This window comes from Dromiciops gliroides, chromosome 3 (genome assembly GCF_019393635.1).
Source record: "Dromiciops gliroides isolate mDroGli1 chromosome 3, mDroGli1.pri, whole genome shotgun sequence".
Lineage (NCBI taxonomy): Eukaryota > Metazoa > Chordata > Mammalia > Microbiotheria > Microbiotheriidae > Dromiciops > Dromiciops gliroides.
The window spans coordinates 636,566,650-636,710,828 of NC_057863.1; the positions used below are offsets into that span (position 1 = coordinate 636,566,650).

Sequence of the window (144,179 nt, forward strand, 5' to 3'; positions counted from 1 at the left end):
AAGAAGTAAGAGAAATGAGCATTGCCAAACTATATGGTTCTACAGACAGGTAATTCAGTATGTGGAGGGGAAACTGACTCAGCCTTAATCAGATGCATGGGATTGAGATGTCCATAGCATCAAGAATATAGGAGGATGGGGCGGCTAGGTGGCGCAGAAGATAAAGCAACGGCCCTGGATTCAGGACTCCCTGAGTTCAAATCCAGCCTTAGACACTTGACACTTACTAGCTGTGTGACCCTGGGCAAGTCACTTAACGCCCATTGCCCTGCAAAAAAAAAAAAAAAAAAAAAAAAAAAGAATATAGGAGGAGGAATGGAAGTCAGGCTTAGAATGAGATGGCATAGCCCGGCCATCTGTTGCTATGTTGGGGCAAAAATTAAACCAAGATAATTCAATCTCAGCTCTTGCCAATGGCCATTCTCTTGGCCTTTCCCAAGACAGTGTAGTACCTGGATTTCATGCATGTCACCTGTTCTTTAACAGTTCAGCACCTGATTTTGTATGTATTCCTCTCATGGGTGGCTGGCATCTTGGCTGGTCAGGATCTGGTAACTCATAATAAAGGCAATTAATGTCTCAAATGGTAAATTCCCATAATCCAAGACTCATAAGGTTTTAACAACTGAGGATAATGATGACAGCCAAAATGTAAATTAGTTGTATGACTCAGGATATAATATACAATGTGTAATAATTCCAAATAATAATGACAAATGTACAATCACTATCACATATAGTAGATGATAAATGTAAATGACTGACATTATTATTCATTATTACATAATTTCCATGAATGCATTACTTGTCAAGTGTTGGTACTGGTTTTACATGGGAGCAATGGATCCAAGAGTCCTTCTCTCCAGTTTTGATGGCAGTGGGAGTTGTCAGTAATACCTGGAAAGGACCTTCCCAAGCTGACTGGGTCCCAGTAGTCTGCTGAAAATTTTTGATATATGCCCTATCTCCTGGTTTCAAATCATGTAAGGAGTTCAAGGGGCCGGCCTGTACTGCTGCTCCTGACTCATGGAGTTCATGTAGTCTGGCTTGTAACTCCTACAGATAGGAAGCAACAGGGGTATCTCCCCCTACTAATGATGTATATACTGGGGAAAAGGTTTTCCTTGGATAGAGGAGTAGCCAAAAAGCATCTCAAAAGGCGACATATGTAGTTTTCCTCTTGGCCTGCTGTGCAGATAAAATAGTGCCAAGGGTAGAACATCAGGCCACTTCAAATGAGTTTCAGTGCACAATTTGACAGTCATACTTTTAAACTCTTTATTTGTACGTTCCACTTGGCCTAAGCTTTGTGGGTGGTAGGGTATATGGAACTGTGAAGTTACTTCCAGGAAAGAGTAGATTTGGGATAGAACAGAATCAGTGAAATGTGTGCCTTTGTCAGAATCAGTGCGGGCAGGTGGACTAAAGAAGGGACAATCTCTTTAAGGAGAATTTTGGCAATAAATGCATCAGTGGCCCTGGGGGCTTGGGAAAGCCTCCACCCACCTAAAAAATTGTTGTATTAAAATTAATCTTGTAGGAAATTTTCCAGTTGAGGAGACTTTTTTGTTCATCATCAACATCCACACCTGAAAGACTTTAACTCTACAATGACATCCAGATGACATCCCAAGAATCATCTGAGAAAAGACTTAAATGGCCATTTTCCTCTTTTCCCTTTTCCCATTGCATATACTACTTGTATTATTCACCTACTAAAGAGGGCTGCCCCCTTTAGTTAGTTTTTTTATTTGCAAAAACTACCACTGCTACTACCACCACTACTACCGTTGCTATTACCAATAATAATAATAATAAATGATAATAATAACATAAGAATATCGATGACTACGACAATGATGATAACTACAGGAAGCCCTCCACAACCTCTATTCATGTGAGTGCTTTCCTTCTGTTAATTATTTCCTATTTAATATTGTATAGTGCTTGCTTTATGGTGGGTAGGTGGTACAGTGAATAGAGTTCCAGGCCTAGAATCAGGAATTCCTGAGTTCAAATCTGGCTTCAGACACTTACTAGTTGTATGACCAAACACTGTTTCCTCATCTCAGTTTCTTTATCTGTAACATGAGCTAGAGAAGGAAGTGGCCAACCACTCCATCATCTCTGCCAAGAAAACCACAAATGGGGTCACAAAGAGTCAGACATGACTGAAACGACTGAACTACAACAACAAATTGTATATTATTTAACCCTTGCAACAATCCTGTGAGGCAAATGATATTATTATGCCCATTTTACAGGTAAGGAAACTGAGGCTGGGAGGGTAAACAATTTGCCCAGGGTCATGTATGTGTGTATACATATAAACATGTGTGTGCATACATGTGTATGCACACGTGTGCATATACATCATGCATTGCGGTGGTACCTTTGACATGTGCAAATATGGGTGTGTATATAAATAAAAATCTGTCACTGAAGTCTGTAAAGCACTTTGCCTACATCATCCCACATGAGCCCTGCAACAACATTGTGAGGCAAGTGCCATTATTAGCCCCATTCTTCAGTCAGGACAACAGAGGGAGGCCCATGGATTTCAGCTGGAAGGGGCCTTGAAGGTCTTCTCCCCCAAACCCTTCATTTTACAGTTGAAGAAACTGAGGCTCAAGAGAGGTTAAGTCACTTGACCAAAGTCACACAGTCAGGAAGTGTCTGAGGCAGGGATTTGTACCCAGGTCTTCTTGACTCCAAATCCAGTTTTGGCAAGCTGTGCCAGGCTATCTCCCCTTTAAAGTATATGTGCATGCATAGGACCAGCTCTGTCACTGTCCATTACCTATGTGACAATGAGCAAATCACTTGCTCTTGCTGAGCCCCAGTTTACTCATCTGCAAAATGAGGTAGCTGGAGTAGATGACCACTGAGGTCCCTTCCAGTTCTAGATTTATGATAGTCTGTGATCCTGGGACATGAGTTCAAATCCTGACACTATCATTTGTTATCATTGGGAATGTCCCCACCTCCCTGTGCCATGCTTGGAAGGAATTGAACTAAGTCACCTCTAAAGTCACTAGCAGCTCTAATCATTAATACCCATTTATTAAGTACCTACTATGTGCCAAGTATTGGGGATTCCAATAAAAAAGTGAAGGAGCTCAGAGTCTGTCATGACTGAACAATAAAACAACACTTTGGGGTCTCCAAAGAATTCTATTTCTGAGGGTTCTTGTGAGGAACAAATGAGATATTTGTAAAGTACTTTGAAAACCTAACCTAATATTATTATCCAGAAATGTTCTCATTTGATCCTCACAACAACCCTGGGAAGTGGGCACTATCAGACACCTCATAGGTAAGAGTAGAACACAGCACTTTCTAACAAGACCAGCACTCGGTTCTCTGTACTGTGATGTTTGCTATAAACAGGGGACCTACAATGAGCAGGAGCCCTCTTTGTCCCATTCCACTCTGAGATGGCTAGAAGTACAGAATCACAGAATTTCAAAGCCAGAAGACCCTCCTTGACCATCTAGTTCAATCCACATCCCAAAAGAATCCTAGACAATCCACTCCTGGATTTCTGCAGTAAGGGAAACCCAGATCCCCCATGTCCAAAGCTCCCCTTCTGGGCAATATTAGAACCTTGTATGTTATTTACCAGAAGGAAAAAAGCCAAGTGCCCAGATCAGCTGATCTGGAGACCTGGGAGATTCTGGTCTGTGGGCACAAAGACTCAACTCAATCAGAGACCTCATTTGATAACCCAATTTTAATGAAGAGGATTCATGGATCATGTATGGCTCACAAGCAGATCTTGGCTCTGTCCCACTCCTGTGAATGGGCTCTTCAATCTGATCCCTTCATGAGAAGAAACTCAGGAGGAGGAGACAGTACACAGGAATCTGGCAGGGGGATGTTTCTGGGTCTGGTACTGGCAATCTCATACACATGTCCTCATCTCATTGGAGAGAGAGAGAGAGAGAGAGAGAGAGAGAGAGAGAGAGAGAGAGAGAGAGAGAGAGATTGGATGCTAGAAGGGTAGCTTTGTATTAGCAAAGCTGTGCTCCACTCTGAATTGCATAAAGGGCAGGACAAGTATAACCTATCATTAAGGGACACTGTACTAGGAACAAAGGGGTGGGGGGATACAAAGACCCTGCCCTCAAGGATCTTATATTCTTTTAAAAAATTTAATTTCTGGGGAAGCTAGGTGGTGCAGTGGATAGAGAACTGGCCCTGGATTCAGGAGAACCTGAGTTCAAATCCGGACTCAGACCCTTGACACTTACTAGCTGTGTGACCCTGGACAAGTCACTTAACCCCAATTGCCTCACTAAAAAGAAATAGATATATTCTCTTCAATTCACAGAACAAAACAAACATTTCCATAATATAGTACAATGAAAAAGATTATTTTACATGAAACTGCAAATCTACCATGTACAACTTGCTATTCCCTCTGCTATAAAATAATGGAATTTGGCAGATGCCCAGGGGCCCCACCTCATTGATTTATTATTGTTTGAATTGAATGAGAATGAGAAACTGACTAAGTATCTACTTAAGGATGATTGGATGGAGGCCATACCTGGAGGCCCGGAGTGATGTGTTGGTGTATTACTGACATCACCAAGAGACCACTCTTAATCAACCAGCTTGAAGGACCTTTCCTTTGGGGGAGGAAGTGGATGCTTGCTCATAGAAGAACTCTCTTTTTGCTGAGGGGGAACAAATGTGGTGGCAGATGGAGAACAGGGGCAGGGCCCCTCTTAGTTGTTTGGACACCAGCTTGGTGGTGAGAGATTTTACGTGGGCTGCTGGGAAAGGAAATTGCTTTCTTTCTCTCTGGCTATACTGAATTAGATCTGAACTAGGATTTCCATGCTATAAGGAATCTGTTCTCAATCTCTCTCTCTTCACTAACTTATATATTTTTAAAATCTTTAAAAGCCTAAACTCTTGCTGAATTCATCAGTGATTTTATGCAGCTTCCCCCCAAGCCTGGGGCGGGGGGAGAAGATTAGAACCCACAATTTAGATTTTAAACAAAACACCTCTGAGTATACAACAAAATTTTCATGTAAATTTCTTTTTTCCTCTTTTTTCTCTCCCCTTCTCCCCCTGTAGATGACTCTGATTAGACATATGTGTATATATGTATATATGTGTGTGTGTAAAATTATTCTATACATCTATTTCTCAGTGGTAACATGTATGCATATGAGCATATGCTAATTAAATAAAAGGTTATTATTTGGGGAGGTGGGAGGCACTGGCAGCTGGGGAGAATCAGGGAGGAGGAAGGAAGGGGAGAAACAAGTATTTATTAAGCACCTATTATGCACCAACACTGTGCTAAGCACTTAACAAATATCATCCCCTTTGATCCTCATAACAACACTGGGAGGAAAGTGCTACTATTTTCTCCATTTTACAATAGGGGAAACTGAAATTGACACAGGTTAAATGTCTTACCCAGGGTCACACAGGGAAGGAATGTCTGAGGCTGGATTTAAACTCAGGTCTTTCTGACTCCAGGCACAGAGCTCTGTCCACTATAGCACCTAGCTCCTAGAGAGTCTCAGAAATGAAATATTTCTCATATAATACATATAAAACAATGACAATATCAAGAGTTAGAATGTTATAATAGATAAAATAGCTAAAATCTGGGCTCAAGCTTTGCTTCTGATTCACACACTGGGCAATGCTCTAGGTAACTCTTTAAGAAAGGGATTTTTAAACTTTTTTGTATCCTGGGCCCCTTTGGCAACCTGGTGATGCTTAGGGACACCTTCTCAGAATCAGGTTTTTAAATGACCAAAATAAATATAGATCATTATGTTGTTATTCAGTAACTTTTTATTGGTTCTCAACTCTGTAATTCCATTTGGGGTTTTCCTAGCAAGATACTAGAGTGGTTTATCATGTCCTCCTCCAGTTCATTTGACAGATGAGGAAACTGAGAAAACAGGGTCAAGTAACTTGCCCAGGATCACATAATTAGGAAGTATCTGAAGCCAGATAGGAACTAAGGGATTCTTCCTGACTCCAAGCCCAGTGTTCTATGCACTATGGTGCCACCTAATGCCCTATAATCATTATAAAGAAAACTAGTTATATGGAAATGGACACATTTTTTTCATTCGAATTCATCAACCCTCTAAAATAGACCCCTTAACTACTAGAGGAGGGGGCTGGTGGATCCCAGGTGAAGGACCCCATGTCTAAGCCCTTAGGGTGAAGGTTCTGTCTTCACTGGGAGAAACTCCCAATAGCAATGACATCACAGAACAAAGGAAGGCTGGACAGGGGCAGATGATGGTGACACTTTTTTTTTGCAAAGCAGTGGGGGTTAAGTGACTTGCCCAGGGTCACACAGCTAGTAAATGTCAAGTGTCTGAGGCCAGATTTGAACTCAGGTCCTCATGAATCCAGGGCTGGTGCTTTATCCACTGAGCCACCCAGCTACCCTGATGGTGACACTTTTTAATGTGACAAAGTTATTTAGCAATTTCAGTTTTGCCAAAGGGCTTTTCCTATTTGATCCTCATGAAAATCCTGCAAGGGAAGCTAGCTGGGTTAGGCATTATCCTCATTTTACTAAGGAGGGAACCTGGCCTCAGAGAGCAAACTTACTTGTCCAAGGTCAGACAGGAGTGGAATTCAAAGGCAGGGCTTTCTCCTTCCATGTCCATGAAGTGCTCTATCCACAGTACCATGACTCTAGGCTCCCCATCAATGTTATTTCATCTAATCTCCACAGCAACCCTGGAAGGTGGTGCTATTATTATCCCCATTTTACAGAAGAGGAAACTGAGGAAGACAGAGAAGGTAAGTGACTTGCCTGGAATCACCTAGCTAGTAAGTGTCTGAAGCTGGATTTGAACTCAGAAAGATGAGTCTTCCTGACTCCAGGCCCAGTGCTCTCTGCATTATGGGGCCATCTATAATGGAGACAAAATGAGAATGTAAGCACCCTGAGGGCAGGAATGCTTTCACTTTTGTCTTTGCACCCCTAGTGCCTAGTCCAGTGCTATCCTGTTGTTGATTACCTCTAATCTATCTTTCTATATCTTGTTTGTACATATTTATTTACATGACAACTCCCCCACTGGCTCCTTGAAAGAATGGCCCATTCTTTGCCATTCTTTGTATTGCTGGTGATTAGCACAGTGCCTGGCACATAGTAGGAGTTTAGCAAATGCTTGTTGACTTACTGACTGACTGACTGACAGCCATATTAGGAATTTATTTAATCCATGTTGATTTTGTGTCAAGTGATTACAAACAGTAAAACATTCTGTGTAAAGGTGAGCTGGCTTTATAACTCTGAGGTTGGGAAATAGTCCTCAGAAGCTAGGGCCCAGGTCCAAGGACCCCAATCTTCCAGCAGCCCCAGTGTCTAGGAGCAGGAGGGCAGCCCCCAGCAGGGTGGTCCTGGGGATGCCCAAAAGAGCTCTGCCCTTCTCCAGCTCTAATAGCAGCTCACCTGAGGCTTCTCCCTGGAGTGAGCATCCGGAGAGATGCCCAACATCTGGAGGATGGTTTCCAGGGGAACGTAATCCCCAGGGGAGCTCTGGATGAAATGCAGCAGCACCTTGTCACTACCTTTGGGAAAGCAGATGGGCAACACTCAAGACTGACACAGGCCCCAAGACTGGATGGGAGCCACCTGGGAGAGCCTGTCCTCCATCAAGTGGCAGCCTCTCCCCATATGGGAGCCATGATGCCCCTCTTCATAGTTGTGTCTGGCTCAGAGAGCTGGGCTCCAGGCCCCTCCCAGGGGGAAAAGGGATGGATTTTAACAGGAACTGTCCAGTCCTGAAATCTTAGCCTCAACTCTCCTACCTATCTGACCAATCCCCCTTGGGGGCAGCTGTCTCCTTCTGCCAGGGGTCCCCAAACTTTTCTGGGCCTCTGTTTCCTCACCTGTAAGAGGAGAGGGTTAGACTAAATGCCCTGGGAAGCATCTTGCAGCTAGAGATCCAGGATTCTGCTAAGAGCAGAAATTAAGGTTGCAATGCCCACTTTTAACTCTCTGTGGGCACATTCAGAGAATGTCAGAGACTGAAGGGCCCTCAGCAATTTCCCAGTGTAACCCATGAGCAAAAAGAGCCCTTATGGGCTGGGCAGGGAAGGGAATCAGCATTTATACAGAACCTACTCTGTGCCAGGCACTGTGCCAAGTTCTGAGTTGTTGTTGAGACCCCTCCAGAGAAGAATGGGAATCAGAGAGTTTAAGCCTCCTAAGTATCAGGGTGGGATTAGAACCCAGGGCTTCCAGAGTCCAAGTCAGAGGTGATGGCCCTAAAATAAGCTGCTCTCCTGCTACTATTCATTTAGAGTTAATGTTCAACAGACTCTTGAACAGGGATACAAAATAATTGCTTTTTATACTAAATAAAAACACTGGAACAGAATATCATTACTACTGTTAACATCATTCTCTTCAGGGTGCCAGAGTTGAGTCAAGAAGACCCAGGTTCAAAACCTTCCTTGTCGGGGCAGCTAGGTGGCACAGTGGATAGAGCACCAGCTCTGGAGTCAGGAGTATCTGAGTTCAAATCCAGCCTCAGACATTTAACACTTACTAGCTGTGTGACCCTGGGCAAGTCACTTAACCCCAATTGCCTCACTAAAAAAAGAAAAAGAAAAGAAAAAGAAAAAGGGGGGGGACAGCTAGGTGGCACAGTGGATAGAGTACTGGCCCTGGAGTCAGGAGGGCCTGAGTTCAAATGCCATAGTGTACAGATCATTGGACCTGTAATCAATAGCCATTGATTTCAAATTTAGCCTTAAAGACACTTCCTGGCTCTCTCAGTTTACTCATATGTAAAATGGGGATACTATTTACCTCCCAGGGTGGTTGTGAGACCAAAATGAGATAATTTTTTAAAGCATTTTCCAAACCTTAGAAGGCTATTTTTATATTATGTATTATTATATTATATTAGCTATTATTTGTAAGTGGCAGCTCAAGGTTGTCACCTCTTCCAGTCTAGGACCTCTCTTAGTTGAGGCCATAGCTTAGCCTCTTTACCAATATGGCAGAACTAAGAGGTTTGGCATTGTGACAATGACCTAAGTGGGGTTGGGGGAGAGGAGAAATGCAAACCAGAATTAAGTAAGGATCTAAGTGGGGAGGTTGCTTATTTAAGGAGTTCTGCTTGACTGGAATGGATTTTTTTTTTGGTGGGGCAATGGGGGTTAAGTGACTTGCCCAGGGTCACACAGATAGTAAGTGTCAAGTGTCCGAGGCCGGATTTGAACTCAGGTACTCCTGAATCCAGGGCTGGTGCTTTATTCACTGCACCACCTAGCTGCCCCTGGAATGGATTTTTAAAGGGTTTTGCATCTCAGGAAAATGCATTAATAGTGTTGAAGGAGAAAAGCCTGTAGTGGGGAGGTTTGGAGATGAGGTGCCTAGTGTGATGTTTAAAATCTAAATTGTGGTCACCTTAAATTAGAAGCTTCAGCACCAGTCTTTGGGCATTAAACATTTATTAAAGCATGCAGGTGTTCACAAGGAGTTCAGAAAGTTAAGAAAAAGCCTATCTCACATAGAGTTCCAGCCTGGTTAGGTTCTTCTTCAAGTCCTCCTCCAGGAGCCTGCTTTAATCAGGAACTGTCCAGCAAGCTGACTGTGGAAGCTTTTTATAGTTCTGGAAGAGAGGTGGTCCTTACACACTGCTTCAAGCTGATTGGTTGGCATCATCCAAATCCATTGGTTCTGAAGGTGTTCTCAAGGTGTGATTACAATCCAGTTAACTTGAAGTAGGCTAATCAGCAGTTAATCACTCTCACTTGATTCAATCAGTCTAGATTAATCTCCAGGTGGGTCTTTGAGTATCTGCTAAATCTCATTATTTCATCACATTCTCCCCTTTGTTTCTTCTAGGAACAGGTGTTCCTTGATGAAACAGTAAAAACTAGCTTTGCCAGTAATCAAATCAAACAATGAAAGTTCTTAAAAACATGAATTGAGAAGACAAGAATTTTTTAAAATCTTTATTTCATCACCTTTTGTATCATCTGCCTAATTATCCTCATGCCATTATGAGAAATTTAAAAATCTAATATAATTGGTAACAGATTTCAAGGCCAAATCCAACACTGTATTTATCATGACATCTGAGATAATTATGGGGATTACCATTGAGCAATATATACAGCACATGCAGTATGCCAGGCTTAAAATAGGTGGATGGGATATACGTCCATGCCACCGAACATATTGGAGGAAACTGAGTCAGGCTTAATCAGATGCATGGGATTGAGACATCCATGGCATCAGGCATATTGTAGGGGAATAGAAGCCAGGTGTAGAATGAGATGGGTGGGATGAAACCTTCCAGCCATCTGTGCAGTACCTGGACTTCATAAGTGTCTCCTCTTCTGTGAGAGTTCAATGCCTGCTCTTGTATGTATTCCTCTCATGGGTAAAGGCAATTAATGTTTGAAATGGTAAGTTCCCATAATCCAAGTATCATATGGATTTAAAAATTTGAGGATAATAATGATAGCAAAAAATGTGAAATGATCACAAAAACTGTGAATTTGCTTTGAGTCAGAATATAAGTTACAATGTACAAAGATTCCAAATAATATTTTTTTTGCAAAAATAGTATTTCTAGAATTAATTTACACTTGTCATAGTAATCAACTTACCAAGGAAATACTTTATATAATTTGATCAAATAATCAGTTGGAAAAACAAAACACAATCTTAAAAAGAATGAAAATCTGGGCAGCTAGATGGCGCAGTGGTTAGGGCACTGGCCCTGGATTCAGGAGTACCTGAGTTCAAATCCAGCCTCAGACACTTAACACTTACTAGCTGTGTGACCCTGGGCAAGTCACTTGACCCCCATTGCCCCGCAAAAAAAAAAAAAAGAATGAAAATCTCTATGAAAACAAACTCATACTATTAATTTCAAAATGTAGATACAATGGCATATAAAGGAAACCTTTATGTAACATTTGAACTGACATTATTTCTCTGAGTGAATTTAGAGCATTTTTGATTTCGATATCTAAAATCTCCACATCTCATATTAATATCTTGCTGTCTACTTCTGCATTTCAGCAAAATATGTCCCAGTTTATGGCAGTAGAAGCAGATTCTTGAAATATGATGATGGTAAAGTTTCTCTTGTTTTTCTTCAACCCCTTTATTTTCTCTTTCATAATACCAATGCTTTATAAAGTTATTAGTTAAAGGCAAAAGAAGGTAAAGATAAATCAAAACAGAAAGTCCACAAAAATGAAGCATTAACATACTTACAAACATAAAATTTCTTATCCAATGTGAAGATCAGAAGATTGAGGGTTCGAGTCCCTTCATGGTCACCAAACTGTGATGTTTAAAATCTAAATTGTGGTCACCTTAAATTAGAAGCTTCAGCACCAGTCTTTGGGCATTAAACATTTATTAAAGCATGCAGGTGTTCACAAGGAGTTCAGAAAGTTAAGAAAAAGCCTATCTAGCATAGAGTTCCAGCCTGGTTGGGTTCTTCCTCAAGTCCTCCTCCAGGAGCCTGCTTTAATCAGGAACTGTCCAGCAAGCTGACTGTGGAAGCTTTTTATAGTTCTGGAAGAGAGGTGGTCCTTACACACTGCTTCAAGCTGATTGGTTGGCATCATCCAAATCCATTGGTTCTGAAGGTGTTCTCAAGGTGTGATTACAATCCAGTTAACTTGAAGTAGGCTAATCAGCAGTTAATCACTCTCACTTGATTCAATCAGTCTAGATTAATCTCCAGGTGGGTCGTTGAGTATCTAGTATCTACTAAATCTCATTATTTCATCACACTAGGAAACATGATTTAAAATTTTTTAAATTGTTTTTTGTTATTTCATCTGAGTTTTGAAAGAGCTTTGTTCAGTAGATTCATTTTAATTTCCTTTTTTTGTTCAGTCATTTTTTCAGGTGTTTCTTACTCTTCATGACACCATTTGGGTTTTCTTGGTAAAGATAATGCAGTGGTTTGCCATTTCCATCTCCAGCTCATTTTACAGATGAAGAAACTGAGGCAAAAAGGATGATGAGACCTGCTCAGGGTCAAACAGCTAGTGTCTGAGGCTGGATTTGAATTCAGGAAGATGAGTCTTCCTGACTCCAGGCCCAGAACTCTATCCATTATGTTGCCAATGTGTCAAGATAATGGGATGTGGTATATGAGGGTATTTAGCAGATACTACAGGGCCCACCTGGAGATTGAGCTAGACTGATTTAATTAAGTGAGAATGACTGATGACTGGCTTGTAAGCACATCTGGCTGGTACTTAAGAGGGTGTTCTCAGAAGCTAAAGACTTTGAACTTTACACTGAGACCACCATCAGGTCCAGTGAACCAATTAATTTGAATGACACTAGCCAATCAGCTTGAAGAACCTCCCATTTCTGGGAGGAGAACATGAAGGAGGAAGTGGACACTGGTGGAAGGGTCCTTCTTCTTTTGGTGTGAGACATCGGTTTGGTGGCAAAGGACTTCAGAAGTGGGAGGTTTAGGAATGCAAGGATTTCCAGGCTATAAGAAATCTGTTCTCAATCTTTCTCTTTCTTTTAGTATCTTTCAATAAACCCTTAAAAAACTGAAACTCATTTATCAGTGATTTTAGTCAGTTTTCCCCCAAAACTGGGGGGACAGATTAGAACCCACATTTATAATTTTAAATTACAAACCACCTAGCTGCAGCTTCCCATTTAACTGATGAGCAAACTGAGACTCAGAGACTCAAGGTGACTGGCTCAGAGGCTCACAGCTAGTTAGAGGCAAGAATTGGGGCTAGACTTTCCTGCCTCCAAATATAGCATTCTATCTGTTCTTCCATGACATGCATGTGTTCCAATCCCATGTTAGTCTGTCTTTCCCAAATCCTGTTCTCCAAAAATCCAGCACACTGCTTCGCATACAGTAGGAACTTACTAAATGTTTGGTCTGTGAACCTTTTGTCACCTTTGTATCTTGTATGTTATTGATACAGGTAACCCAAGGTGGGGCAGGAGGGTCTGTGCTCTCCTTACTTTCCTTAATGAATGGGGACAAATTCTGAATATTCACAGGCCATGCCCCATGGTCCTGCTCAGAGGCAGGTCTACCTCCTCTAGTCCCATCTACATCCCCCCTCCCTTGAGTGGATGTACAGTCACTCTGGGATCTACACTTACTCACTCTGAGTTGTCCACTGACTCAGGTGACTCATTTCCAGGGAAAATACAAGTGAGCCCAGGATGTAAGATTTAGGGTTCTACTTGGGAGAGTTATAGGCACATTCATAACACAAAAGTGAAATGGATAGTCCTCCCACACCTAGCCTTGTAAAGTTTCATGAGAGAACTGCAGGTCCTACTGTGAAATACAAACCCTCAGGGCTGTCCCTCCAAACACACTCTGATCTCAGGTAAAGCCTAGCCTGCAGACAGCAGGAATGAACTAATTTATAAAAAGAGAATCCAGCTTGCACAATCCCCCACATAGTAGGACAGACACAGTCCCTCCTCCCCCTTCAACTGGGTCTCCCTGAGTGTGCAAAAGGAGAACCTGAGAGGAGAAAAAAATGACCCTCAGTCATTATAATTTCTAAGGGAAATTCAGGAGGACAGTCCTCTCCCATCAGGCTGTAGACTTTCTTAAGTCTCTCCTAGAAGATTCCTTTTCCTGGCCAAGCTTTTTCTCCATTCCACTCTCTGCTCTCCCAGATCTCCTACCTATTTCATCTCAAACTCTGTTCCTTCCTCCATTCTCCTAGTATCTGCAAGGAGCTGGTTCTTCCTAGAAATTGTAGGAGGCACTACACATACATGTCGTCTCCCCTATTAGACTGTGAATTCCTCCAAAGTGGGGACTATTTTTGCCTTTCTTTGTATCTCCAGTGCTTACATAGTGGCTGGTACACAGTAGATGCTTGATAAATGCTTTTGGCTTAATTGAATGTCTTGTACTGCTCCCTCCCCTCCATTGTCTGCCTTAGCATCCTTTCCCTAATGGTGAAGGAATTGGGATTGTTCATTCTGGAGAAGAGATGACTGGGGTTTGGGATTCGAACATGGAGCCAAGGATTTTGAGTCAGATGACCTTAGAGATCTTTTTTTTTTCCCCTTTTTCTTAGAGATCTTCTTAAACTGTAACTGAATGTGAGGGTCACAAAAAATTTGGCAGTAAATGTTTGATTTGTATCACTATTTTATATGTATATATACCCAGGGTTGTGAAAAAAATTGTCAGGACAAAAGGGGTTATGAGTGGAAAAAGTTTGAGAAGCTCTGTAGTCCATCCTCTCATTTTTCAGAGAAGGAAACTGAGGCCCAGAGAAAGGCACTCCACCATGATGCCTTTTGGGTCTTTTCCCACCCTGAGATTCTGTGAGGGTGATTCGTCCATACCTGGTTGCCAATAGGCTTCAGCCAGCTCCTTCCCTGAACCCCTTCCAGCAAGGAGGGCTGCTCTGTTCAGATTCTGGTTCTAGAGAAACTCTGCTATGCTTGACAATCGCCACCAGGTGTCACTTGTGGGTCATTGGTAAAGGGCCTTAGGGAGAGAGCCTGAAAGAGTCGTTTGAGGCTTGGCTAATGTCCCATTTGTTTTATAAGAAGTCAGCAGTTTTACATTTACATTATCCAGCTAGCATTTGAAGCATACCTTCTCCATTCCTAGCCCCTGAATCATCTCAGTTCTTAACAAGTGCTTTCAGTTAATGTTCAGAGAATAATATTCTTAATCACAATTTTTTTTTTCATCTTAACACAACACCTATTTTGTATAACATGGGAGAACAGCTATGTTTAGATATTTACAATGGGCCATATTTTCTTTCCTCACATGTAAAAACAAATTTTTTAAACTAGCTCATTAACATACTTGAACTGATATGAAGTGAAGGGAAACAGAACCAAGAGAACATGGTACTCATTAACAGTAATATTGTATGAAGAAAAACTGTACATGACTTGTCTAGTCTTAGCAAGAAAAATCCAAGAAAATCCACAGACTGAGGATGAAACATACTGTCTGTTTCAAAGGGAAAGAACTAAACTTGTCTGATTCAGGCTGAAACATATTTTTTTTTCTTTTTGTTTCTTTCTTTCTCTCCCTCCCTCCCTCCCTCCCTCCTTCCTTTCTTCCTGACATGGGGATTTGGACTATTCAAGTTTAAACTGACCAACTAGATATCAGGAGGGACACACCTAAGAAGTTAGGGGAGATTCAATTCTAAAGCAGGAAAGTCAGTTGGTCGAGGCTAATACCTGAGCTAGGAGACAAGGATAACTCCAGAGGTCAGGACTATCATTCCAAAAGAAAATTCCCATTGACTCTCAGGAATCTTTCCCAACCCCACCCCCAAAGGGAACTTTCCATTTGCACATGGTCACCCCATCTATGGTCTATGAAAGCTTTTTGCCTTTCTTCTGTTTGAAGAGGAGAAAAGATGTCTGTCTCTAAGCCATCTCCTCTATTTGGGCATCTTCTCTAGTACACAAATAAAAGATAATTTATTTTATTCTAATTGGATTGTGTCTGAGAATTGTAATTCTTTGTTTGTTTTTGTTTTTGTTTTTGCAGGGCAATGAAGGTTAAGTGACTTGCCTAGGGTCACCCAACTAGTAAGTGTCAAGTGTCTGAAGTCAGATTTAAACTCACATCCTCCTGAATACAGGGCTGGTGCCTTATCCACTGTACCACCTAGCTGCCCCCAAGAGTTGTAATACCTAAGGACCTCCACCACCTATTTCCCCATAATGCTTTCCTTCCTTCTTTTTCCTTTCTTTCTCTTCTTGCACAAAATGACCAATGTGGAAATATTTTATATGATTGCACATATCATTACAATTAATCTTATATTTGCTTACTGTTTTAGGGAAGAGAGGAGGAAGAGAGGAATAGAATTTGGAACTCAAAACTTTAAAAAAACCCTGATGAATGTTAAAAATTGTTTTTACGTGTAATTTGGGGGAAAATAAAATATTATAGAAAAACAAATACCCCAAAAAACTCTTATTAATCAGTCACAAATAATAATAACTAGCATTTATATAGAAGTTTAAGTTTACAAAGAACTTTGCATGATTTCCTTTGATCTTCACAACAATCCTAAGACATGGCTGTTGTCATTATTATTCCCACTTTATAGATGAAGAAACTGAGGCAGACAGAGATCAAATGACTTGCCCAGGGTCACACAGCTAATAAATGTCTGAGGCAGGATTTGAACTCAGGTTGTCCTGACTCAAGGCCCAGCTCTCCATCGCACCAAATCAGCCCGTGAAAAGAGGTAGCCAAGACCCTTGTAAGTTTTTCAAGCAGGATTTGAATTGAGATCTTTCCAACTCTAAGTCCAACACTCTATTCACTGAGCCACCTCTGTATTTGAACCTCCCCCCTTCCTTTGATTCTAAATCCATCATTATTTTGTTAAGGGCTAAAATTCTAGCTAAACTGTCTAAAATATCTAATGAGTGGTCGCCAATAAATTATAAGCTTTAGCAAGAGTTAGACTTTTAAGCATTTATTAAGGAGAATAAGAATTTGGTAAAGAGAGAGAGAAAGGCCTAGATTCCTATCTATTAAAGGGAGAGCACATTTCTAGCTCCCTTCTCCACCAGAGTCCAGAGGAAAGAGCGCCAGAGTCAGCGCCAGTCTCTTCCTTCCTCCTCCCACTCGCCTGCGTCACTTCCTCATGCCAAAGAAAAGACTCCTGGTCTTGCCCTCAAAGACCTTCCCTTCATGGGCGGAACTCTTCTACATTAAGTCTCCAGCAGGTGGCGTCATTCCAATCATTACAATTTCCAGTGCCCCAGGTTGCCAGCTCTCTTGGAGATGTCAGGGATTGAGTCCAGGGCCTCCTATTTGCAAAGCATGTGATCTACCAATGAGGTACAAAGTTCAGGCTAGTTCTAGTTCAGGCTAGAGTTAGCTAGGTCAGGATTGGGAAAAGGGGCCCCCTGCATCAAAGGTCCTAGCTAAAGCCATCAAGCTCTCAAACCCCATGCTTCTCCAAGTCTCTGGGATGGCAGACAATAAAGAATCATAGAGATAGAATGGACCCCAAAGATAGGGTAATCCAAACCCTTTATTTTATGGAAACAGAAATTGAGGCTCAGGGAGTAGCCCATACTAGATATAACCATACTAGATATAACCCTTTTGTGAGTGCATTTCTGGGAAGCCCCAGGGGCAGAATCCTTACCCACAACTCCTCTGTTTGGGAAGAGGAAGGAACTTCTGGACTGGGCCCAGAGTTAAGTGATCTCAAAGCTGAGTCACATGCCTTTATTTTTTTTTACATATTTCTTGAATAAACTCTAATGTTCAGACAAAAGTTTGCTTGAAAAACAACAACAACAACAACAACAGGGGTTTTTAGTGGGTTACAATCTCCATATGAGTCAATGGTGCAGTATGGCATCCAGGAAAGCAAATTCAGTCTTGGCCTGACTTGAGAGGTGTGACTTCAAGGAATAAAGAGGTAATAGTCCTAATGTATTATGCCCTGGTCAGGCCACATCTGAGTACTGTGCTAATCCTGGTTTACCACTGTTCAGGAAGGCAGGTGAGAAGCAAAGTGTCTGATTGACATTGTTTAGTTCACTCTTGTCCAACTCTTCATGACCCCATGGACCACAGCATGCCTGGCTCTTCTATCCTCTACTATCTCCTGAAGTCACTCATTGCTTCTATGACACTATCTATCCATCTCATCCTCTACCATTTCTCCTCCTTTTGCCTTTAATGTTTCCTGGAATCAGTCTTTTCTAATGAGTCTTGTCTTCTCATTACGTGGCCAAATTATTTAAGCTTCAGCTTCAGGATTTGTCATTTCAGTGAATTAATTTCTTTAAGTTTTGACTGATTTGACATCCTTTATGTCCAAGGGACTCTCAAAAATCTTCTTCAACTTATATGATCTGATGTAAAATGAATTGAGCAGAATCAGGAGAACACTGTATACAGTCACAGCAATATTGTATGATGAACAATTGTGAATGGCTTAGCTATTCTCAGCAATACGATGATCTAAGACAATACCAAAGCACTCATGATGCAAAATTCTTTTTTTTTTTTCTTTCAGGGCAATGAGGGTTAAGTGACTTGCCCAGGGTCACACAGCTAGTAAGTGTCAAGTGTCTAAGGCTAGATTTGAATTCAGGTCTTCCTGAATTCAGGGCCAGTGCTTTATCCACTCCACCACCAAGGTGCCCCACATGACGCAAAATTGTGTCTACCTCCAGAGAAAGAACTGATGGAGTGTGAATGCAAATTGAAGTATTTTAATTTTCACTTTCTGTATTTTTTTTCATGGCTTTTTCCTCTTTGGGTCTGTACCTTCTTTCACAACATGATGAATATGGTAATATGTTTTACATGATTGAACATTTAAAAAAATCCAAGATTTAATTTAAAAAGCCTTCCCCAACACCACAATTCAAAATTATAGATTCCACAACTCTCACAGCCATACATCGCCTCTGGAAAACCATAGCTTTGACTGGAAGGACCTTGGTCAGCAAGGTGATATCTCTGCTTTTTAGTTGACTGTCCAGATTTGCCATAGATTTCCTTCCAAGGAGCAAGTAGCTTAACTTCATGGCTGCAGCCACCATCTGCAGTGATCTTTGAGGCTGTGAGAAATAATTAATAATAACCAATATCTTGAGGAGAAGCAGTGCTCTCCCCTTTTTTTCAAAGTTCCCCTTTCCCGCCCCTCTTCTGTCCCCTTCTGCCCCCTCTCCCTCCAAGGTCCAGTTCTCCTTGAAAGCAAGATTTCATTGAATCTCTTCATCTTGATCAGGTCCAACCCAATCTCACAAGGAATCTTAAGTGGAAACAACCATTTATCTAAATAACCAAAGGTTTCTCCATCCAGGCCAGGAAGGTCACTGGGAGTGGGCTATTGAAGAGGAAGACACTTTTTGAATTGATATCCCAAGGCTAGAGGTAATCTCTCTGTGTCAATTTGTTGTCCATTGATAACCTACTGTTTCAAAGGTATAAAAATTCCATGCCCCACCACAATGAGGTATTTGGTCAGAGATATCCAATGATAATCCTTTTATTAATAACCTCTTGGTCTTATTCATGAAATGATCAAATTATCTCAAAGTTGTCTCTCATAATTTTTTTTTTTTTAGTGAGGCAATTGGGGTTAAGTGACTTGTCCAGGGTCACACAGCTATTAAGTGTTAAGTGTCTGAAGCCAGATTTGAACTCAGGTACTCCTGACTCCAGGGCCAATGCTCTATCCACTGTGCCATCTAGCTTCCCTCTCATCATTTTTAATTATCAGAAGGTCAAGAATATAAAATCTGATGCTTCTTCCATTTCTTATCTAATTATTAGGAAATGATGGGACCAGTTGTCATGATCTTAGTTTGTTTTTTTGTTTGTTTATGATGTTAAGTTTCAAACCAGCTTTTACAATCTCTCTTTTTGCCCTCATCAAGAGGCTTCTTAATTCCTCTTCATTTTCTTTTTTGGGGGGGAGGGGTGGGGGGCAATGAGGGTTAAGTGACTTGCCCAGGGTCACACAGCTAGTGAGTGTCAAGTGTCTAAGGCTGAATTTGAACTCAGGTCCTTCTTAATCCAGGGCCAGTGCTTTATCCACTGCACCATCTAGCTGCCCCCTCCTCTTCATTTTCTGCCATTAGAGTGGTATCTTTTGCATATCTAAGATTAATACTATTTCTCCTGGCAACCTTAATTCTGGCTTTTGATTCATTCATCCTGGCATTTCCCATGATGTACTCTGAATATAAATTAGATGAAAAGCCTTAGCTTACTCCTTTCCCAGTCCTGAAGCAATAAATTGTTCTATGGTTAGTTCTAAGTGTTGTTTATTTTTCTTTCTTTCTTTCTTTTCTTTTTTTTTGGGGGGGGGGCAGGGCAATGAGGGTTAAGTGACTTGCCCAGGGTCACACAGCTAGTAAGCGTCAAGTGTCTGAGACCAGATTTGAACTCAGGTCCTCCTGAATCCAGGGCCAGTGCTTTATCCACTGCACCACCTAGCTGCCCCATAGCTACCTTTTTAAATGTAATTTTCATTTAAATTATTTTACTCATTGTGAATATTATTTGATATGTTAGAGAAAACAGACATATTACCTTGACTTTTAGTGAGATTATAAATGTAGCATCCCTTCCTGGGTTATTTCCCCAACTCTTACCTGAATTGGTAAGCTAGCTCTACAGAGGGTGGCTGATTAATATTCCCCTTGGGCTTCTAGGGGTAAACCTGAGAGTCTCTGGGCTTTTTCTAGCACGATTGCTCACAGTTCTTATCATCCATAGATAATTAGCTTTTAAACTGTAAGGGCCAAATTTAGTCATAATAAGAGTTAGCTCACCCTAATATCGAAGTAAGAAAAGAAACAGCCTCTTTCAAAATAACACAGTTTTATTAATGGGAACAAGTTTAAAACACTATCTGAATCACACAAGTGAGATCAATAGGACTAGAAACAATGTATAAACCTCTGGGGTAAAAAGAAAACCCCAGACACCTGAACCAGCCTCCAGCCCAGCTAGCTCTTAAAAAAACTAGCTCTGCCTAAAAAAAACCAAAAACTCACTTACCACACCCCAAATCTGTAGCTCTAGTCTCTTCTCTTTTGGTCTGAAGGTCAAACACCTGCAGCTCCTCTAAAACTGTCTTTCTTACCCATTTACCTCAGAATCCTCCTTAATTCACTTTCCCCTCTAACTCCTCCTAGCTCCAAACCCGAACTGACTTTCTAACTGACTTTTTTTTTAACGGTATCTAAACTGTCTCCCCCACCAGAAGGGGGAGGGGCCGTTCTTAGCCCTGCTGAGTACTCCCATTGACTCAGCACACCCACATGGTCTGTCCCCATTATAATCTAGCCAGACCCAAATGGGTGTGGGAAAGCTATTCTAGGGAGGCTTTTGAAACAATGTTTCAAGCACCTCTTGTTTGTTCAATTATCTCCCCCAAAACACTCATCTTCACTTAGGCTTTTCTTTCAGTCTGACCATAATAAAGCAAAGATAGTGTTATGAAAACCCCAAATCACAATTAATTCCTTACATTTCCCCCTTTGCTTCATTAAAAATCACAGAAAGAAAAAAAAAAAAGAAACACAGGGTGTTTCCTTGATGAAGCAATAAAAAACAACATAATATCATAACATATGCTAACAAACAATATGCTAATAACAATATAGGATAGGGAGAAAGGGAACATTTTTTCCAGAGGGGCAGTCCCTCATGGACTCATGCTTTGACAATGTCTACAGAGGGAAGGCCTCTGCAGAAAATACATATTACAAATAGTGTATATAATAACAGAAGGAAAAAACAAAAATGCTCATTTAAAGTCCTTGTGATGTGGGATGGAATTTGGGGTCAAATTCATTGTCCCAAAAGTATTACAAGACTCGGTGACTCAGTTTCCTAAGTTTTATTGCAATACTGAGGGTGACCACAGGGAGAGAACCAGAATATTGGAAAGGTATCTCTCAAATAAAGAAAGGAAGGACAGTTATATTTATACTGTGGATAAATTGATTATCAGTCTCATTATAATAATCTCTACCTTGGGGAGGTTCTGTCCTTCTCATTATAATATTCTCCACCTAGGGGTGATTCAGGGGAGGGCTTATCCTAATTTGGAGTTCCTGGGATCCTAAGCCAACCCCAAAGGTGGGTACCTTTTTCAGTGGAGGTGTGTTTTGGGGGTTTACACATCATAAGGTGAGTCTGAGGACAAATTTGGCCTTTTCTGTGCATGTCTTTCTGATTCCCATGGTTAGTTTCAAAATAAAATAATTTTTCTTTAGACTTTCTATAGCCTTGTCATTTTAGTCTAAGGTCATCATGGTCTCTCTCCCTCTGTTCCCGTTATGGACACTGATTTCTGTGGGTACAAGAACCTAGTATAAGTTATCCATTAACTGGGATCTAATTCCCTTTTGGAGCTAATATCTGAATTAGAGCTTTTATCTTAGGTTTTTCTATTAACCCCTTTTTGCCTCCTACATCACTTGAAATCTTGTCTTGGTTGACTGTTAAGATGCCATCAGGGAATCTGGATACTGGTCTCGATTCTGGTTGGCTCTGGATACTTTTACTTCTTTGGCTGTTGAACTGCTGGATTTCCACTAATCTTTAGTATAGCATTGTTAATGATGAAATTAAACAGTGAGAGTTCTTCAAAATATAACTCATATAGAACAAATTTAAACTTGCTAATAAGCATATTAGATAATAAATTTTAAGCTATTTTTGAAGCAGGTAAGAAAAGAACAGCTTTTATGGAAATATTTTCCCCAAACTGTGTAAAGGTGGGGGCAGGGAGGGGGGGGAGCTATTCTTCCTACTGTAGCCACAAAGTCCCTGAGGAGAGGAGGATCTGGTCCCCATGCCAATGAAAATTCCAGATCTTTTGACCTTTTATGGTTTATAACATCCTCACCTGATTGTTGAGGGGAGAGAGGAAATTGGGGGTGGAGTAGTGATGGAGGAGAAACTCTCTCCTCCTTTCCCTTAAAAGAAATTCCTTCTCCTAAGCCCTGATTCTTGTACCATTCCCTGCTGCAATGTGCACTTCCCTCCAGAAGTAGGTTTGATACTTTCAAATGAGATAATATTTGGAAAGCATTTAGCACAGTGCCAGGTATATCCATATCCATGTCCATGTCCATATCCATATCCATATCTTAATAAATGCTTATTTCAGTCATTCAATTACAAGGCATCCCTTGACCAGCATCATATTCTATCATACAATGACCTAAAGCCAGTATGATCCTTTCAAACTGGTGACACACAATCATACCCCTATTATTTTTGAATGTTTGATGTCTGGGACTTCTGTGATTATATTCATTAGGGGTCCCACATGTCCATGGGACAAGAAACACTTACAAAACAACCTTTTCTAGAAGATAGGGAAGCATTGTGATGTTGTAGAAATCATATTGGATTTGTCATCAGAGAAGTGGGTGTGGATCCCAGGTCTGCTATTTGTTGCCTATGTACCCTTGGTAATACTATTAATAATAGTAATCAGCATTTATGTCGAGCTTGCTATATGTCAGCTACTAGGTGCTAGGCACTTTACATTATTATCTCACTAAATCATCACAAGAACACGGGTATTATCCTGATTGCTGTGGTTATCCTCAATTTATAGTTGAGGAAACAGATTAAGTGACTTGCTCAAGGTCACACAGCTAATAAGTTTTTGAGGCTGGATTTGAACCCAAGTCTTCCTGACTCCAGGCCCTGTGCTCTGTGCACTGTGGTGCCACCTAGCTGCCCTATAATGGGGAGAATACTGTACTTACAATCAGAAGAGATGGGTTCAAATCCCTTGGATTCAATTTGAAATTTAACAATGCTTTTATTAACCACCTATTATAAGCTTTGGGGATACAAAGGCAAAACCAATACATGGCTTACTATGTGCCAAGCATGGTGCTAATTTCTGGAAATATGAATAGGAAAATGAGAGAGCCTCTCTTCTCAAAGAACATGACATATAGAGGAGGGATCAGTTACAGGACAGATGGAAAAGTCTAGATTTTATCAGGAACAGTTCTAGAAACAGGCAAAGGATGGCAGAGAAGTCTGTGAAGCATTTTTTTTAACTCAGTTAACTTTCCAAACAAACCAGAACAACAATGCTGCCTTTGTATAAATCTGTCATCTCTGTATCAGGAATCTAATACCATTCTTCTCATTCTCTCCCATCATGGTAAAGAAGATGATGGTGTTTCTTTTTGGTTATACAGGGCAGTGAGGATGAAGTGACTTGTCCAGGTTCACACAGTTAATGTGTCAAGTGTCTGAGGCTGGATTTGAATTCAAGTCCACCTGAATCCAGGGCTGGTGCTTTATCCACTGCACTACCTAGCTGCCCCCAAGAAGATGATTTTTCAAGAAAAGTTCTTGAATAAAAATCAACAACTCAGTGATATCATTCCAGTAAAGGCCCAGCTGCTCTTAAGGTTCAATGGTAGGTAAGGTACCATAACTTGGGGGTCATGGTGAAGCTGACAAGCCTTGGTGTTCCTGATCCATTGGCAGGTCAGATAGTAAGGTCCTCCATCTTGCTGGATTGATTGTAGTTGGCGATTCCCTGCTGATCCATGTGGGTATCCATGCCATCATGATGGCATCTAAGAATGGGACTTGGATTTCTGTGCCAAAAATTGTAACATAAGGATTGTGGGTCCTAGCCACAGATGAAGTGCATCCAGTAAAGTCTGGCATTTGTGGGCTAGCTTGCCAATTTAATGAGAAAGTGGCTTTGACAGGTGATGCAGGGGATGGATGGAGGGGGATTAGAAAGTCATTCACGTTTATCTGTCAAACTAAGTGTTGTCAATTCAGGGGAGACAAAAATCAAAGACACAAACTAGGAGAAAAACCCATGGCTTCAAATGGCTAATTACAAATTCACAAAATCTGGGCTGTGAACAAAATGCACTGGAATTCCTAATGAAAGGAGGCAAATATAACCACAGGACTACTGCCGCATGCCCATTGAAAATCATATTTAAATTAGGAGTTTCCTCCTGACAAGTTATATATACTCATATACATGCATTTGCAAATAGTATGTGTACTTATACCATGTGCATATGTAAGAATATATAAATATATACATAATAAAACACATACATATACAATGTGACACAAATATACAGACATGAACATGTATAGTACATGAATGTACTGCACACCTATACATACACACGTATGTGTAAACATGTGCATGTATTTAAATATGTATACCCATGCATATATGTCTATCATCTATTGATCCATCCATTCTTTCACCTATCCATCCATCTCTATATCATCTATCTATCCATCTATCATCTATCATCTTTATTTAAAAGGAGCAGGAAAGATGAAAGGGTGGGATATGGTAGGAGTGGGAGTGGTATTCCATACTGAGGAGGTGTACCTACATTCTTCTTATTAAAACAAAAATGTTTTCAATAGCAAGGCCAAAAGTAAAAAGATTTTCTGATTCCACCCAATTAACCAAAACATCCTATTTCCCAAATAGTTCTTTTAACTAAAATTTAACTAAAATTATTTTAAACAGACTTAGGAAGCAGGTACAATTAAAGAATTCAAAATATTTTCTTAGCCAGGGAATAGATCCCTTGCTGTATTTTCTTTTTTTTTTTTTTTTAAATCCATGAAGGTCAGCAACTCCTCTTAAAATAGTTGTTGCTTATTGTTGTATTTATTCATTCTGGTGCTATTTTTTTTTTTTTTGCGGGGCAATGGGGGTTAAGTGACTTGCCCAGGGTCGCACAGCTAGGAACTGTCAAGTGTCGGAGGCTGTGTGGTGCTATTTTTTACAAAGTAGGTTTTGAAAAGTTGATTCAGATGTGGCATCAATTGAAGATTCTTTCCCATCCTGACCACCTCTGTGGTTTATCCATGTCCTTCCTAAATGTAACATGGCACTCCATATGGGGGTATAACTAGGGTGTCATGCAATGGCATTCTCTTCTCTTTATTCCTAGAAATGCATCTCTTCATGCATCCCGAGATCCCATTAACACATTAGTTTCTAACCTCCTCTTTGTAATCCTCACACCTCTTAGATAACCATATAGCTTCGTGTACCCTCTATTAAAAAATAAATAAATTCTAGAGTTAACAAGTATATGCATCTAAGAAATAAAATAGATTAAGTTTTCACACAGATAATTTAATTCCATACATAATTAGATTTTTAGAACACAGTCAGATAAATTAATGAGATCCTTGATGTAGTTTCTTGTCAATCAACAATTTTATTCTTAGTAGAGTTTTTGAAAGAACTGCCCACATATTACCATAGTTTCCAGTTGTTTCATTGCTTTGGATTTGTTTGAGACTGGGTCAAAGAGTCTAGATGGACAGAGATAGTGTAAGCATATTCAGTAAAAATGGGATTCACTTCTTCAAGGGTCAATCAAAGACACTGTAACTTCATTCATTGGAAATCTGCTCAGAATTTGTAGTTATTTTGGAGATTAGTGAATTCTTCTTTCCTTGGATTGTTGCTATTTTTTTCTGGTTTGATATGTAAAGTATTTCCAATTCAATTCTCATTCATTTGGCTTAGGTCAGTAGGAGTTATTTCTTCAACCATTTCTTTCACATTTTTTGCATGTAATATACCAAATCCTCCCTTACCCACCCTGCCCTAACCTCCTCCCTCTTTTCTTTCCAACCACAAGTTATTTTCCCTAAAACTTACTACTTTCAAAACATTTCAATAGGATAATATAGTTATTTACTAAATATTTTCTGTAACCAGCCCCTTGACAAGTTTTTCATATCTCCTATTATACATATATACTGGATTGGGAACCTCTACATTCATTTTTTTTTTCCTATTGGTGCATCAATCTATTGAATCACATTTAGCTTTCAGTCTATGAAATCTCCTCGATCATTTTTAGGCAAATTGGCATCTAACCATAGGTCTTCCATTTTGAACCTGTGAGCAGCTTCTATAAAGTCATCAGGTCCCGAGGGGTAAAAGACAGAATAGGTGGTGAAGAAGTGGAGATAATGAGTAGAGAGACCTCTTTGTAGGAGTTTGACAGTGAATGGCAAGACAAATATGTGAGAATAGCTTGAGGAGACAAGTGGCTGGATAGAGGATTCAAGGATTGGAGAGATTTGAGTGTATTTGTGGACAGTGAGGGAGGGTAGAGAAATATTGAAGAGTGGATGAGGGGGAAGGAAAGGAGAGAGAGATGGGGTGAGGAGATACACACCCAGAGTGAGAGAAAAAGAAGAGAGAGCATTAATGGGACAATATCCCAAGGAATGGGAGGGGACAGAATCAAATAGAAAGAGTTAAATTTAACAAGGAGAAGAATCACTTCATCCTCTGAGTGGGGGAGAGGAAAAGACAAGTGAATACAAAGAGAAGACTTGATTAGAGGAGTGAGAAAGAAGAGGAAGTTCAGTGAACTAGGGAGGGAGGACTTTTGCAGGAGTACATTTTGGGGTGGTGGTGCTTGAGGAAAGAAGGAAAGGTTTGGAACATCTGTTTGAGAAGAGGTAACTTGAAAGAAAGACAAGGATTGCTGGGTAGCAATGAGGACCCCTATTGGAGTAAGATAATATGAATGGATGAGCTGCTTTCCCTTTTAGGGAGTTATTTCCTTCCCCTGTAAAATCAGGACTGGATGATAGCTGTTTGGGACAAACTGCCTCAGTTTATCCAACTAACTCGAGGAGACCACCAAGTCAAGCAGAGACAGATTTATTACATCCTCATGAGGACGGGCAAAACCCAATGACACATTGAAGTCTTGCAAAGATATGCCCAATCTTTTAGGTTTTTATAGTAATCTTGAAAAGGACTGTGCCCACATACACCTAGGGTGGATGAGTTCACAATCTAACATCCAATCCTGTCTCACCCAAGATGCGTACCCAGCTCGTGATCCATGTATGGAGACATGTCCAAGAACAAAGGGGAGAAGGGGAAGGGGTACAAGTCTGAGGAATGTCAAAGAAAGAGGGAGGCATAAATAACTCCCTTATCTGACTGCAATTAATCCATGACAGGGACTGGGATTCTGACATGTGAGAGGGGAGTTTTTTATTACAGGCCATAAACTAAGGTGTAGCTGGCATGTGGGAACTAAAGTAAATAGTATTAATTGGTAGAACTGTGACAAGTAATAAAACTTACTGGGGGACTGGATATCTCCCAGACCCCATCCCCAAAGTTCACAGTATTGTCCCAAGTCCATTATCTCAACAATAAAACTTAAAGGAGACAGTGAGAATTTGACAAGCAATTAACTTTTAGGAAAAGTGAGAGGCTAGCTATTCTGGGGGGGGGGGAGCCTAGATATCTTTCATACTTCATCCTCAGAATTTAATCTGACTCAAATCCATAATTGTCCCACACAATAGCTATGTTTCCTTTCAGTTTTAATATCCTGTGATATAAATAGGAATTCTAGCATCTAGAGCAAATTTGGTTATGATGTCTAGGTATGACTACTTGGTTGAGATGGATTGGAAGCAAACACAGTGACAGCTGAGAAGCTTGAGAAACTGGGAGACTGATGCATAAATGGGCCAGAATAAACCTATAAATCAGGTATTGAACTTTTGCGGGGAGGGACAGTGACCTAGATGTCCTTAGAAGATAACACCAAGTTTTTGAGTAGGATGGCCTGAACTTTAACAGAGGAGAAGGTAAAATTGAAAAATGAATTTAATTCTATTTTTAAGACTTAGCCAAGCTGCATAGGTTAATACTTTCCCACACAGTGTGAATATCAACTCCTTATAACTTCCCCTTCCACCTCCATTTTCGAGAAGCTTGTCTAAAGGTGAAGTTTTTGTCTGGTAGGTACCTCTACCTTTGATGAGGTAGCCTCTGATCATTTGAGTCTCAATTCCATTATTTTACATTGTAACTCCACCCCAGTATTCAAGTTGATTTAATTATAGCTGTTACAGACTACACCCTCTATTGATTAATCCTATCACCTGAAGATTACTCCCATCTCTCAAGGAGGAAATAATAGGGAGGAGCTGAGGTTAACTCTGAATCCTCCTTAAGATGTCTATCAATAAAGACTGTCTTTTCTTTGCCAGGAGAGGTCCAAATGTTGTACTGTCAGGCCAATCAGAAGGAAGACTCACCTGGGTTTAAAAGACCTTGTCTAGGGGGCAGTTAGATGGCACAATGGATAAAACACTGTTCCTAGGTTCAGGAGGACCTGAGTTCAAATTTGGCTTCAGACACTTGACACTTACTAGGTGTGTGACTCTGGGCAAATCGCTTAATCCTCATTGCCCCCCAAAACAAAAACAAACAAACAAACAAACAAACAAACAAACAAATAAATAAATAAATAGATAAATAAATAAATAAATAAAAGACCCTGTCTGCCCACACTCAGGATCTTTGATCTTTAAGAGAGACCATTGACCCAATTTATTTGTTATTGCTAGCCTAACTAATAAATTGATTGTGCTCAGGTCCCTGGCTTTGCTGAGTTGGTCAGTGGTCCATTTTTTTTTTCAAACAGCTATATGTATCACTTTTAATAAACCATTATCTTTCCCTGGAGAAAATCATTCCTCAGTTTGTCTCAATGTCATTTTATTCACAAGAGTTCCTATTTAATGAGGATAGCAGAGGGAGAGGATGAAGGTGGCAGTGAGGGGTGAGAAATGTGCCAACCCCTCTCCTTGTCCCTATGTGTGACAGGGAATAGATCTTTGAGGTCAGAGATTATTCCATTCTTCCAAGTCATAAATCTTCTAGTCCACATTTCTCCATCTTTTCCATTGAGATTTTAAAATTCAATCAGGCCCAGCCTGCTTCACTCTGGCTGTTGGGTTGGTCCAAAGCAGCCCAAGATGGCCAACTTCGAGGACCAGGTGTCTGATGAAGAGAAGGTACGATGAAGAGAAGGTACGGATAGCTGCCAAGTTTATCACTCATGCTCCCCCAGGAGAATGTAATAAAGTGTTTAATGATGTTTGGCTACTACTTACCAATGACAATCTTCTCAGGGAAGGGGCAGCTCATGCATTTGCCCAGTATAATATGGATCAGTTCTCTCCAGCGAAGAAAGAAGGATATGATGATCAGGTCTTAATTACAGAACATGGTGACCTGGGTAGTGGCAGATTTTTAGATCCAAGAAATAAAGTTTCCTTTAAGTTTCATCACTTATGGAAAGAAGCAAGTGACCCTCAACCTGAGGACATAGAAGGACCTCTGAAGTCATGGAGGGAATCCTGTGACAGTGCATTAAGGGCCTATGTGAAAGATTACTATTCCAATGGCTTCTGTACTGTTTATGCTAAAATTATAGATGGGAAGAAGACTATTATTGCTTCTATTGAGAGCCACTAATTTCAGCCTAAAAACTTCTGGATTGGTTGTTGGAGATCAGAGTGAAAGTTTACCATCACACCACCTATAGCTCAGGTGGTTGGAGTGCTAAAGATTCAGGTCCATTACTATGAAGATGGCAATGTTCAGTTGGTTAGTCACAAAGATGTACAGGATTAAGTAACTATTACTGATGATGTACAAAATGCCAAGGAATTTATTAAAATCAGAACATGCCGAAAATGAGTATCAGACCGAGATTAGTGAGAACTATCAGACAATGTCAGACACCACATTCAAGGCCTTGCGCAGGCAGCTTCTAGTCACTGGCACCAAAATCTACTGAAACAAGATACTCGGCTACAAGATTGGCAAAGAAATGCAAAATGCTTAAGGCTGGATGTGAAATTGTAACATGTAAAAAAAAGGAGAAGAAGAAGAAGAAGAAGAAGAAGAAAAAGAAGAAGAAGAAGAAGAAGAAGAAGAAGAAGAAGAAGAAGAAGAAGAAGAAGAAGAAGAAGAAGAAGAAGAAGAAGAAGAAGAAAGGAAAGAGAAAAAAGAGTCAAAGTATGGTCTTCTAAGTAGGTGGTTTATAAACAAGTACGGTATTTTGCTAGGGCTTTCAAAGTTAACAGATTTTCTAGCCTCTTGGAATACTATTGAACCAATAGCATTGTCTTGATGGTTTTTTATGTGTGTGTGGTCCTTATCATGTAACTTCCTATTGTGACTGTATCTACTTGTAGGATTTTTTTTAAAAATTCAGTTATTTTTAACATTGCAAAAAGAAAGCAAGAGATATATGCTGGAATTTATATACTGGTTAGAAAATTTCCTAGCCATGAAAGCCATCTCACAAACAGGCAGGTAATGTTTTCAATACTCTCCCACCCTTATCCTTAATAGCACTTCTGGTACACCAGTGGTTTTTACTGATCAACCAATAGCAAAAGATGCTATGCTGCAAAATATGTCTACAAACATCCTTTCTCTTCTGACTGCTGATTGCCATTTAATGGCATCCTGGTAGCTGTAGATTTTTAAATATTTGGAATGGGGTTTTTAAGGTCCCTTTGAAGGAAAAGGGGGGTTTTCTGGAAATTCCATAATGACCAGCTTCTCTGGGGAAAATCTGGGGATTGCGTGTTTATTTTTTAATCCAAAGACTTGAACCACATTCTCTCCAAGTCAACTTGTTTGCTTTCTTCCTTTTTCCAAAAATTCTCTTCCCCCTAGTAACATGGTTGTTGTAAGCATCTGCATTTTTAGAATATATTACCCAATTTATATATATATATATTTTATATTCAAGAACTTCTGACACAGTCTGGATGTAGAAGAATAAATATTAAAACTTGAAAAATGCAGATGCCTAAGGAATAATAGGCATATTGTGCTTTAATGCTTTGTGGCAGGTTACTAGAGTTTATACTGTAAGTGTATGAATCAGACAAGTGCATAAATTACAAATAAAAACAAAAAAGAATCGCATCAAAGTGAGAAGAATAACTTCTAAGCAGTGTCTTTCTGTTGTTACCTGTTTCTTAATGTACTTAAAGGGAACACTGGCAATTCACTCTAAGTGGTTTGTAAAACTAGGTTGACATTCTTCTTTGGTCCTGCCTATCAAGAACTCATTAGACTATGCTGCAGCAGCCCTTCCATGAGGGTGAGTAATGTATGTGTTCCATAGCTCTCAAAACAGAGACACCACAGATTTGCTATAGCTAGTATTGGAACTATGTATGGTGAATTCATTCTACATTGTTTACACTTAGGTGACCAGGCCTTAAAATGAGGTCATTTTTTTTTTTTAAACCAAGTGCTGTCTTGCTATCTCCAAATACACATTGAAGAGGAGGATGTTTGTGCTTAAAGTGGCATTGTTTTTGTTCAGTAACATGGTTAAGCAAGAGTGTTTCCAAAGTGTCCCATTACTTATGTAAACTTTTTTTCCAAAATAAAGTATATTTGTATTATTTGACATTCATAATATCCATCCATATTACAAAATCCTCTGTACCTACTAGTAGAAATACAATGGTTTTGTTCTAAAAAAAAAAAAAAAAAGAAGTCAATCAGCAAGCATTTATTAAGCATCTGCTGTGTACCAGGCATCATGCTAGATGCTGATGATAAAAAGACAAAATTGAAATAGTCCCTGTCTTCAAGGAACTTGCACTGGAATGAGGGAGGTGGCATGTATAGGAGTAACACCTTTATGTGGGGTGGCCTGATATGAACTTCTATAGTATGTCCATCCATGTTCCCTCCTATTTGTCTTACTCCAATCTGTGTTCAAAATGATAAGTTCAGATTCCCAGAGAAGGTCCAACATCACATACGACTCAAACTCAGTGTTCAAAACATGGGTGGTAGATATAGGAAGGCTCCTCAGCCCCTGCCCCTACCCCACTTGCCACTGCAGCTTCTGAGCCCCCACTGGTGTGCTTCCCATGTATATGAACAAAGCTACTCACAATAATGGCAGCATTAACTCTCAAAATGATTCTATTTTCCTTATTTATTCATTTTTAACATTCATCTTACACATTTTGAGTTCCAAATTCTCTTTTTCCTCTTACTCTTTACCTATTGAGAAAGCAAACAATATAATATCCATCATATATGTGAATTCAAGCAAAACATATTTGTATATTAGACATGTTGCCAAAAAAAAGCAAGAAAGATAAAGAAAATATAGACATGGTTCCAAATTGTTCTCCACCACGTTTGGGTTTACTACTCCACCAACAATGCATTAATATACCTAATTTTCTGTATCACCTCCAGCATTTTCATTTTCCTTTTCTGTATGTTAGCCAATCTGATACGTGTGAGGCGGTACCTTAGAAATGTTTTGCTTTTGCATTTCTCTAATCAATTGTGATTTCGAACATTTTTATATGACTATTGACAGCTTTGATTTCTTCTGAAAATTGCCTGTTCATAGCATTTGACCCTTTATCATTTGGACAATGGCTCTTTTTTTTTTTTTTTTTTTTTTTTTACAAATTTGACTCTATTCCTTATGTATTTGAGAAATGAGGCCTTTATCAGAGAAATTTCCTATAAAATCCCCTCCCCACCCCCAGTTTCTTGCTTTCTTTTAAATTTTGAATGCATTGGTTTTGTCTGTGCAAAATCTTTTAAATTTTGTGTAATTAAAATTATTCATTTTACTTCTTGTAATCTTCTTCATTTCCATTTTGGTCACAAATTATTCCCTTAACCATAGATCTGACAGGTACATTTTTCTATGTTTCCCTAGTTTGTTTGTGGTATCACTACTTATGTCTAAATCATGTACCCATTTTGACCTTTTGGAATGCAGTGTGAGATTTGGTCTATGCCTAGTTTCTGCCTAACTGCTTTCCAATTTTTCCAGCAATTTTTGTCAAATGATGAATTCTTCTCCCAATGGATCTTTTCATTTATGAAATACTAGATTACTATGGTTATTTACTACTGTGTATTGTGTACCTAATCTTTCCCACTGACTCACAACTCTATTTGTTAGGCAGTACCAGATTGTTTTAATGATTAACACTTTGTAATAATGCTTGAAATCTGGAACTGCTAGACCACTTCCCTTTGCCCCCTCCCCCAGTTGATTCCTTTGACAGTCTTGTCCTTTTCTTCTTTCAGATGGATTTTGTGATTATTTTTTCTAGTTCTTTAAAATAATTCTTTGGTAGTTTGATTGCTTTGGCACTGGATAAGTAAATTAACTTATGTAGAATTGCCATTTTTATTATATTAGTTTCATCTACACATGAGCAATTAATATTTTTCCAATTGTTTAGATCTATCTTATTTGTGTAAAAAAATGTTTTGTAATTGTTCTAATATGGTTCCTGGTTTTGTCTTAGCAGGTAGACTCCTAAGTATTTGATACTTTCCATAGATATTTTAAATGGAATTTCTGACTATAAAACTATGCTGCTAGACCTATATCCTAAAGAGATTTTATAAAAAGAGGAGGGGAAGAACCTGTTTGTATAAAAATATTTATAGCAGCTCTTCTTGTGGTGACTAAGAATTGGAAATTGAAGGGATGCCCATCAACTGGGGTATGACTGAACAGTTGTCATACATGAGTATAATAGAATAGTATTGTGCTATGAGAAATGATAACCATGATGATTTCAGAAAAATCTGAAAAGACTTACACAAACTGATACAAAGTGAAGTGAGCATAACCAGGAGAACATTATACACAGTAACATCAATATTGTATGATAGAGAACTGTGAATGATGTAGCTATTCTTATCAATACAATGATCCAAGACAATCCCAAAGGAATCATGGTTAAAAGTGCTATTCACCTCCAGAGAAAGTATTGATGTTGTCTGAATACAGATTGAAGCATACTATTTTTCATTTTCTTTCTCTCTTTCCTTTTTTTATTTTATTTGAATCTTCTTGCACAAAATGACTAACATGGAGATGTTTTACATGCCTGCACATGTATAACCTACATCATATTGCTTACTGTATCAGGGAGGAAGGAGTGAAGAGAAAGGAATATAGAATTTGGAACCCAAAAATTAAAAAAAAAACAAAGAATGTTAAAACTTGTTTTTACATTCAATTGGGAAAAAGAAAATATTATTAAAAATAAATGGAATTTATAAATATGTTCCTGCTGAGTTTTGTAGAAATACTGATGATTGGTGTGCTTTTATTTTATATCTTGTAATTTTGCTAGTGTCAATTATTTCAAATAATTTTTTAGTTAATTCTCTAGATTTCTCTGAGTATTCCATCATATCATCTGCATAGAATGATAGTTTTACTTCCTCATTGCCTATTCTTTTTCTTTTAATTTCATTTTCATATCTTATTTGTGAAGCTAGAATTTCTAGTACAATATTGAATCAAAATGGTGGGTAATGGACATCATTGTTTTCCCCCGATCATAATGGGAAGGCTTCTAGTCTATCCTCATTGCAGATAGTGCTTTCTCTTGGTTTTAGATAGATAGCACTTATCATTTTAAGAATTTTATTTTATTCCTGTACTTTCTAATGTTTTTAAAAGGAATGGGTGTTGAATATTGTCACAAACTTTTTCTATGTCTTGATACAATCATGTAGTTTTGCTGTTCCTGTTATTAACATAGTCAGTCGTGCTTATAGTTTTCATAATATTGATCCAGCTGAGAAAATAAATTGATTCTGATTACATTTTGCAATTAATTCTATTCTGTATCATCCCAAACATTTTAAAATTACTTAAGTCATGTTTCTTTGTCTTTGAGTTAAGTTCAAAAATGTAGTTTTTCTCTCTGAGCTAAGTGGTCCCATAAATCACCTCAATTCTACCACAATTCATATTGTGTCTACACATCTTACTGCCTATGTACAATTTAGGGATATCAGTTATCCAAATAACAACCCCTGCAAGATGTCGGTGGGCACCAGAAAGCCTGTTATCTTTGCTATATTAGTTATTCTTCAAGAAAATCTGGACTGTTAACACTCTAACTAGCCATGCAGGTGGATACCACCAATGAGTTTTCCAGATCAACAAGATGAAAGAAGAGGTTGTTACTAGTCCTGTATTACTGACTTCCATCCAATCACATTGTTTTCCATCATCTATGATACTTCAGACTTTGTAATCAACTGTACTGTTTTGTGCTTCCCGTTCTCTGTTCTCTTGTACTTTATTTTTTTATTTTTTTCCATCCATATATTTATTTTTTTTAATTTATTTTTTATTTTATTATTTTTTTAGAATAGAATTTTATTTTCCAAAATATATGTAAAAACAAATTTTAACATCAATTTAAAAAAAAAATTGTTCCAACTTCTCTTCCTCCTCTATTCCCACCCCCACCCACTAGAACTCAAGCATTTCAAAATAAATTATACATGAGTAGTCATGGAAAACATTCCCACATTAGCTAGGTTGTGAGGAAAAAACAGTCAAAAAACTCCCAAAACTTCAGACTGAGGAATTGTCAAAGAGAAAAAACATTTTTTTTTAAAAAATGTGTTTCCAGGGGCAGCTAGGTGGTGCAGTGGACAGAGCACCGGCCCTGGAACCAGGAGCACCCGTGCCCAAATCCAGCCCCACACACCCAACACCCACCAGCCACATGACCCCGGGCAAGTCACCCAACCCCAATTGCCTCACCAAAAAAGAAAAAAAAAAGAGAAAAGAAAAAAAATGTGTTTCCAACTATTTCAGATACTATCACTTCTTTCTCTGTAGATGGGTTGCCATTTTCATAGTCCTTCAGGGTTATATTGGACCATTGCCTTGCTGAAAATAACCACATGCTTCCCAGCAGATCTTCTTACACTATTGCTGTTATTTTGTATACAGTGCATTTCACTCTGCTTCAGTTCATGTAGGTCTTTCCAGGTTTTTCTAATAGTATCCTGTTCATCATACCCTAAATAATGTACCTTAAACTTGACAAAGAATTTTCTTCGTATTAGCCCAGCAAAGTCATCATAACTATTTCCCTCCATCCTATTCCCTTCCCATGATATTTACTCTATTTTCCATCTTCTTTTAAACTATTCCTCCTCAAAAGTATTTTACTTCTGACTGTCCCCTCCCCTACTCTACACTCCCTTTTTTTCCACCCTTCCTTCCTTATCCTCTTCCCCTCATACTTTCCTGTAAGGTTAAATAGATTACTCCTCCCAACTGGGTGTGAATGTTATTCCCTCCATGAGCCAACTCTGATGAGTTTAAGGTCTTTGAGCTAATTCTATGTTCCAAATTTTCTTCCTCCCTCTCTCCTCAACCCTCCCTATGAAATCAAGCAATTCAATATTTCATACTTGTGCCGTTATGCAGAACGTCTTCACCTTCCTTGAAAGTATTTTGCTTTTTACTACTCTCTCCCAGAATCTGCCTTTCCCTCCTTCCCCTCCCCCCCTTATCTCCCTCCCCTCCCTCAGGGCAAAATATATTACTATACCCACTTGAGTATGTATGTTAGTCCTTCTTTGAGTCAATTCTGATGATATTAAGGTTCAATCACTCCCCAATTCCTTCCCCCTCTTCCCCTCCCCTCCATAAGCTTTTTTCATGTTTCCTTCATATGAATAACCTCTCCCCAGATCATCTCTCCCCTTTGTTAAGGGCTAAAATTCTAGCTAAACTGTCTAAAATATCTAATGAGTGGTCGCCAATAAATTATAAGCTTTAGCAAGAGTTAGACTTTTAAGCATTTATTAAGGAGAATAAGAATTTGGTAAAGAGAGAGAGAAAGGCCTAGATTCCTATCTATTAAAGGGAGAGCACATTTCTAGCTCCGCTCTCCACCAGAGTCCAAAGGAAAAAGCCTGAGACTGAGCGCCAGTCTCTTCCTTCCTCCTCCCACTCGTCCGCGTCACTTCCTGATGCCTGGTCTTGCCCTCAAAGACCTTCGCTTCATGGGCAGAACTCTTCTACAGTAAGTATCCAGCAGGTGGTGTTATTCCAATCGTTACACCTTCCCCCTCCCCCAGTCTATTTCTCCTACCCTCAACCCTATTTTAAGGATGTCATTATGGGTTAGTTAGGTGGCACAGTGGACAATGCACCAGCCCTGGACCCAGGAGGCCCCAAGCCCAAATCCGGCCCCATACATAAGACACCCCACAAAGAACAAAATATAACTTCCCTTCGTATTCAGTTCAGACCTGTGTCCTCTGTATTATCTTCCCATATAGGAATGTTAACAGTTTGATCTTTTAATATCCCTCATGAAGTCTTTTTCCTGCTTCTCCAGGGTGTTGTATTTGAAAGTCAAATTTTCTATTCAGTTCAGGTCTTTTCATAACAAATGCCTGAAAGTCTTCTTTTTCCTTGAAGTTCCATGTTTGCCTCTGAAAGAGGATGCTTAGTTTTGCTGGGTATGTGATTTTTGGCTGTAGTCCCAGTTCCTTTGCCCTCTGGAATATCATATTCCATGCCCTCCGGTCCTTTAATGTAGAAGCTGCTAGATCTTGCTTTATCCTTATTGGAGCTCCACAGTATTTAAATTCCTTTTTTCTAGCTGCTTGCAATATTTTCTCCTTGACCTGGGAGTTCTGGAATTTGGCTATAATATTCCTGGAGGTTTTCCTTTTGGGATCTCTTTCAGGAGGTGATCGGTGGATTTTTTCTATTTCTATTTTAGCTTCTGCTTCAAGAATATCAGGGCAATTTTCCCTCACAATCTCTTGGAGGATGGTGTCTAAACTCTTGTTTTGGTCATGGTTTTCAGGTAGTCCAATGATATTCAAATTATCTCTCCTAGATTTATTTTCTAGGTCAGCTGTTTTTCCAAGGAGATATTTCACATTGCCTTCTATTTTTTCATTCAATTGGATTTGCTTTACTGTGTCTTGGTTTCTCATAAGCTCACTAGCTTCCATTTGTTCAATCCTAATTCTTAGGCAATTATTTTCAGCAGACAATTTTTTAATCTCCTTTTCCATTTGGCTTTTCAAACTGTTGACTTTTTTCTCATGACTCTCCTGCATTGCTCTCATTTCTCTTTCCATTCCTTCCTCTCTTTCTCTACATCTTCGTTCTATCTCTCCTACTTTCTCTTCAAAGTCCCTTTTGAGAGCTTCCATGGCCTGAGACCAGTTCATATTTTTCTTGGAAGCTTTGGATGTTGGAGCTTTGACCCTATTATTATCTTCTTCTTCTGAGGATGTATTGTGGTCTACCTTTCCCCAAAGAAGTTTTCGATGGTCTTCTGCTTTCTCTGCCTACTCATCCTGGCTTGCTGTTTCTTGGCTTTTTACTCCTTAAAGTGTAGCGCTGCTTCCCGGACACACCGTTCGTGCTACCTCTCTTGTACTTCTCAGACTAGTAAGCCTTACCTCAAGGTCTTTGGATTGGCTGAAGAGTCAAAAACCCCTTTAACTAGTAATTGCTAGCCTTAATAATAAATTAAATGTGCTCAGAACTTTGTGCCTCAGTTTGCCTTAATTTCAATCACAACATGGTCCAATTGAGTCTGTATATATAGTCTTCCCTCTTTGAAGCATTTCAAATGAGAGGGAAGTTTAAGTGTTGCCTGCTCTGCTATTCTCCCATTTTCCCCTCTATTGTGAAAACTCTTCCTTGTGCTTCTCTCTCTCATTTTTACCTTTAGGTATAGTTCTCTCTCTCTCTCTTTTTTTTTTATTTAATTTTTTTCCAATTGCATGTAATAGCAATTTTAAACATTCATTTAAACATTTTTTGAGTTCCAGATGCTCTGCTTTCCTCTCTTCCCTGCTCCTTGAGAAGGCAAGCAATTACACAAAACATATTTTCATATTAGCCATACTGTGAAAGAAACTATAGACAAAAAGCAAAACAAAAAACCCAATTAAAACCTGAAGCACAAATAAACCAAGGAAAATAAAGTTAAAAACAAGTTTGCTTTGATCTGCATTCAGACTCCATCAGCTCTTTCTCTGGAGGTGAATAACATTTTTCATCATAAATCCTTCAGAATTGTCTTGGAGCATTGTATTACTGAGAATTGTGCTTCTCTTTTATGTGAAATAACTTCCCCCATTCTTCCTCTCCCTTCCTCCTTCTTCCCCTTCATTTGTTTTTTCAAGATCATCCCAATATAAATTATTTATACCCATGCCTTTTCTTTATGGAAACTCCTTTTAATTACCCTGAAAATGGTAAAGCTCTTAGGAGTTGCCCAGTCATGTGTCCAGTCATCTTCTTCTAACAGAGAAACACATGTAGAGCCAGCCTTTCCTCTCTGCTTTTCCCTCTCAGACTGGGAGAACTCAGATTGTGTGTGACACTAAAAAGGAAGAGCGGGATTCCACTGTTTCCAATGAACCTTCAGTCTTACATCAGTCAATCAGCAGCTCAAAATAGCATGGGCAGCTCTCCTTTCCAGTCACTGTGCCTGCTAGCTTTTTCTTGCTCAGCTCCTGCTACCATCCTGACTCCTCTAATGGTTCTATTCCTGCTAGGTTAATCAATACCCTGAATGGATCAAATTGGACTGACTCAGCTCTCCCCTATAAAGTCCACTTTCTGTTGGTTACAAAAACAAATATGGTCATTTAATCATTCCATAGTCTCCAAGTGGTTATTTTATTTATCATTTTGTAAACTCTCAAAATCTTCAGGCTGTCATTTCTCTGTCTTCAAACACGTCTTCTCAGTTGTCTCTTGGGCTCTTTTGTGTCTGTTCTCACATTTAACTGAAAAAAAATTATTTCTTTACACATGGATTTTTAAGTTTTTCATGCAGAAACGTTCTTTTTCTGCCTCCTTTTTTCCCAACCAAATGTCACATACAAATGGGATGATATTTGTTTTAATTTTATTTATTTTTTTTTCAGGGCTGGTGCTTTATCCACTGAGTCACCTAGCTGCCCCAAAGGGATGATATTTTACAGAACACAATGAAGATACAAAGTAACCTTCAATGGGGAAGCATTTGTAGCTGAGGGGCCACCTCCTGCAGGTATTACTTGAGCTGTATCTTGAAGGAAACCAGATACTCCCCTACTCTTCTACATATTGTTTACATAAAATGAGATACTTTTTTCAAATGCTTAGTTGTAACTAAGTAAAATTTGACCTAACTCAATCTTTCCCTAGTTTATTAAGCCTTACAAAAAAAAGGAAAAAAAAAGATTAATGTGGAATTGACTTTTTTTTTTTTAAATTCAATCAGGGTTGGCTTATGGTGATTATTGCTTTCTTTTCCAGGTGTGAGGCACCACGAAGGTGCTTATTAGCTGTATGACATCAATCTCAGTTTTGTAATCTATAAAAAGAGGGAGTTGGTTTACTTAACAGGTATGTTGCGGTGGGGATTCTTTTTGAGGATGGGTTGGACTAGATACCTTCTGTGGGCCTTCCTGACTTATGGAACTCATACCAATGGAGTCTTAGAGAATTGAAGGGAGGCAATTTGTGATTAAAAGTGTAGCCAAGTAGCCCCACTCACAACCCAGTGTGTTGTTCCAAAATCTGGGCAGAAGGAAACATATTCCACCTTTAGAGTACTGGCCCCAAACACCCCACAATTCCTAGCAAAATAAGTAACAAGAAATTACATTTTTAAGGACAGAGCCCCCACTCTGAATGCAGATTGAACCATACTGTTTTTACTTTTTGACTGTTTTTTTTTTTTTTTGAGGTTTTCCCCTGGTGTTCTGATTCTTCTTTCACAACATGACTAATGCAGAAATATGTTTAATGTGATTGTACATATATAACCTGTATCAGATTGCTTTCCGTCTTGGGGGAGGGGGGAGGGAAAAGAGGGTAGGAGAATAATTTGAAATTAAAAATCCTATGAAAACAAATGATGAAAACTATCTTTACATGTAACTGGAAAATAATAAATTACTTTTATGAATAAAAAAGATAATTTATTTTCTATTTAAGTGCTGCTAAAGCACCTTGGTTTCTCAATTCCAACTTCATTCCTTTATACACTTATGTATTTATATATTAAAATAGCATTCTGATTTAATAAAATAAATAAACTCAGATCTTCCTGACTCCAGGGCCAGTGTTCCATCCACTCTGCCACCTGGCTGCCTTTATGCCCATCCTTTTCCTGAACTAAAGAAGTTGGTTACAAATTCATTTTTTTTTTTTTTGCACACTTACGAGCTATGGCCACGCCCTCGGCTGGGATTGGTTTTTCACTTTTGAGTGAACTTCATTTTGCCCGCCCCGGCATTTGCATTTAACTAAGTTTTTACTTTCATTTTCTGTGAAAGAACAAAACAGGATAGATACATAAGGCGATCTTCTCCGGTGCTGAAGGTCTGGTGAGGCTGAGATCCAGAGAGCTAGGCAAACGATGCTGCTTGACGGTATGAATCTGGCTTTGGGGGCAGCTGGACAGGGACGCCCTGCCCTCCATCCTGCTCCTTACCTCTCCCGCTTCCCCCCCAAACCGCCCCCCCCCCCCCGTCCCCACACCTGAAAGAGGCACAATTCTAGAAGAGGGAGGAGGGACGGTTGTAGCCTCGACTCCGGAGCTCAGAGAGGAGGATTCAGAAGAACATACGGATCCAGCTGGGGAATCTCGCTGTTTTCTTCCCTAATTCCCATCTCGTTGATCTTCCTAGTTCCCTTCTCCTCTTCCCCTTACCCAGCCTTTCTCTTCAATTCCCCTTTTCCTAATTCCCTGACACCCAGCGCCCCTTCCCTCACTCCTCCCTGCCCTATTGCTTCCCACACTCTCCATGCCCCTAGACTGAACACAAGAGGAATCAAAAGTCCAGATTCCCTCTTGAATTTAGCTGTGGGTAGAGGGGACAAGACTAGAGGAGGGTGCAAGGAAATTAGAAAGACATCTAAGGAGAGTTAGATACCATGTGGGAGGGAGAGACTAGGGCAATTAGAGATCACCAATGAAGAGGAGGAAGGAATCTCTGAGGCTAGCGTGTCATTTATTGTAACCCCATTTGGAGTTTCCTTCTCCAGCTCATTTGACAGATGAGTAAAGTGAGGCAAGCTGGGTTAAATGACTTCCCAGCTAGTATCTGAGGCTGGAATTAAACTCAGGTCTTCCTGACTCTAGCCCTGGTATAGCCCTGGTACTCCATTCTAAACCACTGAACCAGTTAGCATTTTACAAATGAGGAAACTGAGGCCCAGAAAGGTTAAGTAAATTGTTTGAGGTCACTCAGGCAGAAAAAGAAGAAGAGGCAGAATGTGGACCCAAGCTGTGGTTCTTACAACCCCATAGCCATCTTTACCCATCTGAATTATTTTCCCCTCCTCCTCACCCCCTTTCCTTTTTATAGTCTGTAAGGTCTTGGTCATTAGGTACAGAAATGGAGAGGGATAAATATGAAAGTGAAGATCAATGAAAAACTGGACCTGGACATAGGGCCTGCACTTGGGATTTCACTGATGCAAGCACTCTCCCAGAGGAGAGAAATCCCTTTACAGATATATAAGTCAGCACTTTCTCTACAATCTATAAACTCAGAGAGCTACCAGGATCACTGAGAGGTTAGGAGGCTTGTCCAAGGTCACACTGTCAGGAGGCCTTTTTCATTTGGCATTTGCCATTCTCCCAAAGAAGAGAATGTGAGGTAGAGAACCAGCCTCAAAGTCAAGAAGACTCCTGATTCAAGTGGGGGACTTGATTGATGGGATAAAACTATGTGTTTATGTATGTGTATGTGTATGAGTTATGTGTACACATGTATGTGTGTATGAATATATATATATGTGTGTGTGTGTATGTATATGTGTGTGTGTGTGTGTGTGTATGTGGAGAGAGATAGAGACAGAGAGGGAGAGAGAAATATAATGGGAAATAGAGGGGATGTATAAAAAATGAAATCAAAAATATACATTGTAACCCATTCTTATTAAAAACAGTAGAGAATATAGGTATAAATGGAGCTTACCTTAAAATGATAATATTTACCTAAAGCCATCAGCCAACTTTATTTTAATAGGAATAAGCTAGAAAACTTCCCAATACAAACAGGGAGGAAGCAAGGCTGCCCATTATCACCTCTATTGTTTAATATTGTACTAGAAATGTTAGCTATAGCAATAAGAGAAGAAAAAGAAATTAAAGGAATTGGAATAGGCAATGAGGAAACAAAACTATCACTTTTTGTAGATGATATGATGTTATACTTAGAAAATCCTAGAGAATTAACTAAAAAACTACTTGAAATTAACAACTTTAGCAAAGTTGCAGGATACAAAATAAACCCACATAAATCATCAGCATTTCTATATATTACCAACAAAGTCAGCAGCAAGAGATAGAAAAATTTCATTTAAAATAATTGTAGAAAAATTCCATTTAAAATAATTGTAGACAATATAAAATATTTGGGAGTCTACTTATTAAGACAAACCCAGGAACTATAGGAACCAACTATAAAACACTTCTCACACAAATAAAGTCAGATCTAAAAAACTGGAAAAATATCAATTGCTCATGGGTAGGGCAAACCAATATAATAAAAATGACAATCCTACCTATATTAATCTATTTATTTAGTACAAATAAAAATATTCAAAAATATTTATAGATCTAGAAAAAAATGATAAAATTTTCTGGAAGAAGAAAAGCTCAAGGATATCAAGGGAATCAATGAAAAAATGTGAAAGAAGGTGGTCTAACCATGCTAGATCTCAAACTATATCATAAAGCAATAATTATCAAAACAAGCTGGTACCAGCTAAGAAATAGAGCTATGGATCAGTAGGATAGGTATGAATTACACTATAATAAATGACCACAGAAATCTAGTACATGATAAAGCCAAAGATCCAAGCTTTTGGAGCAAACATTCATTATTTGACAAAATCTGCTAGGAAAGCTGGAAAACAGTATGGCAGAAACTAGGTAGAGACCAATATCTCATACCACATACTAAAATAAGGTCAAAATGGGTACATGATTTACACATAAAGGATGATACCATAAGCAAATTAAAATAGTATGGAATAGTTTATCTGTCAGATTTATGAACAGAGGAAGAATTTAGGACCAAAGAAGATATAAAGAGCAATACAAAATATAAAATAGAGAATTTTGATTGTATAAAACTAAAAAAAGCTTTTGCCCAAATAAAACCAAAGCAACCAAAATTATAAGGAAAGCAAAAAACTGGGAAAGAATTTTTGCAACGAGTATCTCTGATAAAGGCCTCATTTCTCATATAGGTAGGGAACTGAGTCAAATTTATAAAAATACAAGTCATTTCCTGGTCAACAGGAAGTTTTCAGACAAAGAAATCAAAACTATCTATAGTCATATTAAAAAAAAAACACTAAATCACTGCTGATCAGAGAAATGAAAATTAAAACAACTTTGAGGTATCATCTCACACCTATTAAAGTGGCAAATATAACAAAAAAGGAAAAATATATTGGATATTGGAGGGGATGTGGGAAAGCTGGGACTTTTGATGGAGTTGTGAACTGATTCAACCATTCTGGAGAGCAGTTTGGAACTAGGACCAAAGGGTGATGGGACTGTGCATACCCTTTGATCCAGCAATACCACTGCTAGGTTTATATCCCAAAGACATCCTCAAAAAGAGAAAAAGACCTATTTGTATAAAAATATTTATAGCAGCTCTTTTTGTGGTGGCTAAGAATTGGAAATCAAAGGAATGCCCATCAACTGGGGAATGGCTAAACAAGCTGTGGTATGTGATTGTAATGAAATATCATTGCACTATAAGAAATGACAAGTAGGATGATTTCAGAAAGGCCTGGAAAGACATGAATTTATGTATAGTGAAATGAACAGAACCAAGAGAATGTTGCACACAGTAACAGCAATATTGTTTGATGATGAACGGTGAATGACTTAACTTCTCAGGAATACAATGATCCAAGAGAATCCCAAAGGACTAATGATGCAGTATTCACCTCCAAAGAAAGACCTTGTATTGATTGAATGCAGACTTAAGAATGCTATTTTTCATTTTATTTGTTTCTTTTTTTCCTTTCATTCCAGTCTTCTTATACAAAATGACTAATATAGAAATGTTTTACATAATTGCATATGAGTAACCTAAATCTGATTGCTTACCACCTAAGGTATGGGGAGGGAAGGGAGGGATAGAATTTGGAACTGGAAACTTTAAATATAAAGGTTTATTTTGAAAAAAGGATATAATAAATATGTGACTTTCAAAAATTATATATACATATGCATATATATACATTATATTTGAAAAAGTGAAAATTAGACATTTGATTAAACAGATCCTCAGGACAACAAGGAGAGCCCCTACCTTGTTCTCTGCTTTACAAGCTAGACTCTGGACCCCTGGCTGCCTGATCAGCTCCCATTCTTTGTCTTCCTCATTTTGATTAGGCCATGCTGTGGTCCTGAGACCTCTCAGGTTTGGGAGGCCCCTGCATCACATCAGAAAAATGTTTATTCTTCTGTTATGGGGGGAAATTGGGTATGGGGTTTGGGTTAGTGGTTTGGGGTCCTTAGGAATTCCTCTTTAAAGAATTATACCCTCTTGCACACAAAAGCAGTTAGAATAAGATGGTAGTTTATTTCGGGGCAAGGGAAGGGAGGGGAAGGGAAACCATGAAAGAAATCCTTGGACTTCTCATGGGCAGAGAGGTATGGCACAAAGCATGTGGCTTTGAGATACCAATCTCCTCGAGTAGGAGACTGGCAGGTACTTTTATAGAAGACTGATGGGGGCGGGGGTGACCATCTGACTGTGGAAAGTTCCTTCAATGAGGGAGGACCATCCCCCACTGGTGGTAGCTGGGGGAATTGGGTGGAGGGTGGCTAAGGATCTCTCAAGCCATCTCTCTTCTGGACACAAAGGAAGTAGCCACACCTCATCTTATCGCCCCAGGGTTGAGGGGGTCTAGAATGAAGGGTGGGGAACTGGTTCCTCTGGTTTAGTTTCTCAAGGAGAAGATTCCTTGATATGCCCCAGAGAACTTCTGGGGTACTCTGGGCCCCTTGACACATCTAAGAGAAAGGTCAATGAAAAATTAAATAATAAAGCCAGATATGTGTATTTGTTTACTTTTTATTATTATTTTTCTTTTTTGGTGAAGCAATTGGGGTTAAGTGACTTTCCTAGGGTCACACAGCTAGTAAGTGACAAGCATCTGAGGCCAGATTTGAACTCAGGTCCTCCTGAATCCAGGGCCGGTGCTTTATCCACTGTGCCACCTAGCTGCCCCTACTTTTTAAAAAATATGTAAACTGAGAAATCTAGGGTTTTTTTCTTTGTTTTTGTAATGAGTATTTAGAGGCTAATTTGGAAGTGGACACTTTTTCCTTCTTAGAGTGGTGCCAACAAGCAGACCCCAGGCTCTCCTGAGCTCTGGTCTGATGAAGGAGACACAGTAGTCAGAGTCCTGGTTTTGAAGACAAGAAGCCCCTGGGTTCAGATTGCCGTCCTAGCCCTTACTATCTGTGTGACAGTGAACCAGTCACTTAAGCTCTCTGGGACTCAATGTCGTCATCTATGAAATAGGAGAGTTGCACTAGGTGATCTCAGAGGTCTCTTGTAATTCTAGAGCTGTGATGATACCACCGTAATAGACTACCATCCCCTAGGGAAAGTCTCCTTTGATTGCTGCACCCTTTGGATTGTAGTACATCATGGGGGGAGGAAGAGGGGATGACTCAGATTCAGGTCCCAGCTTGTTGGATCTGCCTTGGCTGGGCTTGGTCTAGACTCCCCTCCCGTACTTCCCTCCCATACTTCCCTTTGTATGTCAATGAAATGAAACTGAGAGGCAGCCAGTGATACTTCCTGGGCCTTGTCTGACAGCACTAAGGTTTTCAGAAATCGAACCAGGGCAGCAGGAAGAGGAGTAGTTTGGCTGGCAGAGGGCCCAGATTGAAAAATCTGTCTCTGTGATTTCTTGTCTGTAGGACCATGGACAAGTCACTGTAGCTGCCTCCCCCCAGATCCCCTTAGAGTGTGAACCCTTTGAGAGCAGAGCCTGCTTTTGCCTTTCTTTATTTCTCCAGCCCTTATTCCAATGCACACCTTTGTTGTTGTTGTTCACTCAATTTCAGTGGTGTCTGAGTCTCGTTGAGCCCATTTGGGGTTTTCTTGGAAGAGATACTGGACTAGTCTGTCATTTCCTTCTCCAGCTCATGTTACATATGAGGAAACTGAGGCAAAGAGTGTTAACAGACTTGCCCAGAGTCACAGTGTCTTAGGCTAGATTTGAACACAGGTCCTCCTGACTCCAGGGCCAGTGCTCCATCCACTGTGCCACCTGCCTGCCCATACAAACATCCTCTCCCTGGGCTGAAGAAGTTAGGCATATTTTCAAGTTTCCCATTATTAGCATTTTGTTTCCTTGTTTGCAAATTCATTCTTATATTTGTACATTTCCCAGGTGTGGCCTAGTCCTCAGTTGAGACTGATTGTTCATTTTTTAGAAGATTTTGTTTTCCCTGCCCGCATATTTGCATCATTAACAAACAGTTTTTATTTTCATTTGCAGTCTCTTTGAAGATCTTTGTCAAAGAACAGAAAAGGATAGGCTATATTCTCTGGAGCTGGTGACTTAGCAAGACTGAGACCCACAGAGATGGTAAAACAAGTCTGCTTTCTGGTATGAATCTGGGTCCGGGGACAACTGGACATGGACTGCTTGTCTCTGCCCTGCCTCCTGCCTCCACCCACACCCCCTAAAGAGACACACGTTCTAGAAGAGGAAGGAAGGACTGCTGTAGGCTCCACTCTAGAAGTCAGAGAGGAGGATGCAGAGGAATATACTGAGGCAGCTGGGGACCCTCTCCTTGTTTTCCTCCCTAATTTCCATTTTGTTGATCTTCCTAGTTCCCTCCTCCTTTTCCCCTTACCCAGTCTTTCCCTTCCATTTCCCTCTTCCCAGTTCCCTTACAGCCGGTGACCCCTTCCCTCATTCCTCCCTCCCCAATTTTTTCTCATCCTCTCCATGCCCCTGGACTGGACACAAAAGGAATCCAAAGTCCAGATTTGCTCCTCTTGATTTTAGTGATGGGTGGAGGGGGACAAGACTAGAGGGGGTGCAGGAAATTAGAAGGACATCTAAGGAGACTTAGATACTAGGCGGGAGGGAGAGACTAAGGCAGCTGGAAATCACCAGTGAAGAGGAGGAAGGGATCTCTGAGACTAATGAGTTGAATCTCTTCCTATTATTGTTGTTATGCTGCTGCCCACCCAGATCAAGAAACTGAAGCAAACAAGGTTAAGTGACTTGCCCAGGGTCATACAACTAGCAAGTGTCAGAGGCTGGATTTGAACTCAGGTGTAGGCCTAGTGTTCTTTCCTCTGCAACACCTACCTGTTTGCCTCATACACATTAGGTGCTTAATAAATGTTTATTGATTGGACTTTTCCTTACCTCTCTGAGGACACACTTTCTTCTCCCCAAAGTAAAGGGGAAAGATTAGAAATTAAAGCTTCTTCATTGATTTGGGAGGCAGGTATGGAGACCTTTGGCAATTCAATGGAGTCTCTGACTCCTTGCAAAACCATGATTTAAATGCATAAAATAAAAGAAAGAAGGAAACAAACACTTATTGAATGCCTAGTTTGTGCCAGACACTGGCTAAGCACTTTATCTCATTTTATATTCCCTGTCCTTCTGCCCCTCATTTCCCCATGACTTGGAGATAAACACTGGTTGCTATTTTGGGTGAAATCTATTTGAGAAGCAGCCAGGCCATATGAGGCAATAATTCCCCTGTAGAGCTTTCAGGCAGGGATTTTGCCGGCCTTCTACTCTCCCCATGGCCTCAGGTTCTGATCAGGCTCCTGGTAGACAATCCTGCAATATCACTTGGAGAGGGGCAGAGAGGATAGAGTCAGGAAGACCTGAATCTGAATCCTGCCTCACACAATTTACTGGATGAACCTTCCAACCTTGGTTTCCCTATCTGTAAAATGGGTATAATGATAGCACCTCTTTCACAGAGTTGTGGTAAGACTCAAATGAGAAGTGTGCAGAGCTCTCTGGGAACCTTTATTTATTTATGTATTTATTTTTCTTACAGGGCAATGAGGGTTAAGAGACTTGCCCAGGGTCACATAGCTAGTAAGTGTCAAGTGTCTAAGGCGAATTTGAACTCGGGTCCTCCTGAATTCGGGGCCGGGGCTTTATCCCCTGTGTCACCTAGCTGCCTCCCCTAGAAACCTTTAAAGTGCTTCATTAAGTGTGAATTAGTCATGATTAAAATTATACCATATCTGCATCCATGCCCCTCTCTCCTATACCCTAGTCTTCCCAGGTTTGTGCTTCTTAAAGTCACAGACTCTATCTTGGAGATTAAACCACAGGGTCCCAGGTCTAGAGCTAGAAGGGATCGCAGAGACCTCCAAGTCCAATCTCTTCATTTTACACATGAGGAAGCTGAGACCAGAAAGGTCAAATGACTCGTCCAGGGTAACACTGTTAGTAAGTGCTTGAGGCAGGATTCCAACTCATCCTCTGGCTCCCATTCCTGTGCTTTCTCCATTACATTATATTGTCTCTCAACCCCCTCATTTGACAGATGGGCAAACTGAGGCCCCAGGGGAGTAAGTAGCTAGCCCAAGGTCATCTAGCCAGTGAGTGACCGGTTCAATATTAGGGCCCAGTCTTCTGACACCCTGGACCATGCTCTCTCCTCATCACCTGCTTCTTTCTTTGCCCAAGATGTTCAGCATGGTGATAATTACTCAGCTCATCCCCTTCATGGAGGCACTGGAATGTGAGGCTGGAAAGTATAAGGTGGATGGGCAGTGCTGCCCCCCTTGCCATGCAGGTAGGTCAGAGAGTTTCTTTCTTTTTTTTTCAGGTTAAACAATTTTATTTATATTTTTCTGTTCCAATCTCTATCCCTCCTTTCCTCCCTCCTTTCCTCCCTCCCCTCCCCGCTTCCCAAGGTGGCAAACAATCCGATATGGGTTATACATAAATTGTAAGGGGATAAAATTCTAGCTAGTCTATCTAAAATCTAATGAGTGGCCACCAATAAATTATAACCTTTAGCGAGTATTTAAATGTTTAAGTATTTATTAAAGAGCATTAGGATCAGAAAGAAAGGTAAAAATCTATTTCTAAGAGACCCTGTCATCTGACCCACTATGGCAAGGTCAGGAACCAAAAAGAGAGTGAACCCCTTTGCCAGCATCTGCTTTCTACTTTGTGTCCTCCTCCCAGAAATGGGAGGCTCCTCAAGTTGATTGGCTGGTAGCCTTGATAGACAGTACCCACGAGCAAACGTCACTTCCTGACGCTGAGCACCTTGACTGCATGGCTTGCCCTCAGAGACCTTTTCCTCATGGCAGAGCTTTTCTAAAGTAAGTCTCCAGCAGGTGGCATCATTCCAGTCGTTACAATATGATCATGCAAAACATCACTATATTTGTCACTTAATGAAAGAATGTGAAAAATAGCATGCTTCAGTCTGTTCCATCAATTTCAGTTCTTTCTTTGGAGGTGGATAGTATGTTTCATCAATATTCTTTTGGGATTGTCTTGGATTAATGCATTGTTAAGAATAGTCAAGTCATTCACAGTTTTTCATTAAACCATAACGTCTCTGTGTACAGTGTTCTATTGCTTCTACTCAGTTCCCAATACATCATTTCCTACATGTCATTCCAAGCTTTATTGAAGTCATTCTGTTTGTCATTTCTTATTGCACAGTAATATTCCATTACCATCATATACTACGGTTTGTTTAGCCATTCCCCAGTTGATGGGCCCTCCTTTGATTTCCGATTTTTAGCCACTACAAAAAGAGCTTCTGTAAATATTTTTGTACAGATAGGTCTTTTTCTCTTTTTGAGGATGTCTTTGAGATATAAAACAAGTAGTGGTATTGCTGGATCAAAGGGTATGCACAATTCTATATCCCTTTGGGCATAGTTCCAAATTGCTTTCCAGAGAGGTTAAATCTTTTCACAACTCCACCAACAATGGATTAGCATTCCAGTTTTCCCACAATCCCTCCAACAACCAATATTTTCCATTCTTGTTATATTTGCCATTCTAATAGGTATAAGCTGATATCTCAGAGTTGTTTTAATTTGCATTTCTCTAATCAATAATCATCTAGAGCATTTTTCCACATGATTATTGATAACTTTGATTTCTTTGTCTGAAAACTGCCTGTTCAAATCCTTTGACCATTTATCAATTGGGAATGATTTGTATTTTTAAAGATTTGATGCAATTCTTTATATATTTGAGAAATGAGCCCTTTATCAGAGATATTTGTTTCAAAAATTCTTTCCCAGTTTTCTATTTGCCTTGTAATCTTGGTTACATTAGTTTTGTTTTGGCAAAAGCTTTTTAATTTTATATAATCAAAATGATCTTTTTTACATTTAATTTTATTCCTCGATATCTTCTTTGGTCCTAAATTCTTCCCCTGTCCATAAATCTGACAGATAGACAATACCATACTCCTTTAATTTTCTTATGGTATCATCCTTAATTTGTAAATCATGTACCCATTTTGACCTTGTTTTAGCGTACAGTGTATAATGTTGGTCTATATCTAATTTCTGTCATACTGTTTTCCAGTTTTCCCAGCAGTTGCTGCTTTAGCTTTTTAATTTAATTTAAATTTATTTTTACATAGTATTTTATTATTTTCTAGTTACATGTAGAGATAGTTTTCAACATTTGTTTTTGTAAGATTTTTAGTTTCAAATTTTTCTCCCTCCCCTCTCTCCACCCTGCCCAAGGCAGCAAGCAATCTGATTTAGGTTATATATGTACAATCACATTAAACATATTTCTGCATTAGTCATGCTATGAAAGAAGAATCAGAGCAAAAGGGAAAAACCTCAAAAAAGGAAAACAAAAAAAAAAGTAGAAATAGTGTGGTTCAATCTGTATCTAGATCCCATAGTTCTTTTTTGCTGGATTTGGAGAGCATTTTCTATCATAAATCCTTTGGAACTATCTTGGACCATTGTGTTGCTGAGAAGAGTCAAGTCTATGACAGTTGATCAACACACAGTGTTGCTGATACTGTGTACAATGTTCTCCTGGTTCTGCTCATCTCACTCAGCATCAGTTTATGTAAGTCCTTCCAGGTTTCTCTGGAATCCACCTCCTCATCATTTCTTTACATTGATTTTTTTAAAACTTTGTGTTCTAAATTTTCTTCCTCCCTCCCTCCTCAAATCTCCCTTTGGAATCAAGCAATTCAATATAAGTCATATATGTATAGTTATGCCAAGTATCTTCACATTAGTCAAGTTGTGAAAGAAAATAGACAGAATAACTTTAGAAAGAGGAACTAACAAAATTATACTTCAATCTGTATTCAAATACCATTAGTTCTTCCTCTGTTGATGGTTTGCATTTTTCATACATCCTTCTGATAGCAACCTGCTCATCATTTCTTTCACAATTACTATTGCTAACTGTATTACCCTCCATCCTATTCCCTCCCCTTGATATTTACTCTATTTTCTATCTTCTTTCACCCTATACCTCCTCAAAAGTGTATTGGTTTTTACTGCCCCTCCCCCAATCTGCCCTCCCTTCCTTCGCCTCTCCCCTTTTTCCCCTTTCCCTTCCACTTTCCCTCAGGGTATATTACTATACCCACTTGAGTGTTTGTTATTCCCTCTTTGAGCCAATCCTGATGAAAGTAAGGCTCACTCACTCCTCTGCTCCTTCCCCATTTCCCCCTCCACTCTATAATTTTTCTTCTTTTATGTGAGATACTTTACATCCTTCCACCTCTCCCTTTCCCTTTCTTCCAATGCATTCCTCTTACACCTTAACTTTATTTTAAAAATGTCATCATGGGTCAGCTAGGTGACACAGTGTACAAAGCACCAGCCCTGGACCCAGGAGGCCCCGAGGCCAAATCCAGCCCCAGACATAAGCCACCCCACCCTGACTGCCCCACAAAAAACAAGGATAAATGCTTTACAGATATCATTCCTTTATATTCATTTCATACCTGTGTCCTCTAAGTATATCCCTTTCAGCTTCCCTAATACTGAGAAAGTTCTTATGAGTTGGAAGTATCTTCTCATGTAAGAATATAAACAGTTTATCCTTTTAATGTCCCTCATGATTTATTTTTCCTGTTTACTTTTTTATGCTTCTCTAGGGTCCTATATTTGAAAGTCAAATTTTCCATTCAGTTCAGGTCTTTTCATCATAAATACCTAAAAGTCCTCTTTTTCATTGAAGTCCCACTTTTCCCCTGAAAGATTATACTCAGTTTCGCTGGTAGGTGATTTTAGATTGTAGTCCCAGTTCCTTTGCCCTCTGGAATATCATATTCTGTGACCTCTGGTTCTTTAATAGAGGTGCTGCTAGATATTGTGTTATCCTTATTGTAGCTCCACAGTATTTGAATTCCTTTTTGCTAGCTGCTTGCAATATTTTGAAATGAAAGAAAGTGATAAATAGGATGCTTCTATCTACAATCAATATCAGTTCTTTCTCTGGAGGTGGATAGTATGCTTCTACTAATTAGTCCTTTGGGATTGTCTTGAATCATTGTATTGCTGATAATAGTTAAGTCATTCACATTTCTTCTTCAAACAATATTGTTGTCTTTGTGTACAACATTCTCCTGGTTCTGCTCAACTCACTATACATCATTTCATACAAGTCTTTCCAGGCCTTTTTGAAATCATCCTGCTTGTCATTTCTTATAGCACGATAATATTCCATCACAATCATATGCCACAGCTTTTTTAGCCATTCCCTAGTTGATGGGCATTCGTTTGATTTCCAATTCTTACTTACCACAAAAAGAGCTGCTATAAATATTTTTGTACAAATAAGTTTTTTTCTCTTTTTGGGGATGTCTTTGGGATATAAACCTAACAGTGGTATTGCTGGATCAAAGAGTATGCACAGTTCTATAGCCCTTTGGGCCTATTTCCAAATTACTCTCCAGAATGGTTGGATCTTTTCACAACTCCCCCAACAGTGCATTAGCCTCACACCTTCCCATGTTACTTCCAACATCCAATATTTTCCTTTTTTTATATTTGCCACTCTGATAGGTGCTAGATGATACCCCAGAGTTGTTTTAATTTTAATTTCTCTGATCAATAGTGATTTAGAGCATTTTTTCATATAAGTATAGATAGCTTTGATTTCTCTGTCTGAAAACTGACTGCTCATATCCTTTGACTATTTATTAATTGGGGAATGACTTTTATTTTTATGAATTTGACTCAGTTCTCTATATAACTGAGAAATTATCAGAGATACTTCTTTTTTTAAAATCATAAAAGTATTTTATTATTTTCCAGTTACATGGAAAAATAGTTTTCAACATTTGTTTTATAGGATTTTGAGTTCCAAATTTATTCTCCCTCCTTCCCTTCCCTCCCCCTCCCCAAGATTGAAAGCAATTTGATATGTCATATGTGTATAATCACATTAAACATATTTCTACATTAGTCGTATTGTGAAAGAAGAAGCAGAACTAAAGGGAAAAACCTCAAAAAAGAAAAAAAAAGTAGTAACAGTATGGTTTGATCTACATTCAGATTCCACAGTTCTTTATTCTGGATGTGGAGAGCATTTTCAATCACAAGTCCTTTGGAATTGTCTAGGATCATTGTATTGCTAAGAAGAGCTAAGTCTATCACAGTTGATCATCACACAATGTTGCTGTTACTGTATACAATGTTCTCCTGTTTCTGAACTCAGCATAAGTCCCCCTAATTCTTTGAAGGTTTTTCTGAAATATGCCTGCTCATCATTTCTTATAGCACAATAGTATTTCATTACATTCATATACCACAACTTGTGTCCATGAGCATCTCCTCAATTTCTAACTTTTTGCCACCACAAAGAGAGATGCTATAAATATTTTTGTACATGTGGGTTGTGATGTTTAAAATCTATATTGTGTGATTACCTTAAAGTAGAAGCTTTAGCACCAGTCTTTGGGCATTAAACATTTATTAAAGCATACAGGTATTAACATGGAGTTCAGAAAGTTAAGAAAAGGCCTATCTAGCCTAGAGTTCCAGCCTGGTTGGGTTCTCCCTCAAGTCCTCCTCCATGAACCTGCTTTAATCAGGAACTCTGAGCAAGCTGATTGTGGAAGCTTTTTATAGGTCTGGAACACAGACAGTCCTTACACACTGTTTCAAGCTGATGGGTTGGTATCATCAAATCGATTGGTTTTGAAGGTGTTCTTAAGTTGAGTTCACAGTCTAGCTCCTGAGAACAATACCTTCTTAAGGGCTAGCCAGGTGTGATTACAATCCAGTAGGCTAATCAGCAGTCAATAACTGTCACTTGATTCAATCAGGCTAGATTAATCTCCAGGTGGGTCTTTGAGTATCTGCTAAATCCCATTATTTCATCACAGGGTCCTTTGTCCTTGTTTATGATTTCCTTGGAATACAGACTTAATAGTAATATCGCTGGGTCAAAGGGCATGCACAGCCCCAAAACCCTCTGAGCACAGTTTCAAATTGCTCTCCAGAATGATTAGATAACTTCACAACTCCACCAACAATGCATTAGTGTTCCAAATTTTCCACAGCTTTTCCAACATTTGTTTTCCTTTTTTGTCATATTAGCCAATCTGATGGGTATGAGGTGGTACCTCAGAGTTGTTTTAATTTGCATTTCTCTAATCAATAGTGATTTAGAACATTTTTAAATTTGGCAATAGATAGTTTTGATTTCTTTATCTGAAAACTGTCTCTTATATCCTTTAACCATTTCTCAATTGGGGCATGATTTGTATTATTATAAATTTTATTTAGTTCCCTATATATATTTTACAAATGAGGCCTTTATCAGAAACACTGGCTATAAAAATTATTTCCCATGCTTCTGTTTCCCTTCTAATTTTGGCTGTATTGCTTCTGTTTGTACAAAACTTTTAATTTAATGTAATAAAAAATAATATTCTGTGTCTCTTGTTTGGTCATAAATTCTTCTCTCCATAGATCTGAGAGGTAAACAAACTATTCTTTACTCTCCTAATGTATTATAATATCACCCTTTATGTCTAAATCATGTACCCATTTTGACCTTATTTTGGTGTATGGTGTTGGCCTATGCCTAGTTTCTGCCACATTATCTTCTAGTTTTCCTAGCAATTTTTGTCAAATAGTGAGTTCTTACCCCAGAAACTGGAGTCTTTGGGTTTATCAAACAGTAGATCACTATAGTCATTTGCTGCTGTGCCTCCTGCATCTAACCTATTCCATTGATCCACCACTCTATCTCTATTTGGTATGGCTAGCTCACCTTGCTGTGAATTTTTTTCATTATTTCCCTTGGCCTTCATGACCTTTTGTTCTTCCAGATGAATATTGTTATTTTTTGTAGCACTATAAAATAATTTTTGGTAATCTGATTGGTATGGCACTGAATAAGTAAATTAATTTAGGTAGAATTTTCATTTTTATTATGTTAGCTTGGCCTATCCATGAGCAATTGGTATTTTTCCAATTATTTACATATGATTTTACCTGTGTGCAAAGTGTTTTCTAACTGTGTTCATAGAGGTCCTGGGTTTGTCTTGGCAGGTAGACTCCCAAATATTTTTTACTATCTACAGTTACTTTAAATTGAATTTTTCTTTCTATCTCTTGTTGCTGAGCTTTGTTGGTCATGTATAGAAATGATGTTGATTCATGTGGATTTATTTTATATCCTGCAACTTTGCAAAAGTTGTTAATTGTTTCAAGTAGTTTTTTAGTTGCTTCCCTAGGATCGTGTAACTATACCATCATATCATCTGCAAAGCACGATAGTTTTGTTTTCTCCTTGCCTATTCTAATTCCTTTAATTCCCTTTTCTCCTCTTATTGCTTAAAGTTTATAGTTCTAATACAATATTAAATAATAGGGGCAGCTAGGTGGTGCAGTGGATAGAGCACTGGCCCTGGATTCAGGAGGACCTGAGTTCAAATCCGGCCTCAGACATTTGACACTTACTAGCTGTGTGACCCTGGGCAAGTCACTCAACCCCAATTGCCTCACCAAAAAATAATTTAAAAAAATAATAGAGATGATAATGGACATCCCTGTTTCATCCCTGATCTTACTGGTAATGCATCTGACTTAACCCCACTACATATATGTTGTCTGATGGTTTTAGGTAGATACTGCTTCAGAGATACTTGTTTCAAAAATTCTTTTCCAGTTTTCTGCTTTCCTTATAATCTTGGTTACATTAGTTTTGTTTATGCAAAAAAATTTAATTTTATATAATTAAAATTATCTATTTTACATTTTGTTTTGCTCTCTATGTCTTCTTTGGTCCTAAATTCTTCCCCTGCCCATAAATCTGACAGATAAATAATTCTATGGTCTCTTAATTTGCTTACGGTATCATCCTTTATGTGTAAATCATTCAACTATTTTGACCTTATTTTAATATATGCTGTGAAATGATGATCTTTATCTGGTTTCTGCCATACTGTTTTCTAGTTTTCCCAGCAGTGTTTTCAAATAATGAGTTTTTGATCCAAAAGCTTGGATCTTTGAATTTATCATATACTAGATTACTATAGTCATTTATTATAATGTATTTTTTATCCATTCTATTCTACTGATCCACCTCTCTATTTCATACCCAGTACCAGATTGTTTTGATAATTACTGCTTTATAATACAGTTTGACATCTGGCACTGCTAGACCAGCTTCTTTAGTATTTTTTCATTGATTCCCATGATATCCTTGAGCTTTTGTTTTTTCCAGATGAATTTCGTTATTATTTTTTCTAGATCTAAAAATGTTTTTGATAGTTTGCATCCATGACATCTTGACTTCTGTTCACTTGAAGTCATCCTCATTTCTTCCCTCTCCCACATCTTTCCATCCCCAGAGCTACTCAATCAGTTGTCAAGTCCTGTCAATTTTATCTCCACAACATCTTTCACATTCATACACAAAGTGATCCCATACAGGTTCCTTCCTAGTTTGTCTCCCAGCTTCCAGTCTCTCCCTTCTTTAATCTCTCCTTCTCACAGTGGAATATTATATTTGATTCTCCACTCTCCATTTGAAGACATCCAACCAAGAAGAACCAACTCCACTTGAGGCAAATGTTTCTACTTGACTACAGCTCAAATGCTGAGGAAACTCTTCCTGACTTTAAGTCTAATCACAGATGACCATCTTCCTGACTTCTACCCATTCATTCATGTAATCTCCTTGAGGGCAGAGACTGTTTCTGTTTCTTGTCCTTTTATCCCCAAGGCCAATAGGGTGCCTTGTAAATTTGTTTTTTTGTTGTTCTGTCGTGTCTGACTCTTAATAACCCCATCTGGGTTTTCTTGGCAAAGATACTGGAGTGGTTTGCCATTTCCTTCACCAGCTCATTTTACAGAAGGAAACAGAGGCAAACAGGGTTAAATGACTTGCCCAGGGTCACATAGCTAATAAGTGTCTAAGGGTGAATTTGAATTGATGTCTTCCTGACTCCAAATCCAGTGCTCTATCCACTGTGCTACCTACCTGTTCAGATTAAGCCTTGCAGATAGAGTGCTTAATAAATTTCTGTTGCATTTAATTGTCTGCTCTGTCACATTAAGAGTTGTTAAGGGACCCCCTGATCTTGTCTCTTTGAGTTGCCATGTATTCCAGAAACACTGGACCCAGAGAATGCAGGAGATCCTGATTGTATCCAGGATGAAGGTCTGCCTGAGCTGACATAAAGCACCCCAAGCTGGACTCCCTGTGTGTTCTGAGGATTCAAGATGGGTACCAGCCAGTGTGTGCCAGGCTGGAATAATACTTGTGTAGCTGGGGTCCTTTGCAGACAAGAGAACCCTCCTATTTTCATAGTCCAGCAGTTTGCAAGGGAAAAGAATGAGGCTTTTGCCATCACTTTGCTCCTCCCCATGGGAGGGGTCTCCTCTTTTTTCCCACCTTTGCTGCACATTTCCCCCTCCCATGTCCTGCCCCTTCCTGGTATCCCTGTCCTTCTGCTATTGTAAACTTTCGTAAAAACTGGGAATCCCTTTGTTTCCACCTGCATGTTCATTTCTCTTGTAATAAGCCTGGTTTTCATATGTCTCAGGACATTGTCATTGCCCATTTACTGTGCTTAGGAATGCTATTCTGGATAAACTAAGGCTCACAACCTTTGATCCTGCCTCTTGTACCTCCACCTTCAACCCCCCACAAACACACTCTCCCCGCCCCTTGTATTTTCCCTGATACCCCATGGCAGTGACCATTGAGACCAACCCAGAGAGAGACTCAGGTTCCCATCTTGGCCTAAATTTAGTGCACAATGGGTTGGGATCTTAGGGACCAGTTTGACTCCTGGTGTTCCCACTTACTTTACTATATGTGTGACACTGGCCCAGTTATTTAGTTGCCTTATCTATAAAATAAGGTGGTAAGACTAGGTGACCTGTAACATTATGTGTTCTGAAGGTGTCTTCCTAGCTCTGAATCCTATGTTCTGAGCTCCATCTGCCCTCTGACATTCTATGCACTGAGGTCTCTTCTGGCTCTGAGATTCTGAGTTCTGAGGTCGCTCCCAATTCTGACATTCTTTGTCCTAAGAGGCCTCCCACCTCTAACATTCTGTCTTCTAAGATTGCCTTCCCATGTCTGAATCCTGGGTTCTGAGGTCCCTTCTTGCTCTAAATCCTATGTTCTGAGATCCTTCCTAACTCACAGTCTATCTCCTGAAGTTCTTTTTTAATTCTGGCATTCTAAGTTCTTGTTGTGAGGTTCCTTTCAGTTCTGACAGTCTAGGTTCTATGGCTGTGTGAGTTGGGATGTGAATGTGAACCATCCTAATTCTCATGGTAAACCATCCTAGGTTTTCATAGGTGGCCTTAGAAGCTTCCTGGGTCTGGCCTAGGGTGTGTAGATGGCAGTGTCAGTGTGGTACTGGGTAGAGGGGGATTGGAGTGGAGGGGCTCCTGCAGGGAGGGGTCCTGTGCTGTGTTCTTGATGCTGTCTCTTTGATACCATTAGGTTTCAGGCTTAATATGTCATGCGATATAAGGAAACCAACCATGTGTGTGCTTTGCAATCCTGGGACCTACACAGCAAGGCAGAATGTCATGAAGGAGTGTCTCCAGTGTAAAGTCTGTGACCCTGGTAAGAAACTCTTTAGGGGCCTTGACCTACCCCCACTTTCCCCCGAAGTCCAGGTGGCTCAGGGCAGCATCAAGCTGGGGAAGGGGATGTTTCTCCCTGTTGGTGAGGGGATGGGGCAGAGGGTAGGCAGGAGAATGCTGGTGATGAAGCTAGTCCTGCTGCCCATCTCATGCACTTTGGCTCTCAGTATTCTGGAACTTGGGCTTCTCTATTTGAAAAGGCTATTTTGCATAACTGGGAAATCTTCTTAAACATGTCTGATCTCTTGACAGGGTAAAGTACTGTGGGCTCTCCTTGTTCTTGCTCCCTCATTTTTCCTTTTTTCTCCCCCCAGGGACTGTCTACCTGCTCTACTCATGGTTCTCTCCCCTCCCCAGCCCCTAGGGAAGGGATCATAAGATACCAGATCCATGGTTGGAAAGGATAATAGAAGTCATCTCATATAGGGCCTTCATTTTACTGAAGAAACTGACCCTAGAGAAGTTCTGACTTGTCCTGTCACAAGGCAGCAAATACCAGAGTCAGAATTTGGACTCAGGTCCTATGATTGCAAGTTAAGAACTTGCTCACAGCTTTTCATCTTCCCTTCCTCCATTCTCAGACATATCTGTTTTAGAGTCTGAAAAGGTTTTCACCCCCAATATTGACACAAGGTGATGCACTGGGAAGAGTCCTAGATGAGAAGTCAGGGAATCTGGATTCGAATCCTAGCTCTGCCCTTTACTATCTGTATGATTTTGGACAAGCCAGTAGGTGAATATTTATTAGGCACCTACTATGTGTCAAGCACTGTGTGAAGTGCTGGGGACACTAAGAAAAAAGCTTGAGAAACTCAGTTTAATGGAGGAAAGAACATGAAACAAATCTGTACAAATGAGATATTGGTAGGATAAACTGGAGATAATCTCAGGGGGAGGAACCAGCATTAAGGGAAATCAGGAGAAGATGACTAAGCTTTCTAGGTTTCCATCTGCTTATCTTTAAAATGAGAGGGTTAGATAAAATAATACATTTAATTCCTCCCAGCTCTCTCTCTCTCTCTCTCTCTCTCTCTCTCTCTCTCTCTCTCTCTCTCTCTCTCTCTCTCTCTCTCTCTCTCTCTGTCTTTTGCAGGGCAACTGGGGTTAAGTGACTTGCCCAGTGTCACACAGCTAGTAAGTATTAAGTGTCTGAGGTCAGATTTGAACTCAGGTCCTCCTGAATCCAGGGCCAGTGCTCTATCTATTGCACCACCTAGCTGCCCCTAAATCTATTCTCTATGCACTTTACTAGGAGATTTTGGCACTGTTAACTAAGTGGTACAGTAGATAGAGTGCTAGGTCTGCAGTCATGAAGACCTAAGTTCAAATCTGACCTCAGATGCTTCTAGCTTTGTGACCTTGGGAATCTCTGACCCTCAGTCTGCCTCAGTTACCACAATTGTAAAATGGGCACAATAACAGCATCTATCTCCCTCTTTGTGGGGCAGATCAAATGACTTGATAGCTGTTAGCACAGTGCTTGGCACTTGGTCATCTAACTGAGAGCCAGTGTGGCTTCAGAAAGGACCAAGGAATGGTAGATATGGAGTTTGCTTCACACCAATTCCAGGGGAAATGCCAGGAGCAGAATAGAGGTCTGGATACAACATTCATCAATCTGTCAAAGGCCTTTGGTATTATCAGTTTTAAGCGTTTATGGAAAATTATGTCAAAATCTGGTTGCCAGGAGAAGTTCTTCAGTATCATACTTCAGTTTTATGATGGCATGCTTGTCTGGGTTCTGGATAATGGACAATACTCTCTCGCTTTCCCAGTCACCAGTGGAGTAAAGGAAGGCTGTGTGCCTTGATTTCTCCCATGATTTTTAGCACAATGTTTTCAGCATGTTTGCCTTCATCAAGGACAAAAACAAGGTCAGCTACCACACTGATAGTAAATTATTTAATCTCAAAAGGCTACAAGCCAAGACTAAAATTGAGGGAGAGTTGGTGCAAGACTTTTTTTGTTCACAGATGATTATGCACTCAATGCAGTCTCTGAAACTGAGATGCAACAAAATATGGATCAGTTCTCTGTTGATTGTGCTAATTTTGGCCTAATGATTAACACCACGAAAACACAGGTACTCCACCAGCCAGCTCCATCTTATCTATACATAGAACTATTGGTTCCAGGAAATAGAGAAATTTTGTACATTGGCAGTGTACTGTGGAGGGATGTCCACATAGATGATGAAGTTGATGTGTTCAGCTCAGTGTTTAGGAGGCTCCAAAGGAAAGAGTGGAAGAGAAGAGGTATTAGGCTGCCTACCAAACTGAACATCTACAGAGCCATTGTGCTGACTTCATTGTTGCATTCTTATGAAACCTGCACAACCTACCAGCACCATGCCAGGAAAATGAACCACTTCCATTTGAATTGTCTTAGGAAGTTTCTGAAAATCACCTGGCCTGATAAGGTACCAGATGCCGAGGTCCTTTTATGAGCTAACCTGCCAAGCATTCTACTGAAGAGAGCACAACTCTGATGGGCTGGCCACATTGTTTGAATACCAAAAATACATTTGCCTAAAAGACCATTTTATGGAGAACTCACCCAAGGGAGGGGCTCACATGGAGGTCTGTCTTCACTGAGAGGACATGACAAATGAGGCTGTACAATATTGGTTCCTTGAGGGCAGGAACTGTTCTGTTTTGTCTTTGTAGCCCATCCTCAGCACAGAGATTTTTACTCTTTTTTTTTTCTTTTTTGGAGCTTGGTCAGTGTGGAAGTGTGTGGGAGAAACCAGGCCTGTGGTTTTACTTTTCTAGGGAAGAAAATTCCTATTAAGGCATGTGAGCACCTTGTCTACAACTCATGGTCTCAGAGTAGCCTGAGTGCCCTGTCTAGGATCCCTCAGCCACAACAGATATGAGGCAGCAGTGGAGCCCAAAGAGGGATGGGTGACCTCAGGGTGCCCCCTCACAGGGGATTTCCCAGCACAGGCTAGGTGGCCCTTGGTTGGAAGTGGTATAGGAGGGATTCTTCCTTACAAATCAATGAAAATAGAAGGCTTCTGAAATGTTGCTACTGCCCTCCAGGATGTCTTACTCTGGGTGGGGAGAGAAAAACCAACATAAAAGATGCAGTCAGCACTTAAGGCCCTCTGCAATGGGCTGTCATCAGAGGCCATATATTTCCTCCCCCAAGTCATTCTGAACCCCTCACTATCTCTTACTCTCCATATCCAATCTATGTACAAAGCTTAGCAATTTCACCTTTGCAGTATCTCCCAAATATGCCCCCTTCTCTCCTCTGACACTGCATCCTCCCTGGTGCAGACCCTCTTCTGCTCACATAGAATTATTACCATAGGTTGGGGGGGGGGAGGGGAAGGTCTGCCTCACATCTCTCCCCCCTCCAATCCATCCTCCATTCAGCTACCAAAATGATTTACCTGAAGTGCAGGTCCAAACATGTTACCATTCTACTCAATAAACATCAGTAGCTCCCTATCACTTTCTGGATCAAAACCAAAATTTTCATAGCCCTTCATAACCTAGCCTCTCCTCCCTTTCCAATCTGCTTGTAACCTACACCCTCTTCCCCCATTCCCCATATACACTGTGATCCAGTGACACTGGCCTCCTTGTTCTTCCCACCTGGGCATTTTCCCTACCTGGAATTCTTTCTGTCCTCACCTGTGCCTCAAGACCTCTCTGGCTTCCTTCAAATCCTAGCTAATATCCCCCCTTCTACAAGAAGCCAATCCTATGCCCCCTTAAGTCCTATGCCTTTCCTCTATTGATCCTCTCCAATTTATCATGCATGTATCTTGTTTATACATACTTGTTTGTATGCTGTCTCTCCCATTATTAGACTGAGTTCCTGAAAGCAGGGACTGTCTTTGCCTTTCTTTGTAATGTGTGCCCTGAACATACTAGGTCCTGAATAAATGTTGATTGACTGACTGACCAATTGTCTGCTTCTTCTTGCTTTTTCTTTCAGAATTTGGCTTTGAAACCAGAAGGGAATGTTCATCAACATCCAACACAGTGTGTAGCTGTTCACCAGGCTATTTCTGCACCAACATGAAAGAAGATGACTGCAAGACCTGTATGGCTCATGGAATCAGCAGCCTTGTCAAATACGTGAAGTCTAGAGGTGAGCCTGCTCTGTCAGCAACCACCAGGCACCCAGAACTATTATTGCTTCAGGCTGCTGTACTGACAAACTGAGAAATTCCCGGGCCTTCCTCAGCCCTGGCTGCCTCCCTGGAGGTAGTTGGGGTACAGTGAGAAGATGATTGGATCTGGTGTGAGAGGACTCGGGTTGCAAACTCATCTTTGCTTTTACTGTCCTTGTGATACTGAGGTTATTTGGCTTCTTTGGCCCTCAGTTTCCTCATTTGTGAAATTAGGGGTTTGGACTATATGACCTCTGAGGTCTCTTCCAGATGTAAATTCATGATTCCATGATAGTAAAGTCTAGTTTCAGGCCCTCTGTCTTATCTTCATGAATCTCAAACAACATGGGTCAAATCTAGAATTAAGCAGAGCTGGGAAAAGTCAACGAAAGCCTCCCCACTGGTGTCCTCCTCCAGTGTGTGTTGGTGGCAAAAAGTGACTCTGAATCTGTCTGTCTTTTTTTTATTGTTGTTCATCTCTTTTTTTTTTTTTAAATATATGAGTAGTCATGGCAAACAATTCTACATTATCTAGGTTGTGAGAGAAAACAGATAAAAACAAAACTTCAGATTAAGGAATTGTCCAAAAAAATGTGTTTCAGTCTGTTTTCAGATACCATCAGTTCTTTCTCTGTAGATGTATTGCAATTTTCCTAAGTTCTTCAGAGTTATATTGGATCATTGCCTTGCTGAAAAAAACCACATGCTTCCCAGCAGATCATCTTACACTAATGCTGTTATTTTGTATACAGTACATTTTTCTCTGCTTCAGTCCATGTGGTTCTTTCCAGGTTTTTCTGATAGCATCCTGTTCATCATAATTTTAATATAGTACCTTGAACTTGACAGAGAATTTTCTTCACAATAGCCCAGCAGATAGGGACAGCTAGGTTGCACAGTGGATAGAGCAACAACCCTGGATTCAGGAGGACCTGAGTTCAAATGCAGCCTCAGACACTTGACACTTACTAGCTGTGTGACCCTGGGCAAGTTACTTAACCCTCATTGCCCAGCAAAAGAAATAAAATAAAATAAAAAAATAGACCAGCAGAGTTGGTACCATACATTTTGACATTGTAGTGAATCATCATAACTATTTCCATCCATCCCATTCCCTTCCAATGATATTTATTCTATTGTGTATCTTATTTTGCCCTAATCCTCCTTAAAAGTGTTTTGCTACTGACTGCCCCCTTCCCCGCTCCACCCTCCTTTCATTCACCCTTTCCTCCTTATCTTCTTCCATTCCTACTTTCCTGTAGGGTTAAATAGATTACTCTTCCCTATTGTGTGTGTGTTTTTTTTCCCTCCTTGAGCCCACTCTGATGAAGTTATGGCCTTTGAGTTAATTGTGTTTTCTAAATTTTTCTTCCTTCCTCCCTCACTCCCTCTATGAAATCAAGTAATTCAATGTCATACTTGTGCAGTAATGCAGAAAATCTTCACCTTCCTCTAAAGTGTTTTTCTTTTTACAGCTCCCTCCCTCAAACTTCCCTTCCCTCTTTCCCCTCTTCTCCCCACCCAGCCCCCATCTCCTTCTCCTCCCACTTTTCCTCAGGGCAAAAATCTATTACTATACCCGCTTGAGTATGTATGTTATTCCCTCTTTGAGTCAATTCTGATGATAGTGAGGTTCACTTACTCCCCCTCTTCCCCTCCCCTCCATAGGCTTTTTTCTTGTTTCCTTCATGTGAGCTACTTCTCCCCATTCCACCTCTCCCCTCCCCCTCCCCCAGTCTATTCCTCTTACCCCTCACCCCTATTTTAAAGATGTCATCATGGGTTAGCTAGGTGGCATAGTGGAGAAAGCACCAGCTCTGGGCCCAGAAGACCCAGAGCCCAAATCTGGTCCCAGACACCAGACAACCCACTTTGCTCCACAAACAACAAGGATACACAAAAAATAAATGCTTTACAAATACCATCCCTTCATATTCAATTCAGACCTGTGTCCTCTGTGTATTCCTTGCTGAAAAAGTTCTTATGAGTTGGAAGTATTATTTTCTCATGTAGTAATATAAACAGTTTGATCTTTTAATATCCCTCATGAAGTCTTTTTCCTGTTTACCTTTTTATGCTTCTCCAGGGTCTTGTATTTGAAAGTCAAATTTTCTATTCAGTTCATGTCTTTTCATCACAAATGCCTGAAAGTCCTCTTTTTCATTGAAATCCAATTTTTTCCTCTGAAAGATTATGATCAGTTTTGCTGGGTATGTGATTTTTGGCTGTAGTCCCAGTGCCTTTGCCCTCTGGAATATTACATTCCATGCCCTCTAGTCCTTTAATGTACAAGCTGCTAGATCTTGCTTTATCCTTATTGGAGCTCCACAGTATTTGAATTCCTTTTTTCTAGCTGCTTGCAATATTTTCTCCTTGACCTGGGAGTTCTGGAATTTGACTATAATACTCCTGTAAGTTTTCCTTTTGGTGTCTCTTTCAGGAGGTATTAAGTGGATTCTTTCAATTTCTATTTTAGATTCTTCTAGAATATCCTGGGGCAATTTTCCCTCACAATCTCTTGGAGGATGGTGTCTAAGCTCTTGTTTTGGTCATGGTTTTCAGGTAGTCCAATGATTTTCAAATGATCTCTCCTAGATTTATTTTCCAGGTCAGCTGTTTTTCCAAGGAGATTTTTCACATTGCCCTCTATTTTTTCTTTCAATTGGATTTGCTTTACTGTGTCTTGGTTTCTCATAAGGTCACTAGCTTCCATTTGTTCAATCCTAATTCTTAGGCAATTATTTTCATCAGACAGTTTTTTAATCTCCTTTGCCATTTGGCTTTTCAAATTTGACTTTTTTCTCATGACTCTGCTGCATCACTCTCATTTCTCTTTCCAATTTTTTTTTCCTCCCTCTCTCTGCATCTTTTCTATCTTTCCTACTTTCTCTTCAAAGTCCCTTTTGAGAACTTCCATGGCCTGAGACCAGTTCATATTTTTCTTGGAAGCTTTGGATGTAGGGGCCCTGTGGTTGATTTCCTCATCTGAGGCTGTAACACCCTGATCTTCCTTGTCACTGAAAATGCTTTCTATAGTTCTGAACTTTCTTTGCTTGCTCATCTTTTACTTGATTTTAAACTCTTCCCTGGGGGAGGGGGGCGGGGCTGGTTCTCAGCTCTATTCCTGTTCCCACCTTCAGAGGGTCCCAGGTGTTTTGGTCTGAGGGAGGGCAGGTTTTACTCTTGCCTGGCCTGTTCTCTGGTCTGGAGATGACCTGAAGCCTACTTACTAAACAACCAACCAGCAAAGCTTTCTGTGGTGTGGTTCTTAGCTTTGACGAGCCTGTGCCCCTCCCCCACCTGGGCCTCCTGCCACTCAGGATTTCTTCCTGGTTCCCTGCTGGGGTGGAACAGCTGAATTCCTCCCTTTGCTGATCCCCCTGCACTTCCCACCCAGCCAGCCATTGAGCCCTCTCACCTGACTGCATTCTCAGTTCTAGAAGATGCTGGTGATGTAGCTGATTCAGAGGTTCTGGGGTAAATTCCTCTGACAGTATGGTTGGGGTCTCTGTCAGTGTGATAGTGGGGTTGGACTTTACTTGTAGCCCAGAATGGCCCTCTGCAATCTGTCTATAGCTGTCAAATAATATCAGCCCATATTTTTGTGTTTTTTCCTGCTCCAGGGGTCATTTTATTGCTGTTTTGGGGGTGATTGTATCAGGAGCTCTGTGTGTTTAATGTCTTTCCTCCACCATTTAGGGTCTGCACCACCCCCACCATTTTGTCTTTTTAAAGGAAAAAAAAATTAATTGACAAAAACCTATCTTCTCTCCTACCTTTCCTCCCCTACTGCAAAAGAAAAACAAAAACATTGATTGCAAATTTTGTGTGTACTCAAACAAAGCACATTCATGCATTGGCCATGTCCAAAGAGAATATGTGTGTGTGTCCATTGGCACCACGAGTCCATCAACTCTCCCTCAGTAGGGTTAGTAGTATGCTTAAATGTGAGTCCTCTGGAATTGTAGTTGGTTATTCCATTGATCTGAGTTCTTTTGTCTTTCAAAGTTGTTTGTATTTACAATGGTGTTGTTACTATATAAGTTGTTCTCCTAGTTGTGCTTGCTTCATTCTGCATCAGTTCATACAAGTTTTCCTATGTTTCACTGAAATCATCCATTTCACCATTTCTTATGGTACAATTGTGTTCCCTTCCATTCATGAACCATAATTTGTTCAGCCATTCCCCAGTTAGTGGACACACCCTTAATTCCAATTATTTGTCTTCAGAAAAAGATAGGCTATAAATATTTTTGTATATATAGGTCCTTTCCCTCTTTTTTTTGATCTCTTTGTTGGTATAGGATCAGAAGTGGTATTAGTGGGCCAAAAGGGATACACATCTTAATCACTTTGGGGATGCTGCTCCAAATTACTTTTCAGAATGTCTGGACCAAGTCACAGCTCCACCAGCAGTGCATCAGTATGCCTGTTTCCCATCAATCCCTCCAGCATTTGCCATTTTCCTTATTTTTTATCAGCCTTGGCAATCTGATGGATATGAGGTGGAACCTCAGAGTTTCTATAATTTGTATGTCTGTAATTGTTAGAGATTTAGAGCATTTAAAAAATATATGGCTATTTAGAGCTTGGATCATTTCTCCTATCCACTGATCTCATTGGTAATTTCTTCACTCTCCTCTTAATGGTTTATGATGTTCCCCTATAATGGTGATTCCCAAAGAGTTAAAATTTTGCTGAGTTGGAGGCTTCTAAAAAATGATCAGGGATCTGGATTCCTGGAAGTGTGTTTCCTGAGGAGCTGCCTAGTTATGTACTGACAGGCTTCAGGGCATGGATCTTTCAGATACAACTCTGAAAGGTCTTCTGCTAAAATAGAGGGGGATCACAACCAGCACTAGTGGAGAGAGGACCCACACTGCCCAAACTGAAGATCCTTCAAATATTGAAGGAGCAATCTGCATGGCCCATTAAGTTACTTGACCTCTCTGGGCCTCTGTTTCCTCTCCTGGAAAATGATACAGTAAGATTCAATGATCTCTAAGGTCCTTTATACTTCTAACTCCATGATCCTGCAAGCGGACAAAATCATTTGTATGGTTTCAGTTAACTAAAATAATAATAAATATTCAATCATTTGCATAGCAGTACCATTTTCTAGACACTGAGCTCAGTGATTTACAAATATTACCTGGGAGGTAGGTGCTATCATTATCCCCTCTTTTCAGTAGAGAAACAGGCAAGCAGGTTAAGTGATTTGCTCAGGGTCGTACAGCCAGTAAGTGTCTGAAGCTGGATTTGAGCTAAAATCCCCCTAAGTCCAGGCCAGTGCTCTATTCACTGAACTACCTAGCTGCTACGTGTCATCCTCAAACTCCAGCTTCTTTGTAGAAGTGAGGGGCTATGGGTATGGAATACTACACAAAATGTTATACTTTCCTAATGTGTTCATTATTTTGCTGAGAGAAAGACATAAAGACAGAGACAGAGACACAGAGAGATATTGAGGAAACTCTACATGTAGCTAAGGTCCACCTGTAGTATGGACTGTCAATGTGGCTCAAAGGGAAGAAGACTAGACATCTCAAGTCTTCTCCTACCTGCCCTTTTCCAAGGAAGATTTAAATACCTGCCAGGAACAGGAAGTTGGGACCAGAGGCCACTTAATTTTTTATTCTCAGAGAAAGGGCATACCAGGCTAGAATTATAACTGTCTGCTCCCTTAATTATTATTAGTCTTGGGGATATGACTGTGTTCAATCAAATTTCGGATTGCTTTGTCCTTTTATTTTTGGAGGAGGAGGAAGGGAAACCATAAGATCTCTATCCAAAACTTGGCCCCCTTTCCACCTAATACCTATTCCAAAATGAACACATATAAGAAAAAGCAAAGAAATCCACTTACTTAAATTGTAGGAAAAAAGAAATAAGAGAAAATGTACATAGGAGAATATATACCACATAATACAAAGGAAGGAGCTTTCCCTTTGGGAGAGATAACTCACTTCAACACAGAGAGAGGTCAGATGTCACCCAAGGGGAAACTCCCCCAGGTCTCTAGTGTAACAAGCTGGGCATGAGGACATGGTGGAGGCTGCTGGCTCCTCTCATGTGTTCCCAGAGTCTTTTCCTTCAACAACCTGAATTGAGGTTGGCCTCTTCCATCTTCTGTCTTAAAGCTGGATGCCAGAAGCGCTTTGATGCTTGAAGAATCCCCCATGAAGACTTGAATGTTGAGGAGTTTTGAATAGGATAGATCAAGGTGGAGTTCTTCCACCAACTCTCCTTGTCCAACTCCTGCAGGACAGGGCATTCATCTCCACCAATAAAGAGAGTCTCCTACCAATGGACATTGGGACAGGGGTTATAATAAGAGGGAAAATAGCACTTTCTAGGTATTATCCCATTTCATCTTCACAACAACATTGTGAAATGAGTGTTATTATTATCCTCGTTTTACAGATGAAGAAACTGAGGTAAACAGGGGTTAAGGGATTTGCTTAGGGTCACACAGCCAGGAAGTATCTAAAGCAAGATTTAAACTCCCATGTTTCAGACTCTAGGTACAGCGCTCTGCCCACCTATATCCACTGGAACACCTAGTCATCTCTGGCTCTATCATCTTTTTGAGTTGATTTTTTGAGCCTAATTGTAAAACATTGATTTTATTCAGTCCTATTAATTTCCATCTTGCTGTTAGGTTAGGCAGTAGGAGATACAGGATTTGCCATGCAGTCAGGAAGCCTCCAGTTCTGTCTCTTAGCCCTAGTAAGCTCTATCTCACAGGAAGGTCACACCCTCTCAGTGCCCTGACCAACAATCCAAGGCTCTCCATCACCAGCAATTACTACATCCGGAGAAAATATTTCTATACTAGGGAATTCCCCACATCGGTGAAATTGAAGTTCCGGGCCTCTCAAACACAAAACAAAACAACATTGTCTCATGGTTCTAATTTGTCTAACCCTTTTTGGATCTTGACGCTGGATATACTGGCTTTCAATCAATCCAACCTGGATGTCCTCCCTTCCAGCTCATTGTGTTATCTAGGAATTTGGGAGCTGAACACCTCTGCCTTTATCCAGACTGTCAATAAAGGCACAATTGTTCCTTCTTCTCCCTCTCTGTTTTGGATACTCTGCCCCTCTTGTTGTAAGCTTCTTTGGCTGCTAAGTTTCATGGCTAACTGCACCTGGGGGAGCAATTGGATCACTCAGGTTTGCTGGGCTGATGGGAATGAATGTTGAATGACACATGTCTTTATCTGTCTTTCTAGATGTAGAGCCCAGGTTTTGTGTCAGCACTCACATCACTGTGTGCTTAAAATGGATAGTTATCCTTAAAGTCTTCATCCTCATCTTGGAGTCATTTTTGCAGTGAAATGGTGGTATAAAAACAAAGGGAACCAAGAAGGAGGTAAGCAGAAAGATGATGAGGGTGGAGTAGTAGGAACTTTGCCCCAGGACATTGCATTTAGAGGGCTCTGATCAAAATTGGAGTCCTTTAGGATTGTAGAAACAATAGATCTTAGGACCTAAATCATACATTCATTCAGGGTATCTAGGGAAATGGCAGCTGGAAGGCAGAGGAGAGCTTCTCCCTGTCCCCAGTCTTCCTCCTTCCTCCTTCCTCCCCCTCCCCTTCCCCATTAAACTGATGGTGAACTTGACCCAGATTCAGTTTGTGGTATGTACCTTCAGACACAGAGATTCCTAGTTAAAGAAGTCAATTCAGCTATTGAATTTATCTCAGGAACTATTTATCAGTTACCTACTGCATGCAGAGCATTGTGCAGGGTAGCCAAGGTGAACAGAGTTCAATTCAATTCAATAAACATTAAGCTCCGGGGCAGAGCCAAGACAGCGGAGAGGAAGCAGCAAACTGCCTGAACTCTCCTTCTGTTCCCTCAAAAAGAACATTAAATCAAGCCTCTGGATGGATTCTGAAACTACAGAACCTGCAAAGGGACAGAGAGACACAGTCCTCCAACCAGAGATAATTTAGAAGACTTCAGGAAAAGGTCGGTCTGACTCGGGCAAAAGGGAGGCCCAGCGCAGGGCAGCAGCCCAGCGCCGAGGGGGTCGGGGCAAGTCAGCAGGAGCTGCGGGCCACAGTCGAACAACTGAGGCCCCTGGAACCTGGTTCAAAAATCTGGTGGCCAAGAAGGACAGTGGAAAAACTTACCTGCACTGGCCGGGAGGCCGACGAACGGGTCAGGCGGGAACGGACACCAGGATTGGGCACCTGGCTGGCCAAGCGCACCCAGACAGGAAGTGCAGGGCGGGAGATCTCCACACACCATAAAGGCCTCAGAGTAAAAAGCCGACCACACAGCACCTATACCCCTGCACAAGAAGCCCAAAACAGGAACTCTGGTGCCCCGAGAGCAGACCTCAATTTAAAAAATAAATAAATAAGCTGCAATAATGAGTAAGAAGCAAAAAAGAGCCCTCTCCATTGAAAGCTTCTGTATCAATAGGGAAGAAGCCAACGCAAACTCAGATGAGGACAATACCCTCAAATTGCCTACATGTGAAGCCTCACAAGGGAAGGTAAATTGGTCTCAGGAAAAAAAAGCCTTCCGGGAAGAGCTCAAAAAGAATTTTAAAAGTCAATTGAGAGAGGTAGAAGAAAAAATGGGGAGAGAAATGAAAGCAAAACAAGAAAACTATGAAAACAGAATCAGCACCTGGGAAAAGGAAGCACAAAGATTGACTGGCCAAATGGAAAAAAAAGTGCATAATTTCACTGAAGAAAACAATGCCTTAAAAAATTCAGTTGGCCAAATGGAAAAAAAGGTGCATAATCTCATTGAAGAAAACAATGCCTTAAAAAATTCATCTGGCCAAATGGAAAAAAAGGTGCATAATCTCATTGAAGAAAACAGTGCCTTAAAAAATTCACTTGGCCAAATGGAAAAAAAGGTGCATAATCTTACTGAAGAAAACAATGCTTTAAAAATTAAAATTGGACAGTTGGAAGATAAGGAATCCATGAGACACCAGGAATCAGTCAAGCAGAATCAAAAGAATGAAAAAATAGAAGAAAATGTGAAATACCTCATTGGAAAGACAACTGATCTGGAAAACAGATCGAGGAGAGACAATTTGAGAATCATTGGACTGCCTGAAAGCCATGATCAGAAAAAGAGTCTAGATACCATATCCCAGGAAATTATTAAGGAGAACTGCCCTGATATCATAGAATCAGAGGATAAAATCATCACTGAAAGAATCCACTGATCACCTCCTGAAAGAGACCCCAAAAGGAAAACTCCAAGGAATATTGTAGCCAAATTCCAGAATTATCAGGTGAAGGAGAAAATACTCCAAGCAGCCAGAAAGAAGCAATTTAAATATCATGGAGCCACAGTCAGGATTGCTCAGGACCTGGCAGCTTCAACATTAAAGGACCGCAAGACTTGGAATATGATATTCCGGAAGGCAAAGGAGCTTGGATTGCAGCCGAGAATCTATTACCCAGCAAAAAAGTTCATTTTCTTTCAGGGGAAAAGATGGACATTTAATGACATTGGGGACTTTCGATCTTTCCTGGTGAAAAGACCAGAACTGAATAGAAAATTCAATTTCAACATACAAGACTCAAGAGAAGTTTAAAAAGGTAAACAGAGGGGGGAAAAAAAAAGGTTACCCTATTAGGTTAAACTGTTTATATCCCTACACAGGAAGATAATACTCATAACTCTTAAGAATTGTAAATGTATTTGGGCAGAGAGAAGGACTTCACACAGAGGGTATAAATATAAATTATCTTTGATGTGATGATACAAAAAAGAATTAAGGGGTTAAAAAGGGAGTCTATGGGGAGGAGAGGAAAGGGGAGGTGGAATGGGATGAATTATATCATATGAAGAGGTGAAAAAAAACCTATTACAATAGAGGGAAAGAAAGGAGGGGTGAACTTTGATTCAACCCTATTTTCATTAGATTTGATTCAAAGAGGGAATAACATATATGTTCATTGGGATAAAGAAATTTAACTCATTCCTTAGGGAAGCAAAAGGGGAAGGGAAAGGGGGGGGGTTCTGATAGAAGGGAGGACAAAAGCAAGGGAGAAAAGGGTAAAGAAAAGAGAGGGGGGTGATGAAAAGAGAGGGCAGATTGGGGGAGGCAGGGGTAAGAAGTAAAACATCAGTGAGGAGGAATAGGGTGAAAGAAGGGGGGAAAAGTACAAAGGGGGTAAATAGAATGGAGGGGAATAGACAGTCAGTAATAATAACTGTGAATGTGAATGGGATGAACTCTGCTATAAAATGGAAGCGAATTGCAGAGTGGATTAAAATCCAGAATCCTACAATATGCTGTTTACAAGAAACATATTTGAAGCAGAGAGATATACACAGAGTAGAGGTAAAAGGCTGGAGCAAAATATATTATGCTTCAGCTAAAGTAAAAAAAAGCAGGGGTAGCAATCCTTATCTCAGACAAAGTGCAGGCAAAAATAGATCTCATTAAAAGAGATAAGGAAGGAAATTACATCTTGCTTAAAGGTACTATAGATAATGAAGTAATATCAATATTAAATATGTAAGCTTCAAGTGGTATAGCATCCAAGTTCTTAAAGGAGAAGTTAAATGAGTTACAAGAGGAATTAGACACTAATATTATACTAGTGGGGGATCGGAATCTCCCCCTCTCAGAATTAGGTAAATCTAGCTGAAAAATAAATAAGAAAGAAGTGAAAGAGGTCAATAGATTACTAGAAAGTTAGACATGATAGATGTCTGGAGAAAAGTGAATGAGGATAGAAAGGAATATACCTTTTTCTCAGCAGTACATGGCACATTTTCAAAAATTGACCATGTATTAGGGCACAAAAACATCATAGTCAAATGTAGAAAGGCAGAAATAGTAAATGCATCCTTCTCAGATCATGATGCAATAAAAATTACATATAAGAAAGAGCCAGGGAAAAGTAGAATGAAAATCAATTGGAAACTAAATAATTTCATTCTAAAGAATGAATGGGCCAAACAACAAATCATAGAAACAATCAATAACCATATCCAAGAGAATGACAATAATGAGACAACATACCAAAATCTATAGGATGCAGCCAAAGCAGTGCTTAGGGGAAAATTTATAGCTCTAAATGCTTACATGAATAAAAAAGAGAAAGAGGAGATTAATGAATTGGGCATGCAACTTAAAAAGCTAGAAAAAGAACAAATTAGAAATTCCCAATTAGATACTAAATTAGAGATCCTGAAAATCAAAGGAGAAATTAATAAGACTGAAAGCAAAAAAACTATAGAATTAATCAATAAAACTAAGAGCTGGTTTTATGAAAAAAACAATAAAATAGATAAAATATTGGTTAACTTGATTAAAAAAAAGAAAGAAGAAAACCAAATTACCAGTATCAAAAATGAAAAAGGTGATGTTACCACCAACGAAGTGGAAATTAAAGCAATAATTAGGAATTATTTTGCCCAACTGTATGCCAATAAATTTGACAATCTAAATGAAATGGATGAATATTTACAAAAATACAAACTGCCCAGGTTAACTGAAGAGGAAATAAAATCCTTAAATAAACCCATATTAGAAAAAGAAATTGAACAAGCCATTAATGAACTCCCTAAGAAAAAATCCCCAGGGCCAGATGGGTTTACGGGTGAATTTTACCAAACATTTAAAGAACAATTCATTCCAATATTATACAAATTATTTGGAAAAATAGGTGAAGGAGTTCTACCAAATTCGTTTGATGACACAAATATGGTGCTGATGATACCCAAACCAGGCAAAGCAAAAACAGAGAAAGAAAATTATAGACCAATTTCCCTAATGAATATTGATGCTAATATCTTATTTAAGATATTAGCAAGGAGATTACAGCAAGTGATCACCAGGATAATACACTATGACCAGGTGGGATTTATACCAGGAATGTAGGGTTGGTTCAACATTAGGAAAACTATTAACATAATCAACCACATCAATAAGAAAACCAACCAAAATCATATGATTATCTCAATAGATGCAGAGAAAGCTTTTGACAAAATACAACACCCATTCCTAATAAAAACACCGGAGAGTTTAGGAATAGGGGGAGCTTTCCTTAAAATAATAAACAGTATCTACCTAAAGCCATCAGCAAGTATTATATGCAATGGAGATCAATTAGAGGCCTTCCCAATAAGATCAGGGGTGAAACAGGGATGTCCATTATCACCCCTATTATTTAATATTGTCCTAGAAATGTTAGCTTTAGCAATCAGAGAAGAGAAAGGAATTAAAGGAATTAGAATAGGCAAAGAGGAAACAAAACTATCACTCTTTGCAGATGATATGATGGTATAGTTAGGGAATCCTAGAGAATCAAGTCAAAAATTAGTTGAAATAATTAACAACTTTAGCAAAGTTGCAGGATATAAAATAAATCCACATAAATCATCAGCATTTCTATACATGACCAACAAAGCCCAGCAGCAAGAGATAGAAAGAGAAATTCCATTTAAAGTAACGGTAGATAATATAAAATACTTGGGAGTCTACTTGCCAAGACAAACCCAGGAACTCTATGAACACAACTACCAAACACTCTTCTCACAAATCAAATCAGATCTAAATCATTGGAAAGATATCAATTCCTCATGAATAGGCAGAGCTAATATAGTAAAAATGACAATACTGCCTAAATTAATTTACTTATTCAGTGCCATACCAATCAGACTACCCAAAAATTATTTTATAGAGCTAGAAAAAATACTAACAAAATTCATCTGGAAAAACAAAAAATCAAGAATATCCAGGGAAATAATGAAAAAAAATTCACAGGAAGGTGGGTTAGTGGTACCAAACCTGGAGCTCTACTATAAAGCGGCAGTCATCAAAACTATCTGGTACTGGCTAAAAAATAGAGTGGTAGATCAATGGAATAGGCTAGGCTCAGGAAATGCAATAGTAAATGACACTAGTAATGTAGTGTTTGATAAACCCAAAGACTCCAGCTTCTGGGATAGGAACTCAGTATTTGACAAAAACTGCTGGGAAAACTGGAAGATAGTATGGCAGAAATTAGGCATAGACCAACATCTTACACCTTATACTAAAATAAGGTCAAAATGGATACACAATTTAGACATAAGAGGTGATACCATAGGTAAATTAGGAGAGAAAGGAATAGTCTACCTATCAGATCTTTGGAAAGGAAAACAAGAGATAGAGTATATTATAAAATGCAAAATGGATGATTTTGATTATATTAAATTTAAAAATTTTTGTACAAACAAAAGCAATGCATCCAAAATTAGAAGGGAGGCAGAAAGCTGGGAAACAATTTTTGTGGCCAGTACTTCTGATAAAGGCTTCATCTCTAAAATATATAGGGAATTAAATCAAATTTATAAGAATCCAAGTTATTCCCCAATTGAGAAATGGTCAAAGGATATGAACAGGCAGTTTTCTGATGAAGAAACCAAAGCTATCTATTCCCATATGAAAAAATGCTCTAAATCTCTAATGATTAGAGAGATACAAATTAAAACAACTCTGAGGTACCACCTGACACCTATCAGATTGGCTAAAATGACAAAAAAGGAAAATAATAAATGTTGGAGAAGCTGTGGGAAAATTGGAACACTAATGCATTGTTGGTGGAGCTGTGAGCTGATCCAACCATTCTGGAGAGCAATTTGAAATTATGCCCAAAGGGCAATAAAGCTGTGCATACCCTTTGACCCAGCAATACCACTTTTAGGTCTTTTTCCCAAAGAAATCATGGAAGGGGGAAAGGGACCCACATGTACAAAAACATTTATAGATGCTCTTTACGTGGTAGCAAGGAATTGGAAGTTGAGGGGATGCTCATCAGTTGGGGAATGGCTGGACAAGTTGTGGTATATGAATACAATGGAATACTATTGTGCTATAGGAAATGATGAGCAGGAGGAGTTCGGAGAAACCTGGGGGGTCTTGCGTGAGCTGATGATGAGTAAGATGAGCAGAATCAGAAGAACATTGTATACAGTATCATCAACACTGAGTGTTGATCTACTGTGATGGACTATATTCTTCTCACCGATGTAATGGTACAGAAGAGTTCCAGGGAACTCATGATAGAAGAGGATCTCCAAATCCAAGAAAACAAAAAAAAGAACTGTGGAGTATAGATGCTGAATGAACCATACCATTACCTACTCCTGGTTTTGCAGCCAAAAGATTCCAGATGCCAAGTGATATCTAAGTGTTATGGGCCTGGGGTACCTCAGAAGTTTTCTGGAGGAAATCAAAGTACCTTCTCCTTCAGAAACTAAACCAAAGGCCAGACACACCTAAAGACATGAGTGGCATGGGATCTTAACTACAGGACCACCACCCTTCATCCCAGTCTCCCCCACCACATATTCGGTGTGGCTGCTGCCTTTGTGACAGAGATAGCTTGAGAGATCTGAGCCCCCTCTCAGAGAATTTCCCCCAGCTGCCACCAGTTCGGGAGGGTCATCCCCCAGTAAGGGAACTTTCCTCAGTCAAGTGATCACCCCATCAGACTATCAGCAGTCCTCTATAAAATGATTTGCCTGTCTCCTGTTGGAGGAGAAAGGTATCTCAGAGAACCATGCCTCTTTGCCATACATTCTCCCCCTAAGAAGTCTAGAGACTTCGCTCTTGGTTTCCTTTCCCTAGTGCATAAATAAAATATTTTATTCTAATTGGATTTGTGTGCAACAGTGTGTAATTCTTTAAAGATGAATTCCTAAGAACCTACTCCAAAACCCCATTAATGTCCCCCATAACATGAGAGGCCAAACGTTTCACCACCAACATCCAATTCTGATGTCCTGTGCCACATTAGGGCATTGCAGGTGAAGCAAAAGAACCTGAGTCCTGAGAGGCTAGATGAGGAAATCTGGAAAAACTGTGAGTGTGTGCCTGGAATGAACAGAGTTGGCCTTCAAAGGACCAGCATGAAGAAGGTGGCTGGACATCTGGTGGTTTACATTCATATTTATTTTATGTTCATTCTGTGTATATTCAATTATTTTTGTTTAGTTGTTCAGTTATGACAATTAGAAATATGAAACCATTTCTGGGTAATTTAATTATTTTATTAATAAGGCTGGCAGGTTATTAATAATAGGAGGTCTGTGGCTGTTTTTCTCAGACCAAGGACCCCATAGTTGTAGGGCACACTTTATAAACTTTTGAAACAGGAGGTAGTCAATGGGGCAAGGAATTGACCCCTGCATAGAGAGATTATCTCCATCCTTGGGGTATCAATTTAAAGAAGGTTCTCCTCTTCAATGGGTGAGGCCAGTGACACCCCCCCGCCCCCCATGGAGAAGCCTTCGGCTATGTAGATAAAGGGATCTGTCTCCACCCTTGTGAGTTTGGGTTGGGTCTGCCAAGAAGAAGAGACTTGATGAAATTTCTCAAGGAGGGCTTGACATTTTGTAAAGGGGGGTAGTATGGAGGAGAGAAATAACTAAGAAAGAAGAGCAGATCTCTGAGTCCCTTGATCATTATTTCTCACAATGCCCCATTTGATTCTAATTAAAAAACAAGTTTCCTCAATGAATCACTAACTTTGTTTGCTTGTTTGGGGGGGGGGGCAATGAGGGTTAAGTGACTTGCCCAGGGTCACCCAGCTAGTAAATGTCAAGTGTCTGAGGCCAGATTTGAACTCAGGTCCTCCTGAACCCAAGGCCAGTGTTTTATCCACTGCACTACCTGGCTGCTGACAAGATAGACTTTTCAATCTGGGCCCTCTGCCTGCCAAGCTACTCCTATTCCTGCTTCCCTGGTTCAATTTCTGAGAACCTTAGTTCTGTCAGACAAGGCCCAAGAAGCAGCACTGGCTGCCTCTTGGTTCCATCTAGTTGTGACATGCAAAGGGCAGTGTGGGTGGGAAGCCCAGTGGACCAAACCCAGCAGAGGCAGGTCCAACAAGCTGGGGCCTGAATCTGTCATCCCCTCTTCTTTCCTCCACAACCCACCACAATCCAAAGGAAGCAGTCACCAAAGGGGTCTTTCCCTAGGGGATGGTCATCTATAGCTCTGGTAGTCATCATAGCTCTGGAATTACAAGGAATCTCTGAGATTACCTAATGAAACTTTCCTATTTTACAGATGAGGACCTTGAGGCCCAGAAAGGTCAAGTGACCGGTCCCCTGTAACACAGATGGTAAGGGCTAGAAGGGGAATCTGAACCCAAGGGCTTCTTGCCTTCAAAGCCAGGCCTCTGACTACTGTGCCACCTTCATCAGGCCAGAGCTCAGCAGAGACTGGTGTCTGCTTTTTGGTACCACTATAAGAAGGAAAACATGACCACTTCCAAATTAGCCTCTAAACTCACATTACAAAAACAGAGAAAAGCAGAAAACTACATTTCCCAGTTTACATTTTTTTTTTTTAAGTAAACAACTGTCTCTAGCATCCATGCACATATCTGGATTTGTTATTTAACTTTTCATTCACCTGTCTCTTAGAAGAATGCTCCTTTTTCTGATATGACTCAGGGGCCTCCACAATTGAACAGGGCTCAGGGCCACAGCATGGACTAATCAAGATGAGGGAGACAAAGAGTGGGAGCTGACCAGGGTGCCAAGAGCCCAGGGGGCCAGAAACTAGCTTGTAAAGCAGAGAACACAGGCAACGGGTGATGTCCTTGTGGTCCAAGGATCTGTTTAATCCAACATCAAATTTTCATATTTTCAAACACAATATATATATATATATATATGTAAAGTTGCTATCTAGCTTTACTGTCTAAAATTCTAATGAGTGGTCGCCAATAAATTAGGAGCTTTAGCAAGAGTTTAGACTTTTAAGCCTTTATTAAGGAGAATAAGAATTTGGTGAAGAGAGAGAAAGAGGCCTAGATGACTACAGCTATCTATCTCAGAGAGCCTGCATTTCTGCTCCACTCCCCATGAGGTCCTGACCAGAGACAGTGTGCCTCCCCCCTTCTTTGTCCCACAAGCCTCCTGTCTAAACCAGAAACATCAAACGTGACTTCCTGATGCCAAGGAACTGACCTTCCAAGCCACATGGCTTGTCCTGAGACACCTTCCCCTTGTGAGATTTAAAATTGGATAAAAGAGCATTAAACTGCCCTTTAACCTTTCCCTTATATATATATATATATATATTATATATATATATATATATAATATATATATATAATCTCCCAGACCAGTAAGAGAAAGAAACCTTTGAGCTTTAATTATAGAGGGATTACTTAGCTTTTATTGTTTGGGAATTAATTAGCCAAGAAACGGGTGATACTGGTTAGGGGAATAGGAAAGTAGAAATACAAATGAATAGTCTTAGATCTAAGCTTAGTCTATATTCTTTTTTTTTTTAATTTCTTTTTTTATTTTAGTGAGGCAATTGGGGTTAAGTGACTTGCCCAGGGTCACACAGCTAGTAAGTGTTAAGTGTCTGAGGCTGGATTTGAACTCAGGTACTCCTGACTCCAGGGCTGGTGCTCTATCCACTGCACCATGTAGCTGCCCCAGTCTATATTCTTTTATAAAACTCACCAAATCCCAAAGCTACCTCTCAGGCTGAGAACCAGAGTCAAGCGCGTGCTGCCACTGAGGACCAGAGCCGATCATCTGAGCATGCCATCAAACCTGACCCAGCGTGTGCAGAGAGAGAGAGAGAGAGAGAGAGAGAGAGAGAGAGAGAGAGAGAGAGATCTCTCCTCATTTTTAAGCTGGCGCCCCGGAAGTGGCATGCTTGGCCACACTCTCCCAAGCAGCAGCAATCGCATGGCTGTTCGTCATGGTCTCCTCCCCGAAAGGGCGGTCCTTGAAATACTGGTGGTTAAATTTTAGTTAAAAACTTTCATTTTTTTACCACATCCTCATGACAGAGCTTTCCTATAATAACTCTCCAGCAGGTGGCATCACTCCAGTTGTTACATATATATACACATGTATGTATATGTATGTATTTGCAGGGCAATGAGGGTTAAGTGACTCACCCAGGGTCACACAGCTAGTAAGTGTCAAGTATCTGAGGCCAGATTTGAATTCAGGTCCTCCTGAATCCAGGGCTGGTGCTTTATCCACTATACCATCTAGTTGCCCCCCATAAAATGTATATTATTGACCTGGTTTATTTTTACATCCCCTTCGTTTACCATTATAATTCTCTCTCTCTCTGCCTCCCTTAGAGACCAGAAAGATGGTAATTCCCATTCTCGTTCTGACACTTTCTCTCTCTCTGGCCCAGGTCAGATCCCTTCCCTCTCTGGCCTTTTGCTTTATCATCTAGAAATGAGGGTGGGGGTGGGGCTGGACTTCTGGCCCCTGAGGTCCCTTCTGGTTCATCCTGCCAGAGTCTGTTTCTTCACTTATAAAATGGGGATGATGAGGCTTGGTGCACCTTCCTCCCAAGGTCTGTGCTGGGGCTCAGCTGAACAGATATGGGCAAAGTGCTTTGTAGACTTGAAGGTGTGTTATAAATGCCAGCTGTTGGGCTGTTTGTCTAGACCTGCATAGGAAGTTGTAAAGAATTAATGAGGTTTTTATGCCTTGGCGCAAACTGACCTGGGGCTCCGCAAACCACATGGTGCTCCACCCACTGGTTGTAGCCATTGCCATGGTGCTGGCACCTCATGTCATCACCACTCGCCGACGCCTACATGGGCCTGGCAAAATTATAATGATTGGAAGCCTAGTGAGGGCAGTCATGTGACTGTCAGAGAGGCCAGACAATTGGTTAGGGGCTGTGTGGGGAATGGGGAGAAGTCACCATTCTAGCTGGAAGCTGGAAGGCGACAGGAGTGGGGCTGTGTATTCTCAGCTGATTCCTGGTCGGTGGTATTTTTTCAGGTTGTATAATTTCCCTTTCCCCATTTTATTTCCTTTCTCTTGATCCTACTGATCCTGTTTGTGTTTTTTTTTTCAAGTTCGTTCTTGTTAAAATAAATCCTGTTCTGTTTCGAGGGAGGCTGCCGGTCTTCTTCCTTGCCCCAATATTGTGGCGAGCCGCTTAGCTAGTACTCCCCAATTAAAAATTGGTGCCCACAAAGTCCCAATGGCAAAACTTCCTTTACCAATGCAAACCTGCTGCTCTCTCTGAGAGGTGAAGGTGCTGAGATTTTATGGTCATTTTGAAATTGCTCAATCTCATGGCTTCTTCTCAAACCTCATTTTTCTTAACCTTTCTGTAGCCTTTGACATTGTCAATCACCCTCATCTCTCTGATCGTCTCTGTAGGTTTTTTGACACTGTTCTCTCCTAGTTTTCCTCCTACCTATCTGGCCACTCCTCTATTTCCTTTGCTGGATTTTGTCAGCTTAGAGTTGTTCTTGTTCAGTCATTTCAGTTGTGTCTGACCCTTCTTGATGCCATTTGGGTGTTTTGGGTTTGTTTGTTTGTTTTTGTTTGTCTGTTTTTGGCAAAGATACTGGAGTGGTTTGTCATTTCCTTCTCCAGCTCATTCGACAGATGAGGAAACTGAGGCGAACAGAGGTTTAGTGATTTGTTCAGGATCACACAGCTAGTAAGTTTCTGAGGCTGAATTGGAACTCACGAAGATGAGTCTCCCTGACTCCAGACCCAGGATTTTAAACACTGTGCCATCTAACTGCGAACAAAAACCCAAACTGAAATAATTGAAAAAGAGGTTTATTTAAAAAAAATAAAGAGGTTTATCAAATGGTCCAGCAGAGGGGAGAACTGAATAGGGGTTGGCCCACTCCCTCTAAGTGTCTGTAAGTTGCAGGTTACATAGGATTCAAACAAATGAAAGAGGAAACAGTAACCGATTGGCCAGCATGGAGTCAGTTTCCAGATAAGTGGATTGCTTGAGATTTATAATAGGATAAGAATCCTCATATTCCTTGCATTAATCTTCAGTTCTGACTGAATTTCTAGTCAGGATTACTTAGCTCTTGAGTTAAGCATTAAACAAATCTGGACTCTAACCAACATGTCTGGTTCCTAAATCATGCAGGGGTAGATTCAAAGAATGCCATATGGTTTTCTCAAAATTTTCATCCACATCACATCTGCCAGACATAGCTCTGTGTTCCCCAAAGCTCCATCCTGTTCTCTTCTTTCTTCTTCCTCTATACTATTTCATTTGGTAATCTCATAATATCCCACGTATTTAATTATCATCCTATGAACATGATTCTCAGATCTATTTGTGCAGCCCTAACCTCTCTCCTGACCTCTAATATCATCTCCAACCACCTATTAGATATCTGGAACACAAGTCCTCCCCTTTCCCTATTACAATTGAGGATATCATCATTGTCCCAGTTACAGAGGCTGGAAACCAAGGGTCATCCTTCACTCATCACTCTCTGTCACTTTTCATATCCAGTTACTAAGTTCTATTGTTTCTGTCTACATGACTTTTCTCAAATATGTCTCCTCTTCTTTGACTTGGTTACTACCTTAATACAAGCCCTCATTACTTCATGCCTGGTCTATAGAAATACATTGTTTCCATGTCTCAGTTCTCTTCCCATTACACTTCATTCTCCATTGAACGTATATATATATATATATATATATATATATATATACACACACACACACACACACAAAATATATATACAATATATATATGTATATGTATATATATATATATATACAAAAGAAAAAGGAGTGAAGATTCTTCTTCTGTAACTGCTTCAAGCTGAGAAGGGCTGAAGAAATCAAATGGGGGGAGGGAGAGGGGGAAGTGGGGAAGTAGCGAAAAGTGGAGAAGGCCTGGTCCAGAGAGTGTGAGGAGTTGTGAGGTCCAGAGGGTGGGAGGAGACACATAGGCACAGTCGGTAGCTGCCATGAGTTTGAAGCCTTGAGCTTAGATGGAACAGACTTAGACAATAATTTGAAAGAGGCCTGGACAAAAAAAGACCCCATAAGCTAGGTATTTCTCACTGAGCTCGCTTTTTCTTGACATCATGCCCTAATAAGGGCCAAGGTGAAAAGGGTGAAACCAGGAAGGAATGATGGAATTTGTGATCCTTATGCATACACATTAAAGGCAGTGTTGGTCTATATTTAAGGGATCTTCCCCACTCCCCACAACCTGATCCTTTGATGGAATATCAGGAACTGAATGAGAGAGTGAGACAGAGGTCACCCCCATGTCTATTAAGGAATCCATAGACTTACCTCCTATGTCCAGCATGACCCTGGGCTTGGCCAGAGAGATGTCAGTAACAAGGGGCTAGCCAGTCCCAGGCCCCCTGAATTCGAAGTACACAGGAGACCAGACTGCAGGGAGCTGGGTTTTTACTCGGCCAACATCTTGGGGGCTGCACTGGGGACAAGGAATTAGGGGAGTTGGCCTCACCTTTGAGAAGTGTCCCCCACTCCAGTTTCCCAGTTTACTGCAGCTGTCAGAATCTTGGCCACCCAGAGATCTGCTGATAGCAGACATGATGACTGCTGCTATTAGTGAGGCTTGTTCTATGGAACGGGCATGAACCTTCTTTTCTCCCTCTTTGGCTACTGCAAGGTCTCTGTTATTAAAAAGTCTTAAAAGCATTATCAAGGAGTTGTGAAGGTGGAGTTTGGGGACCCCAGTCTAATTTCTGGAGTTCTCTTCTAACGTCAGGAGCAGATTGGCTAATAAAATGTATATTGAGGATTGTTATTCCTACAACCCTTTCTGGATCTAGATTAGTGTATTTCTTTCTTTTTTTTTGGTGAGGCAATTGGGGTTAAGTGACTTGCCCAGGATCACACAGCTAGTAAGTTTTAAGTGTCTGAGGCCAGATTTGAACTCAGGTCTTCCTGACTCCAGGGCAGGTGCTCTATCCACTGCACCACCTAGCTGCCCCCAGATTAGTATATTTTTTCAAAGAGTCCACAAAGTGACTCATGAAAAGAGCTGGGTTTTCATCTGGCCCCTGTGTGATCTACTTTACCTTCTCATAATTGACTTGTTTCTTAATCCCCATTCTCATTCCCTTAAGAAGGCAGGTGATCATGTGGTTTCTATGGGCCCTGTCTTCTCTATCATGATAGTCCCATCTTGGGTCTATAGTTGGAACAGCTGTAGTTTCAGGAACCCCAGACCCATTTCCAACCTGCAAGTATTCATCACCCACTTGTACAACAGGTCCCAAATCTGTTTTTTCTCATTGGGGGTACAACATCTGTCAAGAATAATTTGCAAGTCAGTCCAGGAAAGGTCAAACTGCATTGTCACAGACCTAAAGCCATCTATGAACTTTGTGGGCTTCTCTGAGTAACACCCCCAATTTCTCTTTAATCTGAGACAAACCACTCATGTAAAAAGGAACATGTATTAGTGTTGTACCCTTCTGAATGGGAAATTCCCATAATGGAAGGAGGCAAGCAGTGGAAGACACTGGTAGGGACCTGGGTGAAATGGGTTGGGGAGGGGATGAGGGGGCTAATCAAATAGGTGTAGTCACATTCAGAGGCTCAGATGGAGGCAGAGCCAGAGAATTGGGTGGAGTGGGTGAAGGAGGGGTAAAGGGGACTGGAGGGATGGGTGTAGGCAACTGCAGATTAGGTAAAGTCAATGGGAGGGGTTGCTGGATGGAAAAAATAGAATAGGGAACGTATTGGAGGCCCTCCCCCAGATTGTGACAGGGGTACAGCTGGATGGATTGTGGAGACAACTCTTGGGTGGGGCAAATACAAAAGTACTGATGTCAACTCAAAGTATGGCAGGAGCTCGGCTGTGGAGGGCACAGGAAATTAGTTCTGAGATCAGCTGGTGGGCAAAGAGAAGTCCCAGTCATAGAGTGGTATGACAGGGGTTGACCCATAGGGATGGAAGCAGGCAGGGAAGAAGGGGTGAAGTGAGGAACAGGCAGGGAATGAGGCTGGGGAGCAGGAGGGGATGGGGTCCCAGAGGAGGAGGGTGTGCCAGAAAGGTTAGCTAATGGCCTGGACTTGCTGTGATTTCCTACCAGCAGGAGGAAGTCATCTAAGAAATCGTTGAATTCCTGTGAGGAAGGAGGCTTTTCAGGGTTACCCAGAGCCACCTTAGATTCAGTTGGTTTTGCTGGGAATATTCTGTTCTGTTCCTTTCCTTTTGAGTTCTGGCTTAAAGCCATAAAGACCAGTATGTATGGAATCTCTGTCCATTTCCCTTCATGCAAAACTTGTCCAATTGCAAAATGGTGTTATAGTTAAGAGTTCCATGTAAAGACCAGTTCTCTTGGGATTCCAATGGATATTTTGGCCAAACAGTGTTACAATAATAGATCATGCATTTCTTTTTCAAATTTGTAAGTTCTAATTTAGTCCAATCTCTTAGGATGCACCCCAGAGGTAAACCTTTCAAAACACATACTCTCGGGGGCAGCTAGATGGCGCAGTGGTTAAAGCCCCGGCCCTGAATTCAGGAGTACCTGAGTTCAAATCCGGCCTCAGACACTTGACACTTACTAGCTGTGCGACCCTGGGCAAGTCACTTAACCCCCATTGCCTGCAAAAAAAAAAAAAAAAAAAAAAAAAAAAACCAAAAAAAAAAAAACACATACTCTCTGCCCCATGGCTGTACCCAGATATCATCTTGTCTGAGGAGAATGGTCTGAATGTGGTTCAGACATTAGGCTGTGCTTTCTCAAGGGAGGGAGAGACTGGCTGCCCTTCTCGTGGAAGAGCCAAGCACTGGCAAGGGATAGACACACAAACACAAAAGTTCTTACCCAGAAAAATGGAGTCTGAGGGTTCGAGCATGGTTTGGATGTCTCGCCAAGCTTTTGGCGAGGGAGGGAGACCCAGGCTGCCCTTTTTTAAAAAAATTATTATTTTTTATTCCATTGAATTTTATTTTCCAAAATATATGTAAAAACAGATTTCAACATCAATTTTTTTATGGCAGAGGTTATATTTATTTTAATAGACAGACAAAATATTAAAAGATGATAAAGATGAACAGAAAGAATATTTGTTCTTCATTAAGTTATTGCCATCAAATGACTGCTGACACACCAAAATACATTTTTCTTGAACCTTTCACAATGACTTCAGTTATCTTCTATTGTCTAGGACATAAAGGTAAATGCTTTTATTACCTGTTAAAGACCACAGTTAGACATAAACAAAGCTATTCCAATTTAAAAATCTATCAAATAGTCAATAAATAACTGTGTTGTTGAGGTTTCCTAGTTTTCTCATGCAAATTTTAGTCTGTTTCACTATATAATTAATTCATTTTTAAAATCTGAGGCACAGATTGGGAGTTCTAGCTAGTTTGACAATTATAATTGATTTAATGTTCTTGCTTCAAAAATAATGACTGTTTTTCAATTACCTTTTAAAATTAGAACAAACAATGATGGTCTCCAAATGCATTACATTATTACTCTTTAATAACACAACAACTGATATACATACATCATTTTAAAGTCGATGTCAATCACTGTTGTCCTTTAGCAACAAATGAGTGTGAGCCTTAATGAGATTTTTCCAAAAATGCTTTGCAGCACCTCAAACATTGCTCATATACTGACTCAAAGTCAGAGTCATTTCCATAATATGGATCTTCAATAATAAGTTGTTTCTGTGGATCGTAGCTTCCAAGAAGTTCAATTTTATCTTTGCAGTTTTTAACTTGATTAACTTTTCTATTAAAATCTCTCAGATTGCTTTCATCCATACAGAGTATATAATCAAAAGTCAGGAAATCTTCTTTGGTAATCTGCCTGGCAATATGATTCATGGTAATGCCATGTTTCTTCATGCAAGTCTGCCCTCGATAATCAGGGGGGTTTCCTATTTCATATGAAGATGTTGCTGCACTGTCTATCCTCCACTTATCTGAAATATTTTGATCAGCTACAAGTTTCCTAAAAACTGCTTCTGCTATAGGTGAGCGACAAATATTACCCAGACACACGTACAGCACAGACCTGGTCCCCTCTGCGGCCATTTTTATTTCCTACTGCAACATCAATTTTTTTTAAACTTTGTGTTTCAACTTTTCTTCCTCCTCCATTCCCACCCCCCCACCCACTAGAATTCAAGCATTTCAAAATAAATTATACATGACCCAGGCTGCCCATTGCTGTCGCATGCAAAAGCTGACCACCTCTACCTCTCTGTGACTCAAATGAGAGGTCGAATCAGGTGGGAGAAGGAGAAAAGAAACCCCAAAGGGAGGTTCCTACCTCCAGGTTTTGTGTGCCAAGAGGAAAGAGGAATGTCCCATACCCTGCAACTTTGGGCGCCAATTATGTTGTGGAGAAATTAGTGGGGGTTTGGGTAGGAGTTTGTGATAGGGCTTCTTAGGAATTCCTCTTTAAAAAATTATACCCTCTTGCACACAAATCCAATTAGAATAAAATAATAGTTTATTTACAGTGCTAGGGAAAGGAAATCAAGAGGGAAATCCTTGGACTTCTTCTCATGGGGAGAAGGCATGACACAGAAGCATGGCTCTGAGATACCTATCTCCTCGAGCATGAGACAAGCAAATACTTCTATAGAAGTCAGATGAGATGATCATCAGACTATGGAAAGTTTCTCTATTGGGGGAGGACTATCCACCACTCATGGTGGCTAGGGAACCTGAGTGAAGGGTGGCAGCAGCCACACCTAATTTTATCTCTGTAGGGGTGGGAGAGACTGGAGTGAAGGGTGGTGGTCCTGGAGCTAGCTCAGTGCCAATCTGGTGCCACTTATCTCTTTAGTTATGTTTGTCCTTTGGTTTAGTTTCTCAAGGAGAAGGTTCTTTGATTTACCCCTGAGGGGTATGCTAGGCCTATAGCACTTCCCACCCTCTCCATGCCCCTGGACTGGACACAAAAGGGATCCAAAGTCCAGATTCACTCCTCTCAAATTTAGTGGTGGGTGGAGGGGAACAAGACTAGAGGGGGTGGAAGAAATTAGAACCATACTTAAGGAGAGTTACATACTGCATGGGAGGGGGAGACTATGGCAGTTAGAAATCACCAGGGAAGTGGAGGAAGGGATCATTGCACTGAAATCATTCCCTTCTGTTGTTTAATCATTTTTTCACTTGTGTCTAATACTCTGTGACCCCATTTAGAGTTTCCTTAGCAGACATACTGGAGCACTTTTGCTATTTCCTCCTCCAGATCATTTTGCAGATGAGGAAACTGAGGCAAACAAGGTTAAGTGACTTGCTCAGGGTCACACAGAAAGCATCTGAGGTCAAATTTGAGCTGAGGAAGATCCTGACTGCCGGTCTGGCACTCTATCCACTGTGCCACCTAGATGCCTACCCTTCTCATTTTACATATGACAAAACTGAAGCAAAGAGGATTAAGTGATTTGCTCAGTCACACAACTTATAAGTGTCTGAGGCTGGATTTGAACTCAGATCTTACCTGGTGCTCTATCCTCTGCACCACCTAGATGGCTACATGACACACAGGTGTCAGGTGTTTGTCATGGGGGATAGTGGGGGTCCTTAGAATTAAAGTTGTCTTTTATTTGGCACTAAATAAAGTGACCTAGTGGGATGTCAAAAACCTTACCCTTGGGGAGAAGGGCTGAGAAACATGTTCCTCCTCCCAGAAGAGAAGGAAGGCAAAAGCTTTTATAGCAGATAGATGGGGTGTCCACTTGCAAACTGGAAAGTTCCCTTTTGGGGTGGGGTGGGTGTGATGTTTAAAATTCTAACTGTGATGTTTAAAATGTAAAATGTGGTCACCTGACCCAACCCCAGTGTGGGGGAGAAATTAGCTATTTTACTGATAAATTTGGCAACAGTTTAGTCTTTTAAGTATTTATTAGAGTGCATTAGAAGTTAGTGAAGAGAGAGGTGTGTGAAGATCTGTCTGCTGCCACATGCAGGTTCCTGCATGAAAAAAGGAGTGATTCTCAGAGGCTTCCAGTGATGTTCCTGGTGGGACCAGAAGAGGGGCGGTCCCCACACACGGCTCCAAGCTAATTGGCTCGTCCATTGATTGACATGACTTACAGCTTCTGGATGCCAAAATCGCATGCTTTATTTTCAAGGGGGTATCACCCTGGTTCTCACAATGTCTTTCTCAGCAGGGGGTGGCGTCCTGGTTCTCACATGGGGAAAGCTTGGATACTTGTTATATTCCTGAATGTCAGGTCAGGTAGTAGCCATGCCTAAGACTTTCCTGTTATAGAATTTTCTCTCCCCTTACTTCTTAGGTGTGTCTGCTGGATCTAGTTTGTCAGTCTAAACTTTAATAGTCTCTTGATTCCTTGCTCTGTCTGTCCTGTTATTTGGTCATCTTTGGGTTTGCTTCTCACAGGAAAAACTTCTTCTGAGTTATCCTGAGTCCCATGTGAGTGGTTAATAAATGTTTGCTTATTGGATTTTTCTTGACCTTTCTGACGATAAGTTTTCTTATCCCCAAAGTAAAGGTTCTTAACTGTTTTGGGAGGCAGTTCAGTGAAGTCTATGATGCCTTGCAGAACCATTTTTAAATACATAAAAGAAAGAAGGAAATAAGCAATTATTAAAAGCCTCATTTGTGCCAAGTCCTGTGCTCACCATGTTTTCTCATTTTATATTCACTATTCTTCAGTCCCTCCTTTCCCTATCTCCCTGGATAGAAATACTTGTTGAAGTTTTAGGTGGCACATCTTTGATAAAGAGCCAGGCCAAATGAAGCAATAATTCCCCTGTAGAGCTTTCAGGCAGGGCTTTCTCCTGCCTTATACCCTCTCAATGGCCTCATGTTCTGATCAGGCTCCTGGGAGACAATCCTGCAATATCACTTGGAGAGGGGCAGAGAGGATGGAGTCTTGTCCCTGGAGTCAGGAACACCTGAATTTGAATCCTGCCTCACACATTTACTGAGTGAACCTTCCAGCCTTAGTTTCCCTACTTATATAATGGGTATAATAATAGCACCTCCTTCACAGGGTTGTGGTAAGACTCAAATGAAAAGTGTGCAAAGTTCTCTGGAAACCATTAAAGTGCTTCATTAAGTGTGAATTAATCATTATTAAAATTCTATCGTATCTGCATCCATGCTCCTCTCTCCTACACTGGCCTCTTCTTTCCCTCCCCCAGCCTTCCCAGGTTTGTGCTTCTTGAAGTCACAGACTGGTTAGACTCTCCCTCTTAAGAGATTAAACCACAGGATCCCAGGTGTAGAGCTGGAAGGGATTTTGGAGTCCTTCAAGCCCAATCTCCTCATTTTATAGATGAGGAAACTGAGAAAGGTCTAGGTGGCACAGTGGATAGAGCACTGGCCCTGGAGTCAAGAAGATCTGAGTTCAAGTCTGAACTGAGACACTTACTAGCTGTGTGATCCTGGGCAAGTCACTTAACCCCAATTGCCTCAAACCATCTGGACCCAGATAGCTCTGGAGTAGAGAGTGAGGCTGGTGATTTTGCACAGCACTGCCTCACTTAAATCCAGTTCATTGCAAGTCATGATATCACCTCCCAATGTCATAGTACTCTTTGAAAATGAAGGGCAACAACAAATCACTTGTCCAGGGTAGCACAGTTAGTAAGTGCCTGAGGCAGGATTCTAATCCAAATTCACTGGCTCCTATTCTTGTGCTTTCTCCATTACATTGTGATGTTTCTCAACCCCCCCCTCATTCTACAGATGGGAAAACTGAGACCCCAAGGGGTAAGTGGCCAGCCCAAGGTCATCCAGCCAGTGAGTGACAGGATCAAGATTAGGGCCCAGTTTTCCTGACACCCATGCTCTCTCCCTTGCCCTCATTACCTCCTTCTTTCTTTGCCCAAGATGTTCATCATGTTCACGATTACTCAGCACATTCCCTGTATGGAGGCACTGGAGTGTAAGGCAGGAAAGTACAAGGTAGATGGGCAGTGCTGCCCCCCTTGCCATGCAGGTAGGTCACATGGTTTCTTTCTCTAGGACAAATCACTCTCTTACTCTGGTAAATGCCTCCTATTCTAGGCTCTCTGCCTTTCTTCATATTCCATTCATATTCCAGAGCCATAGAATCTCAGAGCTTAGGGCTAACCATGGTGGGGCATGTAGATGAATCTCTTTTCCAACATAGGAATCTCTTCTTGAATACTTTAGGGAATGGAATACTCAGTACCTAATAAGGCCACTATTCTTATTGTTGGACAGGGTGAAGTTATCCAGCCAGGAGGCTTTTATGGAATGCCTCTTGCATATAGAGTCTAGAGTTGGGTTGTCCAAGGCTTTAAGGGGTTGGATGCAGGACTGCCTGGGTTGAAAGGAAGACAACTGGGTTGTCATTGAGGTAAAAGAGGGAAGGGGAGAAGTCCCCCAGGGCACACTTCTGATTTCCTTTGCCTTCCCCATGGGGTTCAGAGCCAGGTGGGGCACAGAACACTTATGCAGCAAGTGCTGATTGCTGGAGAGACTTGTCAGCTTAGTCTAGAGCACTTGATTCCATTCAGCTCATCCTAATCCCCTATTCTTGTCAAGGTCTTTCTCTATCATTTGGGGATGTCACAGCTATGACATTGTGAACCAGATTGGACTAGCCTTGAGTGTCTACTAGATAGGACCAGCCTCTAACCTGTGGATGGCCAGAGCTGAACAGAGCAGGCTAGAGACAGGTGAGTCAGGAATCAAACAATGATTTAATTTCTAAGTGAGGGAAACAGCTTGAAAGCAAAGCCCTCCTTCCTAGGAAAGGGGGATCAGTGTCTTATGGCAGGGATTACATTTTTAAGGGTGAAAACCACAAATGGCTGTAATTCTTGGGTCTTGTGTAAACAGTTTCCAAGTTTTTATGGTCTTGAGCCTTGTGATTGTTCAGCAGGGTAAAGAACCAGGGTAGAATGGAAAGAACAGAAACAAGTCACCTGGTTTGGTTCACTTGGCAGTTACAAGTACAGGAATTGTTAGCATGTCAGGGAGTCTGATTGATCATTTCAACAGCAAACTTAGATTTCAAGTCTAGGTCCCCTGAAAAATTTGAGAGCTCCAACAAATCTAAGTAGTTAGTATAATCATGACACATATCATATCAATTAATATGGACATTATAAATCTCACTACAACATCTTGACATCCATTCACCTCTCTCCTGGATCTATTTTCCAGGTCAATTATTTTTCCAATGAGATATTTCACATTGTCTCCTATTTTTTCATTCTTTTCATTTAGTTTGATTGTTTCTTGATTTCTCATGAAGTCATTGGCTTCCATTCACTTCCATTTCATTAGATTCCAGGCTCCATGCTTTATCCACTCTATCACCTAGCTGCTCAGATTTAGCCTTTCAGATAGAGAGTGCTTAATAAGTTTCTGCTGTATTTCATTGTCTGCTGTGTCCTTAGGGATGCTATTCTGGATAAACTCACAGGCACACAATCTTTGATTTTGCCTCTTGTACCTCCACCTTCACTCCCCCAGCAACACAGTCATCCTCTCTTGTGCTTTCCCTGTGCTCCCATGGAAGTGACCTTAAGGTCAGCCCAGAGAGGGTCTAACCTGTCTTGCTCTAAATTTAGTGCATGTCAGAGTGGGATAGGATCTTAAAGACCAGTTTGACTCCTAGTGCCCTAACTTGCTACCTATGTGACCTTGGCCCAGTCATTAGTTTCCTCATCTATAAAAGGAAGAGATAGAACTAGGTGACCTCTAACATTCTGTGTTCTACAGGTGTCTTTCCAGCCCTAAGTCCTATGTTCTGAGGTCCCTTGAAGCTCAAACATTATAAGTTCTGAGATCTTCCCTAATATTGACATTCAATGCTCTGAGGTGCCACCTAGTTCTGACATTCTTGGTTCTGATGTTCTTCCCAATTATGTCATTTTGTGTCCTAAGAGCCCTTCTATCTCTAACATTCTGTGTACTAAGATTGCCCTCACAACTCAAGACCGTGTGTTCTGAGGTCCCTCCTAACTCTGATATTGCAGTCCCTTTAAGTTTGGACAGTCTGGGTTCTATTGCTCTGTGGGTTGGAGTGCAGATGTATCCCATCCTAATTCTCATAATAGTGAACCATCCTAAGTACATAGGTGGCCTTGGTAGCTTCCTGGTTATGGCCTAGGGTGTGTATATGGTGGTATTAGGGAAAAGGGGGGTTGAGGTGGAAGGACTTCTGCAGGGAGGGGTCCTGTGCCTTGTTCTGGATGCTGAGTCTTTGATACCATTAGATTTCAGGCTTCAAGAAACATGCAGTATAAAGCAACCAACTATGTGTGTGCTTTGTAATCTTCGAATGTACTGAGCACACCGCAATGTTCTGAGGGAGTGTCTCCCATGTAAAGTCTGTGACACTGGTAAGAAATGCTTCAGAAGCCTTGGGATGAGCCAGGATCCTGGATCTAACCCAAAGCCCACCCTCTCCTGGGCTCTGACCTGAGTCCTCTAGTTTCCCTGGGAAAATGGGAGCTGGGTCCAGAGAAAGTCATGAGTCTTGGACCTACCCAGACAAGATGGCATAGGGGGGATGTCAACAACTCAGGGAGCAGGAGCTGGACCAGGATAGGAAGACAGACACTGAGAGTGTTGTACTGGGAGTTGGGAGACCTAGTTTCCATTCCTATCTTTTCTTTGTGTGACCTCAGATTAGTCATGTCCATTCTTTCTATCTCATTTTGCCAATCTATAACATGAGGAGCAGGAGCTACTTCCTAAGGTTCTGGGGCATGTAATTTTCCACCTGGGAAATAAATATTCATTAAGCACCTACTATTTGTCAAACACCATTATAAGTGCTGGCAACCCCAAGAAAGACCCTTGAGAGTCTCACAGTCTAATGGGGGAAAGAACATGAAACAACTCTACAAACACAATATAGGCAGGATTTACTGGAGATAATCTCAGGGTGGGTATTAGCATTGAGGGAAATCAGGATAAAGTGACTAACCTTTCTGGGCTTCCATCTGCTTATCTTTAAAATAAGAGACTTAGATGCAATAACAAATCAGGTTCCTTCCAGATCTAAATCTATTCTCTATGCACTTGGCTAGGAGATTCGGGCTCTATTACCTAAGTGGCAAAGTGGGTCAAATGCTGGGTCTGGAGTCAGGAAAACCTGTGTTCAAATCTGATCTCAGATGCTTCTGGCTGTGTGATGTTGGGCATCACTTACCCTTGGTCTGCCTCAATTACTTCAACTATAAAATAAGGTCAATAACATCATCTACCTCCCAGGTATCTATTCTACAGATCAAATGAGATGATATTAGCAGAGTGGTTGGCACCTGGAAGATGGTCTTCTACCAGAGAGCCAATGTGGCTTCAGAAAGGACCAAGAAAAATCCAATATGGTGCTTACATCCCCATAACTCCAGGACAAATGTCAGGAGCAGGACAGAAGTCTGTACACAATGTCCATGGATCTGATCAAGGCCTTTGCTATTGTCAGTTGTGAGGACTTATGGAAAAGTATGTTAACATTTGGTTGCTAGGAGAAGTTAATCAATATTATACATCAATTGCATGATGGCATGCTTGTCTAGGTTCTAGGTAATGGACAATGTTCTCTTGCTTTACCAGTCACCAATGGAATAAAGCAAAGCTGTGTACTTTTTGTTTTCCACATGATGTTTTCAGAAATGTTCAACTTCAACAAGGACAAATATGGCATCAAGGTCAGCAGCCACAGTGATGATAAATTATGTAACCTGAAAAGGCTACAAGCTGAGACTAAAGTGAAGGGAGAGTTGGTACCTGGTTTTTTGTTCACAGATGATTGCACACTCAGTGAAATCTCTAAAGCTGAGATGCAACTAAGTATGGATCATTCCCTGCTGTTTATGCTAATTGTGGCCTAACAATAAACACCAAGAAAACACAGGATCTCTACCAGTCAGCATAAGACCATCCATATGTGTAACATTGGTTACAGCAAATGGAGAAATTTTGAACACTGTTGATAAGGTCACTTACTTTGGGAGTATACTATCTAGGGAGGTCCACATAGATGATGAGGTTGATCCGCTCATTGCCAGAGCTAGCCGTGTTTGGAAAGCTCCAAAGGAAATTTTGGGGATGAAGAGGTATTAGACTGCTTACTAAACTGGAGATCTACAGAACCATTGTGCTGATCTCATTGTTGTATACCTCTGAAACCTGGGCAGTCAAACAGCTCCGTGCCAGGAAACTGAATCGCTTCCATTTTGATTGTCTGAGGAAGATTCAGAAGATCATATGGCAAGATAAGGTACCAGACATTGAGGTCATTTCTTTAGCTAAACTGCCAGGCATTCAAACTCTACTGCAGAGCACAACTCTGACAGGCTGGTCATGATGTTCAAATGTCAAAAATACATTTGCCTAAAAAACTATTTTATGGAGTATTCAAGCAAGGTAGGTGTTCACATGGAGGTTTGTTTTCACTGAGAAGTGACAGATGAGGCTGCACACATAGAATACTGGCTCCTTGAAGGTAGGCACTGTTCTGTTTTTGTCCTTATAACCCATCCTCAGGACAAAACTTTGTACTTTCTTCTTGTTCTTTTGTGGGGGAGATATCAGACCTGTGATTTTACTTGTTTAAGGAAGAAGACTCCTTTTTTTCCTTTTTCTTTTTTTTGGTGGGGCAATGAGGGTTAATTGACTTGCCCAGGGTCACACAGCTAGTAAGTGTCAAGGGTCTTAGGCTGGATTTGAACACAGGTCTTCTTGAATCTGGGGCTGGTGCTTCATCCACTGAAAACACCTAGCTGCCCACAAGAACATTTTTTCTACCAGGGTATGTGGGCACTTTGACTGCAACTCATAGTCTTAGAGTTGCCTAGAGCAACCTGTCCAGCATCCCTCAGACACAAAGGATCTGGGGCAGCATTTGAATCCAAAGCTGGATGGACTACCTCAGGGTGTTCTCTCATTGGAACTTTTCCAGCACAGGCTAGGTGACCATTCATTGGGAGTCGTATAGAAGAAATTCTTGCCTACAAATCAATCAAACTTGAAAGCCTCTGAGATGTTGCTTCTGCCCTTCAGGATCTCCTAGTTTAGGTGGAGAGAGAAAAAAACAATATAAAAGATGCAGTCAACACTTAAGGTCCTGTGCAAAGGGCTGTCATCAGGGCCCATATATTTCCTCCCCCAAGTCATCCTGGACCCCTCATTATCTCTTACCCTCCAAATGCAATTTACATACAGAGCTTGCCAATTTCACCTTTTCAGCATCTCCTGAATATGCCCTCCTTTTCTTCTCTCAAGCTTCATCCAACCTGGTGCAGACACTCTTCACCTCACACTGGATTATTTCAATAGATGCTGGGGAGGGGGGCATGCTCTGTCTCATGTCTCTCCCCGCTCCAATCCATCCTCCATTCAGCCACCAAAGTGATTTTCCTAAAGCACAGCTCCAAACATTCCACCATCTTATTCAATAAAATTCAGTGTCTCCCTCTCACTTTCCAGATGAAAACCAAAATCTTCAAAGCCCTTCATAATTTAGTCCACTCCTACCTTTACAGTCCTATTATACCTATACACTCTCCCCCCATTTTCCACATACTCTGTGATCCAGTCACCCTGATCTCTTTTTCTTTCCTCCTGGGAATTTCCCCTGGCTATCCCTCATGCCTGAAATTCTCTCTTTCCTCATCTCCACATCATGGCTTCTCTGGTTTCCTTCAAATCCTAGCTAATATCCCACCTTCTTTAAGGAGCCAATCCTATGCCCCCTTAAGTCTAGTGCCTTTCATCTATTGATTATCTCCAGTTTGTCCTGCATGGATCTTGTTTGTACATGCTAATTATAATCTGTCCTTCCCAACAGACTGTGAGTTCCTAAAAAGCAGGGACTTTCTTTTGTCTTGCTTTGTAACATGTACATGGAACGTAGTAGGTGATAATAAATGTTCATTGACTGACTGACCTAATGTCTTCTTCTTCCTCTTGCTTTTTGTTTCAGCGCTTGGCTTGGTGACCAGAAGGGAATGTTCACCTACATCTGATACAGTATGTAGCTGTGCTCCAGGCTTTTTCTGCAGGAACATGAGAGATGATGACTGTCAGAAGTGTATGGTTCACCGAGTCTGCAACCCTGGCCAATATGTGAAGTCTAGAGGTGAGCTTGCTCCATCACCATCCACCCAGAGACCCAGAACTATTGTTGCTTCAGGCTGTTGCAATTGAAACCTGAGAAATCCCCAGCCCTACCTCAGCTCTGACTGCGTAAAAAACAAAAAAAATTAATTAAAAAATATATATGTGTATGTGTATATATGTATATATGAGTGTATATGTATGCATGCATACATATATACACATGTATATGCATATATGTATGTGTGTATGTATATACTGAGTGTATATATGTGCTGAGTCCATGTATGTGTGTGTGTGTGCATATATATACATATTTTTTTTTAAGAAATGAGACTTTTGAGGGAAGCTAGGTGTCACAGTGGATAAAGCACCAGCCCTGGACTCAGGAGGACCTGAGTTCAAATCTGACCTCAGACTCTTGACACTTACTAGTTGTGTGACCTTGGGCAAGTCACTTGACCCTCATTGCTCCACCAAAATAAAACAAAACAAAAAGAAATGAGACTTTTATCAAAGAAAGTCACTGAAAAGATTTCTGCTTCCCCTCACCCACCCAACCAATTACCAGATTGCCTTCTAATTTTTGCTGTATTGTTTTTCTTTCTATAAAGATCTTTTAAATTTTGTATAATCAAAACTATCCATTTTATTTTCTGTGATCATCAATCTCCCTCGTCTGATCATAAACTCTTGCCTTATTCACTGATCTGATTGGTAATTTCTTCACTGTTCTCTTTTTTTGTCTATGAAGCACCCTGGTACATCAAATTCAAATTCTCCTGAGTTGGGGGCTTCTAAAATAGGATGAGGGGTCTGGATTTTTGGCAGTCTCTTTTCTGAAGACCTGCCTACTTAAGTACAGAGGGGCTTAGCCCCAAATTGGCCTCAGAGAATAGATGTTTCAGCTACAGCTCTGCAAGGCCATCTGCTAAAATGGAAGGGGATCACAACCAGCACTTGGAGAGAGGACCCAAGCTGCCCAAATCAAAAATCCTTCAAATATTGAAGGAGTGACTTATGTGCCAAGTAAGTCATTGACTTGACCTCTCTGGGCCTCATTTTCCTCTCCTGGAAAATGAGACAGTAGGACTCAATGATTTCCAAGGTCCCTTCTTCCTCTAAAGCCATGATCTTGTAAGTGGGCAAAATCATGTGTATAGTTTCAGATAACTAAAATAATAATAAGTAAAGAAGAACCACTATGTGCCAGAAACTGGGCTAAGTGTTTTACAAATAGTACCTGGGAGTCAAGTGCTACCATTATACTTCTTGTCTAGTATGGGAAGGAGGTGAGCAGAGGTTAGACGACTTGCCCGGTGTCATACAGCTAGTGTCTGAAGCTGTATTTGGGCTAAAATCTTCCCAACTCTGGGCCCAGCACTCTATCTACTGAGCCACCTACCTGCTGGACCTCATTCTTAATCTCCAGCTTCTTTGTAGAAGTGGGGTCTATGTGTATGGAAGACTACACATAATGTTACACTTTTTGATATGTTGATTAGTTTACTGAACTGTTTTTTTTTTCCTTTTTAAAGATTCTCATTATAAGAGATATCTCTCTGGGTAAGGGAAGGCCATAAGGGCTAAGTTGGAGTATAAATCAGGGCTTAATTTATAGCTTTGTTAATTGTTTAGATTTAAGAAAGTGATGGAAAAAATTTAAGTAATGTCAGTGGAACATCAAAAACATTACAATGTGCCATGTTCTTCCCCCCTCCCAAGAATTGATTATTAAATATTTCCTAGTAAAGAGAAAGAAACATTGGGTAATGCAGGTGATGCAAAAACAAAACATACATACATGTGTATATATATATATATATACATATATATATATATATATATACACACATATACATATTAAAAAAAAAAAACAACCTCTTGCCCAAGGCCTGGGGAGTATATCATAGAGTTGTCCCCAATACTCTTTCCTCTGACGCAGCTTCTAGGAAAGGGACCAACCAACCCAGGGGCACAGTTCCACCAGCCATGTTTTGCTCTAATCCTATTGCTATGCTGAGCATCAAATCTCTCATATCTCCTTCTCTTTTAGGCACAAAGAGAAACAACACTATCTGTGAAAAGTGCCCAGCAGGGACATTTTCCCCCAATGGGACCCTTCACTACTGTCTGCCATGGACCAAGTAGGTAGAACACACTCTCTGGAACTTGATTCATTCTTTTTGCTTGTTCATTTATAATATTTTTAACAAAAACTCTGACCTTCACAAACACCAAATATAATAAATGTTTCCATATACAAAGTAGAACAGAAAAACAAAAACAAACAAACAAAAACACTTCCAGACAGGACTGCAGGTAAGTGTTTAACAACGGGATATTTAGGAAATAAATATACACAAGACACACTTTTAAGTTTATTCTGCATGATCAAAATTTTGTTTATCATTTTCTTTAGTCTAGATACTCAACAAAATAACAACTCAAGCCCTATTTTGTAGTATTTGCCAATTTCTGAATCATGGTTATCAATTTACAACTTGCTTACAGTTTGAGCTAATGCCAACACACCTCTGAATGTACATGGAATTATGAATCTCTATTCTACACAGCTCGCATTTCCTTTGGGGCAGCTAAATGGTGCAGTGGATAGAGCACTGGTCCTGAAGTTGGGAGGACCTGAGTTCAAATCCTACTTCAGACACTTACTAGCTGTGCGACCTTAGGGCAGTCACTTAACTCCAATCATCTTAAAAATCTGGGGCCATCTCCAGAGTCATCTTGATAATATATCTTGCTATTGGACCTAGATGGCTCTGGAGAAGAGATTGGGGCTGGCAACATTGCACAACCCTTCTTTACTTAAATCGAATTCATTGCAAGTCATGATATCTGTCATGGTCCTCTTTGAGAATGAAGGACAAACAACAACATTTCCTTTTAGGAAGTGTGACCCTAGGAAAGTTACTTCACTGTTTGTCTCAGTTTCCTCATCTGTAAAATGAGCTGGAGAAGGAAATGGCAAACCACTCCAGTATCTTTTCCAAGAAAACCCCAAATGTGGTCATGAAGAATTGGACATTACTGAAATGAGCAAACAACAACAATTAATTAATGATATAATGATAATAATAGTAATAATAATAATAAGATATGGTGGGGGAAGGGTAATCAGGCTAGAATTTTATTTATCTGCTCCCTTAAATATTAGTAGTCATGGGGATATGACCCAATTTAATCTAACTTCTCATCCCTTTGCCCTTTTGTTAGGGAAGAAGAACCCTAGTAATAATGATATTAATGTAGTGTTAGAGATTCCAAGTGGGGAGAAAGAGAAAACAGAGATACAGAGGCAGAGACAAAGATACAGAGAGAGAGACACTGAGAAAACTCTATGTGTAGCTAAAGTACACCTGTGGTGTTGGCTGCCATATGCCTCATAGGGAAAAAGACTACATATGTCTATATAGCCTTTTTTCCCAACTGCCCTTTTCCAAGGAAGAATTTAATTTCTGTCAACAACAGGAAGTTGCGGCAAGAGACCACTTTGTTCTCAGAGAAAGAAGGTAATGGGCTAGAATTATAAATCTCTACTCCCTTAAATATTAGTAGTCTAGGGGATATGACTGCCTTCAATCTAATTTCTGCTTGCTTTGTCTGATTTTGGAGGAGGAAGGGAAACCCCAAGCTCTCCATCCAAAATCTGATGGCCTTCCCACCTAATACCAATTCCACAATGACCACACATAGCAAAAAGCAAAGAAACCCACTTATCTAAATTGTAGCAAAAGGGAGATCACAGAAGAGATCCATAGGAGAATATTTACCACATAATACAGAGGAAGGAGCTTCCTCATTGGGAGCAAGACAACTCAGCTTAACCCAGAGAGAGGTCTAGATCTCATGCAAAGGGAAACTTCCCCAAGTCTCTAGTGTAGCAAGCTGGGCATGAGGACATGGTGGAGGCTGCTGACTGCTCTCATGTTTCCCAGAGTCTTTTCCATCAGCAACCTGAATTGGGGTTGGCCTCTTCCATCTTCCCTCTTGAAGCTGGAAGCCAAAAGCAATTTGATGCTTGAAGAGTCCCCCAAGACGTTTGAGGAGTCCTGAAAAGAACTGATCATGGTGGACTTCTTCCAGCAACTCTGCCAGGCCAACCCCTCCAGGGAATTTATCTTCACCAATAAGGAAAGTCTCATATCAATTAGCATTGGAACAGGGGTTACAGTAACAACAACAATAGCCAGCATTTACATGGCACTTTCTAGGTATTATCTTATTTGATCCTCATAACCACACTAGGAAATGGGTACTATTATTATCCTCAGTTTACAGATGAAGAAACTGAAGCAAACAGGGGTGTTCCAAACTCTAGGTGCAGCGCTCTGTCCACTGATGTCCATGGGGTCCACTGGACAACCTTGCTATCTCTGGCTCTATGATCTTTTTGAAATGATTTTTATTTTTAGTTTAATTGTAAGACAGCAATTCCATTCCATCCTATTAATTTCCATCTTACTGTTAGGTTAGAAAGTGGGAGGTATAGGACTTGCCTTGGGGTCAGGAACCTTCAGTTCTGTCTCTTAGACATGTTAAGGGTTAAAATTCTAGCTAGTCTGTCTAAAATATCTAATGAGTGGTCGCCAATAAATTATAAGCTTTAGCAAGAGTTAGACTTTTAAGCATTTATTAAGGAGAATACGAATTTGGTAAAGAGAGAGAAAGGCCTAGATTCCTATCTATTAAAGGGAGAGCACATTTCTAGCTCCGCTCTCCACCAGAGTCCAGAGGAAAAAAGAAAACGAGACTGAGCGCCAGTCTCTTCCTTCCTCCTCCCACTAGCCCACGTCACTTCCTGACTCCTGGTCTTGCCCTCAAAGACCTTCCCTTCATGGGCAGAACTCTTCTACAGTAAGTATCCAGCAGGTGGCGTCATTCCAATCGTTACAGTCCCCCCTGTTGTTCCTCAAGAAACAAAATGTTTCCTTGACGGAACAGTAAAAACAATATAATAACTATTGCTAACTAATAATATGTGAACAACAATATAGAAAAGGAAGAGAGGAAAGTTTTGTCCAGAGGGGCGATTTTTTTTGTCCTCATGAACCGACGCTTTGACATTAGTCTTGCAAAGGGAGGGCCTCTGCAGAGAATACATGTTACAGATGGTGTATATTATAACAGAAAGAGAAAAAAACCAACAAAAAGAACAAATCAAAACTGTTCATTTAAAGTCTCTGAAAGTCTTTTCTCAGATGTCCTCTAGGTGTAGTCGTGGAATGGAAGTCTTTTCAGGGGTTGATGTGTGGATACTGGTAATCAGCCAGGAAAATTTCCTACAAAATTGAGCTTAACACAACTTTAAAATAGCTTTGTCAATAAGCAAATCAAACAATGAAAGTTCTCAAAAACATGTCTAAGGGAATTCAGAATCTTAGTTGTTACACATGAAACATATAATAAAACAAAAATTGAAACATTCTTTAAAATTATAATATTACTATAGTCCCCCCTTATGGAGGGTAATTGAGAAGACAATTGATGTGATATTAATTTTTTAAAATAATTTTTATCTTTGTTTCATCACTTTTTGCATCATCTGCCTAATTATCCTCATGCCATTATGAGAAATTAGAAAATCTAATATAATTGGTAACAGGTGTCAAGGCCAAATTCAACACTGTATTTATCATGACACCTGAGATAATTATGGGGGTTACCATAAAAGAACAGAGAAATGATGGGATATGAGCATTCCCACACTTGAGCAATATGTACTGCCCATACAGTATGCCAGGCTTAAAATAGGTGGATGGAATATACGTCCATGCCACCGAACATATTGGAGGAAACTGAGTCAGACTTAATCAGATCCATGGGATTAAGATGTCCATGGCATCAGGCATATAGGAGGGAGCATAGAAGCCAGGTGTAGAAGTGAGATGGGTGGGATGAATACTTCCAGTCATCTGTACAATATTGTGGGGAAAAAGAGAATAAAATATTAAACCAAGAGAATCCAACCTCAACATTTGTCAAAAGCTGTTCCCTCGGCCATACCTTGACTTCATGCATGTCTCCCCTCATGTGACAGTTCAGTGTCTGCTCTTGCATGTATTCCTCTTGTGATTGGATGGCATCTTGGCCAACTGGCATCTGATAACTCAGAATAAAGGCAATTAATGTCTTAAATGATAAGTTCCCATAATCCAAGTCTCATATGGATTTAAAATTGAGGATAATAAATGATTGCAAAAAATGTGAATACATCTTGACTCAAAATATAATATATAATTATGCAACAATTTCAAATAATACCCTTTTTTTACTTAGTATACAATTACTTTTGTGAAAAATCAGAACATACTTAAATACAAGTTAAAGCACAACAGAATCTCAAAGAACTTTTTTTTTTGAAAATAGAAAACTTTTACAAATGTTCCCCTCTTTTTTTTTTTTTTTGAATATGCTTATCAAAAATAATACTTCTAGAATCAATTTACACTTGCCATGGCAAACAATTTGCCAGGGAAATGCTTTAAAGAGTTTGATCAAATAATCAGTTGAGAAAAAATAACAAAAACAAACAACTCAGAATATGGGAGCACAATACTCCTAGAATTAACATTGTATAATAAAATCAAAACCATCTTGCAATGTTTCAAAATTAGATAGACAAATGAATAGAAGAAAATACACATGGAACAATAAAATACAGTGAAATTCAAACTAAGGAAATCTAAATGAATATGAACTTAATATCAATAAGAGTATTATAAAATATAAACTTGATCACATGACCATAAAAAGCTTTTACAAATATTCTCCTTGTTTTAGAAACTAAGTATAAGACACAATCTCAAAAGCATGAAAATCTCTATGAAAATAAACCCATACCATTAATTTCAAAATGTATATATAATAGCATAGAAATCCTATGTAACCTCTGAACTGATACTAATAATCTGAGTGAATTCAGAACACTCTTGATTCCGATATCTAAAATCCCCAATACTCATATCAATACCTTGCTGCTTACTTCTACATTTCTGTAAAATATATACCCTTCCATGGCAAAAGAAGCAGAGTCTTGAACTATGTTGATTGTCATTCTTATTCAGCTTAAGTTTTTCTTCTTTAACCCCTCTATATTGTCTGTCGGGCTTTTCACCATACAAATGCTTTATAAGATTACTAATTAAAGACAAAAGCAGGTTAGCAAAATTATGAACAAAACGAGCATATCTGGAATTTAAAGAGTTTTCTAAGATTGTCTCAAAAGCACAGTCAGGCCGGGGAAGGGCTGAGCCTGAAGCTGCAAATGCAGGTAGAAAAAGTTGAGCATGCGCATCAGATCTCTGGACTTCCCAGGCAGGGGAAGCTATGGGCTTGGCCATAGGAGGAGTAGAGGGTGGGGTCTGGAGAGGAGGGGAGGGACCAGAGCAATTTGAATCAGACTTGATTTTGAACTCAGGCCTGGATTCCTCTTCCCCCACTTTGCCTCCAGGTGCTAGGGGATTAAAAGCTTCTAGAGGGTGGGTCATTGCCTCCAAGCATGCAAAATTAAAGCAACAATTACTGTTAGAACTGGGAAAAGCTGCGGGAATCTCTTCAGGTTTCTCTGAAAAAGCATGGTTGGGAGAGGGAGAGATATTTCCTTGTGTGAGTAAGTTGCTGGCTCTTTTAACAAAAATAAAAAGAAAAATAGAAAATCCACAAAAACAAAGCATTAACATGATCTTATCTCCCATTTGTCTGGTTAAACAGACTAAAATCAAAAATAGGATAATTAGGGAGTTTAAAAGGTCCATTCGAAAAAAATTTAAAGGGAAAACACAGCCAGTGCGCCAGTACTTAGCAGTTTAAAGGGTAGGAGAAATTTCTTACCCAACCGGAAGATCAGAAGTGAGGTTCAGCTTTCCTCTTCGTGGTCAGCCATCTGTTAAGGGTTAAAATTCTAGCTAGTCTGTCTAAAATATCTAATGAGTGGTCGCCAATAAATTATAAGCTTTAGCAAGAGTTAGACTTTTAAGCATTTATTAAGGAGAATACGAATTTGGTAAAGAGAGAGAAAGGCCTAGATTCCTATCTATTAAAGGGAGAGCACATTTCTAGCTCCGCTCTCCACCAGAGTCCAGAGGAAAAAAGAAAACGAGACTGAGCGCCAGTCTCTTCCTTCCTCCTCCCACTAGCCCACGTCACTTCCTGACTCCTGGTCTTGCCCTCAAAGACCTTCCCTTCATGGGCAGAACTCTTCTACAGTAAGTATCCAGCAGGTGGCGTCATTCCAATCGTTACAGACATAGTAAGCTCTGTCTCCCAGGCAGGTCCCACCACCTTAGTGCCCTGGTCAACAATCTAAGGCTCTCCATTCCTGACAATTCCTGCATCAGGGGAAGGCATTTCTATACTAGGGAATTCCCCACACTGATGAAATTTCAGTTCTAGGCCTCTCAAAAATAAAACAAAACAGCATTGTCTCCTGGTTCTATTGAGTAAATCTTTTTGGATGCAGACTCTGCACACACTGGCTTTCTAGCCAATCCAACCTGGATTCCTTCCCTCCTAGCTTTTTGTGTTATCTAGGAATTTGAGAGGCATGCACCTCTGCCTTTATCCAGACTGTAAATAAAAGCACAGCTGGCCCTGCATCTTTCTCTCTGTTTGGGCGGCTCTGCTCCTTTTTCTGTAAGCTTCTTTGCTGCTGAGTTGCATGGCTGATTGCAAGTTGGGGAGTAGTTGGATCACTCAGTTTTGATGGGCTGATGGGAATGAATTCATGTTCAATGACACGTGTTCTCATTTGTCTTCCCAGCTGTAGTACCCAGGGTTTATCTGAAGAAAAGCCAGGCACCGACACCACTGATGCATTATGCTCATCCCAAAGTAACCTTGGATATAAATCTATCCCCATTTGCATCACTGGCATCATGCACGTCATTTGCATAGTTGTCACCACTGGCGTCATTGACATCATTGGCATAATGTGCACCATTGTCATGGTTATTTATTGCTTTTATGATATAGGAGGTACAGAGGAGGTAAGCAAAGACATAATGAAGGGGGAACAGTGGGAACTTTGCCACAGGACATTGTATTTAGAGGGCTCTGACCCAAATTGGAGTCCTTTGGGATTGTAGAAACGACAGATTTTAGGACTATTCATTCATTCAGTGAATCTAGGGAAATGGCATCTAGAGGCAGAGAAAGGCTTCCCCCTGTCCCCAGCTTTCCTCCTTCCTCCCCCTCCTCTTTCCCATTGTAAAAAAAAATTAACTTAACTTAGCTAATCTAAAAAATTTATAACTGTACTTATATGAAAAACTATAAGTTTAGAAAAATTATAATTGGGCCATAAGTCCCATCTGGGTCACCATTCGAATGTAAAAATATTCTAACTGACTAGCTGGGCCTAATTTGGGGGGATTAATCTGACTGCAGGTGTGATCTAGGGACTTTTGACTAGATGCTTATCTGACTGCTATTAATTTAATATGGGCCGTTTATAAAATTTCTCCACACTGCTCTGCTCCCAAATTGATAAGCAAAAGATTAAGAAGCCTCTTAATTAAATAATCAAAGCAGAATTTATTTATAAAAATCAATGTAAATGATAAGAGTTAAGAAATGCAAATTATACAACCTATCTGCTTTTAATATAATAAGGGCCTTTGCTGCCTCTTGCCTTAGGGTATGCTCCAGCTTTCTCCAACTCTCACTCTTTTTCTCCTTCACTCTAGCTCCCCTGTGCTTTCACTTTCACTGCTCAGCTCCTTTCTTCTAACTCCAAGCCCCTTTCGCTTTGTCGACTCCCCCCTTACCATCTAACTATCCTCTCTGTAAAGCTACGCTGAAGCCCTGCGTCTTTCTCTCTCACTAACCTTCTCTTAGTCCTCCAGCATCCTCCCCTTGAAAAGCCCCCACTGAATAGCCCCCTGCTTCACTCTTTAACTTCTTTCTCACTACCGTAGCAGTGAACCCTTGAAAAGCCCCTTACTTACTGCTCCTTCCTCTGTCTTTCTCCTCTCTTGCTTTCTCTATCCTCCTTGTACTGCCCCCCCTTCTCTCTTGTCAGCCCCTTTTTATTAACCTGTTCTCCCGGGTGAAACTTGGGACTGGCCACCCCCAGGGTCAGCCAAGCCCCGTGCTTCAGGAGCCCAAAGCTGTGGCTGGGCGAAGCAAACCCCAGCATCCCTGAGGGTTTTCGTGTGCCTTTCTTCTGTGCAAAGGGGGTCATGCCCATGGCTCGGGGTTTTCATCTGCACAGCTTAGCCCAGCTCAGAGCCCCCCTCCCCCCCTGCAGCTGAAGTGGAGGGGGAGGGGCCCTGGCCCCTCTTACACAGAAAAAACCCCTGAGGGCCTAAGGCTTTTTAATCTCAGCTCAAAGGCAGGGTCCCCAAATGAAAATAAATTCCCACACCATTTAACTGAGGATGAGCTTGACTCAGGGTCAGTTTGTGGTATGTACCCTCAGGCACAGAGATTCCTAGTTAAAGAAGTCAATTCAGCTTTTGAATTTATCTCAGAAACCATCCGTTTTTTTTGGTTTTTTTGTTTGTTTGTTTGTTTGGGTTTGGGGGTGGGGGAGGTTAGTGAGGCAATTGGGGTTAAGTGACTTGCCCAGGGTCACACAGCTAGTAAGTGTTAAGTGTCTGAGGCCGGATTTGAACTCAGGTACTCCTGACTCCAGGGCTGGTACTCTATCCACTAAGCCACCTAGCTGCCCCAGTGGCCTACTGTTTGCAGAGCATTGTGGTCAGGTGCCAAGGAGAATGCAGAGTTCAATTCAATTCAATAAACATTAAGCTACTCCTCTGTACAGACACTGTACAACAGTAAAACAGTTCCCATTTTAAATGCTGGTGGTAGAATTCACCATGGACATAAAGAAGCCGACTGTACAAGATAAAGGCAAAGTCTTTTAGCTTGAGGGAGGAGGAAGAACACATCAGAATGAGAGTTCCTCAAAGGTGAGGGCTCTCTCCTTTTTGTCTTTGTATCTCTGGCACCTAACATGGTTCATGGTATATAGTAGTTGCTTAATAAATGTGTTTTTTTTAATTGATTGATTGATGCAAGCTTTGTTCTCATAGAACCCACAGAAATTAGAAAAGGTCCTTCTAGTTTTCAGAAGTTATTACTTTGGTGATTATAAGTTTAGAAATAGGAGTATCGGGGCAGCTAGGTGGTGCAGTGGATAGAGCACCAGCCCTGGAGTCAGGAGTACCTGAGTTCAAATCCAGGTTCAGACACTTGACACTTACAAGCTGTGTGACCCTAGGCAAGTCACTTAACCCCAATTGCCTCACCAAAAAAAAAAAAAAAGAAAAAAGAAATAGGAGTATCCTAGATTGGTGTGAATCTTCCCAATGTCAACTGTACAAATATCTAATGCAATATCCAGGCCCTCTGTCTAGACTGAGGCTGTATGGAACAACCCTGGGAACCCTGCCCTGGAAGTTGGGCATGATTATTGAGGAAGATGGAGAGGAGGATAGACTGGGACAGAGGGGCTGTGGCCAGACCTGTAGAACAGGGCTTAGCAAATGATTGGTGTGTAACCTGAGGCTCTTCCTGGTCTAGGACTTAGAGCATTGCTCAGGATGAGGAGATATGTATAACTGATGGAAAACCTAAGAAGTGAGCACATTATCCAGAGGTTCAGTGGCTGTGGGACCTCAGACAAGTCTTACCTTTCTAAGCTTCAGAGGATCACAGTGTAGTTGTAGGCTCAAGTATTTAAACTGGAAAAGGCTGAGATGTCATTCAGTTAGATCTATCAGTTTTGCAGAGAAGGAACCTGAGGCCTAGAGCTTTTAGGTAGAAGCAAGGTGAAGCAGTGGAGAGAGTGCCAGGCCTGGAGTCAGGAAGATCTGAGTTTAAGTCCAGCCTCAGACACTCACTAGCTGTGTGATCCTGGGCAAGTCACCTAACTCTATTTGCCTCAGTTTTGACATCTGTAAAATGAGCTAGAGAAAGAAAAGGCAAATCACTTTAGTATCTTGGTCAAGAGAACTCCAAATAGGGTCATAAAGAACTGTATATGACTGAGAAATGATTAAACAACAGCAACAAAATCTGCCAGGGAACATGCTAAATGCTGGGGATATAAGAACCCTTAGTCCTTGTCCTCAGATAGCTCACATTCTAATGAGGAAGACCACCATGTATATACAATGTATTTAGTGATAAATGAGAGGTTCTGTCACAGGGAAGGCATTTTCATTAAGAGGACTGGGAAAGATCTCTTGCGGAAGGTGGAATATTTGCTCTCTTAAAATGAAGGGAGAGGGATAGGGAACAAAGGTAGTGACTTCTCAGAGCACTCCCCCAATTCCCTCCAAATTCCTTCAGATAATGCAATAGGACAATTCCTGGAGCAGCAGAAGCCATAAAAAGACAGGGTGAGATCATTTTCTAGCCAAAGACAATTTGGAGGGTCGGCAGGAAAGATCTGTTGTATAGGATGGAGAGGGGGGAACCCAAGCACAGCAGTGCTGTGAAGATCCAGCCCTAGGCCATTCATGCCAGAGAGGAGTCTTGGTGTCAGTGGCAGCAGAGGCTGTCTCTGGGTCTCAGCCCATGGATGGTGAGGGGGGTCAAGTGATTGGCCAGGGTTAGATTACAGGGATCTCTGCTGGTGCTGAGGCAGAACTCTTGTTTTGCTTGGGCTTGGATACAGGTTATAGTCTTGTTCCAGGTGGGGGATTGGTGCAGGCATGCTAAAGCCTTTAGCCATAATGGAACTGTATACTTCTGGGTCAGAGGGCAAACAGGCCTGTGGTTGTTTTCAGAAAACAGCACAGAAAAGGGGAATGGTGAACCTGCCACTTTTTAAATTATATCACCTGGGACCCCCTGAAGCTTGGGACAGTGCCCTACTTTAAGAAGAAGTCAAAAGTCAAGAAATAGGCTGGCAAAATGAGCAGACAGAAAAAGCTGCTGATCCTAGAAAGTTTCTTTGGTGATAATAAAGATCAAAACACACCCTCATAAGAAGATAACAAAGTCAAAGCTCCTACATCCAAAGCTTCCAAGAAAAATATGAATTGGTCTCAGGCCATAGAAATGCTCAAAAAGAACTTTGAAGAGAAAGTAAAAGGTAGAGGAAAAAATGTAGAGAGAAATGAGAGTGATGCAGGAAAGTCACAAAAAAAAGTCAACAGTTTGAAAAGCCAAATGGAAAAGGAGATACAAAAGCTCTCTGAAAAAAATTGCTTAAGAATTAGGATTGAACAAATGGAAACTGATGACTTTATGAGAAATCAAGACACAATAAAAAAATAGAGGGCAATGTGAAATATCTCCTTGCAAAAACAGCTGACCTGTAAAATAGATCCAGGAGAGATAATTTGAAAATTATTGGACTACCTGAAAGCCATGATCAGAAAAAGAGCTTGGACATCATCTTCAAAGAAATTGTCAGAGAAAATTGCCTTGATATTCTATAAGCAGAAGGCAAAATAGAAATTGAAAAAATCTATCGATCACCTCTTGAAAGAGATTCAAAAATGAAAAGTTCCAGTAATATTATAGCCCAATTCCAGAGCTCTGAGGCCAAGGAGAAAATATTGCAAGCAATCAAAAAGAAACAATTCAAGTATTATGGAGCCAGTCAGGATAACACAAAATCTAGCATCTTCTACATTAAAAGAGGGGAGGGCTTGGAATATGACATTCCAGTGGGCAAAGGAACTGGGACCACAACCAAGAATCACCCACCCAGCAAAACTGTCTATAATCTTTTAGGAGAAAAAGTGGGAATTCAATGAAAGATAGGACTTTCAGGCATTCTTGATGAAAAGACCTTAGCTGAATGGAAAATGTGACTTTCAAATACAAGGACCTGGAAAAACACAAGAAGGTAAACAGGAAAAAGAAATTATAAGGGATATATTAAAAGGTTAAACTGTTTACATTCATACAGGTGATGATACTTGTAATTCATAAGAACTTTAGCATTATTATGATAGCTGAATAGAGTTTATTTAGACAGAGGGCACAAGTGTGAGTTGAATATGAAGACATTATATCTTTAAAGTATTTATTTTTGGGATGGCTAGGTGGTGCAGTGGATAATGCATCACCCCTGGATTCAGGAGTACCTGAGTTCAAATCCGGCCTCAGACACTTGACACTTACCACCTGTGTGACCCTGGGCAAGTCACTTAACCCCCATTGCCCCACAAAAGAAGAAGAAGAAAGTATTTATTTTTTTAATTAATTTTTTTGTGGGGCAGTCAGGGTTGGGTGGCTTCTCCAGGGTCACATAGCTGTTGATATTCGGGTGTCTAAGGCTGGATTTGGGCTTGGGTCCTCCTGGATCCAGTGCTGGTGCTGTGTCCACTGAGCCACCTAAATGCCCTATGATGATATCTTTAAAAAATAAAATTAAAGGGTGAGAGGAATACACTGGGAGAAAGGGGAAGGGAGAGGTGGAATGGAGTAAAGTAGATTACATAAAAGAAGCAAGAAAAAGCTTATAATGGAGAGGATGATGGAGGAGGTGCAAGGGAGTGAGTGAGCCTTACTCTCCTCAGAATTGGCTCAAATAGGGAATAAAATACACACTGAATTGGATATAGTAATCTATTGTACCCTGAAGGAAAGTAAGAGGGGAAGGGGGTGGGGGGTATGAAAGAAGAGAGGGCAGATTGGAGGAGGAGACAATCAGAAGCAAAACACTTTTGATGAGGGATAGGGAAAAAGAAAATAGAAAACAGAGTAACTATCAAGGGGAGGAAATAGGATGGTTCGTAACTATGGACAGCTAGTAACTATGGAAAAAAATTTGAAGCAAGCTTGTCTGATAGGCCTCTGTTCTCAAACACATAGAGAACTGAATCAAATTTGTTAAAATGGGAGCCATTCCCCAATTGATAGATAATCAAAAACATGAAGTTTTCAGATGAAATAATTAAGGCCATATAAAAAAAATGCTCTAACTCACTATTGATTGGAAGGATTCAGGTAAAAAAAAAAAATTCTAGGTAATGCTTCATACCTACTGAATTGGATAGTGGGACAGCAGAGGAAAATTACAAATGTTGTAGGGGATATGGGGAAAATGAGACATTAATATAATCTTAATAAACTGATTCAAACATTCTGTAGAGCATTTTGGAACTATGGCTTAAGGGGTATAAAACCATGCATACTCTTTGACCTAATAATACCACTACTAGGTTGACATACTAAAAGAGATCTTTTGAAAAGGTTGAATTCAAAATTGAGGTGATGGCCATCAATTGGGGAATGGCTGAAAAAATTGTGGGATGAGATTGTGATGGAATACTATTGTGCTGTAAGAAATAATAAGCATGATGCTATCAGAAAAAACAGGAAAGATATACACGAACTGATGCAAAGTGAAATGTTCTGTATACAAAATAACAGCAATATTGTAAGATGATCTGCTGTGAATGATTTAGTTATTGTCTGCAATTCAATGATCCAAGACAACTCTGAAGGACTTATGAAAAATGTAATCCATCTACAGAGAAAGAACTGGTGGTATCTGAATACAGATTGAAGAATAATTTCTTTGTTAATTCATTTTCCTAAATTTTTAAAATCTGTTTAATGAGGAGATGTTTTGCATGACTACACATGTATAACTTATATTGAATTGCTTGAATTCTTAAGGGGGGAGTTTGGAGGGAGTGAGGAAAAGAATGTGGAGCACAAAGTTTTAAAAATCAATGTTAAAATTTGTTTTTACATATAATTTGGGAAAATAAAATTCTAAATTGAAAAAAAAAGAATCAAGAGGTGATGGCAATTATAAAAAAGCGATATAAAAAATTAACCTGAACAGGTAGCCATGTGGGTGCTCTCTCTTGCTTGGGGACCACATGCTGTTTCTCTTGGGTCTCTCTCTTGGGATCACATGCTCATTCTAGGAGCCCACATGCACTGTCTGGGGAATAGGAGAAACTAAAGCAGATGCGTGGCCAATCCCTTACCAGTAGAAATTGATAAACTGATAATATGATACCCCCCCCCCAAAAAAAGAAATAATAAGGAGTAGTGGGGATTTAATAAGGTCTTAATACAAATTTATCCTAAAAGATTGATGGATGTAATTATTCACATGACATAATCTTATTGAAACTGAAGTCAAAGTGGATAGGAGCTCTTAGGATAGTATAGCCTCATAGCAAATAGAAGGCCCTTAACAAGTGCATGTTGATTGATTGCCCAAAGTCACACAGGTCATGTCAGAGGAATTATATGAACCCAGGTATATATATATATATATATATATATATATATATATATATATATATATATATATATATATATATATATATATATATATATATATATACATGAAAACCACAGGTACAAACAGAACATGAGAACCCAATTTTTTACTTGGCATTATTCAATCCCCCATTAGGATGATGAGATACCTACTACTAAGGAATTTCAGAATCCTTTTAATAAGAATATGGACTCCAATACAAAAATGAATTCATATAAAAGTTGCCAGATTAACTTCATTTGTAACAAAAGGTTCAGAGATGTTATACAAAAATACATCTTGTAGCCATGTTCAAATGAATAACCCTAAAAAGTGCATGTCTCTTTAAGGCATTTGCAAAATAGTCTATAAGGTATGCTGATATCCCTTTCCTTAAGACAGAACTGAGAAAATGGTGATAGTAAGTGAATAATAAAATCATTTCCTGATTTCAAAAATTTTTATATCATTTGTCTAATTATCCTCATACTAATGTTAGAAATTAAAGGACCTTATCTCACATAGAAATATATAACTAGTTTCAGATATCAAGGCTCAATATTTAACTGTTAATTGTTTGGAATATAGAAAGGACTAGAATTCCAGGCTAAGTAGCTCAAATCTTATACCTGCATCTCACCACATTAATGCAGATGTAGTCCAGCATTAAGCTAAGAGATAAAGAACTAATATAGTGTTCATCACATGACAACTGACATGATTATAGAAAGTTACCATAAAATAATAAGGAAATAATTATACGGTAAGGGAATACATTTTTCCTGTAATTTTACAAAAGTTGTTCAGATGGCCAATTGCATTGAACCAAGACTAAAGTCAGCCTGGTGGAATATTTTCCATTCCATGTGTCATATTGGGGAAATTGAGTCAGGAGCCTTTGCCAATAGTCATTCTCCCAGACTTTCCCATGAGAACTCCATCTGCAGTTTATGCATGTAAAACACCATAGGGTTGCTGGAATCATTGTTCTGTGGCTCAGTAACATTCCTTGATAATCATACCTGGAGCCAAATTCAGTCCCATAATGTCTTTAATAGTAAATTCCAATAATCAGTGTTTTGGGTGAATTCACTTCTCAAGGTTCACATATCCTAGATAAGTATTGATTACAGTCTCACATTGATAACAGAAATGAAAAAAAAAATCACATGATATGAGTAATCCAAACAACCTCCAAATAATGCCATAGGACAATTCCTGGAGCAGTAAAACCCACAAAAGAACAGGCTGAGAGCATTTTGCAGCCAATGATGTCTTACAAGGTCAGCAGGAAGGGACTGCTGTGCCAAGGCAGGAGTAGAGCCCAAACCCACAGTCACACTGATACAGATCCAGTCCCAGGCAGACCAGGGCAGGGAAAGAGATCCCCAGAGCCTCTGAATCAGTTGCAGTGCCAGTGTCGTCTGGAGCTAAGGTCATGGTCTGGTGAGAGGGCTGAGTGGTTGGCAGGGGGGAGATTATAGGAGTCTCTGCTGGTGCTGAGGCAGAACTTGGGTTTTTCACCCCTGCTGGTATAACAATTAGAGTGATGCCACCTGCAGGAGAGTTACTGTAGGAAAGCTCCACCATGAGGAGAAGGCATCTGAGGGCAAACCATGCAGCTTTTCCTTGGCATCAGGAAGTGACGTTTGATCGTGGGTACTGTTTATCAAAGCTACCAGCCAATTAGCTTGCAGCAGTGTGTATATGTGGATGGGATGTTCCCAGTTTCAGAGGAGGCTTCTGTGAGGAAGAAGGAAGCATTGTCCTTTTTTGTTCTTACAGAGGTGGAGGAAAAAATGGGAAGAGGAAATGCAATCTGAATTACTGGAGGGAATTCCCAAACAATGGGTCCCTCCATTTTCCTGAAATCACAAATCCTTCCCACATTCACACACATAGGAAATGAAATTATGGCTCAGGTGATAGAAATGACTTGCAGGGGTTTGTAGGGAAGTCCTGTTTACACAAATTCAGCATTCTTTCATAGTAAATTACATTTATATTATACAGTGTCAAATCTAAGCTCAGGTACTTATTTTCTCTGCAACCCTGGGCAAGTCACTTAATCCTGTTTGCCTCAGTTTCCTCATATGTAAAATGGGCTGGAGAAGGAAATGGCAAAGCACTCCAGTGTCTCTGCCAAGAAAACCCTAAATAGAGTCACAAAGATTTGAACATAAATGACTCAACAACTAACGAAGGGGATAGGGCTTATAATCACACAATTTCAGAGTCAGAAATGATCATAGAACCTATCTAGTTCAACTCATACTCCGAAATGGTAAGAAAAAAAATGAAAGTTTTTTAACAGTCGGTTAGGATAACTGAAAGACGCCAGTTTTTGAAGGACCACCCTTTCAGGGAGGAGACCAACGGCATGAGCTACACACGCCAGTGCGCCTGCTGCACACATCAGACTGCCTGCTATGCACTCGACTTCCGGGGTGCAAGCTTAAAAGGCAAGGAGAGAACGTAAGTGGGGGCTTTTTTCCTGCTCTGCTGGTCTCCTGACTGGGCTGCACAGACTGATGCTGACGGAGTTCGACTCGGCCCGGCTCGTGGTTAGCAGCAGCACGCGCTTGACATGGTCTCTCTCTCTCTCCCCAAAGGTGGCACTGTGGCTTTTGGTGAGTTTTATACGGAATATAGACTAGACTTAAGACGATTTGTATTGCATTTCTACTTTCCTATCCTTCTAATCAACATCACCTTGTGACTACCATACAATAAAAGCTCTAACTAGAAAACCAGAAGCTTCTTCCATTTACTAGTCTGGGAGATAAATTAAGGGAAAGGTTAAAGAGGGGAGATTTATGATCTAATATCCAATTTGAAATCTCACAGAAAGAATCCCCATTGCCACACAAACTTCCTTTTTTTACAAATTAGGAAACTGAGGATGAGGTCATACAGCTAATGAGCATCTTCAACTTTTGGGGGGAGAACATCAGTAAGGAGAAACCCCCTCCCTCCCAAAGCAGTTCATTCCACTTTGGGACCAACTTTGGTGTTGTTAGATAGTGGATTATTAGAGTGGTTTTTTTCCCCTGACATCTAGCCCAATTTGCCACTGCTACCTATCATTCTCTCAGGAGGAAATTGGTGGTGGTGCTCCTTAGGTATTCCTCTTTAAAGAATTACACCCTCTGGCACACAAGCTGATTAGAATAAAATAGTCTTTTATTTTGCGTCCTAGAGAAAGTTGACCAATGGCTTAGAGAACACATGATTCCCTGAAACACATTTTTCCTCGACTGGAAGGTAGGCCAAAGCCTGTATAGAAGACAAAGGGTGGCCAGATGATGGGGTGAACATCTGACTGTGGAAAATTTCCTTTGGGGGTGGGGAAAGCTTGAGTGAAGGCTTGAATGAGAGGATTTCTAGAGTTATCTCTATCCGCTTCCTCCTATCAGGTAGCAGCCACACTTAATAGGCTTATCTCTCTTATGTCTCAAGGTGTGTTCCTCCTTTAGCTAGTGGGCCAGTTTAAACTTTTTTTTTTTTTAAAGTGAGGCAATTGGGGTTAAGTGACTTGCCCAGGGTCACACAGCTAGTAAGTGTTAAGTGTCTGAGGCCAGATTTGAACTCAGGTCCTCCTGACTCCAGGGCCGGTGCTCTATGCACTGTGCCACCTAGCAGCTCCAGTTTAAACTTTTAATAGTCCCAAATACCTTGATATGTCCCAACCCCATAACAATTCCTACCTCTGTTCTCTGTCAAGGGCAAACCCCATCTAATTTCTCTGCCACAGGACAGACAGCCTTGCTCTTTTCCATACTAAACCTCCCCTGATCCTTCCACCTGCCCATATAGGGAACCATGGCCTGGGTGCCCCTTCCCATTCTTGCTGCCCTCTTGTGATCACCTTTTACCTTATCAATGTCCTTCCTGAACCATGAGGCCCAGAACTGACCACAGTCTTTGAAAGGGGTTTTGGTCCATCATCAAGGAAAGGGACCCTGGGAAGCCAGAGTGGAGCCTTTGCATCCTTTCCTATGAGGGACCTAAGGCCAAGAGGGATGTAAGGACAGAGGCCACCTCACCACCCACCCAGCCCCAAGGGACCTCTTGAGTCTCCTCTCCCTGACTGCTTTCCCAAGAGAAGCAGCTTCAGTAAGAATGGGTGACTAGGGCGGGGGGGGGGGGGCGGCGCAGCTAGGTGGCACAGTGGATAAAGCACTGGCCCTGGATTCAGAAGGACCTGAGTTCAAATCCGGCTCCAGACACTTGACACTTACTAGCTGTGTGACCCTGGGAAAGTCACTTAACCCCAATTGCGTCACCAAAAAAAATAAAAAAAGAATGGGCAACTGGCCACCTAAGCGTGACACAGATGCTTCTTTACAAATCCTTTTTCTCTGCAAACTTGTCTGAGACGTTGAGGGAAAAGAGAACCTGCTCTTGACTTTTTCTTCCTGTTATAGGGTAGGGAATTTAGCTCTCGGTGTGGGCTGTGACAAATCTACTACCAGCAACTTCCACATTATCCTCTGGGCTTACTGGAGAAACTGTGACCATCCAAATCCTGGTGCCAGGTCAGCTTCATCGGCCTTACACCTATGTGGAGCTCAGGTTGGTTTCCTTTTGGCCTTGGAGTAGAAGACTTGTTTTTAGTAATTCAAAGGAAGAAACAATGCCAGAATGTTGAGGCTGATCCTTTGAAAGGAGTTTCTCAATCAGGGATGGATCCAGAATTGGACTTGAAAAATGTGTGATGGACCCTCCCCCTGGCTCTGAGATCAGCTCCCACACCCAGTCCCAGCATATTAGAAGCCTTGAGGAGCCCAGCCTACCAGAGGAGTGGGACACTTTCCATGTCTGAGTGGCTTTTTATGCACAAGGACAAAGTTTTTCTGCAGCCTCTTTCCTTCCTTGCAAGCAGTCAATTAATATACATGGCAAAAGCCAGGAAGCTGGCAGGTATGTTCAGCTTCTTTTCCAACCTGCCTATGTCCCCTGAGGATCTAAACCACTCCTATGTGGTGGGTGGAGGGTTCAGTGGTGGTTTTGACCTTGTGCCCTTCCTGGGATGGCAGAGCTTACTTCAGTGGAAATGGGATCTGCTAGAGGGTAACAGACCTTGATGGGATGACTCTTGGGGTGTTGGATTCTCATTCTGTTGTTGGGGTCCAAGGTCCCCATTTTTCTTTCATCATCACATGTTTTGGTCTTCTAATTTAATAAATGATCATCTACATGAATATTAAAATGTAGAATCAAAAGAAATTATGAAATTATTGCCTCCTTATTCATGGCAACTCTTACACATCCCAAGAACATATGAATTTCTCAGACTTCCTGGTCGTTCATATTTCCATCTCCATGTTGTTGTTGTTTAGTTGTTTTTCAGTTGTGTCTGACTCTTTGTGATCCCATCCAGTTTTTTTTTTTGTGTGTTTTTTTTTTTTTGGTAAAGCTACTGGAGTGGTTTGCCATTCCCTTCTCCAGCTCCTTTTATTTGTTTGTTTGTTTGTTTGTGGGGCGATGGGGGTTAAGTGACTTGCCCAAGGTCACACTGCTAGTAAGTGTCAATTGTCTGAGGCCGGATCTGAACTCAGGTACTCCTGAACCCAGGGCTGGTGCTTTATCCACTGCGCCACCTAGCTGGCCTCCAGCTCATTTTACAGATGAGGTGAGGAGGGAGGGCATACCATACCACTGCACCAAGGCATGTAGTCAGAGGATGGAATGCCATGCACAGAGAATAGAAAGTTGGCCAGTTTGGCTGAAATGGAAGTGGATCAAGAGGGCTGATGGGAGGTAGGAATGGCCTTTAAGCACCAGGCTAAGGAGTTTTCAGTTTTCTTTTAGAGACAATTAGTGCCACCAAATTTTTTTGAGTAGGGGAGTGAGGTGGTCAGAATGGTGTTTTATGAATGTCACTTTGTCAGCTGGATGGAGGACAGGGTTCAAAAGCAGAGAAACTAAAAGCAAAGTGGTCAGAATCAGTTCAGCTAAAAAGAGACCCAGGGAAAGGCAGTAATAGTAAATGAATTCTGAAAGTCATGAGATCTGAGTCTCATTTCTCCACAGTTGCATTACACAGCATCCAACACAATGGGCCTCAGAGATCTGTGGACATGGAGGCAGCTAGTGCAGAAGATGGAGTACAGAAAGACCTGAGCTCAGATACAGCACACTTGCTGTGTGCCCTGGGTGTAAGAAAATAATTATTAATAATGGACTTTTGGGGGACACAGGGACCCCTCCACTTGAAGGCTTAGCTCAGAAATTTTAGCTAATCCCTTTTAGGACCAGCCCAAGAGCCCAAGTGTGGATCCTTAGAAATTGAGATTGAGTAGATGAGATTAGCCTTACCTGGACTTCATCTGCCTTGTCCTTCAGAGATGGTCTTTTTACACACTTCCCCATTAAGTCATTACATCATTAGGTCACAGGTAAAGCTCATTTTAATATGAACCACTCTCAGGTCACATCAATTAGCTTCCAGTGGTGTGTAAGAGCCACCCCTATCAAAGGAGGGAGGGGTGGAGTGGAGTGGGGTGGGAAGAGGAGAGGGGAGGAGAGGGGAGGGGAGGGGAGGGGAGGGGAGGGGAGGGGAGGGGGGTGGACTGCAGCAGGCTTGCTTTCCTTAGCTCTTTTGCACCTGTGACACATAAGCAATAGGCTTTCTCTCTCTCTCTCTCTCTCTCTCTCTCTCTCTCTCTCTCTCTCTCTCTCTCTCTCTCTCTCTCTCTCTCTCTCTCTCCCTCTCTCTCTCTCCCTCTCTCTCTCCCTCTCCCTCTCCCTCTCCCTCTCCCTCCCCCTCCCTCTCTCCCTCTCTCCCTCTCTCCCTCTCTCCCTCTCCCCCTCCCTCCCTCTCCCCCTCTCCCCCTCTCCCTCCCTCTCCCTCCCTCTCCCTCCCTCTCCCTCCCTCTCCCTCCCTCTCTCTCCCTCTCTCTCCCTCTCTCTCTCCCTCTCTCTCCCTCTCTCTCCCTCTCTCTCTCCCTCTCTCTCTCCCTCTCTCTCTCCCTCTCTCTCCCTATCTCTCCACCTCTCCACACACACACACACACACACACACACACACACACACACACACACACACACACTCACACACCTTTTTGCTTTCACTAAAACATCACTTTTGTATGATTAAATATGCCTTATTTTAAAATGCTGTGTATATCATTATAGGGCAAACATAAATAATAATTTAGTCATTAAATTTTCATTTGATTTGATTTATTTTGTTTCTGTGTTGTGATAAAATAATGGAATTTGGCAGACGTCCAGGGGTCCCACCTGATTGATTTAGTATTATTTGAGAAATCAGCTAAGTACCTACTTGGGATGATTAGATATAGACGCACACTTGGCCTGCCCTGAGTGACGGATACTCCTGACGTCAGTATCTCAGCCATCCAGCTTGAAGGACCTCCCTTTTGGGGTAGGGAGAGAAAAGGTAGAAAAGAGAGTTCTGAGGCTGGGAGCTCTCTCTTCCCTGTTGGTGAGCTTCCCAGAGCAGACTTGAGAAGGGCTACACAGCTGACTCCCATAGAAACTACAGACCCCAGTTGGTGAGTTAATAGAAATGAGGCCAGCTCTTCAAATTAGCTGAGCTGGAAGCAAGTTTGGGGATTGAGTCAGTCTTTGCTAAACCCAGGGAGCTTATCCATTTTTCTTTTCCCCTATTCCCTTGTCCATAGTTTTATTAATTTCACCTTTGTGGTATATTTTATTCCCATTAATAAAGCCTGATTTGTTTGTAGAAAAGAGGCTGTTATTCTCCTTTCTTATCAGTCTGAGAGAAATAAATAAAGAAAAGGCTGTTTGGAAGAGAGGAAACTCTGGATCTAGAGGTCCCTCATTTTCTGAACCCCAATATTACAGTGATCCACCCAATGAACTCTTTCATTACTAAAATTAGGCTCTTACAGTGCCATTTAATTTATTTTTAACTCTTCATGACCCCATTTTGGGGTTTGCTTGGCAAAGATACTGGACTGGTTTGCCATTTCCTTTCCATCTCATTTTACACATGAGGAAACTGAGGTGAACAGGGTGAAGAGATTTGTCCAGGGTCATACACCTAAGAAGTGTCTGAGACAGGATTTGAATTCAAATCTTCCTGACTCCAAGCCCAGTCTGCTATTCACTGCTACCCCACAATTTGATTCATGTAGCTAGACAAATGTGAATTTTTTAAACTACTTTATTGAAAGGTACACAAGACAATAATAATAGGTCATAAATCAATGAACATTTTTATCTTAATCAAAGTAACCACTTTTAGGATATGGCCTGAACTTCTGAATTTATCAGTATAGGAATGAAAATAGCATTTATATAGCACCTACTATGTGCTGGGTGGCACAGTGGATAGAGCATTGGCCCTAAAGTTGGGAGGACCTGAATTCAAATATCACCTCAGATACTTGCTAGCTGTGTGACCCTGGGCAAGTCAATTAACCTCAATTGCCTTAAACATCTAGGGCCATCTCTAGTCATCCTGTTCTCTATCTTGCCACTGGACCCAGATGGCTCTGGAGGAGAGAGTGAGGTTGGTGACTTTGCACAGCCCTCCCTCACTTAAATTCAATTCATTGCAAGCTGTGACATCTTCTTGTAGAATGAAGGACAAACAACCATGTGCCAGGCACTGTACTAAGCTCTGTACAAATGTTATCTCATTTGATCCTCACAACAACCCTGGGAGGGAGGTTCTAATATTACCCTCATTTTATACTTGAGGAAACGGAGGCAAATGGAAGTTTAATGACTTGCCCAGGGTCATACAGCTAGGAAGTATCTGAGGTTTCATTTGAACTCAGGTCTTCCTGACTCCAGGCCCAGCTCTCTGTGCACTCTGATGCCACCTAGCTCCAAAATGAGGAAATTCCCTCTATCAACGCAATCCCACCTCCTCTGTAATCTGCAGGATTAAGAGGGTTACCTTTGGCATTTAGGGGCTTTGACCAAGAGGCAGACAAAGTCTTCTTGGTTCCAAGGCTAGCTCTCTATTTACTATGTCACACTGCCTCTCCTACCTTTTGCTGCTCTTTGTATGGTCTCTTTGAGGGGGTTATTTCAGTTCATACTTCACATGATTCAGTTCATACTCAAATGATGTATTGGTACCATTGCATTTTGATGGAATATCTGTCTTGATACAATTATGTCCCAACCAAAAAGGACTAGGAGCGATCCTTCAAACTCCCTCTTCTATCTCCTGCCTCTTTGTATTTCTGCTGCCTCTCTGCTGTACCTGGAATACCTTCCTTCTTCTTCTCAACAACATCGACAGCTTTCTTTCCCCTCCAGCTTCAACATGTGTGCTAATCTTTGTTATACCACACCTAAATTGTTTTTGTAGCTCTTTTTATCTCAACCTCACCTTCATCAAAACTTCTCCCCACATTACAGTCAATTCTGTACATGCCCCAACTAGTAAACTCTATTAGAGCAAGGATCATACCTTTATCTTTATAGTGTCATTGTAGGATCAATAAGCATGCTGTTGGTTAGGTCCTGTGTTAGGTGCAGGAGATACTGATCATACAAAAAGGAGGTAATCCCCGTCCTCAAAAAGCTTACATTTTACTAGGGTGAGAGGGCCAGTCCACAGATGAGTAAATAGAGGTCATAGACAAAACAAATACACAGTGATTTGGAGTGGAATTAACAATTGAAGTGAGGGATAAGGAAAGTCTTCTTAATGGAAATGGCCACTTGAGCTGAGGCTTTAAGGAAAGAAGGAATATTGTGAGATACTGGACATAGAACATGTTTTAAGCATTAAAACACTATATAGGGGAAGCTACGTGGCGCAGTAGATAGAGCACCTACCATGCAATCAGGAGGACCTGAGTTCAAATCTAGACTCAGACACTTAACACTTACTAACTGTGTGACCCTGGCAAGTCACTTAACCCCAATTGCCTCAAAAAAACCATACTATATAAATGACAGGGAGTAGTAGTAGCAGTGGTGGTGGTGGTGGTGTTGCTGCTGCTGCTATTGCTAGTAACATTGGTCGTAGTAGTAGTAGGGCCAACTCCGTGGAACATTCCCTTACTACTGGTCCATAAGCCTGACAGATCTTACTGTATGGTCCAAGACCTCAGGGCTCTCGATGAGAGTATCCAAATCAGACACCCGGCGGTCCCTAATCCCTACACCCTCCTTGGTAAAATTCCTTTCTATCACAAGTGGTTCAGTAGTGGATATGACCATGCCCATTGGCTTCAGATAGTAGGGACATGTTTGCCTTTGAATGGGAAAACCCTTTCACTGGACAAAAGCAACACTTATGATGGACTTCCTCAGGGATTCACAAAATCCCCTAATCTATTTGGAAAAAATATTAGAACAAGTGCTAGAGAAATTGAAACTTCCAGTGGAAGCAACACTATTACAGTATGTAGATGATTTGTTGATTTCAGGAAAGAAGGGGATGGTGAAAGAAGCCACTGGTGCTCTGCTGAATTTCTTGGGGAAATAAGTTCTGAGAGTAACTAGAACAAACTACATTATGTGGAGAGGGAGGTTAAATATCTGCATCATTTAATTAGTGAAGGGGAAAAAAAAGATGACAGTACTTAGTACTGACTCTTGTTTAAATCCAGATGCCTTTTTATGGAAAAGGGGAGAGTACTAAGGAGGAATTGGAGCATAATTGCTTGCAAGTTGAGCATATGAAGCAGACACTAAAGAAGCATTTATCTAAATTGGTATTAGAGACTAAGTTCCCCTGGACCAAATGCTTACCCATCACCTTGTTAAGAATACAAGGATAAGGGCAGCTAGGTGGCACAGTGGATAGAGCACCAGCCCTGGAGTCAGGAGTACCTGAGTTCAAATCTGGCCTCAGACACTTAACACTTACTAGCTGTGTGACCCTGGGCAAGTCACTTAACCCCAATTGCCTCACTTAAAAAACATACATACATACATAAATAAATAAATAAATAAACAAACAAACAAACAAACAAACAAACAAATAAATGAATAAATAAATAAATAAAAAGAATACAAGGATAGCCCCAAGAAAGGATGTGAGATTATCACCCTATGAAATGCTATTTCCATCTGCCTTATATGGGAGGGACTGGAGAAATGCTGCTCCTGGAAACAAAAGATATATTCCTAAGGAAGTATATCCCAGCACTCTCTACCTCTCTGTCCTGCCTTAGGAAAAATGGACGACAGCCCAGAAACCACCCCTTGAGTTTTCTGTACATAACATATGCCTGGGAGATTAGGCCTGAACAAATCATGGAAGGAAACAAATATGCCACCATACTGGTAGGGACTTTACCATGTACTTCTGACTACAGAAACTGCAGTCTGGATGGCCAAAAAAGGTTGGATTCCCTATACCAGAACCAAGGGACCAGTTGACCCTCCACCTGCTAACTGAACAGTATTGTGAGAGTCAAAATTGGATATACAGAGCATTAATCTCCCCCTTTAAACTTTCCCTCAATCTACAAGAGAGAGCAAGGTCAGAGAAAGAGGCAAGATAGAGCAAAAAGAGGGTGACTCTGGCATAGCTAAGGGTTTTATCGTCTTTAGATGGAGGCGGGTTGGGGCAGCTAGGCGGCACAATGGATAAAGCATTGGTCCTGGATTCAGGAGGACCTGAGTTCAAATCCAGCCTCTGGCACTTGACACTTATAGCTGTGTGACCCTGGGCAAGTCACTTAACCCTCATTGTCTCCCCCCCCCCCCAAAAAAAAGATAGAGGCAGGTCATTATACATTGATCCAAGCTAATTGGTTATAAAATCATTCAGTTCCATTGATAGACATGATTTGACAGTGGTCTAAATTAAATGAACTCAGGAAAGATTATGTAAATGAAGGGCAAAGTCCAGCATCTAGGTGTGGTTTATCACTTAAGTAGACAAAAGATTCTGTCTCCATTTCTTTTGTTCCCATGTGCTTGTCCCACAAAAGCATGGAACTTTCTGGAGTGGGGGATGAGAAAGGAATGAACCTAGAAATCCATTATTAATAATTATTTTCTCACATACACATATCAGGATTATATACACATTTAGAAATATGTTATACATATCAAATGCATCTACAGATAGGTCTCTTTTCTGTGTGCACAGTGCATAAGAAAATCTTATAGGATGCATGTAGTAAATGTTTAATTACTCCTGATTTGCTTCATATTTGAAACATCAGAGAAATTGGTTACAATGTACAAAACATGTAAACCCTTAAAGGAACACATCCTCTCTCTGTGCCTATGGGCATCAGAAACAGGAAGGATTCTCTGAGACACAAAGGTGATTAGAAGATGGATGGATGGATGCAATAGAGGTTCACTGAGAATTGATATGGAACCACTGTTTTCTTTACCTATTATTGTGCTCAGTCTTCTTCAGATCCCCCTCAAAGTCATTCTCTGAATGAGGAAGTTTATTTCTCGTTTCATGCTCCTCTCTCTCACTGTCTCGCTGTCCAATTTGAGTTTTTAAGGCATTGTTTTCTTCAGTTAGATTACGCACGTCCTTTTCCATTTAATTTTTTAGGGAATTGTTTTCTTCAGTCAATTTTTGTGCTTCCTTTTCCAAGCTGCTGATTCTTTTTTCATAGTTTTCTTGTTTTGCTTTCATTTCTCTTCCCATTTTTTCTTCCACCTCTCTCAATTGATTTTTTAAATCCTTTTTGAGTTCTTCCAAAGAGTTTTGGTCTTGGGACCAATTCATCTTCCCTCTTGAGGCAATTTGAGAGTATTGTCCTCATCTGAGTTTGTGTTTAGCTCATTCCTGTTGACACAGAATCTCTCAATGGTAAGAGCCTTCTTCTGTTCCTTACTCATATTGTATCTTATTTATTTATTTTTTTGTAAGGCAATTGGGGTTAGGTGACTTGCCCAGGGTCACACAGCTTGTAAGTGTCAAGTGTCTGAGGCCGCATTTGAATTCAGGTCCTCCTGAATCCAGGGCCAGTGTTTTATCCACTGTGCTACCTAGCTGCCCCTAGACTGATTTGTGTTGGGTACATGAAAGGAAGAACACCCTGTTGCAAATTAGGAAGCAGGGAATGAATCAGACTCTGGACCTGACTGACAAGACAAGAATTTTAACTGTCCAAGAACTGTGCTATTACTGCTTAAATACCTACCTTTCCCAAGTTGAGGTGAGCTGTTCTCTCTTTGAGAATGGCTCCCATGGTTTTCAGAATGGCTCTAGGTTTTTCTAAGAATGAATAATGAAATGGGTGCTTGCATTACTGAGCTGTCCTTCACTCTTTTTCATTGATCTACTTGTTCCATTTGTACTCCAGATACCTGTTTCCCACTGTACTTCTTCTCAGGGCACTTTACTTCTTCACAGTATTACTATTTCTTGATGTTACCATTGTTTCTTTTTTTCTTTTTAATTTTTCTCAATTACATGTAAAGATATTTTTGAGTTCCAAATTTTTCTCCCACCCTCCCTTCCCTCCCCACTCCCAAGGCCAGCAACCAATTTGATATAGGTTAACCATTCCTATCATGTTAAACATATTTCAACATTAATCAGAACAAAAGGGAAAAAAGCAAGAAAGAATAAAAAAGGATGTGAGAATTGGAATGGCACCCCCTGCTGGAGAGATACTTCAGGGAAGCTCTACTATGAGGAGAAGACATGTGAAGACAAGCCATGTGACTTTAGCATCCGGAAGTGACCTATTCTGGGATTTCGAAGGTCAGTCTGGCGTCCAGAACTTACATCTATAGAAACCACCTGTGGGATTTGTCAATCAGAGCTACCAGCCAATTAGCTTGGACCTGTGTGTGTGTGTGTGTGTGTGTGTGTGTGAACAGCCCTGTTTCCTGTTGGAGAGGAGGTTTCTGGGAGGAGGAAGGTGCGGTTGGCTTCTCTTGGGTTCCTGACCTCGGTATGGCAGGTCGGATTCTGGGGTCTCTTAGAAATAGTTAGATTTTTACCTCTCTCTCTCCTCACCAATTTCTGATTGCTCTTTAATAAATTCTTAAAAATCTAAACTCGGGGACGGGGGGGGGGGGCGCGGGGCAGCTAGTTGGCGCAGTAGATAAAGCACCCGACCTGGATTCAGGAGTACCTGAGTTCAAATCCGGCCTCATTCACTTGACACTTACTAGCTGTGTGACCTTGGGCAAGTCACTTAACCCCCATTGCCCCACACAAAAAAAATCTAAACTCTTGCTAAAGCTTCTAATCTGGGTCAAAAACTCATTATATTGCAGACATCATAGCTAGAATTTTAGTCCCTTACAGATGGCAACATTACAAGAAGAATAACAAAAAAGTGAAAAAAGTATGCTTCATTCTGCACTCTGACTTCAAAGTTATTTTTCTGAATGTGGAGAGCATTTTCCACCATAAGTCTTTTGGCATTAACTTGGATCATTGTATTGCTGAGAAGAGCTAAGTTGATCATCAGAAAATGTTGTTGATATTATGTACAATGTTCTCTTGATGCTCCTCATTTCACTCAGAATCAATTCATGTAAGTCTTTCCAGGTTTTCCTGAAATCCATCTGCTTATTATTTCTTACAGCACAAGAGTATTCCATTACATTCATATACCACAACTTATTTAGTCATTCACCAATTGATGGGAATCCCCTCAATTTCCAATACTTTGCTACCACAAAAAGAGCAGCTATAAATATTTTTGTAAATGTGAGTCCTTTTTTCTTTTTTTATGATCTCTTTGGGATATAGACCTAGTAGAAGTATTGCTGGGACAAAGGATATGCACAGTTTTATAGTCTTTTGGACATAGTTCCAAATTGCTCTCCAGAATGGTTGGATCAGTTCACAGCTACACCAGCAATGCATTAGTGTGTTCCACTTTTCCCACATTTTCTCCAACATTTGTCATTTCCATTTTTTGTCATATTAACCAATTGGATAGGTATGAGGTGGTACCTCAGAGTAGTTTCAATTTGCATTTCTCTAATAAGTAGTGATTGAGAATATTTTTTCATATGGCTATAGTTTTAAATTCATCATTTGAAAAGTGCCTGTTCATATCCTTTGACCATTTCTCAATTGAGGAATGACTTATACTCTTGTATATTTGATTCAGCTCTCTATATAGTTTAGATATAAGGCCTTTATCAGAAATATTGGCTGTAAACATTATTTTCCAGCTTTATGCTTTCCTTCTAATCTTATTTGCATTGGTTTTGTTTGTGAAAAACTTAAAAAATTTAATGTAGTCAAAATTATTCACTATGTATTTCATAATGTTCTGTATCTCATCTTTGGTCATAAATTCTTTCCTTCTCCACAATTCTGACAAGTAAACTATTCCTTCCTTTTGTAATTTGCCTATGGAATCATCCTTTATGTCTAGATCTTGTACTCATTTTGACTTTACTTTGGTGTATGGTGCAAGATGTTGGTCTATGCCTAGTTTCTGCCATACAATTTTCTAGTTTTCCCAGCAATTTTTGTCAAATAGTGAGTTCTTATCCTGGAGGCTAGAGTCTCTGGGTTTGTCAAACAGGAGATTACTATATTAATTTAATGCTGTGTTTTGTGTTGCTAACCTATTCCACGGATCTCCTCTCTATTTCTTAGCCAGTACCAAATTTTGATGATTACTGCTTTAAGATATAGTTTTAGATTTGGTACAGCTAGACCACCTTCCTTTACATTTTTCATTAATTTTCTTGATATTTTTGACCTTTTGTTCTTTCCATATGAATTGTGTTATTGTTTTGTTTTTTTCCTAGCTCTATGAAAAACTTTTTTGGTAGTTTGATTGGTATGGCACTATAAGTAAATTAATTTGGGTAGAATTATCATTTTATTATGTTAACATGGACTGCCCATGAGCAATTTGTATTTTTCCATTTGTTTAGATCTGATTTTATCTGTGTGAAAAGTATTTTCTAATTGTGTTCATATAGTTTCCATGTTTGCCTTGGCAGGTAGACTCCCAAGTATTTTATATTGTCTACAGTTATTTTATTTTTTTTGTTTTGGTTTTTTTGTGAGGCAATTGGGGTTAAGTGACTTGCCCAGGGTCACACAGCTAGTAAGTGTCAAGTGTCTGAGGCCAGGTTTGAACTCAGTTCCTCCTGGCTCCAGGGCCGTTGCTTTATCTGCTGCACCACATAGCTGCCCCTACAGTTATTTTAAATGGAATTTCTCTTTCTATCTTTTGCTGCTGTAATTTGTTGGTCATATATAGAAATGCTAATAATTTATATGGGTTTATTTTATATCCTGCAACTTTGCTAAAGTTGTTAATTGTTTCAAGTAGTTTTTTAGTTGATTCTTTAGAATTCTTTAAGTATATCATCATATCATCTGCAAAGACTGATAGTTTTGTTTCCTCCTTGACTATCCCAATTCTTTCAATTTCTTTTTCTTCTCTTATTGCTAAGGCTAACATTTCTAGTACAATGTTGAATAATAGTAGTGATAATGAACATCTTTGTGTGATGGGTAAAACTAAATGTGTGTAGTTACCCTCTCTGTCCCCTTTTGGGGAAAGCTAAGTAGCACAACAGTTTAACAGTTTAGCTATTAAACATTTATTAAACTATATTAGAGGTTAACAAAGAGAGAACAAGTGTCTCTGAAGGAATAGGAAAATCTAATCTACCCTCGAGGAGAAATCAGAGTTTCACCTTGCTCCTTCTTCAGCTGCCAACCCCAAGAAGTTCCAACCACCAACTGACTAAACCAACTGGCTTAGACACTGCTTCAAGCTGATTGGTTGAAGGTGGTCACATTCTCACTCAGCAGGGGGCCTGGCTAATATTCTCACACTTGTTTTACCCCTGATCTTATTAGAAATGTCTCTAACTTATCCCCATTGCATAGAATGTTTGCTGATGGTTTAAGATAGATACTGTTTATCATCTTAAGGAAAGTGGTATTCTATATTCTCTAATATTTTTAATAGGAATGGATGCTGTATTTTGTCAAAATCTTTCTCTGCATCTATTGAGATAATAATATGATTGTGGTTAGTTTTGTTATTGATGTGGTCGATTATGTTGATCGTTTTCCTAATATTGAACCAGCCCTGCATTCCTGGTATAAATCCCACCTGATCACAATGTATTATCCTGGGAATAAATTGCTGTAATCTCTTTGCTAATGTTCTATTTAGAATTTTTGCACCCATATTCATTAGGGAGATTGGTCTATAATTTTCTTTCTCGGTTTTTGTTCTTCCTGGTTTGGGTATCAGCACCACATTTGTCCCATAGAAGGGAATTGGTAGGATTCCTTCTTCACCTATTTTCCCAAATAATTTGTATACTACTAGAATTAATTGTTCTTTAATTGTTTGGTAGAATTCAATTGTAAACCCATCTGGCCCTAGAGATTTTTTCTTAGGGAGTTCATTGAAGGCTTGTTCAATACCTTTTTCTAAAATGAACTCATTTAAGGGGTGTATTTCCTCTTCTGTAAATCTGGGAAGTTTACATTTTTATAAATATTCATCCATTTCATTTAGTTTGTCAAATTAATTGGCATGTAGTTGGGCAAAATAGCTCCTAATTATTGCTTTAATTTCCTTTTCATTGGTGGTGAATTCACCCTTTTCATTTTTGATGCTGGTAATTTTTTTTTAAATCAAATTAACTAAAGTTTTGTCTATTTTTTTTCATAGAACCAGCTTTTAGTTTTATTTGTTAATTCTATAGTTTTCTTTCAATTTTATTAGTCTCTTCTTTAATTTTCAGAATTTCCAATTTGGTATTTAGTTGGGAATTTTTAATTTTTTTCTTTTTCTAGCTATTTTAGTTGCATGCCCAATTCATTGATCTCCTCTTTTTCTATTTTATTCACATAGGCATTTAGAGATATGAAATTTCCACTAAGAACTGCTTTGGATGCATCCCATAAGTTTTGGTATGTTGTCTCATTGTTGTCATTCTTTTGGATGAAGTTACTGATTGATTCTATGATTTGTTGTTTGATCCACTCATTCTTTAGGATGAGGTTATTTAGTTTCTAGGTAACATTCTCTAATGTCTAACAAATCCAAGTTTACTTTTTTCTGAGGGCACAACATAGTGTTCTGAGAGCCAACCACCAGACCACAAACCTCATCCTCTAAGTGACAACAGAAGCATGGACGTACTCCCCAGGAGACAGCAGCCAGTTGACAGGTGTCAGGTGTTATAGACCAAACCTTTTTAAAATGTGGATCATGACCTCATATGGGGTCCCATAACTGAATGGGGGAGGGGGGTCATGAAAATTTGGTAACAGTAAAAGATTATCTATACCTATTTTATATACCTATATACTCGAAGCTGCTTAAAAATTTCTTGGGCAAAAGAGGGTGGCAAGTGGAAAAAGTTTAAGAAGCCCTGTTACAATGTGAAGAAAGGATGGTCTGAAGTACTGAATCAGCACTTCAGATGCCACACCTTTCTGCTCTTGTTGTTCTTTGTCCTTAGTTCTCCAAGAGGAGTCATAAGCAAGTTCACCAACCTCACTCTTTCCTCCAGAGCCATCTGGGTTCATTGGTAAGATATATATCAGAACAATAGGAGATGGCCCCAGATGTTTAAGGCAATTGGGCATAAGTGACTTTCTCAGGTTCATAGTGCTGTATCCACTGTGTCACCTAGTTGCCCACCCTTCTGCTCACAGGCAAAGAGGAAGAATGTTTATACTCTGGAAGGCTCAGAGGTAGTGCCAAGAGGAGAGATCTTTGAGGCTGTCACCACATGTTCAGACAGCAGAGGGAGAAGGTCTAGAACAGAATATTTAGTTAGAGCAGTGAGAGGCTAACCAGTCTGTGACTTTAAAAAGTCCAAACCTAGGAAGGCTGAGGGGTGGGAGGTAGTTTAGGAAAGAGGGGCATGGAAGCAGATATGATAGAATTTTAATCATGATTAATTACACTTTTTTTTTCTTTTGGGGGCAGTGAGGATTAAGTGACTTGCCCAGAGTCACACAGCTAGTAAGTGTCAAATGTCTGAAGCTAGATTTGAACTCAGGTCTTCCTGAATCCAGAGCCAGTGCTTTATCCACTGTACCATCTAGCTGCTCCAGATTAATTCACATTTAATGAAGCACTTTAAAGGTTTCCAGAGAACTTTGGATACTTTTCAATTTAGTCTTATCCCAACTCTATGAAGAAGGTGCTATTATCCCCATTTTACAGGTAGGGAAACCAAGGCTGGAAGGTTCACCCAGTAAATATGTGAGGCCAGACTCATTCAGGTCTTCCTACTCTATCCTTTCTGCTCCTCTCCCAGGAGCCTGATCAGAACCTGAAGCCATGAAGAGGGTAGAAGGCAGGTGAAAGCCCTACCAGATAGCTCTACAGGGGAATACTGCTTCATCTGGCCAGGTTGCTTGTCAAACCTGCTTCCCCTAAAACAGTTTATCTCCAGGGAGGTGAGGAAAGGAGGGGCTGAAGGACAGAAAATATGAAATGAGGCAAAGTGTTTATTAGCTCAGGGCCTGGCACAAAGTAGACAATTAATAAGTGCTTGTTTCCTGCTTTCTTTTATTTTATGCATTTAAATCATGGTTCTGCAAGGAGTCAGGGACCTCCTTGAACTGCCAAAGGAGTCGATGCTCACCTCCCAAAACAGTTAAGAAGCTTTAAAGAGCATCAAACCTAGACCTGAGTTCAAATCCAGTCTTAGACATGTTTGAGTTCTGAGACCCTGGGCAAGTTACTTAATCCTGTTTACTCCAATTTCCTCATTTGTAAAATGATATGGGTGAGCAGCTAAGGTGGCATAGTGTTGTTAGGAAGACTCATCTTCCTGGGCTCAAATTCACCCTCAGACATTTACTAGCTATGTGACCCTGGACAAGTTACTCCACCTGGTTTGCCTGAATTTCCCTCATCTGTTAAACGAGGTGGGTGGGCAGTTAGGTGGCATAGTGGATAGAGGGCCAGACCTGCAGTCAGGAAGACTCAACTTCCTGAGTTCAAATTTGGCCTCAGATACTACTAGATAAAAGACCTTGGACAAGTCATTTGACCCTTTTTGCCTCATTTTACTCATCCATAAAATGAGTTGGAGAAGGAAATGGCAAATGGCTGCAGTATATTTGCCAAGAAAACTCCAAATGGGGTCATGGAGAATTGGGCCTGAGTGAAAAATGACTAAACATCAACAGAAGGGAGTTATTGGACTTGCTAGCCTCAGAAATCTCTTCTTTTTTGTCACCTATGATTTCTAACTGCCATAGTTTCTCCCTCTCACCCGGTATCAAACTCTCCTTAGATGTCTTTCTAATTTGCTCAGCCCCACCCATCACCAAATTTAAGAGGAAGGAATCTGGACTTTTGATTCCTCGTGTGTTCAGTCTAGGGGCAGGAAGGAACTGGGGTGGAAGGAATTAGGGAAGAGGCACTGGGCATCAGGGAATTAGGAAGAGGAGAATGGAAGGGGAAGGATGAATAATGAGATGAGGAGAAGCAAACTGGGAAGATCATGGAAATGGGAATTAGGGAAGAAAACAGGGAGAGGCTCCTTAGCTGGTTGTTTCTTCCTCTGCATCCTCCTTTCTGAGTTCCAGAGTCAAGGATATAGCAGTCCTTCCTCTCTCTACTAGAATGTGTGCCTCTTTTTTGTAAGGATGGGGAATAGGGAGGGACACAAATCAGGCAGTTCCTGTCCAGCTGTCCCCAGACCCAGATTCATACCTGCAAGCCGACTGTTTCCCATTTCTGTAGATCCCAGTCTCGCCAAGTCCCCAGCTCAAGAGAATGCATCCTAACCTGTTTTCTTTTTTGACCAAGATCTTCAAAAATGCCGAAATTCAAATTAAAAAGGGTTAGTTAACTACCTAATTTGGGGCAGGGCGCTCAAGTGAGGATTTGCCTTAGGGAGGGGTGTGGAGGAGAAGAGAAGAAATTCAAATTAAAAAGGGTTAGTTAACTACCGAATTTGGGGCAGGGCGCTCAAGTGAGGATTTGCCTTAGGGAGGGGTGTGGAGGAGAAGAGAAGAAATTCAAATTAAAAAGGGTTAGTTAACTACCGAATTTGGGGCAGGGCGCTCAAGTGAGGATTTGCCTTAGGGAGGGGTGTGGAGGAGAAGAGAAGAGACTTGTCCAACTAGAGCCGGGAGTAAGGCCTACTGGGAAAGGCTTCTTGGGGAAGGTGGGACTTTCACTGAAATTTGAAGGAATGTAGAAAAAACAGGAGGTAGAGCGTTACAGATATTGGGAAACACTAAATGAAAATTCTCATATTTGGGAGGTGGAGTAACAAGTGTAAGGAACAGTGAGGAGGCCAGTGTCACTGGATTAATTATAGAGTACTAAGGAAGAAGGTAGACTAAGGTGCAAAACTGGAAAAGTAGGGGATAAGTTAGAGGCCTTCCCAGTAAGATCAGGGATGAAACAGGGATGTCCATTGTCACCTCTATTATTTAATATTGTACTAGAAATGTTAGCTTTAGCAATCAGAGAAGAAAAAGCAATTAAAGGAATTAAAATAGGCAAAGAGGAAACAAAACTATCACTCTTTGCAGATGATATGATGGTATACTTAAAGAATCCTAGAGAATCAACTAAAAAAACTACTTGAAACAATTAACAACTTTAGCAAAGTTGCAGGATATAAAATAAATCCACAGAAATCATCAACATTTCTATACACGATCAACAGAGCTCAGCAGCAAGAGATGGAAAGAGAAATTCCATTTAAAGTAACTGTAGACAATATGAAATATTTGGGAGTCTACCTGCCAAGACAAACCCAGGAACTCTATGAACACAATTACAAAAAACTTTTCACACAAATCAAATAAGATCTAAATAATTGGAAAAATAGCAATTGCTCATGGATAGGCTGAATTATTATAATAAAAATGATAATTCTACTTAAATTAATTTACTTATTCAGTGCCATACCAATCAGATTACCTAAAAAAGCTATTTTATAGAGCTAGGAAAAATAATAACAAAATTCATCTGGAAGAACAAAAGGTTAGGGCAGTGCATGCTTGAAAATCTTTTCTGCCAAGTGGAAATACAGAGATGGCATAGAGAGTAGAGTAATGGGCTTGGGGTCAGGAAAGCATAGAACTTTAATCTTGTGTGATGCTTAAAAAATCTAACTGTGGACTTCCGGAGTGGAGCCAAGATGGTGGAGGAAAGACAGTGAGCTCTTGAACTCATGACACAATCACTCCAAAAAACATCCAAATAACGCCATAGGAATAAGCCTGGAGGGGCAGCTAGGTGGCGCAGTGGATAGAGCACCAACCCTGGAGTCAGGAGGACCTGAGTTCAAATCTGGCCTCAGACACTTAACACTTACTAGCTGTGTGACCCTGGGCAAGTCACTTAACCCCAATTGCATCACTAAAACAACAAAAAAAAGATAAACAAGGAAAATGCCTGGAGCAGCAAAACTCACAGAAGAATGTGCTGAAATCATCTTCTAACCAAGAATGGCTTGGAAGGTCAGAGGGAGGGAGCTGCTATGCTGATACAGGAGTCGAGCCCAACCTCACAGTCACCCTGACACAGATCCAGTCCCAGGAATGCCTCACCAGAGAAGAATACCCCCAGAGCCTCTGAATCAACTGAAGCACCAGTGTCAACTGGAATGAAGCTCACAGTCTGGTGAGAGGGCTGAGCCCTGGGCAAGGGGGAGACTACAGGGGTCTATGCTGGTGCTGAGGCTGAACTTGGATTTTTCACCCCTGCTGGGAACCAGGAGGTAGGCTTGAGTAGCAGTGGCCCAGGTTGGGGAGGGCCACAGGCTCATCGGAGCTAACAACCATAACACACAAAGCTGGTGGATTAGCAAGTTGGCCTGGTGTCATCTATGGACCAGGGAACAGGCCAGAAGAATGAAGGACCTGATCCTCCTTAAATCATACCACCTGGGACTTCTGAAACTTGGAATACTGGAGCCTGGAAACAGAGCTCCACTTTAAGGAGCTAAAAGTCAAGTAAAAGAAAGGCAAGATGAGCAGACAGAAAAAGGTGAGGACCATAGAAAGTTTCTTCAGTAAGAAGGAAGACCAAGGTGCACCCTCAGAGGAAGATGTCAACATCAGGGCCCTCATATCTAAAGCTTCCAAGAAAAATATGAATTGGTCTCAGACCATAGAGGCACTCAAAAAGGACTTTGAAGATAAAGTTTGAGAGGTAGAGGAAAAAATGGAAAGAGAAATGAGGGTGATGCAGGAAAGACATGAGAAAAAAGTCAACAGCTTGAAAAGCCAAATGGAAAAACTCTCTGATTAAAATAAATGCCTAAGAATTAGGATTGAACAAATGGAAGCCAGTGAATTTATGAGAAACCAAGACACAATCAAGCAAATCCAAATGAATAAAAAAATAGAGGGCAATGGGAAATATCTTCTGGGAAAAACTGCTGACCTCGAAAATAGGTCCAGGAGAGATAATTTGAAAATTATTGGTCTACCTGAAAACCACGATCAAGGAAAGAGCTTAGACATCATCTTCCAAGATATTCTCAGGTAAAATTGCCCTGAAATTCTAGAAGCAGAAGCTAAAATAGAAATTGAAAGAATCAACCAATCACCTCCAGAAAGAGATCCCAAAAGGAAAACTCCTAAGAATATTATAGCCAATAGCTCTCAGGTCAAGGAGAAAATATTGCAAGCTGCCAAAAAGAAAGAATTCAAGTGCTGTGGAGCCCCAGTCAGGATAGCACAAGATCTAGCAGCTTCTTTATTAAAGCACTGGAGAGCATGGAATATGATATTACAGAGGGCAAAGGAATTGGGATTACAACCAAGAATAACCTACCCAGCAAAACTCATTGTAATCTTTCAGAGGAAAAAGTGAGTCTTTAATGAAAAAGAAGACTTTCAGGTATTCATGATGAAAAGACCTGAACTGAATGGCAAATCTGACTTTCAAATACAAGACCCTAGAGAACCATAAAAAATTGGAGCTAGGGGACATACCAGGGGTCATACATTGGGCAACTGTCTTGTGTCTGAGGCTGGGTTTTGGCTGGGATCCCCCTGGGTCCAGGAGTGATGTTTTGTCCACTGTGTCACCTACCTAGGTGAAAACACCCTTAGGGTTAAATTGAGGGGTGAGGGGAATGTACTGGGGGAGGAGGAAGGTCCGAGGTGAAATCCTACATGAAAGAAACAGTAAAAGGCTTATGGAGTTGGGAGAGGAGCAGGGCAGTAAATTAATTTTACACTCATCAGAAAAGGCTCAAAGACCTTAAACTCATCAGAGTTGGCTCAAGGAGGGACTCACACACACACACACACACACACACACACACATACACACACACACAAATGGGTGGAGTTATCTATTCAATCTGGGCAGTAAATGAGCCTAACACTCATCAGAATTGGCTCAAAGACCTCAATGTCATTAGAATTGGCTCAAGGAGTGAATAATGTACACACTCAATTGGGTGGAGTAATCTCTCTAACCCTGCAAGAAAATAGGAGGGGAAGGGGATAAAGAGAGAGGGGCAAAAGAAGGAAAGGCAGAGTGGGGGAGGGGACAGAAAGAAGCAAATCCCTTTTGAAGAGGGATAGGATGAAAGAAGATGGATAATAGAATAAATATCATGGGGAAGGGAATAGGATAGAAGGGAAACCGTTAACAATAGTAATCATGAAAGAGAAAAGGGAGAAAATTATACAAAAATCTTTATAGCAACACTTGGTGGAGGCTAAGAATTGAGAATCAAAGGAATGTCCATCAATTGAGGAATGATGGAAGAAACTGTGCTATATGATTGTGGTGGAATGGTCTTGTGCTATAGGAAATGGCAAACAGGATGATCCCAGAAAAACCTGGAAAGACTAATGAACATCAATGTATAGTGAAGTGAGCAGAGCTGGGAGGACATTGTGCATAGTGACAGCAGTATTGTTTAATGGGCAATTGTGAATGACTTAACTACTCTCAGCAATGCAATGATCCAAGACAATCTCAAGGAACTAATGAGGAAGTTTACTATCCACCCCCATAGAGAGAACTGATAAAAAGAGCACTTGTGGATTGTACATATATAACCTGGTTGCGATCTTGTGCAGGGGGGAGGAAAGGGAGGGAGGGAGGGATAAAAATTTGGAACTCTAAATCTTGTGAAAATGAATGTTGAAAGCTACCCTTACATGTAACTGGGAAAAATAAAATAAATGTTGCTTTAAAAAAAATCTGTGATATCTAAAATCTAATGTGTAGTCACCTTAAATTAGAAACTCATAGCACCAGTTTTTAGGCATTGGGTATTTATTAAAGTATATTAGGGGTTAGTAAAGAGAAACACATGGAGAAATGAAGAGATCTGTCTACTCTGCCTGCTCAGCCTACTCCTGCTGCCAACAGCTGATTCCTGAACAAAAGAGGCTGATTCTCCATGTGTTCCAGTGGAACTTCACTGAAGGACTGGAAGAGGGGTGGTCCCCACACACAGATCCAAGCTAATTGGCTGGTCCATTGATTGACATGACTTATAGGTGGTCTATGAATAGATGTAACTTCCAGACACCAGGCATTCACATGCTTTCTCCTCAGGGTAGAGCTGCCCTGGTTCTCACAATGTCCTTTTCAGCAGGGTGGTGGCTCTCTGATTCTCCCACTTGGTTTATCACCAATGGACATGAATCTGAATTCACAAACAGGATGTGATGGTAGGAGAGTGTAGAAGGCAGGCATCCATTGTAGGAGGAAGCATCACTATGATGTGGTCAGGTTCAGGTAATCAGACATGTGCAGAGAGTCAGACCTAGCTTACATCCATGTGATCCCTCTGCCCTAGACAAGCTCCCCAACAGATCTGTGCTCAGGAAGGTGTAAACTTCATGCAAACTGTTCCTCCTAGCTGAGTAGCCTCTTCATGATCTCCACCAATCTGTGTCCCTCATTGCCTACAGAACATAGTATGCTATTGCCTCTTCCAGGAAGCCTTCTCTAATTAGCCCTCTCAACTGAATTTTCCATTATGTTTGTAGGTCAGGAAGGGACCTTGGAGATCACAAGACATTAGAATTCTAGACTGAGGGATGGAAGGCAGCTTGAAGACATAACAACATACCCATTTAATAGATGAGGAAATTGAGCCCAAAGGAAGTTGTTGTCACAGGTAGTAAGTCCGGATTTGAACCTAGGTCCACTAACTCCAAGTCTGTCTTCAACACCACTGTTTCATCATCTAGTACAACCCATTCCCACATCTCATTTTACAAATGGGGAACTTGGTTCAATTCAATTTAGTAAACATTTTTTAAGTAAAATTCCCCCTCTAAGGAAATGAGTATCTGCTGAAAGGAAAATGACTTGGTCAATATTATATAATGAATTAGCAGATAAAAAAAGGGGGGGGGGCAGCTAGGTGATGCAGTGGATAAAGCAGCAGCCCTGGATTCAGGAGGACCTGAGTTCAAATCCAGCCTCAGACACTTGACACTGACTAGCTGTGTGACTCTAGGCAAGTCACTTAACCCTCATTGCCCCGTCAAAAAGATTAAATAAATAAAAAATAATGAATTAACAACAAAGTCAAGATCACCTGATTTCCAGAGCCCACATAAAGCTTTCCCCACTAATCCCATAATATTCCTTCATAGTCTAAATAGATTTTCACAATATAAGAACTATACAATGCTAATCATCTTATGGGCTAATGAAAAGTCAAGTAACTTTAATGTTTTCAAACCAAATGACAGCATTAGCCAAAATTCTATTTATATTCAACTTTGAGCCTGTCCAAGCTCTCAGTAGAAGCCAGTTTTCTAAATACCTATCCCAGAATCTTTTCCATTTAACCACACTGTCTCTTATATGTCATAGAATCAAAGCTGGAAGTAGGATTTAATGTCCAGGGCTTTGCCCCAGGTACTAATACAGGGCAGGAAGGAGTCTTGACTCTCTACTAGTGAAACACCACCCAATCAGTCTACAAAATGCCACCCCTCCCATTTTTCCTGTCCATTATGTCCCTCTCCTGGGACCCACATCACCATGTTAGGGCAGGCTGACTGCCCTAAAATTCATTTTTAGCCTGTGGTCCTATACCACACACTATTCCTAGAATCAACAAGAGGGACCTCTGGCCAACACTAAGCTGTGTCCTCCACCAAATTTCACCGCCCACTCCCATCCAGGATAATCTCAGCTCCAATCTTCCCCAGTCTCTATTTAAGTCTGCCCTCCTTTACATGGTGCCTTCTGAAACCCTGTAATGTTAAGCAACTCCCCTTCCTCCTAGTTCTCTTCCTTTCCCCTTCCTCAGTCCTCACATACATTTATACTTTTCCCAAATACACCACATATCTTGGCACTCTCTCCAAAACAGGCCGCTCCTTCTTTCGCTGTCACTGTCACTGTCACTGTCACTGTCACTGTCACTGTCACTGAGGGATCAGAGAGAAGCAGAAAGGAACTACCAAATTGGAAGTGGCCAGTTTCTTAATCTTCATTAAAAGAAAGACATAAGAATGATACTAGTTCCTGGGAAAATTCAAGAATAGATCATTGAAAATATAATAGGACAGCATAGAGGAAGGCGGTAGAGAGGGATAAGACTGGAGGGGGAAGGAGGGGGAACAGTACCGACAGCTGAACCAAAGACCTGCCCAGGGATCTCCCTGTCAGGCAATGTGCTGTCGCTCCCCTCCATCAGCTGCCATAAGCGAACTTATCCACCCCGGGAAAAGGAGAAGAAATGGGAATGAAGACAGTCATCTCCCCCAGACCAAACCGAGTAGCAGAAACCCTGTTTTTCAGGACTCCTGGGATACAGAGTCTTCAAGCAGTGATAATGGTTATAGCAGCAGCAGTAGTATCAATAGTCCAGACAGGGGAAGTGTTCAAGAAAGCAGCTTAAACCAGATAGATAATTACTGGATCCAGCCCTAATACCCCTCAGTCCTTACAGGAGCAGTCTGCACTATGCCAAGACCCTTATTTCCACATCAACCAGATTCTGAAGGAGGCACACTTTTATAGTCTGCAGCACTGAAGACTACCTCCTACATGATGAACTAGTAGTTCCTTGCCTTCTGTGAAGGGACAGCACTGTGCAGATTTGATATTTCAACTTAAAAAGTTTGTTTAAAAGTTGCAAAATATATGCAATAATAATTTTGTTGTTTTCATTTGTGTCTAGCTGTTTATATCCCCATTTAAGGTCTTCTTGGCAGAGGTAATGAAGTACTTTGCCATGTTGTTCTCCAGGTCATTTTAAAAATTAGGAAACTGAGGCAAATAGAGTTGAGAGACTTGCCCAGGGTCACACAGCTACTAAGTGTCTGATACCAGATTTGAATTCAGGAAGAGGAGTCTTCCTGACTCCAGGTCAAGCACTCTATCCACTGTACCATCTAGCTGCCCTATAATAATAATAGTATCTGACATTTATATAGAACTTTGATATTTGCAAAGCCTTATACGTATGTTATCTCATTTGATTCTCACAAAAAGCCTTTTTCATTATTTATTTCAGGGTTGTAAGTGATATTATCATCCCCATTTGAAAGATGAAAAATCTGATGCAAGCAAAGTAATTCACTCAGAGACCTACAGTAATGAATGCTTAGTCATGGTTTGGACTTGGGCCTTCCTGACTCCAAGCCCACTGCTCTTATCCACTGTACAACCTTCATGATGCATCACATCTGGAAAAGGAAGCAGTGATCACAATAAGCCAACCTGGTTTAATAATAATTTAAAAAATAGTTAATTCCAGGGGCAGCTAGGTGGTGCAGTGGTTGGAGCACCAGCCCTGGATTCAGAAGGACCTGAGTTCAAATCCAGACTCAGACCCTTAACAATTACAAGCTGTGTGACCCTGGGCAAGTCACTTAAC

At 40.5% G+C, this 144,179-nt stretch overlaps 3 protein-coding genes and 1 pseudogene across 4 annotated transcripts in view; 2 read left to right on the top strand and 2 right to left on the bottom strand.

Moving 5' to 3' along the window:
* Positions 1-29,339: 29,339 nt before the first annotated feature.
* On the top strand, positions 29,340-30,214 carry LOC122751067 (annotated as a pseudogene).
* An 11,313-nt stretch (positions 30,215-41,527) lies between these two features.
* On the top strand, positions 41,528-109,421 carry LOC122748175 (tumor necrosis factor receptor superfamily member 14-like). Its single transcript, XM_043993860.1, has 8 exons — positions 41,528-41,619; positions 47,744-47,854; positions 49,922-50,030; positions 60,176-60,301; positions 99,126-99,281; positions 101,316-101,406; positions 108,039-108,264; positions 109,299-109,421. Exons 2-8 carry the CDS (start codon positions 47,831-47,833, stop codon positions 109,419-109,421), a joined length of 855 nt encoding a protein of 284 aa, XP_043849795.1. The 5' UTR covers positions 41,528-41,619; positions 47,744-47,830.
* On the bottom strand, positions 88,211-89,269 carry LOC122748993 (low molecular weight phosphotyrosine protein phosphatase). Of its 2 annotated transcripts, XR_006355654.1 has the most exons (2): positions 88,728-89,269; positions 88,211-88,375 (listed from the first exon to the last, which is right to left on the bottom strand). XR_006355654.1 is itself a non-coding variant. In XM_043995127.1 (1 exon), exon 1 carries the CDS (start codon positions 89,260-89,262, stop codon positions 88,786-88,788), a length of 477 nt encoding a protein of 158 aa, XP_043851062.1. In that variant the 5' UTR covers positions 89,263-89,269; the 3' UTR covers positions 88,681-88,785. The 2 variants fall into 2 exon arrangements, 1 of the variants encoding a protein (XP_043851062.1); XM_043995127.1 differs by lacking the exon at positions 88,211-88,375 and having other exon boundaries at positions 88,681-89,269.
* Positions 109,422-142,600: 33,179 nt separating the features above from the next.
* LOC122748176 (tumor necrosis factor receptor superfamily member 14-like) overlaps positions 142,601-144,179 on the bottom strand; it is a 39,469-nt gene continuing 37,890 nt past the window's right edge. The window contains exon 7 of the mRNA XM_043993861.1: positions 142,601-142,725. Coding sequence (XP_043849796.1) covers positions 142,601-142,725 — 125 coding nt within the window. The remainder of the gene's footprint in view (positions 142,726-144,179) is intronic.

What these genes read in the sequence shown, in the direction of transcription:
- LOC122748175 (XM_043993860.1), top strand. Translation starts at nt 47,831, where the DNA reads ATGGTAAAACAAGTCTGCTTTCTG. An exon ending in TACTGTCTGCCATGGACCAA is followed by an intron (nt 101,407 to 108,038) that starts GTAGGTAGAACA and finishes TTGTCTTCCCAG; the next exon opens with CTGTAGTACCCAGGGTTTAT. An exon ending in ATATAGGAGGTACAGAGGAG is followed by an intron (nt 108,265 to 109,298) that starts GTAAGCAAAGAC and finishes CTCTCTTGTCAG; the next exon opens with CCCCTTTTTATTAACCTGTT.
- LOC122748993 (XM_043995127.1), bottom strand. Translation starts at nt 89,262, where the DNA reads ATGGCCGCAGAGGGGACCAGGTCTGTGCTGTACGTGTGTCTGGGTAAT.